At 36.6% G+C, this 144,179-nt stretch overlaps 1 protein-coding gene across 1 annotated transcript; it reads left to right on the forward strand.

Annotated features, from left to right (window-relative positions):
• Window positions 1–4,590: 4,590 nt before the first annotated feature.
• LOC149773300 (roundabout homolog 2-like) lies at window positions 4,591–108,048 on the forward strand. Its single transcript, XM_089946513.1, has 12 exons — window positions 4,591–4,933; window positions 29,548–29,826; window positions 54,669–54,947; window positions 57,933–58,208; window positions 59,409–59,708; window positions 84,945–85,235; window positions 87,103–87,243; window positions 88,637–88,667; window positions 90,459–90,574; window positions 92,291–92,327; window positions 95,653–95,748; window positions 104,562–108,048. Exons 1-11 carry the CDS (start codon window positions 4,633–4,635, stop codon window positions 95,744–95,746), a joined length of 2,145 nt encoding a protein of 714 aa, XP_089802639.1. The 5' UTR covers window positions 4,591–4,632; the 3' UTR covers window positions 95,747–95,748; window positions 104,562–108,048.
• The last annotated feature ends 36,131 nt before the right edge of the window (window positions 108,049–144,179 follow it).

A 144,179-nucleotide genomic window follows, 5' to 3' on the forward strand; every position in this document is an offset into this window, starting at 1 on the left:
AACACAGTTCCGTATGATATCACACAGATTGACTACATAGTTCGTTTAGAAAAACTACAATAATATAAATAGAAAATATAATCTGATATGTCTTTGTTTGTATTTTTACTATATTGTTAAGTTACACTCTCTGTCAAAAATGGGTCACTGGTTCTTTCCTGGGTATTCCCGGGTACTTCTTCAACCATTTATACTGGCCGCCATGTATAGCCTATCTTGTGCTAAAAAATGGCGTTAAACCTTATAATAACAACAACGACTGTCAAATAATATTATTGAACAGCATTTTGTATTTCTGCTGAGTAATAGTTTTAACTGAATAATTCTACTCAAATATAAAATCAACACAACATTAAGAACACAACATTAAGAATGAGTCTGATAAAGATGTTAAAGCAATAACGAGTAATTTCTAAAATAAACAATAATACGTTGATTATAAAACCCTCTACATGAACTAGGTCGCAATTACCATTTTCTGGAAATACTTTATTAGATAATGAAAATTTTCCATTCTAGAATATTCAGAAATGTTGACAAGATACAATCGGTTCATAACTGACAATTGCTGACATTTAGATACAAGCGAAATATATTTCATGGATTGCTGCACCTGCTGGTAAAGCGCGATCTTTATAAAATAGCATACAGTTATATTACACAAATATATAAAATTTATCTCAAAATATTTTAGTGGAAAATTACTTTCAACATAATTTAATTAAAAATAATTACTTTTATTACAATTTAAAGAAAATTTCAATGTTAATACTTTTGCTTAAACGTTCTGTCCTAATATATACATACTTCAAAATATTGCGATTCCGATATAAAAGTCACAGTTTTCTTCTCGATTGTGGAGTAATTTCTCTCGTACTTATTTAATTACTCAGGGACATACCACATTGGATGATCTACACCTTTTTTAGTCTTCTTGGACCAATATTGCTCCAACATCAATATCACTTGCATCTACAGACATTTTAAATGATCGACTGAAATTTGGAGCTGAAAGAACTGGTTCACATTTAAGTATGGTCTTCATCTTATTAAAAATCTTCTGGCATTTTTCAGACCAATCAAACTTTGTTTACTCTTGTGTTCAGCAATTATAGGAAATTTAGAACAAAATTTGCGATATTATCCAGCCATTCATACAACTTGTATCAGTTGCTTTTTACCGACACGCACAGGGAATTCAGAGATAGCCTTGACCTTAACTTCCGTTGCTTTAACTTGTCTTTGTCCAACAATATGTCCTAAAAATATATAACAAGCACGGCAAAACGTCATTTTAATTACATTAATTAGTTGCAGAATCATCTCTATATTTCCAGGTGTTGTTGTATATAATAACGTCGTCGATGTAAGCGTCACATTTCTCTATAGAAGATGTAGTTGATTAATTAAACGTTGAGAAATACAAGGCGAACCTTTCATCCCAAACGGCATCATTTTGTATTGATAAAGTCCATCTGGAGTTTAGAATGCCGGAATTGCATTTGCCCTTTCCTTCAATGTAATTTTTCAGTACCCTTTCAAAAGCTCAAAGTTGGTGACGTATTTGCATTTTCGATTTTATCAATGCAGTCATCGATTATTGACAGTGAACCGTAGTCTGTTTTGATCACACTGTTTACCTTCCTGTAGACTGTGTACATTCGGAAAGAATACATGGTAAACTACTGTCACTCTACTTGGATCTTTGAAATCATTTTCCAGCAAGTAATGAATTTCTTTTCTCAAATATTCCTGTTTAAGAGGGTTCATCCTGAACGGATGCTCTTTCACAGGTGTGGAATCTACGACTTTTTAACGTCACGGTAGATTGTATTTGTTCGTGTTGGAGCATCTGTAAATATGTGCTCATATTCAAATAATAGCTTTTTTCGTTCATTTCGTTTCTTGAGGCTGTACATGTGGATATTTATGGTCCAGATTATTCAAAATGTCTGAATTCCTAAGACAGGCAGTTACTACAGTCCGATTGTATTCCATAACTTAATTCCTCACATCGTACAACAGGTACAAGGGCTACATGACTAACCTGTCACTCTATTTCAACATAACCCTTTAATATATATATATATATATATATATATATATATATATATATATATATATATATATATATATGGCAGCATTGTTTCTGTTTTCGCTTTCCAGGGGTATTAATCACATAATTTAATTCTTTTACTTTCTTTTCATCTGTGTGAGGTCCATATTGCTTGACCTGAAGACGATTGTGTTCTAACGGCTAGAGAGCCAAAACTCTGACCAGGCTGAAACCTGTCTTCCTTTTTCACTTTTGTCATACCTTAATTTTGTTTTGACTGAGTCGAGTGCACATTAATTTTTGCAACCTAAAACGCCTTTGGCAAGTTATATTTGAAATTAGAAACAGAGTAATCGAGATACATTTCTGAATCTTCATTTGATGAAGATTTGTCTCTTAATAATTTCAAAGATCCACGGACAAGATGTCCAAAAAACTATTTCGAATGGGCTAAATCCTAAAGATTCTTTAATTGATTCCCTAACTGATTCCCTAACATTTAACAACAGTAATTGAACACCTTCGTCCGACGTTGTGTTTTTTTCCTTCAGTATCAAACAATATGAACTATTGTTTTCATAGCTTGATGAAATCTTTTCAAAGAACCCTGGCTTTCAGGATGATGAGATTGGACAGGTTTAGGAAGACCAAACTGTGTGGGTTCTTTTAAAAAGCCCAACTAATCAGAGCTTTGAATACAATATTAGTTTTAATATTTTCAATGGAATTACTTCTGTGAATCTTGTGGACGTACACGTTATGGTCCACAGGTATTGGTTGCCTGACTTGGTCTTCGATTAGGGACCGACACAGTCTACCATTATTCAGCCAAATGATTTGTCTAATGCAGGAATAGGTTGCAGATGAGCCTCTGGTATTTTATGACGACATCTACAGTATTTACAAGAATGAGTTTAAATTTTTGTCCAATAAAAATGATTGAAGATCCTGTAAGTCGTATTGAGGCAAATGTAACTAGCATATTCAGCTGCAATAACTAAGTAAAAGTTCAAAACAATGTAACACATATAGTTAGTTGTGTAGGTGACAGATCTTGAGGATAATAATGAATTCAACCGTTAGTGAAAAATATATTGCCAAGAGAATTAGATTAGTCTAACGTTTGAAACTGACATGTTGCTGAACTCTTGTCTTAGTATGTTTATCTGATTCGCAAATAATCTCCTTTGTTGAATATTGCTTAGTCGACACAGACCATATAATACAGAGTGTATAATACAGACTGTATGATACAGACCGTTTAATAAAGACTGTATAATACAGAATGTAATGCAGACCGTGTAATACAGACCGTGTGTGTGTGATGTGATGTGATTTTGATTTTTTAACGTAGCTTTAAAAAAAATTTCAGTCATATCGTTACGATGTCTGCAATGTGGCAGTTTATAGTGATGTCTAGCACTGGGGCATCATGCCGCAGACATGTAGCATGATGTCCCACCCAGCCACATTATCCTGACACCAGGCCAAGCAGTCCTAACACTAACATCTTAATGCTGAACGCCAAGCGAGGCAACTGTTAGTACCATTTTTGTAAGTCTTTGGTATGACTCGGCCGGGGATCGAACCCACGACCTCCCGCATCCGAGGCGGACGCTCTAACCACTAGGCCACCGGAGCGGTACAGACCGTGTAATACAGATTCTGTTTTAAACAAATTGACGTCATATATGCCATTCAGCGATTGTAACATTCCGTAACCAAGCTGTACCACACAATAAGTAAAGCGAATATATGAAAACATTTTAATTTTAAAAGTCAAAGGAATGTAACCGTTTTGTTTTCTTTTTTCAATTCACTAGATCGATTTTATTAATCACGAATTTGTTCATGTGTGCCTTCATTGGTTACATCGATTGTGTCCATCGGGACACATTGCGATTAATATCTTTTTGATCTGCTCACACGCGTAACTTTAAATAGTGTTGAGAAGGCACAATTAATTTAAAATAAATTATGCTAAGCTGCTTAATTTCTATGTCATTATTAATCGAAGTAAGTGCGTGTTCAATAGACAAAGGACATACACCTCCATTTATGCATTTAACAGTGTACATTAAAATGTATATACAGATGTTTAAACCTATTCTCTGAGAATGTTAAACGTGTTACTTTTATTTTGCTTATTATAAACATTTTATAGAGTGTGAACATTATGATATTCTACCTTATTGTACCTAACATTGACATTTATTTGGAAGGGTTTATCATTCTAGGATTTTTGTACAATTCTTCGGTGTCACGTCTGAGGAACCATATATATATATATATATATATAGATGACATACATACATACATACATACATACATACATACGTATATACATTCATACATACATACATTACATACGTACGTACATACATGCAGTTTAGTGATACCATACCTAACTTGACCTCTTGTTGTAACAATGTATTAAATTTTACATTGTAAGCATGTATTTGCTGTGCACTCAAGAAGACATGTAATATAAGCTTCTTTTGATTTTAGATGCTGCACCGCAGATAACACTTATTCCAGGTGATGTAATTTACTTTTCCAATGGCGGTGATTTAATTATGACCTGCACAGTCGACCAGGATGTGCGTTTAAATTCTGTTCTTTTTGAAAGAGACGGACTAACACAGATTGGATTCTTCAAGCCAGAATCTCTCGATTGTGGTCCACAAAAATTTCAAAACGACAGTTATAATTACACTACCGTGTGTTACCAGCAGAGGAATTTTACATTGATAAAACATGACGTGAATGCTGAAGATCACAACAAAAGCTGGAGTTGTTCCATGGTTTCAAATGAAGGTGGACCTTGTATAAGCAGCACTCCGTGCATCAGTAACAATACCATTGCCATTCTCCGAGGTAAGACGGTTTAGCAAAAGTTAATATTTCGTGCATTTAGATTTGAACAGAAAAATAATCACCAATCGAGAGTAGCCCCTCTATACTACCATCGAGGAAAGGTAGAGTGGATCGAAAGTATCCGAATATTCCTTCTTCCCGCATGAAAGGTGGTCTTATACAAAAGTGCTGGCCCTTTCTGTATTGTACAGTTTGTTATTGCTGTTGATTGTGTTGGGTTACATAAAACATGTTAAACATTATTTGGATGTGTCACAATATGGCATACCATTGCGGGCTGTTCATTCTACACTAAATTTTACTAAATTGTATATCACTTAGGAGTTATTTAGAATTTGTTCATATATCATAATGGATCAGAAATAATTGAGAAATAAATTGTGACAATATGAGCATTATTCTTATGTAAATGTTGTCATTTGTAAAGTATGTGTCTAAAAACTGACATAAATTTGTCCATGGTGTTTTCAAAAAAGACATCAAAACTGTAAACGAAGCAGATTCTTGCAGACTTTCAAAACGTATATAATTTCAAAATGTTTCACATGATTTCAGAAATAATATATTAATATATTTGTAATCCCAGAGTGGCAATGATACAAATATGTTCGGGGGTTGTGATGGGATAGTGATCAAAATCCGATCACACAATACACAGCTTTCCAATAATGATAAAACGACAGTGATACTCTATGTAATCCTTGTTTCTGGACAAAAATGTTATCCTTTCCAAGATTTTCAGGTAGTCTATGAAAAGACAAACTAAATTGAATGTCTGGCATCTTCAACCCGCTATCTTAATAGTTATTGAGTTGAATGTTCCTTTTAAGTCTGTCACCTTATCTACTACAACTAGCTGTACAAGAAAAATTTGCAAATAAAGTCTTCCTTTACGGAATTGCAAATCAAATCCAAAAACTTCATAGAATTACAGACACAAGTACAAATGATTAAATTTCTAAATAAACTTAATTCAAATCCAAACTAAATCAAGCGGTGAAAGTATTGATATGCCTGTGGTGGCCTGTGCTGTTGTGATGTACCAACAGTCTTTTTGGATCACAATAATACAATCCAAGAATAAACTCTTACTTTTGAAATTTCACTATAAATTCAAGTTAGTATTCCAAGAATATTACTGTCTGAGCACTTTGTATTGGCCGAGAATAATAACTTGAATTAAATAATTTAACTAAATAAATTCCAGCCCTGAGAAATGTATGGACACAAATAATAAAATTGATTCTGCTAAGATCTTAATGCAAGACTGACTAATTCCTAGAAAAACAAGGTTAGACAGTCATGTCACAACATTTTCTAAAAACAAGTAGTACCTCATGTAATATAAACTTCTTGAAGCTCTTTAATGGCTATATAAAATCTTAATTATAATTAGAATATAAAATGTGATAAACACAATGACCTTGACTCAGACAAAAATAATAATTCTAATAGTTAAGGCATACTCATTTGGAAACTATGTAGTTATGAACTAGTTTTTTTCTTCTTCAGATTAATTAAAAATAAATAAATGATTCGGCTGAAGTAGAAAAGATTTCTAATAAAGTCCAGCATACAATATTACATTATCAAAAACATATCATGCAAAATAAAACAATTTAAAGAAAACTAACAAACAATGCAAATGAAATATACATGACAAAGCACTTCAACGGAATACACATCTTAATTAACAGTATATTGTGCATTTTTTTGGATTGCTTGTTTGGCATTGTTTAGGATAATATCATAATTTTGTACAGAAACAATAGATAGGATTGGGTAAACAACAGTAGTTAAGTGGGGTACATTAGCGACAATGGGAATTAGCATTACAGAGACCCCTGGGTCAGATTAGCGACAAGGGAAATTTAACATGGTGAAAAATCGTGGGTCAGATTAGCGACAAGGGAAATTAACATGGAGAAAAATCGTGGGTCACTCTAGCGACAAAGGGAATTTAACATGGAACTATAGTGTGGGTCTGTCTAGCGACAAGGGGAAATTAACATGGGGAATAGAGTTTGGGCTTTTGGGATTTTTTTAAAATTTTTTTAAATTTAAATTTAAATTTAAATTTAAATTTTAAAAAAGGGTAGGCAATGGAAAGGCTATCTCTTTTCGAGAAATATGGCTGGCCCTGAAAAGGGCCTTTGGGTTTTCTTCTTATTCTGCTTCTAATTTCTTCTTTTTCTCCACCAAGTTCTTATTTTATCTCCAACACTCTTTCTCTTCTTCTCTTTCTTTTTCTCCTGCTCTTCTTTCTTCTTCTTCTCTTCCTCCTCTTCTTTCTTCCTCTTCTCATTTTCTTCTTCTTTTTCAATCTTTTCGTTCCATTTGCTTATTCTTATTCTTTCCTCTTCATCCTCCTTCTCCTCCTTTATCTCTTTCATGACACCACTAATCTTGTCCTTTACCTTTTTTAAGTTATTAATTTCCATCTTTACACGATGGGGACTATAGGAATAATGGTCTTCAACCAGTCTTATTAACATCTGCTCCATCATTCCTAAGTTGTCTAAAACGTCTTGTAATGTTTGTATTTTGTCCATTTGGTTAGAAGCCATCTTCTTTTTTTATTCTTTGCAGAATGGTTTGAACGACGAATACTGTGGGTTCTTATACTTAAAGCGCGTACGTGAAGGAAAACATCCCCCTAAAACGTAAAATTGATCTTACCTAGATCATGACCAAACAACGCGCGAACGTGAAGGAAAACATCCCCCTACTTTTTCATTTCATATAATAAAACCCAAACTATACTTTCTCATTTCATATAATAAAAACCCAAACTATACTCTCCACATACGCTAAGAAACAATAAACAAAATCCATAATCTACTATCCACACAATCGTACGTGAGCGCTTACAAAACCCAAACTATACTCTTCACATACGCTAAGAACAATAAACAAATCCATAATCTACTATTCACACAATCGTACGTGAGCGGGTACAAACACAAACACACAAACACAAACACACAAACACAAACACACAAACACATACGCTAAGAAACAATAACCAAATCCATAATCTACTATCCACACAATCGTACGTGAGCGGGTACAAACACACAAACACAAACACATACGCTAAGAAACAATAAACAAATCCATAATCTACTATTCACACAATCGTACGTGAGCGGGTACAAACACAAACACACAAACACAAACACACAAACACAAACACACACGCTAAGAAACAATAAACAAATCCATAATCTACTATCCACACAATCGTACGTGAGCGGGTACAAACACAAACACACAAACACAACCACACAAACACATACCCTCACACTATCTTAAAAAAGAGTTAGTGTTTATATTCACACTACTCTACCTACACATTGGCAAATTGATGGTTATTTCTTTTCTAGAGTATTGGGTAGCCCTGAAAAGGGCTGTTTTCTTGGAACTTCATGGACACCTGGTTAATGGTGGCACCTTCCAGGCCTGGCGCCACATACACATCTTATCCCCCAGTTACTTTTTACTTTTTTGGGGGAGAGAGCAGAGGCAGGATATGTCGCTTCAGAATCCCAATTTTCGCTCTCTGGGATTCTGAAATTTATTCTTCTTCTCTTCTTTTCCTTCTCCTCCTCCTCTTCTTTGTTTCTTCTCTCATCCTCTTTGTATCTTCTTTCCTCTTCTTCTTTATATCTTCTCTCCTCCTCTTCTTTTTTTCTTCTTTCCTCCTCCTCTCTTATCCTTCCCTCCTCCACAATGGCTTCCGCGGCCAGTTCATTCAACAGGCGGCTGGCATATTCCAGATGCACATGAAGTTCCAACAGTTTAGACAGTCTCGTGTTCATTTTTGGTGTTGATCAATCAACAAGGGTGGCTAGACTGCCCAGCGAGTTTCAATTTATAGTGAAAGCGCGGACGTGAAGGAAACATCCCCCTAAAAAAACATAAAATTGATGTTACCTACATCATGACCAAAAACAACAACGCGCGGACCTAAAAGAAACACTCACTCACTTTTTTATGCTACCCATCACTATTTTAAATTTTTTTATAAATCACTTCATTAGACTATCCACATACGCAAAGCAATCCAATCTAACTCCAAATATACACCTCAAACACCAAAAAAACATGATTTTAATCTACTATTCATACCAACTTACTTAAGCACTTACTAACACACAAACACATACCCTCACATTTTTTAAAAAAGAGTTAGTGTTTATTTTCACACTACTCTACCTACACACATTGGCAAATCGATCGTTATTTCTTTTCTAGAGTATTGGGGTAGCCCTGAAAAGGGCTGTTTTTTTGTTTGCTATGGCATTCTTTTTTTAGTTTCTAAGAATGCGATGTCCTCTGAGGATAGACTTTCTGGCGATAGGTCTGCTTCTTCGGAAAGAAAAGAAGAACTCTTTGGTGTCGATACGGCAATCGACAAAGCCTCTGTCAGGTTCAGGTTGCTGCTGCTGCTGCTCTTGTTGTTGTTGTTGCTGCTGTCTCTGAAGTCTGTACTTCTCTGTCCATTCTTCTTTTTCCCTGTTCATTTCTTCTCTGAAGAGCTCTTCTATCAGGTCTTCAGTGATTTTTAACATTCTCACATTCTCTATTTCTTCTGGCTTCGGTATCAGACTGTGTCTGACCCTATGCAAATTCACGTAGGCTTCGTTGAGTTTAGCTAGTTTGGAGCACATCTTCTTAGGAGGATGAGTCGACAATGGATGGTTAGACTGGAAACAACCCGGTTCTTAAAGTTAAAGCGCGGACGTGAAGGAAAACATCCCCCACACGGTTTTTGAGTCGCAACGTTTAGTGAGTGTCATGAGAGGGATAGTAAGAAATGAAAGAGCATCAATCCAACATTCTTATAGCTAAACAAAAGACAAAGGCATTTTTTTCAAAACACAACATTTTTTATTCAAAAATCACTTAACACTAAACAACAACTCTAACATTTTTAACAATAATCCAACAATATAACATCAAACAATTTTTTTCAAAACACAACATTTTTTAATTCAAAAATCACTTAACACTAAACAACAAGAACTCTAACATTTTTTTAACAATAATCCAACACTAAAAGTTTCTCCACTAGGTAAAGAGGGATAACAGTCTTCCATGGTTTCTAGTAATCTAGGATGACTTCTCTCAAACTGTTGATTTCTATGGTATTATCGAATTCTGCATACAGGATGACGTTCACCGTTTCATCATGGTCTCGGTCTTTAAACTGAATTTCCACACGAATCTGGCCGGATTTTATAGGGTGGAAATGTCCCTCGTCGCTGCCTTGGTCTGGAGTGAAATCGAAAGCCCACAAAGCGTAGCCTCCTGCATAATCCTCGTACGTAATACCGTGACTGGTATTGGTTCCTAACTGTCTGGTGGCTTCGTACAGGGACAAGTACGATCTCAAGTAATTCTTCTTGGTAAAGTCCGGTTCGAAAGGTCGGGTACACAAGGTCTTGCCATCGCGACTGACTTCGATTTTGGACACGCCAAAGTGTTGAAAGTAGAAAGGATTTTTTTCGGCAGCTCCGTTGAAGGCTGTATTCTCGACGATACCAACGATAAAACGTTTGGGTAACTGTCCTTGGAACAGATGATCTTCGATCATGGATCGCTGTCCCTTGGGAATGGTGAAGGTTTTCACTTCCACGCGTCGTATGGGATACTTGGCGTTCGTTCTACTCAACGTCTGACTGATGTCGTTTCCCACTTTAGGTAACACTTCCACACGGCGTACGTAGAGTCTGGCTTCTAGGATTTTGGTTTTGTAACCGTCACTATCAGCCATCAAATGGAAAGCGGCACTGCTACGATTCAGTCTCAGGCGGACATCCACCCCGTTCAGCAAATACTTTTCTTGCAACCACATGTCCAAATGCAAACGATCCATCAGTTCTAAACTTGTGTCGGCTCCCGTGATTCTCTTTCTTCGTTCTACAAATCCATCATTGTTGTCTTTCTTTTCATCAGTTTCCAATATTTCAAACTTGGTAGGTTCGTCAGCTTCCCATACCACACAGGCATTGAGATGAGTGTTCTTGGCATCTATTCCGTACGTCAAGAGATTTTCCAGGTAGGCACGATAAGGGTAAGTATCCATGCTGCTACTGACCAGTTTGTTATTCAAGTACAAGTCCACTCCACTGAACAAGGAATGCATGAAATTGTTGACGGGAGCTACTGCTTCATCGTCTATAGGACCTCCAGTCTTATCTAGAATTTTGACTTTCAGGTACAAGTAACTGCTATTCAGATCGATGTAATCTTCGGGCTGTCCTTTGATTTCAAACTCGATGGGAGCGGAATCGGTCAGTGAGGAGACGGGGTGAAATTCCACCCACTGGGATTCTTGCATGGTCATCATGGTAGGGGGCATGGCAAACAGATCCAGTTCCGTCTTGGAACAAGCGCAAGATTCTCGGTGCATCATTTTTTTTTTGGTCTCTTTTCTCAATAATCGAAAACGTCTAAGTCTCGAACGGTTCTTCTTTTCTTGGCCTTTCTCGCTTGAAGTCTGGTGAAAGGGTATTTTCTTCGTCGTCTCTTTCTGCCTTGTCCTTGCTGAATGCCTGACTCGTTAGCGTGCAGGGCATTTATAGGTGTTTCTCGTTGGCCTAAAATGTCTTTGCCCGTTTGCAGCAAGACATTTTTGCCTGCCCTCATGAAGGCTTCTTTAGGGTTTTGTTTGTCGATGATGACATTTTGGAGAAATTCTTTGCCTTGCGTCAGTGCCGCATCTTTCAAGGCGTGCAATCCGCGTGTCACCATCGGTTTCAACACCGGGGCCACCGAACGAAAGGCCGATTTTAACATGTCTCCTAAACCGTGTCCTCGCTGTCGAGCAACCTCTCGGTACACTGGATACATGACTTGCTTACGAGTCGTGAGAGAACCGTTTTCGAAAATGGAGTTTCACCGTGACTTTTCCTTTGGTGAATGGAATATTTTGTCCCAGATCTCCTTTTATAGCAATGTTGACCGTGTCCAAATACGACTTACTGACAGGCAAATAGTGAGGATGGACAAATTCGCGGTGGACGTGGTAAGTGTTTCCACCTTCCTCGTCAGCGTTCGTGGCAGAATCCACTTTGAAAGGAATGACACGCAGTAACGGTACGGAGGTGTGTCCCACCACGTTGTACTCCACCACATCGGAATACACGAACATCAAATTCAGTCCTTGGTTCAGTTCTACCGGGGCACAAAATAACTTGCTAAAAGACTCGTTGTCGTAAACGATGGGTAATTCGTTTTTCTTGAGCATGGCCTTTCTCATGTCCATGTCTCCGCCCAACATGTCAAACAATTCAGGACAAAATAAAATGGACACGATTTTACTTCGTTCAAATTTCATCAAGAAGCGACGAGCTGCTTTGTGGTACTCCATGGTGACATTTTTGTTGACATGCTCCAAAGCTTTCAGAAACACGACATTAAACCTGGAGGTTATGGTGCTGACCAAATGTTGACCACTAAAATAATAGCCTGGGTGAATGAACAAGTGATAGGTGGTGTACTTTTGTGTACGGGTTTTCTTGTCATATTTGACATTGCTATCCATCCACTGTTGCATTTGCTCGTCATGAACTTCACATCAAAAAAATTTTGATTGGGAAGGACATTGAGGACTTGGGTCGGGTGAATCATTTCTACTAAAGCCACTTCCCAATGGGCTTCGTGATCTAACTGGATGGCCTGAGGTAATTTGGCCGTGTAACAGCACAACGTGTTCTTGGGAAACACCTCCATGGAACTGTCACTGGGTAAAGTTAAGTAAAATTGGTTTTGGTGACTCATAATTCCAGAGTTCTGTGGCTGTCCGAGGGGATATTACTGGACGTCAGAGGTGTGTCTCCGTCTAAAATGGGGTTCTGGTTGTGATTGAAGTGGTGACTGGCACTGGCACTGGACACAAGGTTCCCGGGGTTCCCGTTCGAGGTGAATTTCAGGGAGGGATTAGGAAGCAGGTAACCGATGCAACTGCTCAATAAAATGGTCCACAATTGTTTGTCTCCTTGTTGCAAACTCAAATTGGCGATGGCTGCCCCGATGACACAATACACCACGAAGATTTGGCAGAAAAAGACGATTTGCGTTTTAGGCACACGTTCTCCACACCACACCCACAAGGGTTGTTTTTGTAAATCTTGCACAGAAGAACTAGGTGAAGGAGGAGTGGTCGACGTAGCTGCGTCTGCTGTGTGAAAAGGCATGATGGTCACTTCTTTTTATAGTCGATGACTTGCGAAGCGTCGATCCAAGAATCGAAACTGGGTGGATATCCTTTCCAACGTACTTTGACTTCTTTGACACGTCGTTTGCCCACTTTACGGGTTCTGCGTTCGAGAATGCTTTCGATGTCGTACACGTCGTCTTCTTTTTTGGTGACACGTTGTAACTCGGGCAAATAAAACGTTCGTTTGAGCACTTCTCCGTTCATGTCTTCCAATTTATAGACGACAGGATGACGGCCATGCACTCGTCCAGTGACGCGAAACAATTCGGTCGTCCAGTTAGGTAAGTAACCTTTGTCGAAAGTGCGTTTGGTTTTGCCAATGCGCACCCAATCTCCTACGGCCAACTCTCCACTTTTCTTGGGGACAGCCCTCGTCGGGGACGTACCAAACAGGCGCTCAAACACCAACACTTCGTTCTCGGGAGTCACGTCTTGCGGGGCACGTCCGATGCTTCGATGGTAAGATTGGTTGTACGCTTGCACCAGGTGCGGTAAGATGTCGATGTACTTCAGAGTGTGGTGATGCGTAAAATATTTCCACATGCGTTCTTTCAAAGTGCGTTGAAAACGTTCCACGATGCTGGCTTTGGTTTCGGGATTCTCGGTGGTAAAAAAATGAATGTCACGTTTCTTTAATTCTTTTTGGAAAGCTTGGTTCAGAAATTCGGTACCTTTGTCCGTTTGCCATCGAAGAGGGTGACGACCGCTTTGTTTCAACACTCGTTGCAGGGCTCGCACTAACTCGCTGCTCGATTTGGAAGTCAAGGGCACGACCCAGGCAAATTTGGAAAAGACGTCGATGACACAAAACAAATATTTGTAGCCACGATTGTAGCTGGCCAAATGAGAGACATCGGCTAAATCGGCTTGCCATTGATGATCGATGCCTTCCACTCGGGTGCGACTTCTGGCAAACTTGCGTCGAATGGGTTTGTGTAAAGTGTAGGTAGCTTGTTCTTGTAACCATCGTTGCACTTGAGGTAAACGGAGACTTTTCAGTCGAGTTTTGGCAGCACGATACAATTTTTAACTCCTGCGTAACCTGCAGGATGCGAGGGATCGTAGTAAATGCTGGCTAAGACTTTCTCCATTTTTTTTTGTGTTGGTTGGTGTGTTAATAAGACACCCACTCTTGGAGGATGCTACTCTTTTTTTCTTGGGGTATTTTTTTGGATTGCAATGCTTTGCGTGTGCGGCCAGCAATAGGCGTCGAAGAGGAGAAGGATGTCTGAGCGGGGGATATCGGTTCTTGTTTCACTTCTGTCTTCACTTCTGTCTTCACTTTCCTTTTCTCTTGTGAGGAAGAAGGGGTGGCCATCATCTTTTTAATCCATCCAATTCTGGAGGTAGGTGGTGTTGTTAACTTGCGTACTTTTTCTGGTGGAGTTTGAAACCCTTCCTCTTCTTCTCCTTTTTCTGTCTTGGTCACGGGTACTGGTGGTACTGGTACTGGTACTGGTGATGGTGCTGGACTTTTCATCAAGGTCTTAAAATCTTTCAGAGTGGGTAGAGCTGTTTCGTCTAAAGCTTTCTGGTGAAAGAGTTGCAGTCGTTGCAAGAGTTGACCGTACTTTTGCGATTTTTCTGTTTCGGACAAATCTTGGCGATCCATCAAGGACTGCAATTCGTGTTGTAACTGGGACATCTCGCTCAAATTGGGATTGGGAGGTAAATGCGGGGTGCGTTGTTCTTGCCACCGATGGTATTCCATCCATCGTTTGTAAGGCACTAAAGCTAGTTTTCGTCCTTCCATGGGGTTGTCAGGGGTCGATTCTGAGATCTTGGGACTTCCGAAGGCCTTTTTATCTTGCTCCCACCAGTCCTCCCAACATGGTTCCCAAGACTCCTTTCAGTATGGGGCCTAACAAGAGAGGTAAAATACCTCCACGTTGCACTAACATCTTTTTTTGACGAATGGGAATTTTCTTTCGAACCATTTGGCGAAGAACGTGACGATGTTTGCTTAAGCATTGTTTCTGGTGTTTGGACAAAGGGATCGTGCCTTTCAAAACGTTCAAACAACATTCGCACACGGTATCGATGACCTCTTTGGAGGCCGTTTGAATGAGTTTTTTTCGTAGGGGTGGAGAAGCTTTGGACAGGACAGATAACATGTCCCCATGTTTGGCTAAACGTGGTGGCAGTCCTTTCCTTTTCTTTCCTTGGGGTTTTCTGGAGGGTGACATCTTTGAGTCTTCAGGAGCACCGAAAAAACACTGATACCCGACTTGGTCACAGGCCTTTTTTATACTGGAACGCGTCGCCACTGATTGTCTTTACGTCGTATCAGTTTGAGGACAGGCATGACACGTCGTGCAGGGGTACGCAACGGACTAAATCGAGCCAGTTCTTGCTTGGACAAATCCAGTAAACTTTGTAACATGCCCGATCTTTCTTGAACTTTGATTTTGGGAGAAGGTACTTTGTGAGCAGCAGCCACTGCCACTAAATTGGAAGGTCCTGCCACTGGGGAAGTTCTTTTGGGGGTCATCAACGGAGAAGTTCTTGGTGTGATCAACGTCTCCAAGTACTCTTCAGTTCTGGGTGTCATTAACGGAGAAGTGGACAAACGTGAAGCTGCCGGAGACGCAGTCACCGCCGTGGCAGGTCGTGGTTTGCGAGTGTAAGGTTGCGTCCTGGCCGAAATGCCTCTCTTGCAACTAGTTTTCTGTGGACTTTTCTTTTTCTGGGGGCTTCTTTTCTTTTTCCGGGGTGGTGTCTGGTCAGAGGAGGGTCCTGCCACTGGAGAAGTTCTCCTTGGGGACCTGGTCTTTTTCTTCTTGGGGCTTCGTTGGACTTTTGTCTTGGGTATAACTTTGGGGGCATTAGGATCCCATCTTAAGAGTGAGCGAATGATGACCCCTCCTAGAGTACCGCTCCCTCCAGGTTTCAAAATGATTTGTTTTTTGGTTTGAGTGTCGATGCGGGGATCGGCCAGTTGGACCAAAGCGACTTTGTTTCGATCGAAAAAGCGTTTGGTTTGATGAGGAATCTGAATGATTCCTTGGAGTAATTGACGTGCCGTCACCGTGAACCATCGTAAGACTTCGTTGAGACTAGATTCTAAGACACGAGCTCGTGTTTGTGGATCTTTTTCTCGACTGATGCCATACAAGGCACGAATCAATTTGACGGGAAGATGCGACTGAAGGGACGTCATGTTCGCAGTGAGAGTGAGACAGACGAAAAAGGGTCTGAGGTTTTTATAGATTTTTTATGGGGAGTGAAATGAAGTCGAGGACGGAGACGTGTACAGGACAGGCCCTCCGTCTTGGCACCAGTGGTGAAACAAGTGGGTACGAAATCGCAAATCCTCGGGAGTCGTAGGTTTCAAATCGACGAGTAAATAGGCGTGTGGAGTTTGAGTGGCATCGTCGTACGCCTGAGTCAGCCAAGGCGTTCCTAACTGTTTGGCTAAGACTTGCACTTGCGATTTATCTCTAGGGCTTTTAAACAAGACCACGTAATGCGCATTGAGACTGATGGTGCGATGGGCTTTACTTTGTTGAAACAAATTTTGGGTGATGTAAACGACACTGGCATTACGGTGATGCCCTTTGCGCGTGAACCACAGTTTAATTTCTTCTTCGTCTTCTCCTAACATGTCGTCAAAAATGACCAAATGGGTTAGACGGGAGTCAGAGACGATGCCGTCGTCTTCTTTAGGAATGCCTTCCACAAACACGATGGAATCGCCTTGACTTTCTCGCAAGAGGCTGTACGCCGATTGCCACTCTTTGTAACACCACACGATTTGTTGAGGGGGTCGATCGATCAAATGATGTTTATGTTCGATCAAACGTTTGACGAATTCGGTTTTGCCCGAACCGCTAGGTCCAGCAATGAGCATGTTAAAGGGATGGCGAAGATACAAAGCCTCCCAACTGGCACGATCTAAGTGTTCGTCGATGACTTTGACAGTAGAGGAAGAGGGAGCAGAGACAGCAGAGGTAGCCATGGTGTGAGAAATGTCACTTGTGACACGAAAAACAAACAAGACAAGAGTTTATATACTTTTTCAGAACACGTTTATTGAATGTTTTCAAACATGAATACGAAAGACAAAAATACATAAAAGCCAAAGGCTTAAGTACAAGAATAAAAGGCACATGATAACCATGAACGTGGAATAAACACAAGTGTCTGTACAACATGTTTTGGGTAAAGTTCTAACCAGTTATATAGTAGGGGGTAAGGTCACACAAGTGTCCTCCCGAAAGGGTCTTTCAGGCCTGTCCACGACAGTCCTGTCCTGGGTGACGGGTTCTTCTGGCACCGTCACTAACACAGGTTGAAAAGTAACTTTTTTCCTTGAATAACTCTCGTGCATACTGGGCCACCTCTTGTGTCCAAGCCTCAAAACCCTGGTCTCGGTGATGTCCAACATTTGACTCCTAACCAGTCTGGTTTCTTCTTCGTCAACGACATGGTAAGTTACTTCAATGAACAATGAACTATCGATCTTGCCTAGGGTTCCTTTTCATATACAGACCAATACCGACGTGACCGTACGGTAAGGTGAAGTGATTGGGAAGTCGCACTCGCTTCTGCTATACAATTTGATAGACTTTTTCCAAGGGTCGACTGACGATGTGGTGAGTGGGTAAACGTACAATCTTGTTCGGTTGATAGGTGGTCACTTTAAAGTTTCCATCCTCTCCCGATTGCAAGGCTTCTTTCAATACCCCAAAGTTGACCACTCGACTGGTACGATGATTCAGAGTCAGTCCTTTCACTTTGCACGTCGTGTGCACTTCTCCTTGTTTGTCCCGGTATTCGTAGCCGTAATTTTTGGGACCACCACTGACGAAACTTAGAATCTTGTCGTCGGGATGCTCGTCTGTCCAGGCTCCTAAACGGTCTCCTTCGATGTCAGGGTGCTGTTGAATCGGGTGATGGATGTAAATGCAACTGTCCGTGTCAAAGTACAGGACGCGTTCTTCTAACAGTTCTAAAGCTTCGTACAATTTTAAGCAAGCATGAGCTGTCACGTAAGCCGCAATGATGACATTTCCAAAAGGGTCGTCTTGTACAAAGTCCAGATCTTCTTCGTAATTGACCAAGATCAAATCCTCTCGAACGACGTCCACGTGTTTCATGTATTTGGTTTTGTCGTGAATCATCTGGAAGTAGCGGGAAGGTTGTGTCAAATATTCCGTCTTGGGTAAACACGGTCGTTGTGCCATTCTACCCCACAAGCAATTTAACATCACTTTGGCAAACGATCGCCTGCCTTCGTTTTTTTCGATGTGGTCTAAAGAGATGCCTTCTTGTGCATAGTATTTCTCTTTGAATTGTATTTGGTCTTCGGGAGTGTGACACCAGGAAGGATATCCGCTGGCTTCTTGTTTCAGTTTCAAAAAGGCATCCACGTAGTCGGCGAAAATGCCTTTCTGAGTAGGGTCACCCTTGTGGTACTGTTGTGTCTTGGGAAAGTGGCAAATTTCGTACACTTCTAACAGTTGGTATCCCATGTCCAGAGCTTTGAACAATTCCACGCTGACCCAGGTTCCCGTCAAGGCACGTTCTTCCTGGCTGTGATGGCAAGGTTGGTCCTGGTTGCACGTTTCGGCACAAGTACGGCACAAGGGAAACATCAGTTTGCCTTGACAATGGTGAGGTAAGACGGGATGGTATAGGTTCGTGGGAGGCAAAACTTTACACTTGATCAAGCCTTCGTATTGTCGAATGTTTTTTCAGGTCGATGTGTTCCGTGAACAATTGCGGGTGCCCTACAGGAAAGCGACAATATTTGCACACGTAGGGATACAGCGAACACACGTCCAAGTATTTGATTTCTTCTCCTTTCTCTTCGTCGGCTTGGTACAGCAAACAGGTGGCATTGGTCCTTCCTCCGTACAAACTATCCCTCGGGTTCAGCGGGTCCATGAACTGGTAACTTTCCACGAGGCGTTTAAACTCGGGATCGGTTTTCAAACGGTGATCGTACTCGTGTTCCCACATTTCCACCACTTGGTATCCTTGCTGTTCTAACTTTAGGCGTCCCTGACAAGTGCCCTGGTACAAGTCTTCCATGGTTCGTTGCAAAAACTGATTTCTAGTGTCACGGTCAGGGTAGCAGACGGGACATCCGTGAAATAAGCAACCGTTAAACTCGTACACGATCTTGGGGTTTTCTAAGTCCCAGCCATCGACCGAATACGTTCCGATGGTCTTTTCGCCTCCTCCGTTGCGGGCATGCTGAATCCATTTGTCTTCCTTGTCGCACAAGTAATGTAACCAACGTAGGGCTTTGACCGAGTATTGACGCTTGACATAGTGGGTCGTTTGAGGACTGATGACAGCCACGGTGTTTTCAGGCATGAATCCTTGGCGGTACACTAAGGAACACGCTTTGGCAATGGTGCAAGATTCTTTCAAAGGATCGACCCCTCCGTGTTCCATGAACAGTTCTCGAAATTTTCCACAGCAACGCCGTAAAATGTCCACGTCGGAACGACAATACTTTAACATTTCTTCCTGAAAGTCGATGGGGTCAGAGGCATGAGCCTGGTACCAAGCGTAGAAAGCTTCTCGTTGTTCGGTACGCATGTTGTCGGGGTCGTAATAGTGAGCCTCAGGCAAATGGGGTAGAACGGCATGTTGATTGGCTTCCGTATTGAAAAAGTGTGGAAAGTACCCTTTAGCCATTTCTGTCATTCCAAACGTTTTAGTCATTCGACTCAAAGGCATGGCTAAGTAATTCATCGAATCTTTAAACTGTACTTGTCCCACTTGCATGAAAATGATTTTGGCTCCGTTCAAAATCACTTTAGGACGTTCGGTGCCTTGTTCCGTATAGTACCTCAAAAGAAACTGTCCATCGTATCCGGAGAAATTGTGAGCCATCACCGTGGCATGACGATGACAATCTCCGTAACGTTCGATGTCCTCTTGGCTCCACGTCTTGTCGATGGGGTTTAAGACCCATCGGGCAAAATCGGCTAACGTGTTTGGTCCTCGAAAGATTTTTTCACGTCCTCCAGGAATCTTGCTGCAGTGAGGGCAATGACTGAAGATAGGTTCTTGAATGCACTTCTCGCACGCTCGATGAGCCACGCAGAAATTAGGAATGTGAATGCCGGTCTCTTGCATGCATTCGAAATCGAAAAAGATGAAATTGCCTTTCTTCTTGTGACCGTCCTCTTCCTCTCGTGGGGGTTGGTATTTTTGCACGTAGCATTGGTGTTCCAAGTCGACGATGTGGTGACAAATGTGACATTTTTTCTTTCCTCGACATACGTGTGCCTTGGCATTATTGGTAAGTATGCCTTGTCCACAGGTAGGGCACAATCTCAGCAGTTGACAAGCACATTTCTTCTGTGAACCTTGTGTTTTCAAATGTTGTTGGTAACAGGTAGGACTGACAAACGTGCGCAAACAAGTCGAACAAGGCACTGGTCCTTCGCTCAGACAGGGTGGAGAGGCCAAACATCCTGGGCATTTCATTCCACAATGCTTGTGTTGCTCTCGATTGTTATAACCATAGTCACATTTCTCACAATAATAACTGTATCCCAGGAATCCAGTGATACTGGTAATGGTATCGAAATGGTCATCGTGATGATAGACATTAATGTATTTTCCGTCCTTAAAATCATGGCCTCGAAACAACAGAGTTCCACGCATTTCTTGAGGGTGCACTTTCAAGGTGTAGCGTGGAGCTAGGGCATCTTGCAATTTTTGCATCTCAGGAATGCCACAGGGTGTGTCTTTGGACAGTCCGGCTTGTTGCAACAGGAGTTCTGCTTCATTTCGTTGTTTGGCTCGATCGCATCGTTGAATAGTTTTCCAGGTTCTTTTCCATTCTACCGTGTCGTTCTTGTTGGCATAGGTTCGTCCCACCACGATGGCACGGGCTAAGCACATCTGGTCTTGAGGGTTGTTAATTCGGACGAGACTTGTTTTGGTGTTGCGAAGGTCGTCCACCGATAACATCTTTTTGCGTCCTGTCCCTTGAGGAAGAGAGACGTGAGCCATTTTCAGTGTGGCTTTACCATCGGTGATGTCAAACTGGTCATTAGATTGTTGTACGTGTTGAATCTTGTCCATGACTTTGGAAGGGGTTAGTTCTGCGGGTCTGCTAAACTCGATCCAAACAGGGGATTTCAAACCGTCGTGATCTATGGATAGTGTCAAGCGATCGTCTTCTTTGGGTTGACATTGTCGCTTGAGTGAGGTGAGCAAAGAATCCCACATCTCTGTGATAAACCCTTCTGCTTTCTCCAAGGGTACGTCGGCCTTGAAATCTTTAAACTTCACCGTGTAGGTGTAAGCCGTGGTTCTAAATTTTCTAGAGGAGCGCTTTTCCGTCTCTCGAATGGAATAGTACTTTTCAGGGTTGACTAAGGGTGGTAAACTTTGTTTAGAGGGTTCGGAATCTGGTTCACTCATGTCCTCTTCAAAATCACTGGCATGAATTTGTGCCAAGATTTCAGCCCTGGTACGAGGCGATAGATCACGTTTCTGCCTCTTACTTTCTTCTTCTTTCTTCTCGAATGAATGGGATCGTTTCATTTTGAGTGCAAAACGTCAAATGACTCAAGTTTAAACACCATAGACTAATTTATAGTCTTGGCAAACCAGCCTATATAAAAAGGGTGTGTGTCTTGTCCTTTCACTATTCATGTCACTCTCAAGCTGAGCACAACAATGGAAGAGACTACCCAGATGGAACGTTTCGTCAGAGCTTTGCGAGGGGTCATTAGAAAATTCTCTTCAGACCAGCCGACGGACTACTCTCCTTCCTTTCGAGATAAAAGTCAAGATACTTGCTGTATCTGTCAGAAGAAAGGGCATTGGTCTTCAGAGTGTCCAGACCGTCAAAAAAAGAAAAAAAACAGGGGCTAAAAAAGACAAAAGTCAAGATACCTGTTATTATTGTCAAGAAAAAGGAAATTGGTCTCCAGATTGCCCAAAAAAGAAACAAGACGAGTCAGAAGAAAAGAAGGATTCTTCAGACGAAGAGAGGGATTCTTCGGAAGAAGAGAGGGATTCTTCGAAAGAAGAGAGGGATTCTTCAGAGGAAGAAGAGGAAGAAAGAAGACAATTCTATTTACAAGAAGCAAAGAAACAGGAAAAGAAAAGAAGGGAAGAAAATGAGGAAAAAACGGTGAAGAAATTAAAAAAACAGAGAGACTAAACAAGGAGAAAGAAGAAGTCAATGAACTTTTAATTAAAGTGTTCTGTGGTGAATTGTGAATTGGATTGTAAAAAAAATGGATAAAAGAATACATGAATGATATAAGGTAAGTGTCTTTGAGTTCTGATTTTAAAATAAGAAGCTACACTCACGCACTCATACACAGACACGTACTATAAGGTAAAATGGGTGGGGTTTATTCTTGAGTTATTGGCAAATTGAAATTATATTTCTTTTCGAGAAATGTGGGTGGCCCTGAAAAGGGCCTTTTTATTTTGGTGTAGGGGTGAGTTTAACCAATCAACTTTAACTGCCTTAAGCCTTTGCCACGGCCAAGGCCTACTTCTGATGATTGGGTTGAAATCACTAAGGGTGGTACGACAGGCTTAGTCACAGGGGTGGCGTGTTTAGCTCGGGAAGGTCGTATTCTCTTCGGTCGTGATAAAGAAGTCTGATACATTTGTTTCAGACTTCTTAACTCCGCTAAAATGTCCAACAGTACCGTAGCCGTTTGATTTTCACCCTCTTGTTTCTTTGCTGCTACTTCTTCTTGCTGTTGTTGCTGTTGTTTTTTTCTTACCTCTTCTTGTTGCTGTTGCTGTTGCTGTAGGAGAAAAGCTTGTTCCGCTTCCTTTTGTCGTTGCATAAATTTCTCCAATTCTTCTTTCTGTCTCTGTCTAAAATTCTCCACTTGCGGTAATGAAGAAGGTAACGAAGGTTCCGGAACAAATTCTTGCGAGGTAAGAAAATCCACAAAATCCCAATGTACCTCTTCTGAAAGTAAGTCCGGGTTCCCTTGGGCAGTCTCCCCTGCTGGTGCACCCCAATGGATCGTTTTCTGAGTTTCCGTCATGTTGAATCACTGTCGCATAGATTGACTGCACACAAGCGCTAACGAATCTATATAGACCACGTGACGTCACAGACTGCTCTCTTCGGATTGGATGCGAGCTGACTGAATTTTGTAACGCGTGTTCGGATTGGTAAATGAATTCAATCCGTTTCAATCCTTCCTGTACCTATAAGTAAGCGCAGTTCACTGCATTGATTCACTTGTTCTCGTCGCTTCAAGATGTGGACCGATGTGCAATCTTCTACGCTTGTGTCTTCCATGATGTTCCGGACGGACATGCTCATGTATGTCCGAGCCAAGTGGACCGTTGTCCACAGGACAAACACCAGCCTGTGGATACGTAGGATCTACGTTGAAAGACAAGGATGCCTGAAAAGAGTGCTGATTTACGGACCAACAGTGAGACGTAGCCTAAGGACAAGAAGAAGACCAATGCGGTACCATTTATGTTAATGAATACATTAACATAAACCCAAAGGCCCTTTTCAGGGCCAGCCATATTTCTCGAAAAGAGATAGCCTTTCCATTGCCTACTCTTTTTTAAAATTTAAATTTAAATTTAAATTTAAAAAAATTTTTAAAAAATCCCAAAAGCCCAAACTCTATTCCCCATGTTAATTTCCCCTTGTCGCTAGACAGACCCACACTATAGTTCCATGTTAAATTCCCTTTGTCGCTAGAGTGACCCACGATTTTTCTCCATGTTAATTTCCCTTGTCGCTAATCTGACCCACGATTTTTCACCATGTTAAATTTCCCTTGTCGCTAATCTGACCCAGGGGTCTCTGTAATGCTAATTCCCATTGTCGCTAATGTACCCCACTTAACTACTAACAACAGTTCGACATTTATTTATACCTGGAAGCAATATTTTCTAGAGCTGCATCCAATCCAATCCATCCATCCATCCATAATACATACATACATGCATACCCACCCCACCCTCAATTACTCTTGTATTGAGGTAGCCGCTAGTATTATCAAAATTTTTATTCTGATTTTAGTGGTCTTTAAATTTAATGATATTGGTATTTCTGCTCTAAAGACATAACTCACGTGTAGTATGACGTAATTGTATAAGCTTGTGTCGTTCCATAATAAGCATTATTATTGATAAGTCTCATGTAAATAATAATAATAATAATAATAATAATAATAATAATAATAATAATAATAATAATAATAATAATAACAGTAGTAGTAGTAGTAGTAACTGCAATTGTTGTAATCACAAGCTTCATACTTCTTGGCCCCACAGCCCCAATCATAGATATGTGTGTGTGTGTGTGTGCGTGTGTGTGTAGAGATATTTATTTGGTAAGCAGGTTTTTAATGTTTTAAGATCAGTCTATGGAATCATTTACGGATGTGTTAAGATATAGTTTGGGAGGAATTAATTATTGTAATTATTCATTGGAATTACAAAATTCTCATCGATTTGTGCACGAAACCACCACCTTGGGATTATTGAGATTTCGTTTGAAGACATTAAGGATTGTATCATTGTGGTACATTAGGTGATTCAAGACTGTTGGAATTATGTTTGAGCAGTTATGATTTAATTCACAATGATGTAAGTGTTTCTTGAATTTTCACTCTGTAACTTGGAGAAATAAATTATTTCTCGACTTCGCTAAACTTGTTTGCGATTTGTTTTGTTACATTAATACAGAATGGTAACAAATATCATATATTGTTCCAAATATTAAGCTGGGGGTGCAAGGTGTAAACCATGGTCCTAGCCAGGGACTTCAAGGAGGGACAGCTGTAATAAAATCCATACCGTCAGGGTGGGGCGACATAATGGTCCTAGCCAGGGACTTGAAGGAGGGACAGCTGTAATAGTATCCATACCGTCAGGGTGGGGCAACATAATGGTCCTAGCCAGGGACTTGAATGAGGGACAGCTGTAATAAAATCCGTACCGTCAGGGTGGGGCGACATATTCTAAGCATGAGCTTAGGTGGTTTTGAAAATATATTTGTAACGTAGTCGAGCTGACCCTTTGAGACCGGGCAGGGTTTTAAAGAAACAAACACGTTCGTGGATGACAAATGACAATATATTAAACACTGGTACTAATGATATGAAAATAACACAAAAGCACATAAAATGAATATAAAACACATGAGATATACTTTGACTACTATGTCACATTCAAGTAGTCAAGAGTTCTAGAAACTTCATGTAAACTTCATGTACACATATCCCTATCAAACGTTCATATAGACAAGTGCTTGTTGCAAACCCATACAATCAGCTACTGGTTGCAAACATTTATGTAGTCAGACACTACTGTCATAATCCACATGTAGTCAAACCACTACTTGTTATTGCACTTGTAGTCAATACACTACTTGTTATTGCACTTGTTTGGAAAACACACGTTGACACGGCCTTCTCTCTGGCACGGTCACTTTCCCCTCCACGCTGGCACTGAATTGGTGGGTTACACTAGTAATGATACACCAGACGTCATGGTATTCACAAGCCCATCCGGCTGTTCATAACCGGCGAGCTGAATATGGAAAATAAACACACCTTTCCAATAGTCTAATTTAATTGAAATGGGTTTTGTTGCAACAACTAAGAATATACGATAGCTACGAAGTATGACATAGGAATGCTATGCAATAAAAACAAACATACGTAATGTTTTCGAAATAAGTCGTGATAGCGACTAGATGAAATTAACTCGTTACCACATTGCCTAGGTTATATCTTAATAAACTGAATTGCAAATACGATAAACGATGTGACCACAATACAAGAATGAACGTGCTTTTACGAAACTGAATAATTATTGTCAATAATAAAAAGAGTTGACTAAAATAACATTCGACTCACCCAACTGTTTGGCTTTAACGAAATTACAATGGCACATGCCCGACAGCTTAATATATGTTTAAGAGCTTCCCTCTATATTGGCTGTGCCCCTCAATATCTCTACCCGATATATATATAGTAGTAGTGCGCAATAATACATTATTTCGCACGTGCCGCGCGAGCAATAAAAGCGTCACGCGATACGACGAAAAATTACATTTACAGAAATATTACGGCGCGTGAAACAAGACAACCTGATTAAATGAAAAGTATGGAAGACTAAATGAGCCATATCGGGCATTTCGTAACAATATCCTAATATAAAACTAGAACCAAAACGTTTAATAAACAGGTTCTCCACATCAGTTTATGTACCTTATGGCCCCGTCCTATGGAATGAGGATTAAATAAAATAATTCAACAATACAATCCAAATAGCAATAATTATTTTACTACGATGCCCTAACCAAAGTAATAAGAAAAGGACAGGTTGCACTAAGTGGATTGTGCAATATTACTACATTCCAAATATGCACTCAAATATGAAAAATATCACGCAAATATGAATAGCGAAATAAACTTTAACCAAAGTATTTTAGCCTAAACTGTATCACTATTATAATTCCTAACCTCAGTGAGGATACCAGTAGATGCACCCTTTAGCAGGAAAGGTACCGAGAAACAACGAGTATGTGATGCGGTTAAATCTCAAATAATAAGTCTATTGTCACGAGCTTATTGGAATACAAATGCTTTAAAATTAAAAACCAAAAGCTTTAACCAATTTTGAATTAAATATAGTTCCTGGACATGCCCAGAGCAGACATCGCTTGACGGAGTGCTATCTAGATAAATGGACAAAAGTTTTGATGTATAACTTCCATACCAATATATTATGTGCATGTGTTTGATGTGTAACTTCCATACCAATATATTATGTGTATGTGTTTGATGTATAATTTCCATACCAATATATTATGTGTATGTGTTTGATGTGTAACTTCCATACCAATATATTATGTGTATGTGTTTGATGTATAACTTCCATACCAATAGATTAAGTGTGTGTGTGTTTGACGTGTAACTTCCATACCAATATATTATGTGTATGTGTGTTTGACGTGTAACTTCCATACCAATATATTATGCGTATGTGTTTGACGTGTAACTTCCATACCAATATATTATGTGTATGTGTTTGACGTGTAACTTCCATACCAATATATTATGTGTATGTGTTTGATGTGTAACTTCCATACCAATATATTATGTGTATGTGTTTGACGTGTAACTTCCATACCAATATATTATGTGTATGTGTTTGACGTGTAACTTCCATACCAATATATTATGTGCATGTGTTTGATGTATAACTTCCATACCAATATATTATGTGTATGTGTTTGATGTGTAACTTCCATACCAATATATTATGTGTATGTGTTTGATGTATAATTTCCATACCAATATATTATGTGTATGTGTTTGACGTGTAACTTCCATATCAATATAGTATGTGTATGTATGTTTGTTGTGCAACTCCCATACCAATATATTATGTGTATGTGTTTGATGTATAATTTCCATACCAATATATTATGTGCATGTGTTTGACGTGTAACTTCCATACCAATATATTATGTGCATGTGTTTGATGTATAACTTCCATACCAATATATTATGTGTATGTGTTTGATGTGTAACTTCCATACCAATATATTATGTGTATGTGTTTGATGTATAATTTCCATACCAATATATTATGTGTATGTGTTTGACGTGTAACTTCCATATCAATATATTATGTGTATGTATGTTTGTTGTGCAACTCCCATACCAATATATTATGTGTATGTGTGTTTGTTGTGCAACTCCCATACCAATATATTATGTGCATGTGTGTTTGTTGTGCAACTCCCATACCAATATATTATGCGTATATGTTTGATGTGTAACTCCCATGCCAATATGTCATGCGTATGTGTTTGATGTATAACTTCCATACCAATATATTATGCGTATGTGTTTGATGTATAACTTCCATACCAATATATTATGCGTATGTGTTTGATGTATAACTTTCATACCAATATATTATGTGTATGTGTTTGATGTGTAACTTCCATATCAATATATTATGTGTATGTATGTTTGTTGTGCAACTCCCATTCCAATATATTATGTGTATGTGTGTTTGTTGTGCAGCTCCCATACCAATATAGTATGTGTATGTATGTTTCTTGTGCAACTCCCATACCAATATATTATGTGTATGTGTGTTTGTTGTGCAACTCCCATACCAATATATTATGCGTATGTGTTTGATGTGTAACTCCCATGCCAATATGTTATGTGTATGTGTTTGATGTGTAACTCCCATGCCAATATATTATGCGTATGTGTTTGATGTGCAATTTCCATACCAATATATTATGTGCATGTGTTTGATGTGTAGCTTCCATATCAATATATTATGCGTATGTGTTTTGATGTGTAACTTCCATACCAATATATTATGCGCATGTGTTTGATGTGTAACTCCCATACCAATATATTATGTGTATGTGTTTGATGTGTAACTTCCAAATATATTATGCGTATGTGAGAAAGTGCGTTTGCCTAGTTGCATGTATCATGCATCACCATCGTTAATATCTTTGCATTTTCTGGCGCACGTTTCACAGAAAGCCCCGTGCATGTTTTACAGAAAGCCCCATGCATGCTTCACAGAAAGCCCCATGTTTTTCTTCAGAATAGGCAAACATGTCCATTTCATAGAATATTTCAAAGCTTAAATATCGACTAACTTTTATTGAATAAGTCATGGTATTAATAGTCTCTTTATTATTAAACAAAATCAAATAAATGAATCTGTCTCTCTCTCTCTCATACTAACAAGAACTACTAGGAATATATATCCATTTTCAATATTTTATAACCATATTTTATTTTTCTCTTTCATTTTAATGACAGAATGTTTCTATTGATGAGCTAGATATATAGTTTATAAAGAAAAGTTCTAGACATCGTTCCTAGACAAGACTAGACTGTACTGGTGTCAGTAATTATGGATATCGTGTGTCAGTATTATGATGTGTAGTAGTGTACGGTCGACGCTCCTGTCCCTGGTTTCATTTAGTTGTACCTTACAGTGATTAATCGAATACGGGCACGAGTTAGCCATAAAAAGAAGTGGTGAATACCGCTGAATATTGGCTGGTAACAACAACAATAAACTTACGTGACTATTTAAGCAGTATCTCTCTCTCTCTCTCTCTCTCTCTCTCTCTCTCTCTCTCTCTCTCTCTCTCTCTCTATATATATATATATATATATATATATATATATATATATATATTTTAAACCTGTATTTACATTATGAATGAAATCTATAAAGCTTGGCCTGATTTAGAGGATAATAGTGCATATGCCAGATAACATGTGGGAAATGTGTGTGCATGTGCATAAGAACATACCAGGGTACTGAGTATAGATTACAGCAACAATTTAAACAGAGCGTTGAATATGATGTCAATACGTATTCTTATTATTCTATACATTTTCAGATGCACCGATTGTAAAGCTACAGGCTGAAGTCAGAGACATTGACCCCTTCATACTGAAGGAAGGCCGCAAAAATGTGGTACTTACGTGTGAAACCGTAGTTGCGTATCCAGAATCCACCCTATTTATCTGGACACACAAGGGGAGTGAAGTACAAAATGGATCAAGCTCTAACTTGATCATCCCTGTGGCTACAAGACATACAGATGGAACATGGGGATGCAAAGGAGTCAATGACTATGGAACTCCTTTGGAGAGTCAGCTTCAGATTGACGTACAGTGTAAGGCCTAAAACGTTTCTTATAAGTTTATTTATCAGTTAGTCATCGTGTTGTGTATGATATTGTAATTGTGTGACCAGTGACAGCTTGCTGTAAAACATTTCCTAGTGAAAGATATAATTTTTTTTAGAAAACTGAACATTTTTCTTTAGTGTTTCCTGTTATTCGTATTCATAGTACAGCAAGCATCATATTACATACCTTGTCTTTAACATGACGAATATGCACATGAACTGTAAGTAGTATAAATCCAAGGGTAAGAAAACTATAGAGAGGAAGTGTAAATAGTTTTCAGATTTGCAAATACTTATGCCTGCTTTCTGGAAATATAATGGGCGTATTAGCTTCGTCTCTCTGTCAGTCCATACATACGTATATATGTCAGTCCATACATATATATATCGGTCAGTCCAAACATACGTATATCTCTCAGTTTATCACGTTTCTTATAGATCCCCAAATTACCATTACTGGTTAAACGTATTATTTGTCTTCTATCTGCGGGTAAATTTTCAAGAAGGTTTTAAACCCTTGATATTTTTTTGACAGGAGGCAAAACTGTGGCTGTCAAGTTAAGTCTTTATGATTGATAAATCGATTGTTTTTGAAAATGTGTATCATGGCCTAGATTTTAATGTTTTTAACGCTGCCTGAGTCATCAGAGTAGATGTAAAGAGTATATTATATAAACACTTTGTTACGGTCCAGGATCGAGTTTGAATACCTGTTTTGCCACTTGAGGTTCAAGATCGAGTTTGAATACCTGTTTTGCCACTTGAGGTTCAAGATCGAGTTTGAATACCTGTTTTGCCACTTGTATATGAGGTTCAAGATCGAGTTTGAATACCTGTTTTGCCACTTGTATATGAGGTCCAAGATCGAGTTTGAATACCTGTTTTGTATATGAGGTCCAAGATCGAGTTTGAATACCTGTTTTGTATATGAGGTCCAAGATCGAGTTTGAATACCTGTTTTGCCACTTGTATATGAGGTCCAAGATCGAGTTTGAATACCTGTTTTGTATATGAGGTTCAAGATCGAGTTTGAATATCTGTTTTGTATACGAGGTTCAAGATCGAGTTTGAATACCTGTTTTGTACATGAGGTTCAAGATCGAGTTTGAATACCTGTTTTGCCACTTGTATATGAGGTCCAAGATCGAGTTTGAATACCTGTTTTGCCACTTGAGGTTCAGACTTCCATTATTACCTCTTCGTCTGTGGGACACAAAGGGTCATAAAGTAGGAAATCACCAAATGAAAGTGTTATGAGAAGATTTTGTATGGACTCAACCTTTCACATGTATGTGATCCTGGATGTGTGACATACCTGCGTACAGTGTTGCATGTGACAAAGTAACATTCGTAGATAAATGTGTGATATACCTGCGTACAGTGTTGTATGTGACAAAGTAACATTCGTAGATAAATGTGTGACATACCTGCGTACATTGTTGTATGTGACAAAGTAACATTCGTAGATAAATGTGTGACATACTTGCGTACATTGTTGTATGTGACAAAGTAACATTCGTAGATAAATGTGTGACATACCTGCGTACATTGTTGTATGTGACAAAGTAACATTCGTAGATAAATGTGTGACATACCTGCGTACATTGTTGTATGTGACAAAGTAACATTCGTAGATAAATGTGTGACATACCTGCGTACATTGTTGTATGTGACAAAGTAACATTCGTAGATAAATGTGTGACATACCTGCGTACAGTGTTGTATGTGACAAAGTAACATTCGTAGATAAATGTGTGACATACCTGCGTACATTGTTGTATGTGACAAAGTAACATTCGTAGATAAATGTGTGACATACCTGCGTACAGTGTTGTATGTGACAAAGTAACATTCGTAGATAAATGTGTGACATACCTGCGTACATTGTTGTATGTGACAAAGTAACATTCGTAGATAAATGTGTGACATACCTGCGTACATTGTTGTATGTGACAAAGTAACATTCGTAGATAAATGTGTGACATACCTGCGTACAGTGTTGTATGTGACAAAGTAACATTCGTAGATAAATGTGTGACATACCTGCGTACATTGTTGTATGTGACAAAGTAACATTCGTAGATAAATGTGTGACATACCTGCGTACAGTGTTGTATGTGACAAAGTAACATTCGTAGATAAATGTGTGACATACCTGCGTACATTGTTGTATGTGACAAAGTAACATTCGTAGATAAATGTGTGACATACCTGCGTACATTGTTGTATGTGACAAAGTAACATTCGTAGATAAATGTGTGACATACCTGCGTACAGTGTTGTATGTGACAAAGTAACATTCGTAGATAAATAAGAACCATACACTCTATGCTGGTATATATTAACTAAATTGCCACAAAACAAACTGCAATGTCAAGATATTGATATGGGCATGTTAAAAGCCATTGCTCTGCTAAATCAGTTAAACGCATCTCACGTGAATACCGTTCATTTCTCAGGAAAGATCATTATATTTTAATATCAAAGTAATTATATAGAAAACAACAACAATTTAACATTGGCTGTAATTACTATTTAAATATCCCAAGATACGATCCCCCTCTTATTTTCTGTAATTACTATGAAAATTCACTGTATGTGTGACTACATTCAATGACTTACAATATAGGTGACTAGATTCAATGACTCACACTGTTAGTATAAAATCATGACGTGTGTGAAATGTTAGAGAAAGAATGTCGTTTACTAATTGCCTTTATGAAATTATCTCATATTATAATACAACGTGGACAATATTCAAAAGGCGGAAATACCTGAAATTACTTCTGAAATAAATGAAGATGATAAAAGTAAAAACAGTATGGTACTAATAAATGAACACAAAAAATGTGAAAATTCGTTACACAAGATATTATGATAGAGCAATGCTACATTGCAATCAAGTTAACAGTTTTAATAAAGTGAGAAAGATTTGTTGCGAGTTCAACATGAAACAATGATCTCCGTGTAAAAAGATAACATGAATATATTTCAAGTTTCTGATGATTGATAACATTACAAATGTCGAATTTCCTATCTCAGCAGACGTCGATAAATACAAAAACATTTTGAAAATTATAAATTCCTTTTAGAATAAGGTTGAACGTAAAGAAAACAAAAAACGATGACTAGAAAATTGATCGACATTTTACCCATGTAAAATAAAAGGCAGAAAATGGATTGACATTTCAGGAAGCTATCGCAGGATACCATATTGTTCATTACACACGAGAATATACGTGACTCCGGTTAACGCTGACGAGTAGTAAATGGTAAAAGTATGGACCAGTTTATTAGAATTTTTAAAGTGAAGAAACAGTTTGAATTTTGAGGTTACGATTCCAACTTCACCGAGGAGTGCCCTGAATAATTTAAAATTAGTCCCGTAATACATGGTGATTCGGGTTGTGTTATTATTATTGCTGTTGTGGTTTTAATGTCATTTGTAAGCGCACTATAGGCTATACATGGAAGTTAGTATAAACGGTGGAGGAAGAACCCTGAGGGAAAATAAAACGATAAGAACCATAGACCGACTGGAAAGTACAGGCAGCTTTATCACATACCTACATTAACCGAGCCCGAGACTCCTACGCACATGGACATAGGTCAGATGGCAGCGATTGGTAATGTGAGCGCTTTAGGCTACTCGGCCTCGCAGGGTCATATTCGTTTTTTTATTAATATAAATGTAAATCCTTAAAAGAGAGGATAAAGAGGATAATCTTTACCAGCAAGATTTATCTTTAGAAAATGAGTTAAATATTGTAATTCACGTGCATTTGCGTTGATCCACGACGAGAAGTGTAAAGAACCTACGTCAAGAATCCTTATTGGGAATATAAAAGTTGGTAGACATGAAAGGCTAAAATAACAGGCTACATTGTACGTATTGTCCATTTAAAGTAATAAATTAACATCACAGAAGAAATGCGGAGATCAGTGAAATATATTTTGTTGATTTAAGCTCAGATTTTACCAGATATTTGTCTCTTAAAGTATATTTGTCTCTATCAGAGTTAAATGTTAGTTTGATAATGCTATAGCATGTAACTTCCAACAAGATAATCCAACTAAGAAATAAATACTGATAAACCTTAACGAGTAATTAAAAGTTGTACCGGTTGCTTTATTGGTAATGCATGTGTACAACCCTCGTTAAAGTAAATACCATGAAAGGAATAGCTGTCAACTATTCATCTTTAATAGCTCATCTTTTCTTATTGATATTTTTACCTCTTCACTAGATGGTATTTTATCTTTCCACATCAAGCATTTATTCATTGAGACGTTTCTAGTATTCGTCCAGTGGAAAGATTGTATTTGCTGATCAGGGGCAGACAAATCGAACATGGTCAGTTTTAAAACGCTTAAGTCTTTATATTTCAACAACACAATGTAATGCAACGTGGATTTAAAAGACGCTTAAAACGTGATTGATAAATTAAAGTGGCTACTGGTCGCTTTGTCATTGACACATTTATACATTCAACAACACGAGCAAAAATAGTTACAATTTCAGCAGTAGCTGTTAACGATTCATTGACGGATAAAGAAAATGGATTAATTGATTATTGTTCAAAATCTTTATATTTATCAAAACGACTAACATTCGTGACTTAACCCATGGACTGACAATTAAAATACAGGTCGACACCACATACGCCGTCAGACTGTGTGAAATCTAACAATCCCTAACAATCTCTAATAGATGTCATTTCACTGCACAACTTGCATTTTTAAGGTCTTGTCAGACATTATTTCGTCACTTTTAACATTAATTATGTTGATTAGTCAGATGTTTCCGTCATTGTATATAAATGCCCATTATATTATTCTACATATTTGCATATATGTTTTCAAAATAATGCTTATTTTCTTCTCTCCTGTTGTTGACGTACACTTCGTTTTCATCTCTTCCGTTTTCAATGAACTCTTTGGTTTCCACTCACCAGTTTTTGATTGTACCCATCTCTCCGGATGTGCAATACTAACTGTTTTAACTCTCTAGTTTCAAAGCAATCATTGTTTCCATACCTTAATATTTCCGTCCTTTCATTTTTGTAAGCTTTATTTTCATCCCTTCATTTCACTCACTCTTCTTGCGATCTTTGTTCTTGACCATTGTACCCTCATTGTTCCCACTGTCATAACGAAGTCATACAGACAACGTTCTTTTACGTTCCAGGGTCCAGCTACATGGACACTGTGATCAAAGTGCTCTTAAAACTCACCTATTTCAACTAAAGGAACATACTTAAAAGACGTAATAAAGTTTAATTCCTTAATTATTGTCAGCAAGTTTTGTTTTGTAATTTCATTGTGTTTGTTTTTGTAATCTATGTTCTAATGTGTTATCTTATATTGTAAACGCATGTATTTTCTAACAAATACGTGTTATACTAAGTCCACGTTATTATTATTATTATTACTACAAGATTCCTTAATGTATGCTTTACGACAAAAATTAACCTTGGGGTTCTTTTGGCCCTCTTTTTCGGGTGTGTGTGTCTTCCTCCTTACCACACATGGGACATTAATTGAAAGCCATTCTTTTATTTGCAGTTCCATTTCAAATTGTTTTTAGTAGTCTAAGTACAATATAAATCATGCTGTAAATAACGTTTCTAACGACGGCAAATCTTCCAATTTGAATTGTAAAATAAATGGAAGGTGATCTAGATGAAATTGAAGATGAAACAGTGTCAAATGAAAACTCCGAACAGTGCCTGACAATGTTATTCTGCAAAGAACAAAAGATCCAACTATACTTGAACTTCATAGGCAACTTGGGAAAAGGCCATGGACCAAACCGTGAGTTTAAAGTACATGGACCAAACCGTGCCTTTAAAGTCCACGAAACAAACCCTGCGTTTAAATTCCATGGACCAAACCATGCGTTTAAAGTCAACGGACCAAATCGTGTGTTTCAAGTCAACGGACGAAACCGTGTATTTAATGTCAACGGACCAAACCGTGTGTTTAAAGTCATCAGACGAAACCGTGCGTTTGAAGTCAACGGAAGAAACCGTGTGTTTAAAGTCCACGGACCAAATCGTGCGTTTAAAGTCCATGGACTAAACCGTGTGTTTAAAGTCCACAGACCAAACCGTGCGTTTAAAGTCAACGGACCAAACTGTATGTTTAAAGTCAACGGACGAAACCGTGTGTTAATAGCCAACGGACCAAACCATGTGTTTTAAGTCCATGGACCAAACCGTGCGTTTAATGTCCATGGACCAAACCGTGCGTTTAACGCCCATGGACCAAATTGTATGTTTAAAGTCAACGGACCAAACCGTGTGTTTAAAGTCAACGGACGAAACCGTGTGTTTAAAGTCAACGACCCAAACCGTGTGCTTAAAGTCAACGGAAGAAACCGTGTGTTTAAAATCAACGGATCAAAGCGTGTGTTTAAAGTCAACGGACCAAACCGTGTGTTTAAAGTCAACGGACCAAATCGTGTGTTTAAAGTCAACGGACCAAACCGTGTGCTGTCCACGGACCAAACCGTGCGTTTAAAACTAAAACGAAAAGAGCTCAGACAACATAATCCTTAGGTAGCAAGAGAAATTGAGAAGTACATGATTTGGGATTTAGTTTATTTGTTCAGTAAGTAAAGGCTCTTCTCTGCACACAATGATAAAAATTGTAACAATAAGAACTATGTAACCATTATTTTGTACAACAAACCACCGTACGTGTACTAAGTATCTTCTCCAGCAGACTTGGCACCTGATAAATGAAAAGAAGTCAGCGACAGTTGAATTCGATATACCTGTCGAAGACAAGCATTAAATATACGATTATTCCGCTACCAATAATGGACACTGAAGGAATATAAATTCCATTTACACCCACTTAGTTCATAACTGACTCGGAGGCTGCACACTGACTTTCATCTGACACAGTGTTTAACAACATGCAGTCGAATTTGAAATGAAAATCTATTGCTAATATAGCATTAATTTTGCCGACATAAATTACAAAATATGTCTAGCGAAACAAAATATCGGAAAAACAATTCAATACTCTGTATTATTCTACCTCATTGTTGTCGTTCTAGGCAGGAATTGCTGTATTCGCAAAAAGAAGTCCACAATTCATCGTCTTAAATACACTACGTTTCAATTGCGAACACACATAGTTTGAACTGGTCCAAACTTCATTCATAATTAAACAAAGGTCAGTCCATTTTTTTTGCTTCTACCATCCTCCTCCTAGTAGGGAAAACAAACTAACCTCCTTTAGTATGGAAATTTGAGAGGCAGCAACCTGATTATTCTTGGAGATTTTAATTTTCACTTTGACAGTTGCTTAGCCAATCTGCTAATAACATAGGTCACATTTTAGATTGGATTTTTTATAGACCGGATGATAATATTCTAGTCTTTGTTGGTGTCCACCAAGCTTGCATCAGCTCACATCTACGTCATCTCTGTTCGCTACTAAAGGAAACCTCTGTATAATGAATAGCATCCGACCAATGCATGACATCCAAGCAATGCATGACATCCAAGCAAGCAAATATGCTTCTTCGTATCTTCAGTAACCTTCACGAGATACAGCATAACGACCACATGAATTGTTTAAAACAATTTGAATGAAAACTTCATTAGTAGAATAGCTTTGAAATCGAATGAAACTGCAACTTCACCTTTCGATAGATTGAACATAATTGATGGTTCCTAAGGAAAGTTATCACTAAAGGTTCGATAACTGATGACGATTTTATTTTCAGCATCCATGAGTGCAAATGAGTAAAACAAATTGTATAGAGACAAAGTAACTACACCAGGAAACAATAATAGAAGTTATTGTAAATAAACACTGCACTAGACAAATGGACTTTTCATATGAGAAGAGTTACAGTTGAATTGAGCCACTTGCTAAAATGAATTTTTTGTTACAAATCCAATAAATGACATAATACAAAAATTATATATTTTGTTGCGGAGAGTGAATTTTAATGTTTTTTATTACACAAGGCAAGCATGTGAATATTTTGAAGGATCAAATAAATGACACAGAAACGCTTTATTTAATGGCCGCTTTTCGAGCTTGCTCAAGTGTTTACCAGATAAAAATGGATTTTTCGGTGGCTTCGATTCGTACAATATTTACGGTAAGTTGAAAAAATGAAATTGGTGTAAAATTGATAGATAAAACATCAGTATTAGAAATGAAACTGGAAGAGTAATAGATTTAACACTATGCTTGCATACGTCTAACCTCCACTTAAATTAAATATGGTAGGTACAGAATGTTTGGAACCCTATCGTTTAGATATCCACGTGAAACCTGAGACAGTGATAACTAAACAGATGCAAAAGTTACAGCACTAGGTTGACTTACATCTCAGTACTAAGCGCATCGTGCTTTAACGTGACTCCATACAGCTGATAATAATGGATTTGTATCCGGAAAGTTTAATAAAACTGTTAAAGACATTTAGTGAGAAGAAAATAAATACACGAAGACCTGGAGAGAATAATTTGAAAAAAAACTTAAGGTCTTCTGACGTCAATGTATCCTGCACAATCATAGTGCTACAAAATCAGTTTCTATAAACAGAGAATATGTTTTAGAATATCGAGACTTCCTGGGCAGAGATTAAATATATTGTTCAGAGCGTTTCGTATTTTAAAATCAGTGAGGAAAGAGCAGATAATTTACCAAACGTAGAACATTCATTACAACTAAAAGATTTACACAACCGAATAGAGGAGCAGCATTGCAACAGATGCATTGGAGAGGAGTGCCGTTGAGAAAATAGATGCATAGGATGATGGGATGGAGAAAATAGATACATCAGGGAGAAACGGGATGGAGAAAATACATGCACTGGATAATATGATAGAGAAATAATATCGGTGGAGAGTGGGATGGAGAAAATAAATGCATTGTAGAGTGGGATGGAGAAAATTGATGCATCGGAGAGGAGTGGGATGGAGAAAATAGATGCATCGGAGAGGAGTGGGATGGAGAAAATAGATGCATCAGTGAGGAGTGAGATGGAGAAAATTGATGCATCAGAGCGGAGTGGGATGGAGAAAATAAATAGATGGAGAGGAATGGGATGGAGAAAATAGATGCATTGTAGAGTGGTATGGAGAAAATTGATGCATCAAAGAGGAGTGGGATGGTGAAAATAAATGCATTGAAGTGGAGCGGGATAGAGAAAATAGATGCATTGGACAGGAGTGGGATGGACAAAATCGATGCATCGCAGAGAAGTAGGACGGAGAAAATAGGTGCATCGGAGAGGCGTGGGATGGACAAAATAAATGCATTGCAGAAGAGTGGGACGGAGAAAATAGATGCATCGCAGAGGAGTGGGATGGAGAAAATAGATGCATCAGAGAGGAGTGGGATGGAGAAAATTGACGGATCGGATCGGAATGGGATGCAGAAAAAAGATGCATCGGAGAAGAGTGGGATGGAGAAAGTAGATGCATCGGAGATGAGTCGGATGGACAAAATGTATGCATCGGAGAGGAGTGGGACGGAGAAAATTGATGCATTGGAGAATGGGATGGAGAAACAAAATATCTTGGAAAGTGGGATGGAGAAAATAGATGCATCAGAGAGGAGTGGGATGAAGAAAATTGATGCATCAGAGAGGAGTTTGATGGAGAAAATAGATGCATCGGACCGGGTGGGATGGAGAAAATAAGTAGATTGGAGAGGAATGGGATGAAGAAAATAGATGCATTGGAGAGAGGTGGGATGGAGAAAATTTATGCATTGGAGAGGAGTGGGATGGAGAAAATTGATGTATCGGGGAGGAGTGGAATTGATAAAATAAATGCATTAAAGAGGAGTGGGATGGACAAAATAGATGCATTGGAGAATAGGATGGAGACAAAAATATCTTGGAAAGTGGGATGGAGAAAATACATGCATCGGAGAGGAATGGAATGGAGAAAATAGACGCATCAGAGAGGAGTGGGATGGAGAAAATAGATGCATCAGAGAGGAGTGGGATGGAGAAAAAAAGATGCAGCGGAGAGGAGTGGGATGGAGAAAGTAGATGCATCGGAGATGAGTCGGATGGACAAAATGTATGCATCGGAGAGGAGTGGGACGGAGAAAATTCATGCATTGGAGAATGGGATGGAGAAACAAAATATCTTGGAAAGTGGGATGGAGAAAATAGATGAATCGGAGAGGAGTGGGATGGAGAAAATAGATGCATCAGTGAGGAGTGGGATGGAGAAAACTGATGCATCGGAGCGGAGTGGGATGGAGAAAACAAATAGATTGGAGAGGAGTGGGATAGTGAAAATAAATGCATTGAAGTGGAGCGGGATAGAGAAAATAGATGCATTGGACAGGAGTGGGATGGACAAAATCGATGCATCGCAGAGGAGTGGGACGGAAAAAATGGATGCAATGGAGAATGGGATGTAGAAACAAAATATCTTGGAAAGGGGGATGGAGAAAATAGATGCTTCGTAGAGTAGTGGGATAGAGAAAATAGATGAATCAGAGAGGAGTGGGATGGAGAAAATAGATGCATCGAAGAGGAGAGGGATGGAGAAAATTGACGGATCGGATCGGAATGGGATGCAGAAAAAAGATGCATTGGAAAGGAGTGGGATGGAGAAAGTAGATGCATCGGAGATGAGTCGGATGGACAAAATTTATGCATCGGAGAGGAGTGGGATGGAGAAAATTGATGCATAGGAGAGGAGGGGGAATGAGAAAATAGATCCATCGGAGCGGAGTGGGATGGAGAAAATAAATAGATTGGAGAGGAATGGGATGGAGAAAATAGATGCATTGGAATGAGGTGGGATGGAGAAAATATATGTATTGGAGAGGAGTGGGACTGATAAAATAAATGCACTGGAGAGGTGTGGGATGGACAAAATAGATGCATTAGAGAATAGGTTGGATACAAAATATCTTGGAAAGTGGGATGGAGAAAATAGATGCATCAGAGAGGAGTGGGATGGAGAAAATTGATGCATCGGAGAGGAGTGGGGTGAAAAAATACATGCATTGAAGAGGAGTGAGATGGGGAAAATCGATGCATTGTAGAGTGGTATGGAGAAAATAGAAGCATCGGAGAGGAGTGGGATGGTCAAAATAGATGCTTTAGAAAATGGGATGGAAAAAAAATATCTTGGAAAGTGGGATGGGAAAATAGATGCATCAGAGAGGAGTGGGATGGAGAAAATTGATGTATCGGAGAGGAGTGGGGTGAAGAAAATAAATGCATTGAAGAGGAGTGGGATGGGGAAAATCGATGCATTGTAGAAGGGTATGGAGAAAATAGAAGCATCGGAGAGGGGTGGAATGGAGAAAATTGATGCATCGGGCAGGAATGGGATGGAGAAAATAGATGCATTGGAGATGAGTGGGATGGAGAAGATAATGAGCTTTGGAGAGGAGTGGGATTGAGAAAATAGATACATTGGAGAGTGGGATGGAGAAAATAGACGCATTACACACAAGTTTAAAAAAATTGCAGAGACGCCTGAATATAGAAATAAAACCTTACGATCACTACACCATAACGTTCATGAATGTTCTGAACAATGCAGTTACTGGTTTAATAACAAGCTCACAGCTGACACTAAGACGCTACCCGAGTTGGATAAAAAAAAGAATTTAAAAAAGAGATTATTAGATGACAAAATATAATGTGTATTGAATGCAACTATTGCAGATTAAGATGAAAGCTTTTCTAACCAATTAAAGATATTACGGTCACTGAGTTTTACAAAAATTTACAGGGATATAAAATGAGTTAGTCTTTAGAGTTTACAGTAAGAGATACATGCAACATTATTAAACAAATTGGTATTGTTAATTACACCTAGTGACTACTGCGGCAGTTATAGTTGAGGTAGCAATATGATAATTTAGTCATTGATTAAAGATTTAGGAACAACCTACAATTGAGAGTTACTACAGAAAAACGAAAGACGAGTGAAAACAGGGCCAAGACGCTAGGATAATTGAAATAAATGTTGAAAGAGCAAGGCTTGATCGCAAAGTAATTGAACAAACTGGACAGGTTTTCATTCTATACTCTTCAATGTTAAGTCAAAATTGAAAAAGAACTATAACATATCCAGTAGTATTAAACAACTTTCAAAGGAACAAGTAAGATATGAATACATGTTCAAACGCAATTATGACGCGTGTTACCATCTACACTGCATACTCGTTACTGTACGATTGTATGTATGTGTGGGTGTGAGTTGGATTTTTAACGTAGCTTTAACAATTTTCAAGTCATATCGCTACGATGTATGCAGTGTGACAGTTTATAGTGATATCTAGCGCTGGGGCATCATGCCGCAGACATGTAGCATGATGTCCCACCCAGTCACATTATCCTGACACCAGGCCGACCAGTCCTAACGCTAACCTCTTAGTGCTGAGCGCCAAGCGAGGCAGCTGTTAGTACTATTTTTGTAAGTCTTTGGTATGTTCGAGCGGAGATCGAACCCACGACCTCCGGCATCCGAGGCGGCCACTGAAGCGGTCGTACTATTTTGTAGCTCAAGGAACAGCAGGTATGTCTAGGTACTGTAAATACTGTAACTCATTCCTAAGAAGTGTCCTACACATTATTCTTTTAATTACACTATTGGCAGCATTAAGCTCAAACATCATTAAGTGTACCTGGAAGTGTTTATTAGCGTTATTTGACACAGAGATGAAAGGGTGTGTACACACTGCAGGTGTGATCATTTAAGATAGGACGCAACCATACTATACGGAAGCAATTATCTTTTCAAGCTAAAGACAGGAAAATTTTAACGACATAAACTGCTACCTGTTTCGGTTATAACAAATAGAACTGAGCTACGTATTATCAATAGGAAAAAAAAAATGAGGAAGTTACAATCAGTAGCCGGTAACTCTCAAAACATCGGTATCGAAAATGTACAACTTATACTATAAGGAAACACGTTTAGGATTTCACTCAACTTTCCTTTACTAACAGATCAGTATCCATTGTAAATATAGGCTCTTTCACAGAATTTCAGATCAAATATTACACAACTTAAATCAAATGAAGTGATATGATGCGTATTATCAAATTGTTCAGTTTTTTTGTTCCTCTGTATAAGTTTATATCAAAGTATTGTTATCATTCCACACAAATCTTTCATTATTGTGCCATTAAACTCATCTTTCAAGCGACGGGGTATATATTTATTTCTTTCTTGCGTATTACACGTATATGGTTTCGATAGTTACAAGTGTCGTAACGCTTGATGGCATCCTTCATGTCAGTGTATAAGGTATCTGGCTTGATGTCGTCCGTCATATAAGGTATCAGTTTTGATGCTCTCCTTCATGGCGGTGTATAAGGTATCCGGCTTCATATCGTCCGTCATATCTGTGTATAAGGTATCAGTTTTAATGCTGTCCTTCATGGCGGTGTATAAGGTATCCGGCTTGATATCGTCCGTCATATCTGTGTATAAGGTATCAGATTTGATGCTGTCCTTCATGGCGGTGTATAATGTATCTGACTTAATGTTGTCCTTCATGTGTGTGTATAAGGTATCTCTCTTGATATCGTCCTTCATGTCGCTGTATAAGGTATCCATTTTGAAGTCCTCGTTCGTGGCGGTGTGTAAGTTATCTTTCTTCATGTCGTCTTTCGTGGCGGTGTGTAAGTTATCTTTCTTCATGTCGTCTTTCGTGGTGGTGTGTAAGTTATCTTTATTGATGTCGCCTTTCGTGGTGGTGTGTAAGTTATCTTTATTGATGTCGTCTTTCGTGGCGGTGTATAAGTTATCTTTCTTGATGTCGTCTTTCGTGGCGGTGTATAAGTTATCTTTCTTGATGTCGTCTTTCGTGGCGGTTTATAAGTTATCTTTCTTGATGTCGTCTTTCGTGGCGGTGTGTAAGTTATCTTTCTTGATGTCCTCGTTCGTGGTGGTGTGTAAGTTATCTTTATTGATGTCGCCTTTCGTGGTGGTGTGTAAGTTATCTTTCTTGATGTCATCTTTCGTGGTGGCGTGTAAGTTATCTTTCTTGATGTCCTCGTTCGTGGCGGTGTGTAAGTTATCTTTATTGATGTCGTCTTTCGTGGCGGTGTATAAGTTATCTTTCTTGATGTCGTCTTTCGTGGCGGTATCCGTCTTAATTTCGTACTTCATGGTGGTGTAAAAGATATCAGTTTTAACTTCGTCCTTCATGTCGGTGTGTAAGGTATCTTTCTTGATGTCGTCTTTCGTGGCTGTGTGTAAGTTATCTTTCTTGATGTCGTCTTTCGTGGCGGTGTATAAGTTATCTTTCTTGATGTCGTCTTTCGTGGCGGTGTATAAGTTATCTTTCTTGATGTCGTCTTTCGTGGCGGTGTATAAGTTATCTTTCTTGATGTCGTCTTTCGTGGCGGTGTATAAGTTATCTTTCTTGATATTGTCTTTCATGGCCTGTGTAAGGTATCCGTCTTAATTTCGTACTTCATGGTGGTGTGTAAGGTATCCGTGTTGATGTCGTACTTCATGGTGGTGTGTAAGGTATCCGTCTTGATGTCGTACTTCATGGTGGTGTGTAAGGTATCCGTCTTGATGTCGTACTTCATGGTGGTGTGTAAGGTATCCGTCTTGATGTCGTACTTCATGGTGGTGTGTAAGGTATCCGTCTTGATGTCGTACTTCATGGTGGTGTATAAGGTATCCGTCTTGATGTCGTACTTCATGGTGGTGTGTAAGGTATCCGTCTTGATGTCGTACTTCATGGTGGTGTGTAAGGTATCCGTCTTGAGGTCGTACTTCATGGTGGCGTGTAAGGTATCCGTCTTGATGTCGTACTTCATGGTGGTGTATAAGGTATCCGTCTTGATGTCGTCTTTCGTGGCGGTGTATAAGTTATCTTTCTTGATGTCGTCTTTCGTGGCTGTGTGTAAGTTATCTTTCTTGATGTCGTCTTTCGTGGCGGTGTATAAGTTATCTTTCTTGATGTCGTCTTTCGTGGCGGTGTATAAGTTATCTTTCTTGATGTCGTCTTTCGTGGCGGTGTATAAGTTATCTTTCTTGATGTCGTCTTTCGTGGCGGTGTATAAGTTATCTTTCTTGATATTGTCTTTCATGGCCTGTGTAAGGTATCCGTCTTAATTTCGTACTTCATGGTGGTGTGTAAGGTATCCGTGTTGATGTCGTACTTCATGGTGGTGTGTAAGGTATCCGTCTTGATGTCGTACTTCATGGTGGTGTGTAAGGTATCCGTCTTGATGTCGTACTTCATGGTGGTGTGTAAGGTATCCGTCTTGATGTCGTACTTCATGGTGGTGTGTAAGGTATCCGTCTTGATGTCGTACTTCATGGTGGTGTATAAGGTATCCGTCTTGATGTCGTACTTCATGGTGGTGTGTAAGGTATCCGTCTTGATGTCGTACTTCATGGTGGTGTGTAAGGTATCCGTCTTGAGGTCGTACTTCATGGTGGCGTGTAAGGTATCCGTCTTGATGTCGTACTTCATGGTGGTGTATAAGGTATCCGTCTTGATGTCGTCTTTCATGGCGGTGTATAAGGTATCCGTCTTGATGTCGTACTTCATGGCGGTGTCTAAGGTATCCGTCTTAATGTCGTACTTCATGGTGGTGTGTAAGGTATCCGTCTTCATTTCGTACTTCATGGTGGTGTGTAAGGTATCCGTCTTGATGTCGTACTTCATGGCGGTGTATAAGGCATCCGTTTTGAAGTCCTCGTTCATGTCGGTGTATAAGTTATCTTTCTTGATGTGACATTTGCATTACATAATTAAATGTAGTCATACTCGCACAAAAAGAATAAAAAATATCAAGCGAAAAGAATAAATAATGATTTAAAGAATAAATAATAATTTAATTATTCGAAATAGAAGTAAGCAACGCTGTTTCTTCTCCATATCTTTTTCCGCATATAGAGGACGCCAACAGGAAATGACGTTGTCGAAAAATAAAACACTATAAACTATGGATAGGAAACATTTAGGTCAAACTATTGATAACTAATTTACTGTTCAGCCTTATATCAATGTGTGTGTATGACGCACAAGATTCTGTCGCTTTAAAAACGGTTCAATTGTTTCACTTTATTTTCAAAATTACCGATGACAAACTTCGGATACGCATACAAAGTCGATTGCCTGACCTAAACATCAGTACCAAATTTACGGTAAATTGTATGCAACGATAGTGTTACATCCTGAAGCCCAAAATTAAATATATTTGTTGTATGTCATGTACGGTATCGCTTCTCTTAGAAAAAATGTATACGTATTCTATAGAATATTGTCTGTTCAGTATTATTGTTTTATAAATCAATATTGATAATTATATCGGAAGACTTTAAGTGACAATGTCGTTGTGCAGATGCATATATTTCCTTAGCATAAATAATAAATATATTTGAATATTTTAATTAGAATGAACACGATATGTCCGTTTGTGTTTTCTCTCATATAAATGTACATTATGTAGTATGATTATTTTCTTTTAAAGAATATCAAGAGAGTTTATTTTGTTTAGATTTGTTCAATTTGATCCCAAAACCTCTTATATCGTACAACCTATAAAAATTGTCAAAAACATTTTGTCCTTCATAAATTATATATATATATATATATATATATATATATATATATATATATATATATATATATATATATATATATATACATTATCTACTTTTTTCCTGAAGAAAAAGAACGTGTTAAAAGAATTGTTAAGTTGGGACAAATTGTCTTTCGAGTTGGGCAGAATTATCATAATTTCGACCCAAGTTGGGCGTTGGGCCTAATTGTCTTGGGACGAATTGTCTATTGGCCAAATTGACTATAATCCGGCATAAATGGTACAATTTTGCCATCCCTCACCCTGTTCAATCCCACAGTTAGATCCACTTTTCTTTTCTTCTGGTTAATGGGGTCTTTCTGAAAAAGAAAGAACCCATTTGTCCCATCATTACTCTTTTGGTTACATCCATATGCAACACAGTGCACCAAATTTGCTGTACAAAAGCAGGATCGTAAGATTATCACGTAGACGTTTACGTGGGGAAATTAAGCACTTGAATGGCTAGGTTGAATAGGAGAGATAAATGTACGTGTATCTGTTTTTGGCACGCAGAAACTGCCGATTGTTTACGGAGGTTACCGAATAAATTTTTATTTAAAAAAGCGGAATTTTTAGTTTAATGGAACATTGTTATGGTGTGCATACATGACAAATGCGTTTTTATGACTATAATTATATCACACGTTTGTATATGTGGCCAGTGTCCTTGTATCAGTGGAAAACTGCAATTTAGGTATCGGACCACTCTTTATTTTATATCCAGAGAACCAGGCTACTGGTGGGAGAATAAAAAATAAAATAATAAAAATATTGAGATGCATCAATTGGCTAGCATTTGTTTCTCCATTCTCTGTTTAACTTTAGCTTACATGACTTTGGTTTTTGAATCAATTGTTACGCGTTTATGCTCGAATAAACAGTAACACCGAAAGAGTGAAAACAACAAGCTTTTTTAAAATTTAACAAATAATTTATTTCCATGGAAAAATTCTGTAAAACAAAAGGTAATATGAACTTACGGTTTTATAGAATCAAATCCAAACATGATCCAAGAATAATTCACGAATTAAATTGCAAAAGTCCTAGTAATAAATGTTCTAATAATTTCAAGTTCGAATCCTGATGGAAAATCCAAGATGGTTGACGATGACGTATGATGTATTCAGTACTCTACTTATCTATAGTTCCTTGTAGAAATACAAATAATGGCACTCCGGTGTTGGAAATCAAAATTAAATTTGTAAGCAATGTCTTTCCAAAATTTCTGTGTGAGCACTCCTCAAAATTTTTCCAGAGTAAAAAGAATTAATCCTTCTGAAATCCAACGGATCTGAAGAAAATTATAACTCAAAATCTGGCTACAACAAAATAACTTGACATCAGTGTAAAAAGCCCCAAAACTGAGAAATCTCTCTCTACGCATCTCTATTAAAACTAACAAATGTGCAGTAATGGAAAAATCGGAATTGCGAAATCGAAAGGGGTGGGGTTTATATGATGATGTTTATGTCATTTACACCCAAAAGATGACCCTGACCAAAATCAATCATTTAAAAATAATATATAACTTGTTTACGAAGGTTGCTACAAATTCTGAAGCAAGGTCGGGATTTCGATCAACACCTGGTGTTTACGAAAGAATGATTCAGGTCAACTGATTTTCTGGGGGAAAAAAATCATCTCCAGTGAATAAATTTACATTGTAATAGTATATAATAGAATAAAAAGATTTAAAACTGACAAACAATTAAATTAAAATAAATATGAATTGAATCAGATATATGTAACACAATACATGCAAGAAAAGAATAGACCTGAATGCTAGTGCTTTTTTAAAAGATTGAATAGTGACGAATTAATATTTACCTACTTTGTTCCTGGCATGTAGATCAACCTAAAAATTAATGTGAGTCAGCCGTAAGTACTTTCATTGCACCAAAACTATCTTTCCCATCATGACTGTACTTTCCTTCCAAAATATTGTATATGTCTTTTTGTGACATCTTTTAATGGTTTGTTTTCTCGCTTGTTACTCGCTTATTATAGTAAATGTTTCCTGGTTTGAAATGAAAATGTCTTTTAAAATAAATTATGGCTTTCGTCTTTACAGATGTCAGTTTTTATACCGCAATGTGACTGTAATTTATGATTTAGGTTTGACAGTGCGATTACATTATCTGTTTTACACTGTTTGAACAATAGTTTGCACTGTTTATATTATCTATTTCCATCAGGGGAATCAGCTGAAAGTCTGTCTACAATTAGTTATGTCCCTTGGTATCAGATGCTTACACTCTTAATGCGAAATGCGAAGCAAACTGAACCTCGTAGTCACAATATATAGTCTACTGGTGGGAGAATATCAAGTCTATTGCTAAATATTTTGAGAACCATCCGTTGGATAGTAAAAAGATTTATTTGTTTCCATTGTATACTTCAATCTCTGTACTATAGTTGGCAACAAAATGTTTAATTATATTTTGATATTCTGTATTTAATATGCTAATGGCAAAATATCATATCAACTCAAAGTGCGAGGCTGTTATTCGGTAGACAGAAGGGAGTCTTCAAGTTCAGGAGTACGAGTCATAATTCTACAAAACACGTGTACTTCAAATTTCAAAATGTTTTGTCTAACTCAAATGAATGGAAGCATGCGTGATTTATACGAAACCTAGGTGTCACTCCGTACAGTACGTTCTTATTACACGAGCATATAATGAACAAGTGCAAGGCTGCATATCTGGAGCTGAGACGCAACAGCTCCATTCGCAATTTTGTTCGGTTGATACCTCTAAATATTTCTATGTTCCTTAGTATTTTCAAAACTGGACTATTAGGATTCACTTTTATCTGGGTCATTTCATTATCTACTGCAAAAACTTAATAAAGTTCAAAACACGGCTACTCGGATCATACTTAGAGTACGAAGAAATGAACACACACCCCTTTCTCCGTAACCTTCAATGGCTAACCGTTCGATCCAAAATCAAACACAGATCTGTTCACTATGCTACATTTCGTTGACTGGCTCCAGTCCAGTATACCTATGTTTCCTCAGGTATGCGTATACCCCATCTAGAAACTTGCGCTCCTCTTCCAACACTCGCATTCTCGCTGTTCCCACCGGTAAAACTAAATCATACGGTAAACTTTCTTGTGCTTACCAAGGTTCAGCTGCGTGTAACAAATTGCCCATAGATCTTAGACACAAGGGCACTGTATCCTCATTCAAGAGTGCTCATAAAAGTCACATATTGCGACTACAAAACGAGACATTAAAGACTTAATAAAGTTAACTTTTACATTTGATCTGATATGAATAGATTTTAGTACTTTTGTCATTTCTACAAAACTTTGTGATCATGGACTTTATTTCTGTGCCAGTTCTTCATGAACTGCATAACCGCTCCGGTGGCCTAGTGGTTAGAGCGCCCGCCTCGGAAGCGGGAGGTCGTGGGTTCGAACCACGGCCGAGTCATACCAAAGACTTATAAAAATGGTACTAACAGTTGCCTCACTCGGCGCTCAGCATTAAAAGGTTAGTGTTAGAACTGGTCGGCCTGGTGTCAGGATAATGTGACTAGGTGGGACATTTTGTTACATGTCTGCGGCATGATGCCCCACTGCTATACGTCACTATAAACTGCCACACTGCAGACATCCTAGCGATACGAATGAAAACTTGTTTATGCTACGTTAAAAATCCAAATCACACACACACACACATGAAGTACATTGGATTCCAGCGGCGACGGAGGGGCCTGTTGACATCTACAAGTGTGTTTCTTTTCTGCCATTGAATGTTTGAAATCATAATGTGGAAAACATATGAAGTCATTTAATTTCAATTATCAAAAATACGCTATTAAATATAATGTTTATTTCATTTTGAGTGCAGTAAGGAGGATGTAATTGCACTTGGAATATAATCGAAATTACAGTACAATTTCGAAATGCGTAATAAAGCTCGATAACCCATGACATTGCTCATGTAATTCGGATTTGCAGAATAAGAAAGTACATTTTCAGACAGTTCAGGATGTAAAGCTGTAAGTATATATTTTTTTGCCATTCTTATTACCAGCAAAAGGAGACAGTTTATGCCTTGCAACTTGCATGTTATTTGTAGGTACCAAACAATTTTATGAAATCTGGCGTCCATCGCCAATTCCGAAACATTGTTTCAAAAAGGTTAACGCGGAATGTAGCAAAGCAGCTGGTATGTGTCAGTGTACGAAACGTCTGCTTTAGTTCATTCAGAAACAAATTTAATTAACCGAAACGTAAAGCGTCTGCTAGACAAGGGTACATGATTTGTTTACAAAGTAGTTCTTCATACACTATCGGACACACGTGTCCTGCACGTGAGTGCAATATGAAATTGTGCACTATCATAAAATGCTGAACGATTCCGAAAATGTAACGTTAACCGAGATAGAAATGAGCATATAATACATGTTTTTATGTATCTAATATTTTAAAGCGATTTGAGTTTCTAAAGATTAGGCCCTGTCCTAAGTCCACATTATTATTATTAAACTTTTGCCCTCCTTCTGAGAATTTACCTCTCTTTCCCTAACACTGGGATAATGTTAAACGTGAAGGATTTGTACGGTTTTTTCTTAAAATGTTGTTGTCAAGATGGCCTAAAAGTCTGTATAATCCTTTTCAGTGCTGTAGGTATAATCTCGTATCAGTGTAGTATGCTATAATATCGCATACATGTAGTACGGTATAACCTCGTACCAGTGTAGTATGTTACAATATCGTGAACATGTAGTACGGGATAATACCGTATCAGTGTAGTATGGTATAATATCGTATAAATGTAGTACGATATAATATCGTACCAGTGTAATATGATATAATATCGTATAAATATAGTATTGTATATTACCGTATCAGTGTATTATGTTATAATATCGTATAAATATAGTACGTATAATACCGTATTAGTGCAATAGGGTGTAATCTCGTATCAATGTAGCAGGGTATAATCTTGTATCAGTGTAGTACGGTATAATCCCGTAATATATGTATGCATGGTGTCGGTTAATCAGATCGTTAGCTGTAATTGTAAGGCAAATATTAACTACACCGTGTGTTTCTTAATGCCTTAAATTTGAAGTCCGGTACTTAATTGTGACAATATTTAAGATTTTTTAATGTAAGTATTTTATTTGCGTCACTATACTCGGTCCTATGAAGTGGTTAGGGTCTTTTATGTTATTCTTCCTATATTTAATATGTCTTTTACGGAGTGAGCAAATAGTTATTAATATTTTTATTATTATTATTATTATTAGTAGTAGTAGTAGTAGTAGCAGTAGTAGTATTGGTAGTAGTAATATATTATGGTGGGTTTGATTTCGTCGCTCATGTGTAACTATTATGGACATGTTACGTAATAATAATAATAATAATAATAATGTAAGTCATAAAAGTAATAGCATCAAAACAATAATAATATGCATCTCACTAGAATACTAACGTCCATCACTACTGTTACGAATCTAGGTCTTAAAGTATGCAACAGAAAGAAGGTGAAACTAACAATTTTTAAGTAAAATCAACAAGCAATGTATTTCTCTCCTAAATAAAGTGAACATTCCACAGACACATAGTTTTGTGAATTAAATTCCAAATGATCATAAATGTCGCAAATCGAAGAATGTAGAATGATCCGAATGAATTCCAATAGTCATGAATGTCTTTACATAAAACCATGAGTTCACAATGCTCCGGAGTATTACAAGCAATTTAGTAATTCCAGTGAATATTACATTTATTGTTCATCTCGAATTATATCTGAACACAAATGTAAGCTCTGATCACTACTGGATCACCAGTGTATTCCACAGACAGACCTAAGACATGAATTAATTGTGTTTATCCGATCCCTATTTACGTACATTTTCACTTGACCTAGATGTGAATCGCTCAAACATAAAATTAGTCTTATTTTAAACAAGACCGACCTTGAACTTAAATAATATTTAAAGTTCCATTTAAAACTTGCAAGCATGGACAAAAGTGAGCAATATAATCATTATGTTTACAACTGACAAATGGACAAAGCTTAAGCATTCAGTTAAATATACATAACACGACACTAATAACGTACATCATTACAGTAATAACGTACATCATTACAGTAATAACGTGCATCATTACAGTAATAACGTACATCATTACACTAATAACGTACATCATTACAGTAATAACGTACATCATTACACTAATAACGTACATCATTACAGTAATAACGTACATCATTACAGTAATAACGTAGATCATTACAGTAATAACATACATCATTACAGGAATAACGTATATCATTACAGTAATAACGTACATCATTACACTAATAACGTACATCATTACACTAATAACGTACATCATTACAGTAATAACGTACATCATTACAGTAATAACGTAGATCATTACAGTAATAACGTAGATCATTACAGGAATAACGTATATCATTACAGTAATAACGTACATCATTACAGTAATAACGTACATCATTACACTAATAACGTACATCATTACAGTAATAACGTACATCATTACAGTAATAACGTACATCATTACAGTAATAACGTACATCATTACAGCAATAACGTACATCATTACACTAATAACGTACATCATTACACTAATAACGTACATCATTACAGCAATAACGTACATCATTACACTAATAACGTACATCATTACACTAATAACGTACATCATTACACTAATAACGTACATCATTACAGGAATAACGTATATCATTACAGTAATAACGTACATAATTACAATACTATCGTGCACTACTTCAATGACAATATGCATCACAACACTAAAATTTGCATCGATACAATAATAATCTGAATCACTTCAATATTAATGTGTACCACCGCGTATCAGGGTGTATCACTACAATAATCATCTGAATCAATATTATAATAATTTACATCATTACGCTTATAAAGATGTGCATCATTACAATAATAATGTCATCATGTCACAATAACATATGCATCACTACAATAATAATGTCATCATGTCACAATAACATATGCAGCACTACAATAATAATGCCATCATGTCACAGTAACATATGCATCACTACAATAATAATGTCATCATGTCACAATAACATATGCATCACTACAATAATAACGCCATCATGTCACAATAACATGTGCATCACTACAATAATAATGTCATCATGTCACAATAACATATGCATCACTACAATAATAATGCCATCATGTCACAATAACATATGCATCACTACAATAATAATGTCATCATGTCACAATAACATGTGCATCACTACAATAATAATGTCATCATGTCACAATAACATGTGCATCACTACGAAAATTGCCAATATCGACCAAACCTTAAGACAAACAAATATTTTACGTAGCTATAATATCAGCTTTCAGCTACGTAAATAACTCGGTCTAAGGATGTGCCAAAAATATAAACCGAGCTTGAAACTCTGCTCCTGTATGTGTTATTCCAAAATTACCCAAAGCTGTTACTGTCGCCAGGTAAATGGGGTTGCTAGGGATGGAGGATGATATTAGCTTTTGTATCATATTGCTGGTATGTTAGCAATGACTAGGAGAAAACCTCGATATTGTACACGTATGTATGCCTGGAGTTTAACAGCCTTATAGCAGGATAGGTCTCTTCAAAAGGCACATACAACTAATACAAAGAAAAATAAGGGTAACATCTTTACAATGCAATGTTCATGCTTTTTTGGAAAATGTAATCAGAACTCTTTTAAAATGTCGAAGACCTTTCCATCTAGACAATCATCATTGTATACATCAGACAGCAGAGCGGCTGTCTCCATTATTTGCCCATTATGACACACAGCAGGATGCAATGAGTCTATTCCACGTTGAAAAGTCTGTAGGATTTCCTTGGTTTCAATTGTCATATTACCAATATATGCTTCACAAATGTTGAAAACAGATTGTGTTTTATAACTAGTGTATGCCAAGTCACAGGTCACAAAGTGTCAAAGGTCAAAGGCACATTAGCTGACTTTTTGTTGTTGTTGTTGTTGTAGGGTTTAACGCCATTTTTTTCAGCACACGATAGGCTATACATGGCGGCCAGTATTAATGGTGGAGGAAGAACCCGGGAAAACCCCGAAAAGAACCACCGACCCACGAGCTGACATTTTGTATCATAATGAATGTTGTTTAAAATGACTGCGTAAGGCTAGCAAAGACCTTAATAATGTTTAAATTAAATACATATTGTTTTTATTTCAGATGGACCAATCATACATCCTATTGGAAATAAGGAAACTATTGAGGGCAAATCGTTTTCAGTAACGTGTCAAGTTGATGCCAACCCACTTCCATTTTCTGTGTCATGGACAAAAGATAACAACGGAACTTTCCACTGCAACTCATCCGTGTTGACTATTGACCATGTCAGTAGATATGACAGTGGGACTTACAAGTGTACAGCTGCTAACATGATCCATCCCAGTGGGCAGTTAGAAGAATCTCTCAATGTTACTGAAGAGTTTTATCTCAATGTTCAATGTAAGTTGCAAGCTTTCAGTTTTTGTCTTTATTATTATAATTTATAAAAATTAACCTAAATATTTACATTCATAATGACATTCAAGTTAGTCGGGTTTCAGGCAGAACAACACCTGGTAGAAATAAAATTTGCCTATATTGAGAGAACGACTCTGTAAGACCCTTTTATAATGTTTTTCAGGAAATCCACGATGTTAAATCTTGGCGCATTTGGAGATGTTTGAGCAGAATTAGTTTTTTTATTTCCAAACCGATTTTAACGAATATCACAAGTGTGCTCATTGCATTACCTAACCATGCAATGTGTTGGTCTTACCACCGAACCCACATAAACTGCCCAGTAAAATTAATTTCATTGCTAGAAATCTTTTTTTTTTCTTGATGGATACGTATTCACAAGAATTAAAAAGTGATGTAGCGACTCTTACCTATACTAATTTAAAAGCATTTATTGGATTATACAAAATTATTTCGGGTAGACTACGTTTTAGGCCTTGCCTGGGTCGTCCTGAATTACAAATGGACAGTAAGAGTAGATGCCTGTTCAGCATGTAACACATTATACAGATCACTGAAATGTGGGCATAGTGATGTGAGTGCATGACAACGTATTTGGAAACACCTCACCTTACATTCGTCTTCCAGACGTTATACGTCGGCTGTTATATTATATTTTCTCTGTGACATTTTGTATAAATACTGTTCGTATATACATTTAATTTTGTCTTATGTACTAACTCCAGAAGCAAATTTACATAACGACTATATCCTAACAACAACGACTATATCCTTACAGCAACGACTGTATCCTTACAACAACGACTGTATCCTTACAACAACGACTATATCCTTACAACAACGACTATATCCTTACAACAACGACTGTATCCTTACAACAACGACTGTATCATTACAACAACGACTATATCCTTACAACAACGACTGTATCCTTACAACAACAACTATATCCTTACAACAACGACTATATCCTTACAACAACGACTATATCCTTACAACAACGACTGTATCCTTACAACAACGACTATATCCTTACAACAACGACTATATCCTTACAACAACGACTATATCCTTACAACAACGATTGTATCATTACAACAACGACTATATCCTTACAACAACGACTGTATCCTTACAACAACAACTATATCCTTACAACAACGACTATATCCTTACAACAACGACTGTATCCTTACAACAACAACTATATCCTTACAACAACGACTATATCCTTACAACAACGACTGTATCCTTACAACAACGACTATATCCTTACAACAACGACTATGTCCTTACAACAACGACTATATCCTTACAACAACGACTGTATCCTTACAACAACGACTATATCCTTACAACAACGACTGTATCCTTACAACAACAACTATATCCTTACAACAACGCTACCTTAAATGCTTAACATTGCTGGAGATTAATTTAAATTAGTATTTTTTATAAATCGGTGTATCCAATAGTAAAAAATTAGTTTTTGAATATAGATTGGTGTATCCTATTGTAGAAATTAGTATTGCTTACAGGTCGTCTATCCAATAGAATAAATTAGTATTTTATTACAAATTTGCGTATCGTATTGAATGACTTATTAGTACTTATATAATTATATATATAATTATATATATATATATATATATATATATATATATATATATATATATATATATATATATATATATATATATATATGAATGATACTCTAGGTTCCAGATCATTTTATAATTGTAGTACCAAAGAATGACAACTTGCTTTGTGATAGGAAACTTTTTCTAAATCGTTTAATGTTTTAACTTTAAGAGATCGCAAAGATGCATTCTTTATTGGATGTGGGAATGATTATTGTAATTACCTCCAAGTCAAATTAAATTAGTATTTGTTAATAAGACACGACAAATGCGTTAATGAGCTTTACATAGCACAGATAATTACTCCCTCTTTTTCACTACTGAAGTCTTGGGAACATGTAAGCTTATGATTTAACCTGCGTGCACCGTCTTGCATTTGTATAATCATATCGATTACGTTTGCTATTTTATAATTCGTTTCATAACCAACAACACAATTTGAATGAAACAGGAGTGTTACGCAGGATATGCTCCTACAAAGGAGGGTTGTTCTTTTCTAACGACAACTCTCCTATCAATTATGTGGTTTCCTTAATATCGATAGGAAAATGATGTTCCACACGCCATAATGGCGGTATTAATTTTGTATTAACTTATTATAAGTGTTTCTGAGATTGCAATTTATTATATTGATATGTGAAGAGACATTCTGGCAAAGGCGTACTTTCCATATGAGCCATTTGTTAAACATGTACCAAATTGTATTAAACTTTTTAGGCACGCGTCTAAGAGCATATTCTGCAAAATGTGATTTGGTTTAGGTTGCTGTTTTGCAGCACAGTAACCCGGTTAACTTATGTATTGTAGTGCAATGTGAAAGTACTCATCACGTTAACCAAGACACGCTGATCAAATGCCAAGGTTCAAATCCGCATCTTTCAATCTCAAGCTCAGCGCCATGCTAATCACTTTGTCATGCCTCCATTTCTCGCTTCTTTTGTTATATGATGCATGAAAATATTCAGCCTCCCTGAGACCCAACTGGTTGTGTCTTCTGTCACACCCTTAACAACGACGTGTTATATCTAGCAATTAGTTATTAAAAATATGTTTAACGCTTCCTAAGGCAATTTTAACTTCAGTTAGAAGTACGTTTCATGAGATATGCTCCACAAAAATTGTATTCAAAATCTCTACACTTTCAGTTATGAATTGTAACGTTCACTACATAAATATGGACTATTGACTTATTTAACATTCTAATAAGAAGTTGAGCAAAATCTGCATGACTTTAGCTTTAACGAGGGCATCCTTTATACTAATGATGTCTTTTATATACAGGGTGATCAACATGGCCAGATATTTTAATGTTCATATATACTTGCAGATGGTGCCGAGATAATTAACGTTTCAGTTGATTGGAATAGTACGCTGAATGAAAATAGCACCGCTACCCTAATATGCCAAATCGACAGTAATCCAGAATCCAACATCAGCTGGACCAAGCAAGGGATGGAGGTTACCTTGAAGGCAAATGTTTCTGTACTTCAGAGCCAGCTGATCCTTGAGAATGTCCAGTGTACAGATACAGGCAACTACACGTGTACAGCAAGCAATGGCATAAGTGACCCTGTCGAACAATCGATTCAAATATATGTTACTTGTAAGTCATGTTACTTGTTAAGTCGGGTTACTTGTAAGACATGTTACTTGTAAGTCATGTTACTTGTAAGTCAATATATTCAGACTAATTAAAACGTTTTAGACAAATTCTTGAAGGACTTTTTAAGCAAGCACAACAGTACCAACAAGAACAACTTCTGACAAATATCCCTGGCAATGACACCTTTTTCTGAAATGAGGTCAATAAAAATGTTTCTCAATTACATCTGAACTAATTCAAACAAGTCTGATTCTTAAATATTTTATTACCACGAGTTAGTTGATAGTCAGCTTATTTCAAATTGGCACCAGTTATTTTGTTTTTGATGCAAATATTGGGTAATAATAAGTAGAACATTTTTAGTTCAGAATGTGTAAATGGTATAAATAATTTATATAACATGACATCAATTAACAACCTGTAGTTGGCTCGTTTTGTTAATGTCAAATAAATGGGTCTCTTACTGAAACATTAGTAACATTAGGACCTCTTGCAAATATTAAAGGCCTATGACATTAAACTATTTAAATTAAATTTAGTTATGGAGAGACACGAGTAACTAGTTTATGACGCTGACAAAATTATTTAACACTCCAAGAACCTGCAACATTTCAAAACGTTATGATAACTAGTCTTGCTTCATTAGAGAGACTGATGGTTTTATCAAGATGCCTCTGGATATCATTTATTTGTGCACTCTTTAACATGAAATTAAATGCATTCCAATTAAACCTAAACTTAGTAACATTTACAAAAGAAGTAACGATCAATACAACACCGCTGAAGACAACCTGAGTCTGTTTGGGTTCATTCTGTGCCAAAAAAGCAAATAATAGGATGCCCTGATAAAGTTACAGTGATAATGCCATTAAGATAAAGTGTATTAGTGGAAAATTAAACCTACTAATGATTCCTCGTGAAACGGATTGATTGTCATCGAGAATTCCTTTTCGTTTTAGGTTACTGTCAACAAAATATCCTCCAAGTTTACGATACAATTCATCCTTTTTTCTTCTTAATCTCACGTTGATCACATCTGTTATTTTTTTTTTTCTTCCTCTCAGTTAGATCGCTAATTTACAAACGGTTCCAGCAAAGTCTTATTCATATGTTTTGTGCTGATTGGAGATGGTGGACAATCAACTAGTTTAATGTTTGAGAAGTCTAACTAATAAATTTAAATAAACATCAATGTTATAGGTCACCCTCGGACTGATTTTCGCTCACCTCCAGTGACCAAGGTAAACGGCAAGCCCAATGGAAATGCAGATTTGATTTACAGTGTTATTTCGTTCCCAAAACCAACATTTACCTGGTCTTTTATTGGTAATGGAAGTGAAAATATGGATGTGCCTGACTCTGCAAAACAACATGATACTGGATGGCAGTCTACACTCAAGCTTTTCAACCTGAATATGAATGACTTTGGATTTTATAAAGTCATGGCAAACAATTCATTTCCGCCATCAGCTTCAGAAGTATATGAGCTGATTCCAGTGGGTAAGCAAGTTATTATCTTCATCTAATTGTAGAAATTAGTAATAGTATTATGGAAGCAATAACTTCATCTAAAGGAGTTTCATTATACCATTATTATGTCTGGTTTAAATCAACAGCGTCATCTTTAGTATGTTTACAGCATGACATTTCTCGTTCACTGCACCATCGTAATATATATATATATATTGTTAATGAAGTGAGCTTTTTTATGCTTCTAGCAACAACCATATACGTACTTGTTATGCTTAACAGCAGCAGAGGGGGCGAATCCGACATTTTGTCCAATCGTTATTTTGCTTAATTATTACTTTCTGCACTCAGCGGATCCGGTGTAGTCAGCGCTGGTAAAAAAAAAACGACGACGTCGTTGGGGGATCGTCGCGTCGTCATTTGGTTTAATTAACACCTTCTGCGCGTCGATCCCCAGCGTCGTCAGCGTCCGGTAAGCACATCGACGACCGCGTCGATGTCATCGCCCCCTCTGCTGCTAAGTGGTTATTTACAATGAAAATTATTTACAACTAACCGAATATTTGGTCAAGTCCAATACGATATCGTGTCCGAGGATCATGTAAATTTATCGTTACAAATCCATGTGGGGTCGACTGAGCATGACTAAAAAAGTTTCGAAAACCATTAAAGTCCATGTCACCGCCGCACCATGTCTGCCAAATATTTCGTAGCGTGTGTGTATCAACGCCGTTGAATACAGCAAGAATATTACAGTTGTCTCTAATTACTTTTGGAATCTGAGTGTATCGTTGAGTGACATATATCACGTCAGTGTTTTTATGCCTGCCTCTGGAAAATATCCTAGCTGGGTTTTTTTGATTGTCTAACATAACATCATCGTACACGACTAGATTGTTAACGTCGCCATCAATATCATCAATACCCGGTGCATCATTGATATCTGTAATAAACTCGATGACATTTTTTTTAGCGATCGCTGATGCATTCTCGTTGAAATCTTTCAACACCTCGTAGCATCGTTGATCATCTACGCTAGGAGCAACCAAATACAACTTATCCCACTTCATCCATCTCATTATTAAATTGAGTAACAATTGCGTCTTGCCGGATCCAGATGGTCCGATGATAATCATCCGGATCGAGTTTGGTAACGCTGCAACATGCTTAACTGGTTCTCTTGTTTTAGTCGCCGAAAAATCAATTATATCCATATCTCTATACATAAATTATGGATCTATATTGTGTGAAGTGTAGAGTGCGTACTGGCACAAATGATATGACAACCGCTACAACAAGAAATAACAGATCGGCGCTTACTGGTAAGTGTGTACAATGCGGTACAAAGAAATTTAGATTTATTTCTATTAAACCCGGGGACGCTTTAAAAAAAAGCGAGGAGGTGATATTGCAGCCAAATTGGCAAAACTCCCCGGAACACCGTGGGCAAAGTATCCAGGAGAAAAACACCTCCCAGGATATAGCTACTGTGGCCCCGGAACACGATTAGATATCAGACTCGATGATCAAAATCAGCCCAAACCCGGTGAGTATCCAATAAACGCTATCGATAAGGCGTGTCATGTTCATGATGTTGCTTACAAAAGTAGCGATCTGCAACAGCGTCATATCGCGGATGTAAAATTAATTCACGCATTAAATGCTATTCCTGATAAATCCGTCAAAGAAAAATTGGCCTCATGGTTGGTAAAATCGGCTATGAAAGGTAAATTAATGATTGGAAGCGGAGCTTCTCGCGCTGGTAATTGAAAACGCTAGCGTTTATAATAACAACATGGAATCCATCTATTATTCTCCGAGAGGATACTGGAAGGGGAAGGCCGCAATTGATAAACTCGCAAGCGCTGCAAAGGTAACAAAGGCCACTGCGGCTAATTGGTTATCCAAACAGGCTATATGGCAAATTTATCTACCACCGCCTAAACAAATCAACTTTTCGCGCTTTGATGTCAGCGTACCTAATGAAGTTCATCAGGCTGATATACTATTTTTGCCGCATGACAACGGTTACAAATACGCGCTAACCGTAGTTGATGTTGCGAGTCGATACAAACAAGCGGAACCGTTAAAAACAAAGTCGGCAACTGAAGTAGCCGCTGCGTTTGAAAGAATTTATCGAAGAGGCCCTCTGCGCTGGCCAAATCTATTACAAGTTGATCCCGGTAGTGAATTTCGCGGTGCTGTTTTATCAACGCTGAAACATCATAGCGTCGCGATACGACGAGGTCATACTGCGCTACATCGTGATCAGGCAATTGTTGAACGATTCAATCGAACTCTCGCTGAACGGTTATTTGGATATCATTACGCGAAGGAATTCATCCAAGAAAAACGATCTCGTGAATGGGTTAAAAGGTTGCCAGGTGTAATTGCAGCGTTAAATAACGAGATTACCCGAGCAATCAACATGAAGCCCAGCGACGCGATTAAATACGAGTATATACCCGGAAAATCAAAAATAAATAGCGTTCCCAAGCCGATTCTTGGCGATGTCACTGTTAGATATCTATATGAACCAGGAGAGCTTGAAGGCGGTAAAAAAAGAGCTACTGATCCTATTTGGAGTGTTACCACACATAACATATCAACGATAACACGATCAACTGGTAGACCACCGATCTACAGACTGGATTCAACTGCTCCTCAGCGCGGATTTACACGCGAGCAACTACAAGTGATACCTGACGATACTCAATTACCCCCGCGTGGTCTTAACTAGCGCCGTTGCGTCTATTGCACTCAAGACATGTCAACCTCACATTGTTTTTGACATGACCGAGACTGTTATCGATCCTGTCCACGGTAAATTGGCGAGCGTCTTTATCCGAATAACGCCAGCGCATTACACAATTACAACTCGCGCAGTGATTATTCTGTTGTTGTCGTAACGCAATTATTAATTCGGCATCAATATCAAAACGCCGCTGTTTTTTTTTATCCTGTTGGCGGTAACCCGAGAGTTTTCTATCAATGACGCTTGCATCGATGACTCCGTCACTGGCTTCGTCACTGACTCCGTCAATAACAATTCTTCGAAGCTGATTTATCCTTCGTACTCGGGACACTGCAAGATAGACTAGATTCGACCATTCGATGCGATTATCAACCATCCAAACAATTGTGTCCGTGATGGTTAGTCCCTGCGAGGAATGTATTGTTGTTGCGTATCCTAGCGTCCACGGGGATTTATTAGCACGTAGCGCGTCCTCGACGACGCTGATATCAACGAGCACGATATCATTCAGCACGAGAATTTGTTTTTTTGTCCCTGACGCTGTCGGGCCCGGGATTTCAACTTCAATGTTCTGCTGCCGTGTGTCCGCGGGTCTATAACATAACGGCACTGGACACGTTGGAAACTTTTCCTTATGCAACGCAAACAACTTCCGCTGAAGTGTGTCTCTGACTATCTTTCTACTCGCTACAATCAAATCGTTTGGTCTCCATGTTTCCCAGAATTCATTCAACGGCGTTTCCGGAATCACCTCGCGGATTATTTCACATTGAATTTTATCCGGCTGTAATCTGATTAGTTTTTTAACCTCGCGCAGTTGTTCATCAAGTGCTCGATAATCAGTATCGGTTTCTTCATAATAGTCCACAAAACCCTTTAACCAATCATGTGGACCCTCGCCGACAAATGGTGGTGGTTGGCCATGGTCCCCACACATGATTACCGCTGTATTCGCGCGCAGCAACCACTCAAGAAACATTTGTAAAGTATCTAACGAAACAGTACATATCTCATCCCAGATGATAATGTCGGGAATAAATTTTTCACCCATTCGATCAGGAGTCCACTCACCGCCGCTGTATCGAAAAAAGCTGTGATAAGTAACGGCGTCAACATTTCGTTGTTTTATCTCTCGCGCTAGTCTATGAGTCGGTGTAAGCACGATTATACTTGCCCGCGTTCGAAATAATTCAATTGCCCGAGTCGTCTTTCCTGACCCGCCACAGCCGCTTAAATAAACTGTTTTGTGTCTACAAATTGGATCAGAACACGATGGTGCATTAGACCATTCTGACAATTTATCACCGCGTAAGTAGTTGTTCTCAACGGTGACATCTGCTGACGGGGAATAATCGCGTCGTATTTCATTTTTAATTCTCCATGTACCCCAACTCTCGTCCGGATTAGTAAACCCGGCTACGTTTTCCTTATACGCTACGTCAACATAAAACGAATCAACGGCTACTCTAACCGCGGTATCGGGGAATCTATTTATCATCGAGAATAAATTGATAGCGGCATAACCCAGCATAGACGCCCTCAAATGCGGATACGCGGGGCTGTCTCCATCGCCGTAGGTAACAACTGTACCCAACTTTGTTCCATTGGACAAGAAAGCTGTTTTGCAGTTCACGTATCTATTTTTTGCCACTGCGTCCTTGATTACGAAATCATATTCTGCGTCATCTATAATCAGCCGTGAGCAATATCGTTTGTAGTCGTGGTTTTTTCCACCTTGTGTGAACTTACCAATTATTCTTCTACCGAGATCTTTTGCCTCGCGGTTTCGTTGGTTAAATATCCTCCTGGACCATTCGATGATATATTCCTCGTCGGCATCAATGTTTTTTCTGGATTCGTCAATTATGCTATCTAGACGCTCCGGTTCTGGTAACCAGACTTCAGTCTGCGCCCGGTATGATATAATCGCGTCACTGACAATCAACGAAACTAGCATGCTACAATCAATCATATACCGTAGCAGCGCTATTGGCAACCACTTCTTTTCAGCTATGTGTCTACCGATCCAAATATAGCAACAGCGATGGAGTCCTGCCGCGAATTCAAATGATACTATGCGAGCGAATCCGGTTAAATCAAAATCAGGCAGTGGTCCATTAAGAGCAACACGAGTCATTTCATGTCTGGGGTGTCCAAATCGTTTGAAATATTCAGCGGCGGATCCATACCCGAGAAAACTCGCTGGATAACAGGCAACCATATCAACCGAGATCATAGCGTCGCGGTTGTATTCAGTGTTCCATAGTCCACCGTGATAGTACTCCAAACAACTGGATTGTACATCCGGTAGAAATTCCTTGCGCGTTGGTCTCCACGCATTTTTCCTTGCTGCAACATGAGCTACAACCGATGGAATCGTAAAACAATTTGTTAGCAGTTGTTCATCATGCTCTTCAAATTCTATGGCGGTTTTTTTCATCTTGTTGTGAAATGCTTCAGTGCGATATAATTCACCGTTTGGTCTTACAAACTGATCAAAGGTATCCGCATCGTTTTCAGCGCTGCGAAGTAACCACACTGATACAGGGTCGTTTTTACACAAGCAAGCAATAGCATCAAATAGTTTCCTCTCCGCGAGAAAACCGTCCTCTCCTAAAAATTCCCCCGGGATATACTTTACTGTTCTATCCCGTGGAAATATTGTGATCGCGGGCGTCCATGCGTGTTCGTTATGATCAATAATTTTGATTGGGGCCCCATTTGATTTGTACTTTGATTCGTATAATACTTCACCGGTTATCGTTGTAACGGTTATTGGAAATCTCAACGACGTTTCTAATCTCGCTATGTCGCTGATGGTTGCTCCACGCTCTTTTACGGTTAGTTCCCACTGGTTGATTTTGCTACGTCGTAAATCAGTCAATTTGTTTCCTCGACATGCATTTGTAAAATGCTCTATTATTCGTTCTGCTACACAATTTATCCCCGTTGACTGTTTCATCGGTTTCAGTTTTCCGATATCAGGTTTCTTATTTAACGGGTATATTCCATAAACAACTGCTGTTTCAGGATACGCTCGTTCATAGTATGGTCTGTCAATTCCGGTTAACAACCCCGGCTTGGAGTCGCGGCTGACAGTGACTGTTTTCTTGTCGCTGAGAACTGGTTCAAATTTATCACGTATGATCCAATCGCCTGATTTCACCCGGACAATGAATTTTACTCTGAAGAAATACCTTTTACCGTCAAGTTGTGATATTATCATTGCTGCGCGGTTGTCGTTCATGGTAGCATCAACAACGCCATCAATTCGAAATGTTGACCAACTATGAGATGCACCATCACGTTTGAATTCATCGATACAATCGCGTATTTTATTCAACAGGGTTCTATCGTTTATTAACGCTTTTGGTGTGTCCTTGAGGACTCTATCGAGATTGAACTTAATATTTTTCCGGGGCTTAATTACTGCTAATCTCTCGAACTCATCCATATAATTAAAACAAGTATTTAAATGAAAGAATATAGTATAATGAATAAATGCAAATGGTTGATGATTGGGTCGACAACCCCGTGCAATAAAGCATGTAGAGGTGAATTCTGCGGATATCATTTACAAAGCGTTCGTAATGGCTCTCTTGGCCCCCTACCGTGCTTGGTTTGCCACGTCGGTGTAAGAGGAAAATCGCAGTTGTGTATCAATTGTGGCGGAAAGCGATACAGGGAACTAAAACGCTATTATGACAAGCGAATTAAAAACGCCGTCATTGACCCCACCGCAGACTTCGTCATCAAAACTCCTCAGGACTACATTGCAAGGTTTATAATTAAACCAAATAATAAATTAGACAAGTAGTATTATTATACAAATGGACCAAGAGTTCAGACCTCACCCTGTGTTTGTTAATTACGAGGCATCTCGCGACGGTATTGTTAGAAACCGCAGACTGAAGAAGCCGGTTGGTACCGTAAATAATCACGGATACTTGCGATTTAATGCTGGGAAAAAAATCTGTCTTATTCACAGGATGGTGTATGAAGCGTTTAACGGACTGATCAACGACGGTCTCGTTATTGATCACATTGATGGATGTCCTCAAAATAACAGACTGTGTAATCTAAGAGCTGTTACACCGAGTCAAAATTCCAAATTTGGAAAAACAGGAGGGATGAGAAAGGCAAAACCCGTAAAGTCATTTGATACAATAACGCACGAGGAAAAAATATTTCGCTCAATGAATGCGGCTGGTAAATACTTCGATATTTGTAGTAAATCAGTTCTAGATGTTGCGGAGAATATAACTAAAACAGCGATCTCAAAAAAGACGGGTCACAGAATTCGATTTTCATATATAACATCAAAGGGAGATAACTCGTTTTGTGATAGCGTCTCATGACAAGAGTTATGTCCCTTGAAGTCCAATTAATGTTGCGATTAATTAATCATTTTACGATGAAAACTAATGAAATACACGCTATTATCTAACAGCTGTATTCTTTTTTTTAATGTTTTATTTGAGTATTTGGTTTCATTTAAATGCCGTGAAACACCATTAATAAGTATTTAAGGGTTTAACGATTCAAGGGAATTCAAATTAACACACACCTTGTGACTGACGCCGCTGTATTAGTCACTTTATATATAAGATGACTCGTTATAAGCCTGGGGCTTTCGAAAGCCAATTCAACTAATCAAAACTAACCCACGCTCTTAACCCGGGCGTGTGGTTGTCTTTTGTTTACAATCATGCAACCGGGTTAATTTAATTGGGTTGCTTTTGATTGGTTGAATTGGCCGTAGAGTTCCGCCCCGTCGTTTTATGTTTGTGCTGTCTTGTGCCGTCCCATCATCCATCAATCATTTCATTGTAAATATATTCATCCATGTAGTGATGTCCCTAAACATATCTTCTGGGAGGTCTACGATGACGTTTGTCACCCTAGGCCTCCCCCCCGGAGATGTATGTTTAGGGTTCCAAGATGTGAATGTCCTTAATTAAGTATATGTGTATGCCTGTAATCTGCCACAACACTCGAGTGGAGATTTACGGCATTGTACCGTCTATGTATGCCTGTAATCTGCCACAACACTCGAGTGGAGATTTACGGCGTTGTACCGTCTATGTATGCCTGTAATCTGCCACAACACTCGAGTGGAGATTTACGGCATTGTACTGTCCATACAAAAAACGGGGTCAAAAATGACCCCAATAATTTTATTAAATTTTAACTTAAATTTTATTAAAATTTTTGATATTAGAAATAAGATGTTTTATAAGAATAATGAATATCGAAGACATCAATAATATATTAACTGAGATTTCAAAATTAAAAAATCAAGGAATTGAATTATCTGATGGTCTCGACAGTGAAAAAATATTATCCGATTATGAGATTATTAACGAACAGTCGAAACGGGGGCGTTTTACCCTGGCCTGCGAGTATTTTTTTATAAAACGATTACAACATACGATTAATGAAAACTTGTACCACAATGACGCAAATGCATTCATTGGACTATTCACTGCCGTTGAAATAATACGAAAAAAACTCGGACGTGTTTATGAACGACGCCGGGAGATTTCTAGTAAGATCAAAAACATTAGAAGGATTATAGACGAAAACTCCGTGGAGCCCCCGATGGTACACTCGGCGGAAAATTAGAAAATTGCGGATCAATTTACAATAATGGTAGGTGAATCAGTTACTACTCGGCTAGCCAGAGAGCGGCTAGCAGCGCTTAAAAAGTTTATACCGTTACGAGACAGAGTGAGAGAGAAACTTCAAACGCGACAACAAATGCAAACCGATTTTACTGTTGGAAGCGAACAACTCTTTGCCCCGGTAACTAAAGCGACTAAGGATGCTACAGCGGTAACTGTACCCGTTCTTGGTGCGCTTGAAAAGATAGCGGCAGAGACAAAACAAACAAAAAGGTCCTTAGAAACACTCCCTGCAAAAATAGCGGCTGCTACAACACGGAGGCCACCACCACTCGCTATAACCGAACCACAAGAACCTTATGTTACAATGGCCGACGAGGAAGAATTAGGTGCTACTGCGAAAGAACCAGAAGAAGAAATACCCGAAGAAACACCCGAAGAAACATCGAAAGAAAAAAAGAAAGAGGGAAATATACCCCGTAATGTTCTTAAAAAGTCCGCAATAGATCAAATTAGAGACATCGACGACGATGAAGAATTAGTTAATTTTGTTGCTACAACATCAACTAAAAACATTCGAGATGAGTATATCAATGAAGGTTACAAGAAAAAAATAACCTCGACGGAGAACTGGGCAAGAATAGTGTATTTAGCGAGTAAACATAGAGAAGCATTACCACATCGTGGTGATCCCGATTACGATAAATTCCTCGAGAAAGTTAAGAGTAGAACACCAAAAAAAGGAAAAGGATACCCTGTTGGTAAAGAATCCTACGGCGTTACCTGCCCTAATAGTGTTCTCAGTGATATATCACGGCTGGAAGTACTAATTGGAGGAAAACGAGCCGGAAATAACTCTACGGAAATAATCAATGAGGCCGCTGATATTTGCAAGCGGTTATTTGCAGGCGGTATTATGGACATTAATGCATATCGAACGCTCATAGACGAACTCGTGGATGATTAATTGGAAAACTGGTGTTTTTAATAAGGATGATCATACACTACAACCATGATAAACCAGTACTCGTCTACGTGGTAAACTCGCGATTGCCTGTTTACCGCGCGTACTATGGAGATGGTCTCGGTAGCACCATTGCGGGGTTATTTACAAGAATGGCTCCAAAAGTAGCGCCGTTAGCCAAACAATTAGGAATGAAGGCTATTGATGTTATTCGTGATAAGGGTATTAGTGCCATTGGAGATGTTGCCGGAAGGGCGTTTTCAGCCGCGCGGGACAAACTAATGTCATTGGTGAAATTCAGGAGAAAAAAACAGAAACCACCGGTAATGCCATCAACGACAGTGATGCCTGCAAATGTCAGTAAAGTAATAAATAACGCCGTGGAAGAAAAATTAGAGTCGTTGGCGACGACTTCGCCATCCGCCGATGCGGCAACCAACGCACTCATGAACGCGATAGCGGGGAGTGGTTTAAATTCAAAGAATTTACGACGAAAAAATCGCAATTGAAAACATCAACATGATAAATAATAGAATGTTTGCGCGTACCGCTGATCCCGCGTTTGATATGGACGCCCCAGTACGCAGGGATGATTCTGTCCGTGATTATCAATATTATTCTTATTATGCAGCGCAACCTGACCTACGATCGCGAATTGAACTTCAAGTCCAAGATACCAGTAAATACTTTCTGCCGTGTGAAGCGTTTATCGAAATCGAGGGAGAACTCGTGACAAATGCCGCCGATAATGCACCATACGCAGATGACCATCATGTTCGAGTTGGCTTCGTCAACAACGGTATCATGGCGTTATTTGAGAGCGCCAGATATCTTATTGACGGGCGAGAAATTGAATCAATAGAACGCGAGGTTGATGTTGCAACGACGATAATTGGGTTGGCGAGATACTCGGATGATTATACAAGATCGGCGGGCCCATCTATAATGTTCGCAATGGACTCCACCGATAACGCTGATCATATTCAGTACATTAACGTGCTGGTGGAAAGAGATACTTCAGTTCCTAATCAAGCTGAAGCAGCCAACCCAGACCGCAGAACAAGACCGGGTGCTGAGTTCAATATCATAAAAAGTACTAACGATAATTTTAATCTAGGGTTTGCAACACGAATAGGAATGTTGCAAGGACCACGCCGAAAGTTTTCATGCGCGATTCCACTCCATCACATATTTGGATTCTGCAGAAATGTTAGAAAAGTTGTCTATGGGGCTAAGCATACAATCGCGCTGACGCGAAGGGGTGATGATAACAATGCAATATGGCATGCTGCTGGCGTCGCTGCCGGTAAAGTCATTTTAACTAAAATGGCATTGTGGATGCCGGTGTTGACTCCATCAGTTACCACGGAAGCACGATTGTTAGCATTTATGGAACAGGGAGGGAAATCGTTATTGAGTTGGCTAGCGGTAACAACTGATGCTAAAGAGGATAACGTCGCCGATACGTTTACATGGCACTTGGCGTCAAAACAGGGTGTTTCAGCCCCGCGTCATATATTCATAGCGCTACAGAATAGGGAACGATTGGGTAATCAAGAACGCAGCCATATGATATTTGATCGATTAGGAGTCATGGAGGTTTCGCTGAGAATAAACGGACAACAGGAACCATCCGAGGATATACAGCTTAATTACGGTGACAACCATGTCGCACGTGTGTATCATCGATTGCTGTCATATATGGGTCGTGATCAAAACGTCGACACTGGTTTGCAAATATCACAACTTGATTTTAAAAACCTGTATCCGATTTATTACTTTTCGTTGGAACATCTTGATTTAACGAGACAATCCGTCGTTGATATACACTTCCGAGCTCGTATAGCCCCAGCTGGTGTTAATTACAGAGCGGTCGCTGTCATTCTCAGCGATAAATCAATGCTGCTAGAAGGTGTTGGTGGACGAATGAGAATCGTTGATGCGCCAGTGGAAAACATGTAATTGAAAGCACAAAACGCGTTTACAATAAAATGTCGTATAGTGTCGTCAATGTAGAGTTGACTGATGGTCAAGTCAAGAAATTACGATCAAAGTCGGCTAAACAATGCGGGATCACAATAACGCTGAAGCCGTCACAGATGGCGGGTGGTAATCATAAGATATCGTTGACGGCGCGTCAAATAAAACATTTCAATGATGCGATGAAGAATAAAAAGGGTGTTCAAATAGATTTTTCCGCCGCAGCAATTAAAAACATGGAAAAGACCGGTGGGATATTTCCGCTGTTAGCTGCGATTCCAGCGTTGATTGCCGCGGCCGCACCAGCAGTGGCTAAGGCGGCGGCGTTAGGAGCCGTTGGTACCGCGGCGGGGATGGCATTGAAGAAGGCAACCGGGAAAGGCTACAAAAAAAAACGACCCGTGGCCGGAAAGGGTCTAAGACTACCGGGAACCCCGTATTCATGGTATTCGGGAAAGGGTCTAAGACTACCGGGAACCGTTTATTGACTCGGGAGTCTATGACTCCTATGTCTAATTTTGATTTAATAGACGCCGCAAACGCGCTAGCGATAAAAAACTTCAGAGGTGTTTTTATGAGAGATCAATTACCGGCGGCCCCAAGGAATATTGAAACCGGTATATATAACCTCGATGGGTCCTCCGGAGCGGGAACTCATTGGGTTGCATACGCGATTGATCCGCGTGCGATCGTCTATTTTGATTCATACGGGTTAGCCCCGCCGAAAGAGTTCATGCGGTATATCCGGGCGTGTTCAGCCCCGGCGTGTTCACCCCGGGTTTTTTATTCCACGCTGCCAACACAGCGATTAAGTGACCCACCGATATGTGGCCGTGAGGTATTGAACGTACTCGCGGCGATTTCATCATCGCGGAAACCACCTCATGTGGTTGTAAACGAATACACTAGTGGGGTCGTAGAAGCTCAACGGATTTTAGAGAATAACATTTACAATAATAATGATTGATATCTGGGGGCGACCGGTTTCGGCGCTGAAAGAATCCACGGAAACGACCGCCGCCGACATAAAAAAACTAATTGAGGATGAAATCGCTGATATGTTGAATCTAACAAGTGTTGACCCGGGCGAAATAGTTGTATTTCAAGACCGCCAGGGTAAATTGAAATCCGGTAATGTGTCACTGAATGATGTTTTAACACGACAGCGTGATGCCGCCGAGGGCACTATCGCGTTGTATACCGGCGACGGACGACTCAAACCGGGTGAATCCATCTTGACAATAAATGGAAAAATAAGTACACTTGGCGACAATTATATAACCATGTCAAATTCGTTAAAGGGTTTACGTGGTGAATTTAACTTTCATGGAGAACAGTTCAGGTCGATGATAACGCACGTCGGCGAAATGCGAGACATTGTCAATAGTTTTTTTCGGGGACCCCCGACGGCAGACGAACCAAATCTTGTAATAATAAAAAATGCTATTTCGGATCTTATGGAGATGTCGGCCAATTTACCCCCGTTGCGAAAAAATGTTAACAGGATCGATGACAACTTTGATAAATTCTTTGGTAAAAAAAATACCAAGCCGGATGAGATTACAATAACTATAAATGATATCACTGCGTATGGACAGGAAATAAAAACAATCAAAACTGATGTTGCAACAAACAAAAGGAGTGTAGACGCGCATGAACGGGAAATAGAAATAATCGGCGCTAATGTTGCAACGATCATAAATAATGTAGACTCGCATGGACGGAAAATAGAAACAATCAAAACTGATGTTGCAACGATCATAAATAATATAAACGCGCATACACAGGAAATAGGAATAATCAAAACTGATATTGAAGCGAACAAAAAGGGTGTGGACGCGCATACACAGGAAATAGGAACAATCAAAACTGATGTCGAAGCGAACAAAAAAAATGTAGACGCGTATTGGCGGGGAATAGGATTAATCAAAACTGATGTTGCAGCGAACAAAAAAGGTATAGACGTGCATACATATGAAATAGGAACAATCAAACTTGATGTTGCAGCAAACAAAAAAAGTATGACCGAGAATACACGGGAAATAGAAACAATCAAAACTAATGTTGCAGCGAACAAGAATAATATAGACGCGCATTGGCAGGAAGTAGGAATAATCAGAACTGATGTTGAAGCGATTAAAGACGGGCTACCGAGAGTAGCAGAGCAACTCGAAAAAATAAAAATCCCTCATGAGAACATCATCAACACAGTATACACAATTCGGCATGGATCATTCGATTGGACTCCTACACAGAATACAGTAAATATCACCGCAACTGTTAAGGGCATTTATCGATTGACACTGATTTCAATGATGCAGTTTAATATATTATCGTCGAGTTCATCCGGGTTTAACAATACAATATCAACAATTATAGACAAGAACGCAACTGAAAAGTTTACAATTTATGCCGTTGATAGAAATCTAGCCGGGGCGAACATTACATGGTATGTGGAATTTGTAGCGAATCTAAGTAATTAAAAACACTAGTTCTTTTAAAATAAAAATGACCACCAAGGAAATTGAATCAGAGGTATCACCGACGTCACATCAATATCGATTCGATACCGCAAAAGAATTATCCGCGAATTTGAAAACGCTTTCCGAACAATACCGTATAAAAATAAAAAAATACCGCAGAAAAATAACCGCCATCGACGCGGTCGTGTACTCGGTATCGGGTATAGTAGCTGGCGCCGGTGTTATTTTATCCACGATGACCACGATAACCCCGATCGCTGTTCCAATCGCTGTCTCCGCGATGACAACAGTTGCTGGAGTCGCCAACGCAATCACTAGGAAGATATCATCGTGTTTTCAAAAAAAACTCAACGAGTATACAGTAAAACATCAAATAGTATCCGACGCGTACTCAAAATTATCCGAGTTGATCTCGTTGTCAATTGATAATTTGTTCGTATCCGATGTTGAATTCTCCACAATGGTCCAGTTGTATAGCTCCGCGATGTCAAAAATCGAGGATTTTCAACTGGAAGCAGGAACCACCTGGTTGCTGAAATTAGACACTAAAGACAACGAATAATAATAATGTCGCTGAACCCCGAAGGGTTTCAATTACTTCAGCGGATCGCGGAGAACACCACTCCGGTACAAACAAATATGATATCAATAACGTCAACGAAACCCGAATTCAGTGTGAACTTCCCGTCGCCGGTTCCAGTGAAGGAAATAGCGCTGGCAAAATTGCGAGTATATCACAGTTGGCCTAATATTCGAGCGGACGCATTTAACGGACAACAACCTAATAACTCGCTGGTTTTTGCACGGAAAAATAAACCCGATGGGACCCCAGACTGGGAGGAGGTTACAATACCAACTGGGTCATACCAAATAGAGCAAATCAATAAAGAATTTCAACGCAGAATAAAATCGATCACAGGAAAGGAATCAAAAATCGCTATTACGGTTCATGAACCGACGTTATCATCGACGATTGAAATAAGCACACCGGGGTATATTGTTGATATTTATAACAGTTCAATAAGAACCATACTAGGATGGCCTAAGAATCCACCCGCGGATTTGCACACAAATGTGCAATCGTATCATGAGATTAATCCCAGTTATCTGAATGATTTGTCTATTATAAGAAACACGTTATTACCCAGCGAGTTTATATTTCAAGACAGGAATACCATGCAATGGTTTTTTCCGTATAAGAAAACTCCTGAATTGTCAGCCAAGGTCACAGTTCGTTTAGATGATATCACTGGTGCGTTTGCCGAGATTAATCATTATTACCAATTACAACTAGAACAACTACGAGAGACAAAAGCACAAAAACACGTTGAGGTGTTAAATCAACTTATATCAGACATGGAATATATCAATGAACGAATCGTTAAAGTAATATCCGATAGCAGCGATGATAATAAACAAAAATTCCTAACCGGGTATAATATCACAGAAGCCGATTTACCCGATTTCAAGTTTCCAGGATACAACGCGCCAGAACTAAGAAAGTCTCTTAATGATTTTCTCGATCCATCAACTTATATCCTCAGACACGATAACGGAGATGGTGGTAGGCATATTGCTCCATACAACGTAAATATCGCATCGGTGATAGCAATCAATCTAGTGTGTGATGTTATCGAAGGGAGTTACCAGGTAGATACCAATCAATCAAATCAAGCTCAACAGGGGTATATCCTTTATTCATTTTCACCAACAGCCCCTCCGGGATTTTTAATCGTTGAGAATCCGATTAATCCGGTCTATATGCGATGCCATGATCGGTTTTTAACGAGAATTAATTTTAAACTCACCGATCAGTCAAATAACCTAATTGATCTACAGGAGGAGGAGTTAGTGATCACTCTGTTTGTAAGATCATTGTAAATAACCACTTAGCAGCAGAGGGGGCGATGACATCGACGCGGTCGTCGATGTGCTTACCGGACGCTGACGACGCTGGGGATCGACGCGCAGAAGGTGTTAATTAAACCAAATGACGACGCGACGATCCCCCAACGACGTCGTCGTTTTTTTTTTACCAGCGCTGACTACACCGGATCCGCTGAGTGCAGAAAGTAATAATTAAGCAAAATAACGATTGGACAAAATGTCGGATTCGCCCCCTCTGCTGCTAATGCCCCAGTTTTAAGTCACAGATATGTAGATTTCGGCAGACGTGATTTGAACGTGTGTTATTACCGCTACAATGTGTTGTCGATGGATGTCGACGTATTTTGAAATGATTTGATATTTTCATCAGATGGCTTGTCTACTTAACATGTTAAATGTGTGATGCCTTGTGTAGTTGCATTTTATTTGTAATCATTTATGTGAAAATCTGTAGAATTAATTCTTTATTGTGTCTCGTGTTCTTGAGTCTTTATATTTATTCGATTACGTCACTTTCAGCATAGAATATTTGATGCTTGATTTTGATTGGTTATTACTTTTTCTTGCCCGATGATCGCAAGTGTTACATTCTGATTGATCAATAATAATAATATAAAAGGATGTCAGCGCTCTCGACATTGGTCACTTTCCAGTCTTTGTCGAAGGCGCTAAATACAAAATGTCTCAACCTTAAAATCAGATGTGGCTATGATTAAAAAGAATGTTAAAGTTGTCCAACTAATTCCATAGCATAAGATAACACTAGCAGAGTGTTATTTTGTGACGTAAGTAAAATTACTTGTTCTGAACTTATTTCTTTAGGAATTTAAGTAGAAGGTGAATAACCTACATTTGCATATAACAACTCTATATTCAGTTCGCATATAATTTATTCTAAATTCACAATCATTATATTGATACTTTATTCCTTTTATAGAATTTACACTTTTTGCGTGAAATTCATTTAACATAACTTTGTCTTCTGCTTGTGAGCAAACCATTGAACCAAGGTGGGTAATAAATCATAGAGGCAGTGAACCAGACATGTTTGGTGAACTCTTGCACCCAAATCTGAAACTGCACCAGAACCATAGGCTTCGGGTGCATCTGTACAAACCATAGGAACGCTGAGCACCAAACACCAACAATAGTAAACTTTCAACCCAGATTAGGTTCTTTTAGTTATGTTAACCCTCCCCTTTATGAATAAATAAAGAATAAATGAGTAAATATAGAACACCAATAGCTTGCATGACTCAGTACTAACCATATCAACTCTGCATATGAGAAATAACAAGATACACATGAGTATTTTAGTCTTTATTGCTAATTAGTTGCTTGACACACTGCATTCTCATGCGCATGCCTGCTTCAGCTCTGTACATCTGTATTTTAAAGTACTTTCAGTTAGAAAAACATATGTAATTACTTGCTGCTTCCTGTTAGTCATAACGTATGTTAACAAGCTTTATGAACAAATTTGTGTTCTACTAACAGATGCAGCTAACACTAACACTACTTTAGATCTTAATATATTGCATTTCAATGTTAGTCACGCTGTAATTTCACAAACATTTCCCTTAAGTCACTTGAGTATATTGGCTCATCTTTTCTGCCATTAAATAATTTTATATTCATTTGACGCCTCTGTTCATTAATTGCACCCTTAGAACAAGATCGTTCCCATAGAATACGATAGTATATCCTCAAGTGAGCCAAAAGCTGATGACAAGACGGACCCTTTCTCAATCCGTCGCCCGTCCATAAGGGGCGACGTGACGCCATCTAAAGGACTTTCAGTAAATCTAACTAAGGGACTTTCAATAAATCCAGCTAAAGAAATTTCAATAAATCCATCAAAAGGACTTTCAATAAACCCATCTAAAGGATTTTGAATAGATACATCTAAAGGACTTTTAATAAACAAATCTTAAGAACTTTTAATAAACCCATATAAAGGACTTTCAATAAACCCATATAAAGGTCTTTCTATAAACCATCTAAAATAGTTTGAACAAACCCATCTAATGGACTTTCAATAAACCCATCTTAAGGACTTTCAATAAACCCATATAAAGGACTTTCTATAAATCATCTAAAATAGTTTGAACAAACCCATCTAATGGACTTTCAATAAACCCATCTTAAGGACTTTCAATAACCCATCTAATGGACTTTCAATAAATTCATCTTAAAGACTATTTTAAAAATCTTAAGGACTTTCAATAAACCCAACTAATGGACCTTCAATAAATCCATTTATTGGTCTTTCAACTAATCCATCTAAAGGACTTTCAATAAATCCGTCTTAAGGACTCAATAAACCCATCTAAAGGACTTTCAATAAATCAATCTTAAGGACTTTCAACAAGTCCAGCAAAAGGACTTTCAATAAATTCGTCAAGAGAACTTTTCAATAAACTTTGAACAGTTTGCCTTGTTATAATTTCATTCCCAGTAAGAAAAAAAAGAATAAAAAAACGAGCACACAACGTTAGCCTATATCACAAAAAATGTAACATTTTCACACAAATAATCTAAGGAATGTTGTTTCCAGTTGTTTGTCTCATACAAGCTCATGTTTTGTCTCAGTACCTGCCTCGTACTAGTAAAACCTTTTGCCCTTCAGTTTCTGCAAATAAACAGTCTATGGAATGATGTTTCTAGTTTTGTGTATGTTACAAGCACATATGTTTATTCTCAGTACATGTCTCTTACGAGTAAAACCCTTCGCCTTTCAATTTCTGCAAATTCATGTTTCTGAACCTTTTCATATATAAAGTAATGATTTATACATTGAGCATACGTGTTCTTTTATCATTCATTCCAGTCTTCATTTAGCTTTTCCTCCTCACTGTCGTTTCCGCACAATAAGTCTCTTATTTATTATAGTTGTATTACAACCAAATATGAAACTGATCAAAGCCAACTTGAATTTGATTGTCAACATTTTAAATCATAGATTTATATCACTTATATCATTTAGATCGTTAGATCAGCCCTATTTAGTTTGCAGACATGATGTCCCTTAATTATTATCGGCCTTTATCCAAATGTGGTGTTCAAATTCATATTTGTTTAGAACGTGGACACGTTCATCTATATATAGGTTATGCCCATCTTTACAGCTCTTGATTGTCACATGACCTGTCAAGTCAAGTCAAGTCAATTGGATTATAGTGGTGTGCGTTCATATAGAACATGTACCACTGTTTAATGAACATAATGTGCTTATTAATTACTCCTGAGGGAGGGAATTGGAGCCACCTCCCCCAGGCATTTATTTACCCAAAGATGACTATTTAATTTAGCCGTTAGGTTTAGGACTATTTAGTCCCTAACAACCTAAGGTTGTAGGACTATTTAGTCCCTAACAACCTAAGTATAAAGCTCTTACATGAGTGGGAATTGAAACACGCACTCATGTTAGTCAAGTTGGATTGAATACTGTCGAAGAAGAAACTGAACTACATTTTTGACAGACAATTTTGACAACTTCAATGTCTAGGAAAGGTCCGTGTTATAAATGCACAACAACAACATTTACTGTGTAATGAAGATATTGCTAAAAAAATAGTTAAGCATACTTAAGCATTCGGTAACAAATACCTACTTTTGGTGACCCCGGCGTGCCGAATGGTCTAAAGCTTTCACCTTTACCGACCGCAGCCATCTTATCGTTGTCGGTGTGAATTCCTTTCTCAGGATCGGCTAATGTCGGTATGCCAGAAAGCTTGCCAGTAACCTCCCGTGGGTTGGTGGTTCTTACTGGGGTTTTCCCGGGTTCTTCCTCCACCAGTAATACTTGCCGCCATGTATAGTCAATCATATGCTGAAAATTGCGTTAAACCCAACACAACAGCATTATTTTGGTATAGCTGTGTTATGCTCCTTAAAATAATTCGCATTCCAAGCTTCATATTAAAGGCCCAGAATATCAACAGTGTAACAAATAGATAACTGAAAACAAACACTAGAACCACAATGACGTGTTTGATAGGATGCTTGTAGTCACCTGGATATACATGCACGTTGCAATTTTCGTGATTGTAGGGAATGACAAAGAAATAAATAGATAGCTACAAATAACAATCCATGCAACGTGGACAGAAAATCACACTGACAACAAAGACAGATGGTATAAATTCCTCTAATTATTGAACACGTAGCAAACGGGTACTGAGATTAAAATCTTACTGTCACACTGACCTAATTTTGGTATGGTTAGGTTACTTTCTAACAGGGGCATTCACATACCAGTTTTTATGAGCAGGTGAACACATTACTGGTGTAGTAAATTGATAGCAACACAATACTAAAGTGGCTACGGTATGAAGGCTGAGTCACATCGACCTATAAGCATTAGTGAAATTTGGTGCAGAATACTGAGGGGTACAACAAATGAACAGACGAAAATACAAAAGTTAGCAAGGGCATATCACAGTGATTTAGTTACCGTGTACAAAAGTTAGCAAGGGCATATCACAGTGATTTAGTTACAGTGTACAAAAGTTAGCAAGCACATATTACAGTGATTTAGTTACAGTGTACAAAATTTAGCATGGGCATATCACAGTGATTTAGTTACAGTGTACAAAAGTTAGCAAGGGCATATCACAGTGATTTAGTTACAGTGTAATTCTTCATTAGATGTAATTATATACGAAATATGCACATGTGTATATGAAATAAGGTTGACCATATTGCGGGTGCCACGAATAAATTTAAATCACAAATCAATGAACACACGAAAACACAAACGAATGCGCAAAACACCATGTCCCTTCTCAGCGTCACTGGCGAGTGTATTGTTAGAGAGTTCTTGTGAAGATAGCAAATTGTATGCGTGTCTGGCCCTTAAGGACTACAACTGTGATAGACAAAAACATACAGTGGTGACAGTCAGTCTCGTCCAATTTTTCATCTATATCAAACAGCAAATCACATTTTTACGATATACAATCATGAGTGTTGTTATTATGTGGAAATAAACACAGGTCATCGAACTTTATCAGGATTATTTTGGATTCACTTCATAATACTGTAAGTTCCTCTGACATTTTCATTTATATCATTGATAATTAAATTATTTGTTAAGTTTTACAAAACTGTTGGCTTTGCTTCTTTCTGTTACTTAGTTTGTTACCACAGAGTCGTAAAAACACTAAAGGAAACGCGTAAATGACCACAACGTACAGTTTACTGACTTAAAGAGTTACAAATTTTAAAGTGCAAATCGTGGGCAATTACACTCGTTTGCAGGAAATAAATATATGATAGTGTTGCAGAACAACTAGTCTTTTGAATCTCAGTATTTTAAATATAGCAATTAGTGATTTGACAGTTGTTTATTTCATTATCAAGGTCGGGGCTATAATAAGTGTGATGACGTTTTGGCTTGCATCCTTGGATCTAGTTTCAAGGGTGTTTTGGGGGTGCTAGCTCCGAATTGTACCCATTGTAATATCGTTTTTGCAACTTTATCTGTACATTTCTGGCATGGTTTATAATGCTGAAGGAATGAAAATTTAAACAACCGTTGGCATAATAATATTGTATTCAGTGCTTATAAGGGCTTTTAGGTATTACAGAAACATATAAAAATCCGTAGAAATAAAATGACTTTTTAATGAAAGGAGACTTCATTTAGTTTTTTCTTAAATCAAATTAAGCACCTTATGGCAAATCACGAGCAGTCTTAACTGATCACACATAAACTGGTCTCACATAAACTGATCTCAGATAAACTGATACACATAATCAATTGTACAGTGGACCTTGGTTGAAATGACTAATCACTTAAATTAGTAATGCATGAAAATGTAATGACGGTCACACTGAATGTCATTCCAAGATCACGCAGTTCTAATTTTGAAAAATCTAACCTCTAGTGGCAACAATTTTATCTGACTTTATTTTCTGCAGGAATATGAATGTCTATAATGGTTGCTAGATACCCTTTTAAAGCTTTGTAGATGTAAGTAAGGTAATCAAGGAATTTAGTCTGAGTTGGAAATTCACAGAACGTGTTAGAAATAGCATTTTCTGATATTAAAATTCCATTGCATTCTGATTTGTACTATTTAGCATTTAAGAACAGGTACGGAAAATCTGAGTGCATAAACGGATTACATTCCTTAATGATTGTGTTAAGCATTCGAACGTCTACAAGAGATACCTGCGTGCTTTTAACTAGCGCTCATTAAAGCCACCATCTTGGAAATAACATTATTTGTCCGTCTTTAAAGGAATAGTTCAATACATAGTCCTAAATATTTAAAGCAATTAATGTAATTAAAATAATTTCTATTAACTGATATAGTTTTCTGAATTGTACAACGTGTCTATAAACGATTATACATTTGATAGTTTACACACAACTGACCTCCACACTAGAACCAATAAACAAACCCCGAAGACCAGCGTACAGATCTGTCCAACTTTGTAAATAAATAAACAAGCACAGACGTATAGCATGCAAAGCTAGACAACCTAAATAATCATAAATTAAGACGGAACATCTTGACATGCATTAGACAAGCCAAGATAGATAAAATACAAAGTGGGCCAACCTTAAAAATCTGGAAATAAGCCCTGATGTCTGATATACAGAGGGAGTCAACCTCAAAAATCTGGAAATAAGCCCTGATGTCTGACATACAGCGGGAGTCAATCTTAAACATCTGGAAATAAGCCCTGATGTAAGACATACAGCGGGAGTCAACCTTAAACATCTGGAAATAAGCCCTGATGCCTGACATACAGAGGGGCCAACCTCGAAAACAAAAGCAGGCCTCTATGTCCAGCATACTGATCCAAATTTGATATCATCCACTAATGTCCACCATAGAGAGCCAGCCTGTGTTAAGACAAATACTGACGGCCACGATATAGATATTTTGAGATCCAAGAAACCGGCCCCGCCTTCCACCGTACAGACCAATAAAACCTAAAAACATAATGGTCATAATAGGTAAGGCTTTAGTGAATGCAAATTTCTTTCAAAATTAAGACATTTGTGCTTTCTTTTTTGTCATACATTTTCCATCAGCCCAACGCTTTAAAGTAAATCAAACCGCTTAGATGGCTTTATTTATGGAAAATATATAGGAATGGCTTGCTTGAAAAGCAAACAAATGACTATTAACAAAAGTATTTTGTATCCCTGCTTGCTAGTGCAATTGCGGTTAGAAATGTTTTAACTTTTATTGCTTCTTGTACTTTCAATGCTTAATAGTTACTTTGAGAAAACCTATTAATTTTCTTTTTGTCTCTACGTTAGGGATTTTTAATTGTCTTTGAGAAAAACGTTTTCTCTGAAAGTTAATGAGTGTTTTTGAAAGTAGTTGACTGAATACTAAAACTGTCTTATATTACAGTTATTGATTTCTTGCTTTCATTCTATTTCAGATTATGTCTTATAGATTGGAATTCTTTCCTTGCATCATTCTTAAAGTAAAAGGAAACATGGATTCTGGTTTTAAAAAATGCTATAAACAGTTAAAGTTTTATACCCTTCCGACTCGCTTTTATTGCTGGAGGGTCCAGATTTGCATCTTATATTTGGTGTGATGTAAGAACTTAAATTTGTACCAAGGTCATAAGTTCTTATTTATTGTAGCTTATTTTTAATAAAATGAATTCTTCAAAAATAACTGTTTTGACATATTTTACGTGCTTTAGAAATGTATTGTATTTTTAAAATATAAATTAACAATTGATTTTTAATGTATTATGTAACTTGAAGTTCATTGTACTTCGATTATTTAAAAGGCTTCGTGAGATCTCTTCATGCATAAGTGTAGACATTTGTTTCTAATTTGTTTGGTTAGGAATATATGGTTCCGGTTAATATTATGGGACCATATAGTCTCTAGTAACTCATCAGCTGTGCAACAGCCAATAAATGTAGATAGAACTTTATAACTATTTCAGTAAGAAAAATGTTCTACCATTTTAAAATAAATAAGCATACATATTCTTTTCAAGAAGAGCTTCTCTTTGACTTGTTGAAAGTATACAGTGTATTGTTTTTACAGTTGTTCTCTGTTGTCGTTTACGTGCACAAACTTTTGTTTCTAAATTATTTTATATAATGTTAAGCTTTGTAGGCTGCATCTTTTATGTTATCAACTTGTGTTCATTCATTTAATGATGTAATTTTCTTCTTAGCTTCTGGTAAATCCTTTCTCATTATCTATGACCCAAAGGGTATGGGGATAACTTAGTACCGAATGCTGATCCAATAGATAGCGTGATCTTTTCATGTTATTAAAGTGTTAATTATGCTATAGGATGTGATATCAATGGCATTAATGTTATAACAGAGTTGCCGGACAGGAGTGGACAGACCCTGCAACAAAATACTGACCGCATAAGCTAATTCTTCTGGTCATGTCTTTAAGTGCTTACATGCTTAGGTTAGGGATAACTTTAAAGTTCCACGGTGGATAGTTTGATACCAGTGGCCAAGACTCAGGAGCCATGAAATACGTGTTTTATACATACTTTTACCCTAAGGTCAATACGTGTTGCATACCTGACTTGACCAAGAATCCAGTAAGTGTTGCATACATAACGTGAAAAACACGAACTGCATGTCAAAAATACCAAACATTCAGTATAATAAATTTAATCGAATTCCGACAGGTATGTTTAGAGTCATGGGCAAGCATAACAGCTTTAACAATGTAGCTGATGGCAATGATATCATCATTATTGTATGCCCTATATTTGTCTCTGAAAAGGTTAGACAAAAGTTATGCCACGAAGGGTTTAGCCTTGAACCGACATAATATGCTTTATTTGTGTACAAGGTATATTTATAGATAAATTACAACCCTATGATTGGTCTTAGAATAGCAATCATGCTTATCAACGGGATCACACGTAACTTTCTGTCATATATTTAACATTCCCTGAATGATGTCATTATACATTACAGAATTTTTAATAATTAAATTCATTTAACATATGTGTATGTGTGTATTTGCACAATATTTGGAGGCAAACCTAAACCTTGCGGTATGTCTTCGAAATTATTCTCATTTGACTCTTTCACATTAGATCGCTATTTATCCTACTCTAACCATTAATCTGGATCTGTGAAGTTTCTAAATACATTAGGACTGGTATAAGAATTAGAACTTGCAATATATCGAGCTTGCTATACCTTGTTGTAATATTATTTAATACAAAATTATAGATGACTTGGCATATTAATACTTAGTTGTAGATTCTCTTTAAACATAGTTTGTTATAAATAGTGGTTTTATCATTTTCAGTTTGGACTCCATGCATTTTGTTGAATGATATTTCATAAATCCATCACACGGTAAACGGAAATATTCCATATAAATACTTCCGGTCTGCATGATTTAGAAGAACAACAAAAGATGGCATAACAGGGGACAAGAAATTCACATCGTGAGTTTGTTAACGCTGCAATTGATGTTGTTTCAATGAAAATTGTGAGACACAAAACGTTGATCAATTTTCATTTTTTAATCAAATGCTGTAGTCGAAGGATGTTCTTTGGATGACATGTTGAGCGTCTATACTCTTTCCTTCTAGATGTACCTGAGGTCCCATCTAATGTGACAGTTACAGATATAAAGCAAACAAGCCTGACAGTACAGTGGGTTGCAGGATATAATGGTGGACTACAACAGACATTCCATATTATAATCACAACCGGTGATGCCACAAGAAGTTTTCATGCACCTGATCCAGGAAATGGGAAAATTGGAACTTATATATTAGAAGACCTAATGCCCAACACAGTGTACAGTATATACATGTCGGCCAGCAACTCTTTAGGTCCAAGCAATATGACCAGAGTAATATTTCAAACTACCTTGAAAGGTATTCTGTTCTTTTTTCTGTCCTGATCATTTGTTTTCCATTTAATAATATCTATTCAACTAATCCTCAAAGTTACTGGTATGGCCCTATGGTCTAAAACATTTCAACAAAAAGAAATCTAAACCAAGTTTAGTCAAATTCAGCAAGCATTTTACTTCTAAAAAATACAAAGTGAAATTCGAAAGAGACTTTCATTATTGTGAATTAAATCTCAGATAATCCAAAATGTTATGTCACAAGCCCAAAGGTATAGAATATTTCAAATGAATTCAAATAATGTTGAATGTACAGATGCACCAGTAGTCTTGATGAATCACAAGGATATGATGCAGAGTGTCTATTAATGATTGACAATAATTTCAAAGTTGTTTTTAGTCCAAAAGTCAATGAGCACTTTGTAATTCCAATGAATCATACAAATAAATGATTCATCTTATATTGTATTTGACTACAACAGTAAATGATTCCACAGACTGAACATAAAACAGGTATTTGTTTACTTAATCTCTTTTATATAATGACCTGACCTATGATGCAATAATATTGTTTTAATGGAAACTTCAATCAAATTTTACACAAGTTTAGGCCCTCGACGTAAATTGTAATATATGTTAATACTTACCACTTATAAGTATCATACAAATCAGATATAAGAAAAACTAAAATCTATATCCACAATCACGGACAAATATCAAGCATACAATATAAATTAAATACAAAAACACCACTTCTTAATTGCTCTTATGGCGGCCATGTGTACCTAAACTACAGAGATGGCTCACCCAAGTGACAATCTGAGAGCAAATAAATGGACTTCCCCCAATATTTAATTGATGAATGTGTGTTTCAATATTTTGCATTATAAAAATTGTGATCTATATATTGGAATGTTTCTTGCGGAAATTAATGCAAATGAAATCTTCAGGAAACTATTAACCCATGCCAGAATAACATGAAAATGTAAATACGACTAATTGTAATGTGTGTTCCAATTAGAATTGAAGTTACATATCCAGAAATATATAAACCTAACTAATATTCTTTCATCAGCCCCTTTATACAGCATATGTGGACCTTCTATCACTTTTTTGTCGTGCTAGGTTATTGTTTTCTTTTCAACATTAGCTTTGCGTCCAGTACTGCTTGTGTTACCATTCTTGTTCATTTTGATCACTCGAAACAACACCTATGTGCATTTTTATGAGGTATCCTACTAACGCATCCTCTGGCCATCCATAATAGCTAGTGAAGAATTGTTGGAGCACAAATGTAGCACTTTCTGTGATTGTAGAATGACTTGAAAAACCTGCCATATGCTTTGTTTGACTGTTGAGGTGAATGTTGGATAACAGGATGGACTGGAGTTTTATGTGGGGCCACAAATTTTGATCTGTAGTCATGAAAGAAAGGAGCTTTTATCATTTATTTGTGTATTAAGGAGCTGACATATACAAAGCTTAACCTTAAGTGCAGTGGAAACTGAAAAGAGTCCCTGACATTAACCATGTGTAAATATCCAGAACAGTATCACTGCAGCCATGCCAGTCAATTTATAGCAATTGGAATTATTTGAGTTTATTGTCAAGCATATCCTTACTGGTTTGTGTATTCATTGCAAGTTATGCTCCAATGATTCATGCTCCGTTCTGCCTATGTCTGGGTAAAGCCAGTTTATTTTTCATTCTTCTTAGCTCCAGAATGTTACTAAAATTATCTTTGCAATTGTATAACTAGCACGTAGAGCCTAGCATGTAGAACATAATTTGTTATGATTTATCCAATTAAAGATAGACTTCTACCGATTTTACTGTCACAACATCGAAAGTACCTTTAAATGTAATTTTAGTTTTTGTTCTTATGTTTCTAGGACCAAGTGTGAATGACAGCATCGGAATACCATATGCTTGGATAGCTGGGACTGTGAGTGCTGGCTTATTTGGGATTCTAGTTGGAGTAACAGGAATTATACTATGGAGAAAATGTCATCATCCCAAGGAAAGCCAACATGGTAAGAATGATTGGCATCAAGGTGCTAGATATGTACAATGAAAATCATTTTAAATGCATGCTTAAAATAATACACAATAAACGTCATTTTAAATGCATGCTTAAAATTATACACAATAAATGTCATTTTAAATGCATGCTTAAAATTATACACAATAAACGTCATTTTAAATTCAAATTTAAACTAATGTGGTAAAGATGAAAGATGTTTGTTAATTCTTTTATCATCATCCATGTTAATATTTGAAATTATTTTCAATCATAAGAAGCCCATTCACATATTCAATACTCGCTCTTACTACTGTTTCAGATTGGCTGAATGTGAATGGAAAAAGTTAAATCCAATTTAAGTCCCTAGTTTATAAAGTTAAATCCCATTTAAGTCCCTAGTTTATAAAGTTAAATCCCATTTAAGTCCCTAGTTTATAAAGTTAAATCCCATTTAAGTCCCTAATTTATAAAATGAAATCCCATATAAGTCCCTAATTTATAAAGCTAAATCATATATAAGTCCCTAATTTATAAAGTTAAATTCCATTTAAGTCCCTAGTTTATAAAGTTAAATCCCATTTAAGTCCCTAATTTATAAAATGAAATCCCATATAAGTCCCTAATTTATAAAGTTAAATCACATATAAGACCCTAATTTATAAAGTTAAATCCCATATAAGTCCCTAATTTATAAAGTTAAATCCCATATAAGTCCCTAATTTATAAAGTTAAATCCCATATAAGTCCCTAATATATAAAATGAAATCCCATATAAGTCCCTGATTTATAAAGTTAAATCCCATATAAGTTCCTAATTTATAAAGTTAAATCCCATATAAGTCCCTAATTTATAAAGTTAAATCCCATATAAGTCCCTAATTTATAAAGTTAAATCCCATATAAGTTCCTAATTTATAAAGTTAGATCCCAGATAAGTCCCTAATTGATAAAGTTAAATCCCAGATAAGTCCCTAATTTATAGTGTTAAATACCTAATTTATATCCAATATGCTCATCTTATCCTTATTTATTTATCAATGCAATACTTGACTTGTTATGTCATGTTCATTAACATTATTATTTCTCACCTGTTTACAGCATTATACAAAATATGATTATTTAAATGAATAATTATTGTTAATTTAGCTTAATATTCGGTAGACCTCAACATACCTGCAACACACTAATATAGTTTGATGTTCACTTATGTGTAAATACCATACATAATGGGATACATTGCAATTTTAAGAGCTGGGTCTTTTTCATTGCCATTTCAAATCTAGTAATAGCAATTTATCTCATAATGTCCTTTCTCGATGTTTGAAAAGAAATATAATAACTAAAGCTTTTTTCAAATAAAAACTACTAAATTTACTTTAAGATATTATTTATTTCGTCTTCAGGAAGTGACAGTCACAGGGTGCGTGAAGTACGGTAAGGCTGGTGCTACTCTGACTTTATATATTTTATCGCACAATTTCTAACAAACTGTGAAAGATATCTAAAGGCTAGCAGTCTTCATTCTGATCTATCATGTAAACAAATTATATATTTATTCCTATAAACCTTTATTGTGTGTAAACAATTTGTAGGCTATGTTAGGTGCAATATAGGACAATATTATGAAAGAAATATGAAAAAGTTGATTCTGTTATGTTATAATTGTCCCAAATTAAACCGAAAAGCTTAAAATATGGTCATGAAATTGCCTAATTTAAGCCAGAATGCAAATTGATATAATTCGAGAAATATGATCTCAACCGTAAAATTATCATCAAAGAGAAACTTTGTTAACAGCATTTAAACAGCATGACACACAACAGTATCAACTTTTAATAGCATCACTCCAGGTGTTGTACGTTAGATCAATTATTGGATCTGCGTTAGAAATACAACCATGGCAGGAGAACCTTAATTTTACATGATGTACATGCATTGTGCAGCGTGTTAAAGATTTTATCAGATTGATCTCCATTACTTGTTATAATTGCAGAATGTTGACAGAGGCCAAATACAAATAAAAGTTAAAAATTTAAAAATAAATGTATCTTGACTTTGCTGCCGTCAAGATTCTGAAATAGGAAACACATTATTAACCTTGTACGAATAATCTCAACTTGACACTTTAATCACGTTACATGAATTTGAACCACAATTTATTATTAAAATGCTGTGAATCTCTTACCAGATGGAAGGAAATGGAACTAGATCTCATAATAGAAGCAACGATTGCACATCTATGTTACAAAATGATTTGCATAAAATATCCCGAATCTTAATCTATGAATGTTGGTTGAGTTTTTTCATGTACGCATATCCACAATTTTTTTATCAGCTCATGTAAATCCTGTTTTTGCATTTGTTCCACAGGTTAATCTACAAAATATTGTTAACTTATTTTACTGTTACAACAACTTTCATTGATATGTGTTAGTGTTCTACTTCAATATTTTGATGCAGATCAAGAAGAATTAAAAAAAAGTGATAGACTATAAATAGGGCAAGTGTTATGACTCTATGGTCTTAAAATATGTAAAGAAAAGAGGAAAAGATCAATTGTTTTAGAATTCAACAAATAATTTATTTCCCTGGAATGCAAAGTGAAAATTAAAAGTATATACACAGTATTGTTAACTAGATCCCAAATAGTCCTAAATGTTTAATAACAAGTCGAAATATATAAAGTTCCAATCTAATTCAATGTGTATTCCAAATAAATTCCAATGTATTGATATGCCTAAAGTCTCAAACACGGTAATGTGCCAATAGCCTGGATTGTGATAATGTGCCAATAGCCTGGACTGTGATAATGTGCCAATAGACTGGATTGTGGTAATGTGCCACTAGTCTTTTTTTGTATGACCATAATATAATCCAGAAATGTTCTTATCTGAATTTATTATAATTTCAAGTTAATGTTTCTCTCCAAAAATGATATTGATGAGCACATTGTATTTCCAGTCAGTCGTATGAAAAAATAATTTCACCTAAATCAAATACTGAACACAACAATAAGGCTGATTCTGCCTCAGATGTTGAATACAAGAATGAGTAATTTCTCAAGTAAACAACATTATATGCTAAGGCACAAAAATAGAACCATGATGGTCAAAAGTTCCTTTCTAGAAAATTCTAAGTTGTCAAATGTGAATTCCAATTTATTTCAGGGTCATATTGAGGGCAATACTAAATTGTGTTAAGGCAAATATTTCATTCTGTTTCAAGCATAGAAAGGAGGGATATGAAGACAGATGCAGTACCAAATGATGCTGTCAGAGAATCAGAGTACGAGGAACTGCATGTCATCAGAGCTGAAGCAAATGAGTACATACAATTAAATGGTAAAACTATTGTAGACATATGTTTCTATGGGAGTATATTTATTTCAAGAAAGCTCACACAGGGACAGGGCAACTCAAGCATAGAACGATAAAAATATTATAGCAATTTAGCAATACAAATATTAAAGCAATTTAGCAATACAATATTATAGCAATTTAGCAGTAAAAATATTATAGCAATTAGCAATAAAAATATTATAGCAATGAAGCAAACTACAATATTATCATCATGTGTGTGGATGAAATGTTTCTTTGGAATACCTTTCCATTGGAGGTGAAGTCATCGCAAAAATTAAATGGAAACTACCGTACTGGAGCTACACACACTTTATGATAAAAATTTGCTTTTTCATTTTTAAACATACCTGCACAATTATCTTGGTAGTGTCTCTAGTGCAAATCAGCTGTTTTCAGTGATTGCAAAACAGAAGCATAGCTTTATGTAAGTTTGTAATATTTTATGGCATGTGTTACTGATACTGAGGTGTAAAATGAATGGATATAGAACATTTTTCTTTTCCTTTTTTATCCATACTGCTAAAAATCTGTATGTGCAATCATTACATTCAATAGTTGTTTCTCCAATAGCAACAATATTTACTATTATTCCAGGGAGGACCCAATTATACAGTTAAATAATAGCTTTTCATTATTTATCTCTTTGCAAAAATTGTTATAGCCATTCTCCCAAATTGCTGGGAGGATTGCCATGAAACTTTACACATGCACTTTTCTGCATTTTGAATATAGTATCAGAACTACTTCTCCTAATCAGACAGTCAAATGGTCATGGAGTTTTCACTGAAAGACTTTTAAATGATATATTGATAATATTAAAAGAAAACTGGCAGCTCTCTTAAAAACGGGTTGTCACTACTTGTAATGAATGAGTGGCCATATCAGTATGAGATTTTGCTAACACTTTTTTGACTATATGCTATTGGTCCTACGTGATACTGAGACCAGTGTGACCTAAATAATTTGGAAAATCTCATGACAGTGTAAGAAGGTCTGTTGGAAAATTAAATTAATACTGAATTGCAAATTTAACTGGGTCTGTGGTATGCACTTCAAGAACTTGTTTAAACCAGCTGGAATGGACATACTATCATGTTCAGCGAAAACACCCAGTTGGAACAAAAAAATTGGTGTATCCTCTCAATTAATATCTGAGTACAATAAAAATACATCTGAAGACTTGATGTTACAACAAGAACACAAGAATTAAGAATAAGGAAACTGCCCAGCAAATTATATACAGCCAAAAAAAGCTTAAACACGCATATAATCATCACTAATGCTACGTGACAAATTGCACATTTCCAACATCGTATAAGAACTCACATGGCTTAACCCACCCAGTGGGAACCAACTTAATTCTTTTAACATACCACCTGACTATCCTGTCCAAAGGGGAAAATCCCGAAACTCGTAAACATATTTATTAATAATTGTATTTTTATTAAGTATCAATGCATACATAGTCATCTATTTATAGATCCTATGCAGATGTATGTTCTTTAACATCTTAAACCAATTCCAGCAATAAATGATCACTATAATTTACAGTCATAGATGAAATTATGCAAATGATATATATATATATATATCACTGGAATTAAGGTATGGACAGTACTGCCCTTAATGCCATATATTGCTTCAATTATTGAACACTATTAAAGCCAGCAACTTTCATACGTTCTTTTTTTATTTCAGGTAACACAACAGAAAACAACACAAACGCCAATAAGAGGTACAAATAACTGAAACAAAAAGTAGAATAAAAACCATTATTTATATTTACATACATAACATACTATCCTAAGATACAACTCCTCTATTGTTTCGACTCTTCCTAAACAATGTAACAGAAAGAAGCGAAACCAACAGGTTTAGTAAAACCAACAAATAATGTATTTTTCTATGTTACAAAGTGAAAATTTAAGGGACACCGATCCTTTGAATGGGTTATATGATTGCAAAACCTAAAGCGTTCACCATTACGGGTCACTGCCGACTCACCTCTGTCAGCATTGGTTCGAGTCTTGGGCTCGGCCAGTGTGGGTAAGGGAGAAAGTTTGCCAGTAGTTTCTAGTGGGTCAGTGGTACTTTGGGGGTTTTCCTGGGTTCTTCCTCCACCATTTATACTGGCTGCTTTGTATAGCCTATCTTGTGCTGAAAAATGGCATTAAACCCTGCAACAGCAACAACAACATCAACAATGAAGATGAGCCAGAATTTGATTTGGCATATATTTTACGGTTAAGATAGTTACTCAATGTAAGCACAGGAGTCTGATGTTTTATCAACAAAGTACAATGAAATCTCTGACAACATGCAATCACCTTATCGGTACTATAAATTAATTTAAATGCACTTTCATAATTTGATGCAGTTCTGACAATTCTGAAACTGCGAATCATTCATTTGATGGTATTTGCAGTGTTTGTGACCAGTTCAAGTTTTGTATGGAAAGATGAATATAATGACCAGTATTTGTCAAATTGTAATCATATAAAAGCTTGTGGTTAGCATGATATATTTAGTTAAATCCTTGGGATTATTTGTTCTTGCTTTAAATCTGAAGCAGAATCAGAGTCAGAATTATTATTCTGTTATGTTTGTAATTCAGGTTGAATTATTTATTCAAATTATTACTCACTAGGATTACAATGTCTTCAATAGTATTCTTGGACAAAACCTTAATTTTGAATTACAGTAAATTTATCAGACAAGGACCAATGGATTCTGTTATTGTGATACATCAAAAAACTTAACACATGATCACATTCCATGCCATTGGCACATTAGCAGGTAATTTCCATTCTGGGTTGGCACATTAGTAGGTAATTTCCATTCTGGGTTGGCACATTAGCAGGTAATTTCCATTCTGGGTTGGCACATTAGCAGGTAATTTCCATTCTGGGTTGGCACATTAGCAGGTAATTTCCATTCTGGGTTGGCACATTAGCAGGTAATTTCCATTCTGGAAGTTTATAACTTCAGAATCAAGAATGTATCTTTAATTCAAAACTCCTAATAAAGATCTGAATATTTAATCCACAATGATAGAGAAATATTAGCTATATATTGTTATTTACAAAATAAGTGTCACAGGTACAACATTAACTTGATTTCTGGAACAAGGTCAGGTATAAAATACAGAACATCTCATCATTGAAAGAAGCCAACAAACAATACAAATTAAATATACTTAACTAAATATATATATGTGTATATATATATATATATATATATATATATATATATATATATATATATATATATATATATAGTATGTACACTGTATCAAATATATACATTTTTCATTAAAAGAAAATGAGGCTTGCCAAGTTTCCTTTTAATGAACAATTTATAGAATGAGTGGTATATCGTTGATACAGCATACATACTGTACATATATTTTATTTATATCACATACAAATACACATATTTGCCCTTTGAACAGAGCTAAGATTTACCACTGGCAACTGTGTATTGACCAAGTGAATGAACTCCTCACATCCCTGAGCGTGTCTGCTACAAAATCAAAATGTAGTTCTATGGCTTTTTTGTCTATTCACAATCATCTTTCCATATTGATAAGTTCATCATTTTCTTTTTTATAGTTTCTGTTTTTGTTCACATTGATTAAATCAATATAATACAAATTTATGATTGAAACATGAAAGATGGTTTTAATGATAAAAGTAGAGCATTACAAACACTTGGTTAGTTATGCCATTCACAAGAATGCTTATCCATTCATGTACTAGCATATGGAAATTAATGTGGAATAGAAACTAAGCAAAATGACAAACCAGCAAGAGGTAATTAAAATCTTTTAATATATGTACAGTTGATCTAAGTCATTATTCTGCTTTAGTAACAGTGCACCTGCAATAACTCTTTCTCTCTCTCTGGTCTGTTTGACTAGAAAACTCTCTCCCCCCCATGCTTTGATCGGTTCGACTTACCTTATACCATCATTCATAAGTCCAGAGACATCGAGGGATGACACAAATGAAAATCCTCTATGCTTGTCATTTCACAGATTTTAGCCCGTATCTTGCTACGATGGTCCAGAGAGAGAGACAGAGAGACAGAGAGAGAGAGAGAGAGAGAACAGCCTATGGACATTTTCATATTTAATTTATAATAATTGATTTTTAAAACATTATAGTATGTTTAGGTAACAACAACAACAACAAAACATTAAATACATCACAGTATGTGTACCACATAACCAAGAAATTTACCATATAATGTCGATATGGTTTGCAACTTTGTATCATTGATAAACACTGTATATAAATCCCAAGGTAACAACACACATAATGTTATGACAAACCATATTTTTGTAGGTTACTTGGTGTAGTTTTTATATCAAGGTTTTAATCCAGCCCAGATTCTTTTTCTCACTCAGTCTACATTTCTGCATAATTTGCCTGTTATGCATGAGAGGGGAGGGGGAAAAAGAAAGCAGAAAAGATTGTGATGAAAATGTGTATTATTAATACTTTTTATCATTATTGTCATATGTCACAAATAATTAATGTGTGGAAATTGATCATTGATCTAGATTCAACTGCAAATGGACACGAGAATGTTTATATATGTGCATTATTGTGCCATGGATGGATCACAATTTGACATAGTAGTGGTATATCAAATTACTTTATATGAACACATTAAATGCCATGTTATTATATATATAGTGTGTGTGTGTGACTCTATGGTCTGAAACTAAGTAATAGAAAAGAGGTAAAAAACAACAAGTTTTGTAAAATTCAACAATAATTCATTTCCCTACATAACAAAGTGAAAATTGAGAAAGGAACTTGCTTTGTTGCAAATTAAATCCCAAATAGTCAAATAAGTTCTATCAGCATTTCATAATGAATAAAGTTAAAATTAAATTCCAGTGTTGAAGGTAATGATGTGCCTGTAGTCTTGAATGTACTTATTTGGCCTTAAGCTATATATATATATATATATATATATATATATATATATATATATATATATATATATATTCACACACATATACATATATGATATTTTAATTTTGATTTAAGGTCAACAGGCAATGAGTTATATGAAACACTGCACTTCGATTCAATCAGAGATATCCAGATGTATACTGTGCTCAAGATCAAAGAAAACATCTGAAGGTACTTCTATATAAAATTTGTTTAAATTGTCTTGAAGTAAAATGAACATGTCTTATTGTGTATTGTCCATGTCATGAACTATATTATCCATGTCTTGAAGTGTATTGTCCATGTCTTGAAGTGTATTGTCCATGTCTTCAAGTGTATTGTCCATGTCTTCAAGTGTATTGTCCATGTCTTCAAGTGTATTGTCCATGTCTTCAAGTGTATTGTCAATATAATGAAGTGGTTTGTCCATGTCTTGAAGTGGATTGTCTATGTCTTGAAGTGTATTGTCCATGTCTTGAAGTGTATTGTCCATGTCTTCAAGTGTATTGTCCATGTCTTCAAGTGTATTGTCAATATAATGAAGTGGTTTGTCCATGTCTTGAAGTGTTGTTCATGTAATGAAGTTTATTATCCATGTATGTATTGTCCATATCTTCAAGCATATTGTCCATGTCTTCAATTGTATTGTTCATATATTCAAGCATATTTTATATGTCTTCTAGTGTATCATCCAAGTCTTCAAACATATTGTCCAAGTCTTCAAGCATATTGTCCATGTCTTCATGCATATTGTCCATGTCTTCAAGTGTATCATCCAAGTCTTCAAGCATATTGTCCAAGTCTTCAAGCATATTGTCCATGTCTTCATGCATATTGTCCATGTCTTCATGCATATTGTCCACCATGTCTTCATGGATATTGTCCATGTCTTCAAGTGTATCATCCAAGTCTTCAAGCATATTGTCCATGTCTTCATGCATACTGTCCATGTCTGCATGCATATTGTCCATGTTTTCATGGATATTGTCCACCATGTCTTCATGCATATTGTCCATGTCTTCAAGTGTATCATCCAAGTCTTCAAGCATATTGTCCATGTCTTTATGCATACTGTCCATGTCTTCAAGCATATTGTCCATGTCTTCAAGCATATTGTCCATGTCTTCAAGTGTATCATCCAAGTCTTCAAGCATATTGTCCATGTCTTCATGCATACTGTCCATGTCTGCATGCATATTGTCCATGTCTTCATGGATATTGTCCACCATGTCTTCATGCATATTGTCCATGTCTTCATGCATATTGTCCATGTCTTCAAGTGTATCATCCAAGTCTTCAAGCATATTGTCCATGTCTTTATGCATATTGTCCATGTCTTCATGCATACTGTCCATGTCTGTATGCATATTGTCCATGTCTGCATGCATATTGTCCATGTCTTCAAGTGTATCATCCAAGTCTTCAAGCATATTGTCCATGTCTTTATGCATATTGTCCATGTCTTCATGCATCTTGTCCATGTCTTCATGCATATTGTCCATGTCTTCATGCATACTGTCCATGTCTGCATGCATATTGTCCATGTCTTCAAGCATATTGTCCATGTCTTTGTGCATATTGTCCATGTCTTCAAGTGTATCATCCAAGTCTTCAAGCATATTGTCCATGTCTTCAAGTGTATCATCCAAGTCTTCAAGCATATTGTCCATGTCTTCAAGTGTATCATCCAAGTCTTCAAGCATATTGTCCATGTCTTCAAGTGTATCATCCAAGTCTTCAAGCATATTGTCCATGTCTTTATGCATATTGTCCATGTCTTCATGCATACTGTCCATGTCTGCATGCATATTGTCCATGTCTTCAAGCATATTGTCCATGTCTTCAAGTGTATCATCCAAGTCTTCAAGCATATTGTCCATGTCTTCATGCATGCTGTCCATGTCTGCATGCATATTGTCCATGTCTTCATGGATATTGTCCACCATGTCTTCATGCATATTGTCCATGTCTTCATGCATATTGTCCATGTCTTCAAGTGTGTCATCCAAGCCTTCAAGTATATTGTCCATGTCTTCATGGATATTGTCCACCATGTCTTCATGCATATTGTCCATGTCTTCATGCATATTGTCCATGTCTTCATGCATATTGTCCATGTCTTTGTGCATATTGTCCATGTCTTCTAGTGTATTTTGTCCAAGTCTTCATGCATATTATCCAAGTCTTCAAGCATATTGTCCATGTCTTCATGCATATTTTCCATGTCTTTAAGTGTATCATCCAAGTCTTCAAGCATATTGTCCATGTCTTCTAGTGTATCATTCATGTTTTCTAGTGTATCATTCATGTTTTCTAGTGTATCATTCATGTCTTCATGCATATTGTGCCAGTCTTCAAGCATATTGTCCAAGTCTTCAAGCATATTGTCCATGTCTTCAAATGTACCATTCATGTCTTCAAGCATATTGTCCAAGTCTTCAAGCATATTGTCCAAGTCTTCATGCATATTTTCCATGTCTTCAAATGTACCATTCATGTCTTCAAGCATATTGTCCAAGTCTTCATGCATATTGTCCATGACTTCAAGTGTATCATCCAAGTTTTCAAGCATATTGTCCGTGTCTTCTAGTGATTCAGTCATGTTTTCTAGTGTATCATTCACGTCTTCCAGTGTATCATCCAAGTCTTCAAGTGTATTGTCCATGTGTTACAAGTCTATGCTCTTCAAAAAAGTAACACAATAGAGTGAAAAGCAACACGTTTTGTAAAATTCAACAAATAATTTATTTCCTTAGAATACAAAGTGAAAATGAAAAAGAACTTATTGTATTGCGAATTAAATCCCAAAATAAGCCTAGCACTACAGACATAAGTACTAGTAATTTAAAGTAATGAATAAATTCAGTAGAAGTCCAAATTAAATCCAAAACTGAAGGTCATGATGTGTCTGTGGTAGCTTGTAGAGTGTGGATGTTCCAACAGTCTTTTGTTGTAATATAATTCCAGGTTTAAATTCACTAAAAATTCTGGTGAATGTCTCTGTCCTAGAATTTTATCAGAGCACTAGTTGTTAGAGCATCTGCCTTGGATGCGGGAGGTCATGGGTTCGATCCCTGGCCAAGTCATACCAAAGACTTACAAAAATGGTACTAACAGCTGCCTCGCTTGGCATTCAGCATTACGAGGTTAGTGTTAGGACTGGTTGGCCCTGTGTCAGAATAATGTGACTGGGTGGGACATCATGCTACATGTCTGTGGCATGATGCCCCAGTGCTAGACATCACTATAAACTGCCACATTGCAGACATCAAAGCGATATGACTGAAAAATTGTTAAAACTATGTTAAAAATCCAAATCACATTGCGCACACACACATTTATATTTCCAGAAAAAATAATCTCTTGAATTAAAAAAAATTGAAAAACTAGATTCAAGTCTGAAATGAAATACTGGATATTACATATAATACAACTTGACTGTGCTAGAACTTAAAGCATGAATGGATTTTACCTTCATTGACAAGATTATATAGTCTTCTACTCGACCTCATGTCACAATTAGCATTTTGTAACAACAAAAAAATACTACCTATTGGAAAATAACATTCTAGAACGATACTGAGGTTTGCAAATTAAATATGTTAGTTGTTATTAGAAACATATTGCTAACATTAATATAGAACCTGGACTATGTCAAGTACACTAAGAAAATTCCAAAACCTAGACCATTACTCAAAAAACATATTTACTTCTTTATTAATAATGATACTGATATTAAGCACATACACATAGAGAATATTGTAGCTAGGTATGTATTAGTTGTTTACAGAATGAAATAAAAAAAAGTCAGTTCAGGTCAAGCAGAAAATGAATTCAGTTTTGGACAAGGTCAAGTCTAATACACAATGTTACATTACAATAGCATGTAATGAAATAAAAATGTACAAAACAAACTAACAAATAATGCAAATTAAATATATATAACACATCTTTAGGCATATTGTCCATATCTTCTAGTGTATTGTTCATGTCTTCAAGTGTATTATCCAAGTCTTCAAGCATACTGTCCATGTCTTTGAGTGTATTATCCATGTCTTTCATTGTATTATCCATGTCTTGTGGAAACTCCCTCTGCTACACAACCCCAAGTCGCGATATCTCTGGTTCTTTAGGATAGGTCTTTATACGACCAAATTTGCTTCTCTGGCGGGGTGGTTATACTGTTTTACTTGCAACAGGATGTCTTCACACAATACTGCTTCATAACACACCACCCATGCTGCCACAGTTGGCACATATATATACCCAGGTGGCATCATGTGACCCAAACTAAGACACTAGAGAGTGCTACAAAGCCTGCTAACATTTAAAATTAAACATAAAATTTAACGAAACAAAAAGTATCATATACGAAATTAAAATTACTGTCCATGGGTTTTCTCATTATATGTCTTTCACTCTATTATCCAAGTTTTTCAGTGCATTATCCATCACTTTCAGTGTATTATCCATGTCTTTCAGTGTGTTATCCATGTCTGTGTTATCCATGTCTCTCAGTGTATTATCCATGTCTCTCAGTGTTATGCATGTCTTTCAGTGCATTATCAATGCTTGAAGTATTGTATCTATGTCAAGTGTATTACCCATGCTTTTCAGTGTATTATCCTTGTCTCTCAGTGTATTATCCATGTCTCTCAGTGCATTATCTATGCTTAAAGAATTGTATCTATGTCAAGTGTACTACCATGTTTTTCAGTGTATTACCCATGTCTTTCAGTGTATTACCCATGTCTCTCAGTGTATTATCCATGTCTCTCAATACATTATCCATGTCTCTCAGTGTATTATCCATGTCTCTCAATACATTATCCATGTCTCTCAATAAATTATCCATTTCTTTCAGTGTATTATCCATGTCTCTCAGTGCATTATTCATGTCTTTCAGTGTATTATCCATGTCTCTCAGTGTTATCCATGTCTTTCCATGTATTATCCATGCTTCAAGTATTGTATCTATATCAAGTGTATTACCCATGCCTTTCAGTGTATTATCCATGTCTTTCAATGTATTATGCATGTCTCTAAGTATATTTTCCATGTCTTTCAGTGTATTATCCATGATTCAGTGTACTATCCAAGTTTTTCAGTGTATTATCCATGTTTTTCAGTGCTTTTCCCATGTTTTTCAGTGCATTACCCATGTCTTTCAGTGCATTATCCTTGTCTCTCTGTATTATCCATGTCTCTCAGTCCATTATCCATGTCTTTTAGTGTATTATCCATGTCTCTCAGTGTATTATCTATGTCTTTCCATGTATTATCCATGCTTCAAGTATTGTATCTATATCAAGTGCATTATCCATATCTTTCAGTGTATTATCTATGATTCAGTGTACCATCCAAGTTTTTCAGTGTATTACCCATGTTTTCAGTGCTTTACCCATGTTTTTCAGTGTATTACCCATTTTTTCAGTGCATTACCCTTGTCTTTCAGTGTATTATCCATGTCTCTCAGTGTATTATCCATGTCTCTTTGTTATCCATGTCTCTCAGTGTATTATCCATGTGTCTTTGTTATCCATGTCTTTCAGTGTATTATCCATACTTCAAGTATTGTATCTATATCACTTTACAACTGAATCCCATTTGAATAGATAGAGACACATTACATTTGTATCCAAGTGAAAACATAACATCGCCTTTCATATTAGTAATCTGTTGATTCTTTATTGAACATTATGAAGCTGTTGATGATGTTCGAGTCTAATTTGCAAGTCTGTAGAATGAATCATGCAGAGGCTCTAGAAATTAATATAAGCACAAAACACAAATGTTCTCATCAAGTTCACTGACTCCATTCATTACTGTTGATTTAATCTTATGATGTGCTTGTTACACATGGACAGATAACTCAGTGATATGATTGTTCCCATCCATCTCACTGGTGTCTATGATTGACATTTAATCTATCTTGTTATTAGCTTGTTACAGTTGATCAGACAATTAAGTGATGTGAATCTTCCCATTTAGCTCAATGGCCCCAATCGTTAATGTTTACTCAGTCATGTGATATGCTTGCTTTTCAAGGGCAGACAACTCATTGATATGAATGTTCTTGTTATGCTCAGTGGCACCTGACAATAACCTTTGCTCTGACTTATTATTAGCTTGTTACATGTGGACAGGTGACTCAGTGTTGTGGGTGGTCCCATCCAGTCCAACATTGGATGTCATAACTCAGTGTTATGGGTGGTCCCATCTAGTCCAACATTGCCTATCATATCTCGTTGTTATGGGTGGTCCCATCTAGTCCAACATTGCCTATCATATCTCGTTGTTATGGGTGGTCCCATCTAGTCCAACATTGCCTATCATATCTCGTTGTTAGAAGTGGTCCCATCCAGTCCAACATTGCCTATCATATCTCGTTGTTAGAAGTGGTCCCATCTAGTCCAACATTGCCTATCATATCTCGTTGTTAGAAGTGGTCCCATCTAGTTCAACATTGCATGTCATAACTCAGTGTTATGGGTGGTCCCATCCAGTCCAACATTGCCTATCATATCTCGTTGTTAGAAGTGGTCCCATCTAGTCCAACATTGCCTATCATATCTCGTTGTTAGAAGTGGTCCCATCTAGTCCAACATTGCATGCCATAACTCAGTGTTATGGGTGGTCCCATCTAGTCCAACATTGCCTATCATATCTCGTTGTTATGGGTGGTCCCATCTAGTCCAACATTGCCTATCATATCTCGTTGTTAGAAGTGGTCCCATCTAATTCAACATTGCATGTCATAACTCAGTGTTATGGGTGGTCCCATCTAGTCCAACATTGCCTATCATATCTCGTTGTTATGGGTGGTCCCATCTAGTCCAACATTGCCTATCATATCTCGTTGTTATGGGTGGTCCCATCTAGTCCAACATTGCCTATCATATCTCGTTGTTATGGGTGGTCCCATCTAGTCCAACATTTCCTATCATATCTCGTTGTTAGAAGTGGTCCCATCTAGTTCAACATTGCATGTCATAACTCAGTGTTATGGGTGGTCCCATCTAGTCCAACATTGCCTATCATATCTCGTTGTTATGGGTGGTCCCATCTAGTCCAACATTGCCTATCATATCTCATTGTTAGAAGTGGTCCCATCTAGTTCAATATTGCATGTCATAACTCATTGTTATGGGTGGTCCCATCTAGTCCAACATTGCCTATCATATCTCGTTGTTAGAAGTGGTCCCATCTAGTTCAACATTGCATGTCATAACTCAGTGTTATGGGTGGTCCCATCTAGTCCAACATTGCCTATCATATCTCGTTGTTATGGGTGGTCCCATCTAGTCCAACATTGCCTATCATATCTCGTTGTTATGGGTGGTCCCATCTAGTCCAACATTGCCTATCATATCTCGTTGTTAGAAGTGGTCCCATCTAGTTCAACATTGCATGTCATAACTCAGTGTTATGGGTGGTCCCATCTAGTCCAACATTGCCTATCATATCTCGTTGTTATGGGTGGTCCCATCTAGTCCAACATTGCCTATCATATCTCGTTGTTATGGGTGGTCCCATCTAGTCCAACATTGCCTATCATATCTCGTTGTTATGGGTGGTCCCATCTAGTCCAACATTTCCTATCATATCTCGTTGTTAGAAGTGGTCCCATCTAGTTCAACATTGCATGTCATAACTCAGTGTTATGGGTGGTCCCATCTAGTCCAACATTGCCTATCATATCTCGTTGTTAGAAGTGGTCCCATCTAGTTCAACATTGCATGTCATAACTCAGTGTTATGGGTGGTCCCATCTAGTCCAACATTGCCTATCATATCTCGTTGTTATGGGTGGTCCCATCTAGTCCAACATTGCCTATCATATCTCGTTGTTATGGGTGGTCCCATCTAGTCCAACATTGCCTATCATATCTCGTTGTTATGGGTGGTCCCATCTAGTCCAACATTTCCTATCATATCTCGTTGTTAGAAGTGGTCCCATCTAGTTCAACATTGCATGTCATAACTCAGTGTTATGGGTGGTCCCATCTAGTCCAACATTGCCTATCATATCTCGTTGTTATGGGTGGTCCCATCTAGTCCAACATTGCCTATCATATCTCATTGTTAGAAGTGGTCCCATCTAGTTCAATATTGCATGTCATAACTCATTGTTATGGGTGGTCCCATCTAGTCCAACATTGCCTATCATATCTCGTTGTTAGAAGTGGTCCCATCTAGTTCAACATTGCATGTCATAACTCAGTGTTATGAGTGGTTCCATCCAGTCCAACATTGCCTATCATAACTCAGTGTTATGAGTGGTCCCATCCAGTTCAAATGTATAATTATGTCTTTGATAAGCTTGTTATGTGTGGACAGACAACTTTGTGACATGAATTTTTCCATCTATCTCTGTGGCACCAGTCATTAGTGTTTACCCAGTCATGCGATATGCTTGGTACATATGAAAATACAACCCTGTGATACAAATTTATCTCTGTGGCACCAGTCATTATTTTTGCCCAGTCATGTGATGTGCTTGTTATACAAGGGCAGACAACTCAGTGATAAATGTGTTGAAGCTCTTTATCATAGTAGGTGTAAGAATTTTTCCAGTGCAAGCTGGACTCATTGAGAAACAGCTTAGTAGTTACTGCTGCATGCAATAATGTCAACTGTAAAATGTATATTAAGTTTGGTGTGTGTGTAGTGCAAGCTGGACTCATTAAAAAACTTGTTGATGAAATAGACAGTAGATTTGTGTGCAAAGTACATACAAATAATTACTGTAGTTTAAATCACGGCAGATATAATAAAACACTCATACTTCCTTCAGACTAAAATTATAATGTATCTCTAAATGATTTTTAATGTATTATTATCTAATGATGACTGTTATTAAAACAAATTTAATCTCTGACAAACATATTTTGAATTTCCATTAATATTATTGTTTATTCATTATTTGTTGAAATGTATACATTGACTTCAACAGTCATTTAGTAATATGTATTAAAGCTTATATATCATTTCTTTTATTTTCAGATTCCCCCAAAATGTTATGAAAATATATGGATAAACATTAAATATGAGCACAAATGACCCCAAATGACCAGTATAGTTCAGAAGAGGCCCATAGAAGACTCTCTTGCAAAAGTATAGTGGGTGTATATAAAAACAGAGGCCATGAAGAAAATGGTGAAAATAAAATGCAAAGGATATTTATAGAAAATGCCATGAAAATAGTTCAGGCATTAGTGGTACATTACTAAACCATTTCCTACAATAATGGAGGGCTGATATAATTAACTGCCTAACTGTTGTTTATCTTATAGTTAATAATTTTGAAATTGCGTATTTTATTATAATTGTCCATACACTCTGATCCATCAACATGTCACATGATAACTAGATCATTGGCAAAACATTCACTTTAAACAATATAGTTCTTTCCATTCATCTCCTTACACATTAAGTATAACTGTTTGTACACTATAACTGCATTAAGAAGTGTCCATACACATCAAGTATAACTGTTTGTACACTATAACTGCATTAAGAAGTGTCCATACACATCAAGTATAACTGTTTGTACACTATAACTGCATTAAGTCTCCATACACATCAAGTATAACTGTTTGTACACTATAACTGCAATAAGAAGTGTCCATACACATCAAGTATAACTGTTTGTACACTATAACTGCATTAAGTCTCCATACACATCAAGTATAACTGTTTGTACACTATAACTGCATTAAGTCTCCATACACATCAAGTATAACTGTTTGTACACTATAACTGCAATAAGAAGTGTCCATACACATCAAGTATAACTGTTTGTACACTATAACTGCATTAAGAAGTGTCCATACACATCAAGTATATACAATTTGTACACTATAACTGCATTCAGTCATCTTCCCACACACCAAGCATAAAAATAGTTTGTAATATAAATTTTCAGATATTAAGATGGATTCAAATGAAGACAGAAATAACTGTTGGCTTTTTAATGTAGAATAATTCAAACCTTGATGAAATTGTATATTATGCATAATCTTTGCTTGAATTGGCTTTTTCACTAGCCTAATTGTTGTCTTTCTTTTGTGCACTTACTATTTGTTATACTTTACATGCAGAGAGAGAGAGAGAGAGAGAGAGCAATCACAAGAATGACAAGATTACACCATAAACTACCTAGAAAAGACTGATGTTTTCTTTTAGAAGAAATATTTTTAAACTCCATTGGTAACATAAATGGCACAAAGCTTGTGAGATCTATCCAGGATTAAAAATGTTATATAGTAAATTAGACATTCCTATCCTGGCCATACTACACAGCAATATGTTATATAGTAAATTAGACATTCCTATCCTGACCATACTAAACAGCAATATGTTATATAGTAAATTAGACATTCCTATCCTGGCCATACTACACAGCAAAGTGTTATATAGTAAATTAGACATTCCTATCCTGGCCATACTACACAGCAATATGTTATATAGTAAATTAGACATTCTTATCCTGGCCATACTACACAGCAAAATGTTATATAGCAAATTAGACATTCCTATCCTGGCCATACTACACAGCAATATGTTATATAGTAAATTAGACATTCCTATCCTGGCCATACTACACAGCAATATGTTATATAGTAAATTAGACATTCCTATCCTGGCCATACTACACAGCAATATGTTATATAGTAAATTAGACATTCCTATCCTGGCCATACTAAACAGCAAAGTGTTATATGGTAAATTAGACATTCCTATCCTGGCCATACTACACAGCAAAATGTTACATAGTAAATTAGATATTCCTATCCAGGCCATACTACACAGCAAAATATTATATAGTAAATTAGACATTCCTATCCTGGCCATACTACACAGCAAAATGTCATATAGTAAATTAGACATTCATATCCATGGTACAACTAATTTAGTTATTTTTATCCATTTTGGGTACAGCTAATTTGGTTATTATCCTTTTTGGGTACAGCTAATTTAGTTATTTTTATCCATTTTGGGTACAGCTAATTTGGCTCTTTTCATCCATTTTGGGTAGAGCTAATTTTTTTATTGTTATCCCTTTTGGGTACAGCTAATTTGGTTATTGCTATCCCTTTTGGTACATTTCATTTGGTTATTGTTATCCATTTTGGGTACAGCTAATTTATTTATTGTTATCCCTTTTAGGTACAGCTAATTTTGTTATTGCTATCCCTTTTGGGTACAGCTAAGTTATTTATTGTTATCCTTTTGGTACAGCTAATTTGGTTATTGTTATCCCTTTTAATACAGCTAATTTAGTTATTATCCCTTTTGGTTACAGCTAATTTGGTTATTATCCCTTTTGATACAGCTAATTTGGTTATTGCATCCCTTTTGGGTACAGCTAATTTGGTTATTGTATCCCTTTTGGGTACAGCTAATTTATTTCTTGTTATCCTTTTGGTACAGCTAATTTGGTTATTGTTATCCCTTTTAATACAGCTAATTTAGTTATTATCCCTTTTGGGTACAGCTAATTTGGTTATTATCCCTTTTGATACAGCTAATTTGGTTATTGGCATCCCTTTTGGTACAGTTAATTTGGTTATTATCACTTTTGGGTACAGTTAATTTGGTTGCTGTTATCCTTTTGAGAATGGCTAATAACCTGTGGAGTATACATGTATATTTACAAGTCTTGATGACCAAGGTCCAATGTGCAAATATATAATGCAGTATTATGAGATATACAATGTTTGATTCTTTCATGCAAATCAAATTGTCACTACATAAACTTATAACCACCTCACTGTCACAAGAAGTCTGCCACATAAAATGGAGATGACGTGTAATCTGTGATCTAAACAAACACATCAAGTAGGAAATTATTTCAAAGAAGGCATGCAGAACAACTTCATTGTGCAAAGTTATAAATATTTAATTTGTTTTGTTTCTTAGGTTCTTTATTTCATTACATGTTGATGGTTATCTAAAATTGTATTTTATAGCTGACCTTGTCCAAAATCAAATTCATTTTCTACCTGACCAGAATCATTGATTATAGTTTTGTAAACAGCATGTTTATCTCAATCTGAGTCCAGAACATTGGAAATTCCTCATGAAATGCCATGTCTACCTATTGTTTCTTTCTTTATAAAATGCTAATCATGACCTGATGTCATGTAGAGGGCAGTTTAATTTTGTTTATCTAGAAATAGTTCATTTGTGCTAAGATCTGAGCAGAATCAGTTGTATTAATGATGTGTCCAGTATTTCATTTGGACCGAAATTTATTTAAGTTATTTATTCATTGGAAATACTGAGTGCTCAAAAAAATATTCTTGGACTGAGACATTCACTGGGAATTAATGAATTCAAAAACAATGACTTTTTGAATTGTTTAAAAGCCCATTGGCACATCATCACAACATAGGCCATCATAAGCACATCAACACTTCATCATTGGATTTTTGAAATACCACTAAAATGTATTCAAAACTTTATTTATTAGGACTTATGTTAGTAATTCAAAGATTATTTGGCATTTAGTTTGCAATAATGTAAGTTATTTTTACATTATTACTTTGTATTCTATGGAAATAAAAACAGTTGTTGAATTTTACAAAACTTGTTGATTTTCACTATTTCCTATTCTTTGTTCTAAGACCATAGAGCCATGATACTGCTTATATAGTAAATATGTGCACGCAGTAAGTATGCAAATAAATGATGTGTAAAAATAGAAAGAATGCAGACAATTTATCAGTGTCACATGACACAAACACAGTCATCAGCATGTTTGCATTGTCAAATATACAAGACTTCTGTACTACAGAATCTACATCATGACCATTGACCTTGAATACAAGCCAATATTGAATGGAATATCTGTCATACTGAAGCAATTTGCCTTATAGTTTGCAAAAGTTATAAAGTTCATCACATTTAGCCATGAATCCAAGACAAAGAAAGCTAATTATCAAATTCATCTGAGATAATGCCTAGACAAACCTGAATAGTCCTGTCAAAATATGTTTTGGCTTGAATTTTGAATTATTGTATACAAAAGCATGTGCTAATGGAAACAGGATACCATTCAATTATCACATAAATTCAACTGGCTTCAAGGTCAGTACAACTGAAAAAATTATCTAATCAAATCTGAGTTGATTAAAACAATGATCTAGCATATAGTATTGAAGAAGACAAACCTTATTTTTTTTTAAATTAAAAACTTTGGTTACACACAGAGATCTTGCAAGATAAAGAAATAATTTATAAGAGATGACAAATTGCATTTTTGAATATGCTTAATACGAATCATTTTTAGGATACAATTATATAACATGTACAATGTCGATAACAAATATATAACATGTATATGTCATATTGACAGCAATGTGGATACAAATATAATACATATACCATGTTGATAACAAATATAAAACATGCATATGCAGTATTGACAGCAATGTGGATACAAATATATAACATGTATATGCCATATTGACAGCAATGTGGATACAAATATATAACATGTACCATGTCAATAACAAATATAAAACATGCATATGCAGTATTGACAGCAATCTGGATATAAATATATAACATGTATATGCCATATTGACAGCAATGTGGATACAAATATAAACATGTACAATGTCGATAACAAATATAAAACATGCATATGCAGTACTGACAGCAATGTGGATACAAATATAAACATGTACAATGTTGATAAAAAATATAAAAAAAATATAAAACATGTATATGCCATACTGATAGCAATGTGGATACAAATATATAATGTATATGCCATACTGATAGCAATGTGGATACAAATATATAACATATATGCCTTACTGATAGCAATGTGGATACAAATATATAACGTATATGCTGTATTGACATTAATTAGCAGAGTGCATATTATAATGATAGGTATCAAATTTGTAAAAAGAAGAAGAAAATACTCTTTAATCATTATATAATCATTAACCTAATACAATGTTGTGTCTGTAATGAGGTAAATATAGGTAAATTTCAATTTACAGCAAGTTTTCTTTAGCATGAAACACCCATCACAATTCTAAACACAGCCCAACATTTTTGTTATTAATTACTTATCACAGAATGCATTATCTGACTAATAATAACATCAATTCTAATAAATGGAACATAATGAAAAATACAGTGTATCTAAATTTCTATGATGTTTCTAATGCCATTGTATCAGTTATACTGCGGTGTAAATGGAATAGACAATACACGTTAAGGTTGGAATGGTTCAGTATAATGTAATATCAGCAAGTGTTTTCATTTTCTTTTAATATTTAAAACAACACTACAACAGTAAATATTAAAACAATGAGATACTGAAAAAATATAAACTTTGAACTTATTACAGAATCTTACATTAAGAATGCAAGTTGAAACACTTTATAGGGGTGAACTGATCAAACAGATACATAATGCCACTGAATTAGTACCAAACATCCTTGCGTACCCACTTGTAAGTCCTTATTGAGGTAATGTAGGCCACTGGTTCAAATTACATCATTCATGTAACATTAACACAGAGCCTTGTGTACCCACTTGTAAGTCCTTACTGAGGTAATGTAGGCCACTGGTTAAAATTACATCATTCATGTAACACTAACAAAGAGCCTTGTGTACCCACTTGTAAGTCCTTATTGAGGTAATGTAGGCCACTGGTTCAAATTACATTATTCATGTAACACTAACAAAGAGCCTTGTGTACCCACTTGCAAGTCCTTACTGAGGTAATGTAGGTCACTGGTTCAAATTACATCATTCATGTAACACTAACAAAGATCCTTGTGTACCCATTGTAAGTCCTTATTGAGGAAATGTAGGACAATGGTTCAAATTACATCATTCATGTAACACTAACAAAGAGCTTTGTGTACCCACTTGTAAGTCCTGATTGAGGTAATGTAGGCCACTGGTTCAAATTACATCATACATGTAACACTAACAAAGTGCCTTGTGTATCCACTTGTAAGTCCTTATTGAGGTAATGTAGACCGCTCTTCTAATTACATCATTCGTGTAACACTAACAAAGAGCCTGATGTACCCATTGTAAGTCCTTATTGAGGTAATGTAGGCCACTGGTTCAAATTACATCATTCATGTAACACTAACAAAGTGCCTTGTGTATCCACTTGTAAGTCCTTATTGAGGTAATGTAGACTGCTCTTCAAATTATATCATTCATGTAACACTAACAAAGAGCCTTGTGTACCCAGTGTAAGTCCTTATTGAGGTAATGTAGGCCAATGGTTCAAATTACATCATTCATGTAACACTAACAAAGAGCCTTGTGTACCCACTTGTAAGTCCTTATTGAGGTAATGTAGACCACTGGTTCAAATTACATCATTCATGTAACACTAACAAGGAGCCTTGTGTACCCATTGTAAGTCCTTATTGAGGTAATGTAGACCACTGGTTCAAAATACATCATTCATGTAACATTAACACAGAGCCTTGTGTACTCATTGTAAGTCCTTATTGAGGTAATGTAGGCCACTGGTTCAAATTACAGCATTCATGTGACACTAACAAAGAGCTTTGTGTACCCACTTGTAAGTCCTTATTGAGGTAATGTAGGCCACTGGTTCAAATTAGATCATTCATGTAACACTAACAAAGAGCCTTGTGTACCCACTTGCAAGTCCTTACTGAGGTAATGTAGGCCACTGGTTCAAATTACATCATTCATGTAACACTAACAAAGATCCTTGTGTACCCATTGTAAGTCCTTATTGAGGAAATGTAGGACAATGGTTCAAATTACATCATTCATGTAACACTAACAAAGAGCTTTGTGTACCCACTTGTAAGTCCTTATTGAGGTAATGTAGGCCACTGGTTCAAATTACATCATACATGTAACACTAACAAAGTGCCTTGTGTATCCACTTGTAAGTCCTTATTGAGGTAATGTAGACCGCTCTTCTAATTACATCATTCGTGTAACACTAACAAAGAGCCTGATGTACCCATTGTAAGTCCTTATTGAGGTAATGTAGGCCACTGGTTCAAATTACATCATTCATGTAACACTAACAAAGTGCCTTGTGTATCCACTTGTAAGTCCTTATTGAGGTAATGTAGACTGCTCTTCAAATTATATCATTCATGTAACACTAACAAAGAGCCTTGTGTACCCAGTGTAAGTCCTTATTGAGGTAATGTAGGCCAATGGTTCAAATTACATCATTCATGTAACACTAACAAAGAGCCTTGTGTACCCACTTGTAAGTCCTTATTGAGGTAATGTAGACCACTGGTTCAAATTACATCATTCATGTAACACTAACAAGGAGACTTGTGTACCCATTGTAAGTCCTTATTGAGGTAATGTAGACCACTGGTTCAAATTACATCATTCATGTAACATTAACACAGAGCCTTGTGTACTCATTGTAAGTCCTTATTGAGGTAATGTAGGCCACTGGTTCAAATTACATCATTCATGTAACACTAACAAAGACCTTTGTGTACCCACTTGTAAGTCCTTATTGAGGTAATGTAGGCCAATGGTTCAAATTATATCATTCGTGTAACACTAACAAAGAGCCTTGTGTACCCAGTTGTAAGTCCTTATTGAGGTAATGTAGGCCACTGGTTCAAATTACATCATTCATGTAACATTACCAAACAGCCCTGTGTACCCACTGCAAGACCTTATTGATGTAATGTAGGCCAATGGTTCAAATTATACCATTCATGCAACACTAACAAAGAGCCTTGTGTACCCAGTTGTAAGTCCTTATTGAGGTAATGTAGGCCACTGGTTCAAATTATATCATTCATGTAACACTAACAAAGAGCCTTGTGTACCCACTGTAAGTCCTTATTGAGGTAATGTAGGCCACTGGTTCAAATTATATCATTCATGTAACACTAACAAAGAGCCTGGTGTACCCACTTGTAAGTCCTTATTGAGGTAATGTAGGCCACTGGTTCAAATTATATCATTCATGTAACACTAACAAGGAGCCTTGTGTACCCATTGTAAGTCCTTATTGAGGTAATGTAGGCCACTGGTTCAAATTATATCATTCATGTAACACTAACAAAGAGCCTTGTGTACCCACTTGTAAGTCATTATTGAGGTAATGTAGGCCACTGGTTCAAATTACATCATTCATGTCACAATAACAAAGAGCCTGGTGTACCCACTTGTAAGTCCTTATTGTGGTAATGTAGACCACTGGTTCAAATTACATTATTCATGTAACATTAACAAAGAGCCTTGTGTACCCACTTGTAAGTCCTTATTGAGGTAATGTAGGCCACTGGTTCAAATTACATCATTCATGTAACACTAACAAAGAGCCTGGTGTACCCACTTGTAAGTCCTTATTGAGGTAATGTAGGCCACTGGTTCAAACTACATCATTCATGTAACACTAACAAAGAGCCTTGTGTACCCATTGTAAGTCCTTATTGGGGTAATGTAGGCCAATGGTTCAAATTAAATCATTCATGTAACACTAACAAAGAGCCTTGTGTACCCATTGTAAATCCTTACTGAGGTAATGTAGGCCACTGGTTCAAACTACATCATTCATGTAACACTAACAAAGAGCCTTGTGTACCCACTTGTAAGTCATTATTGAGGTAATGTAGGCCACTGGTTCAAATTACATCATTCATGTAACATTACCAAACAGCCCTGTGTACCCACTGTAAGTCCTTATTGATGTAATGTAGGCCAATGGTTCAAATTATATCATTCGTGTAACACTAACAAAGAGCCTTGTGTACCCACTTGTAAGTCATTATTGAGGTAATGTAGGCCACTGGTTCAAATTACATCATTCATGTAACATTACCAAACAGCCCTGTGTACCCACTGCAAGTCCTTATTGATGTAATGTAGGCCAATGGTTCAAATTATATCATTCATGCAACACTAACAAAGAGCCTTGTGTACCCAGTTGTAAGTCCTTATTGAGGTAATGTAGGCCACTGGTTCAAATTACATCATTCATGTAACATTACCAAACAGCCCTGTGTACCCACTGTAAGTCCTTATTGATGTAATGTAGGCCAATGGTTCAAATTATATCATTCGTGTAACACTAACAAAGAGCCTTGTGTACCCAGTTGTAAGTACTTATTGAGGTAATGTAGGCCACTGGTTCAAATTATATCATTCATGTAACACTAACAAAGAGCCTTGTGTACCCACTGTAAGTCCTTATTGAGGTAATGTAGGCCACTGGTTCAAATTATATCATTCATGTAACACTAACAAAGAGCCTGGTGTACCCACTTGTAAGTCCTTATTGAGGTAATGTAGGCCACTGGTTCAAATTATATCATTCATGTAACACTAACAAAGAGCCTTGTGTACCCATTGTAAGTCCTTATTGAGGTAATGTAGGCCACTGGTTCAAATTATATCATTCATGTAACACTAACAAAGAGCCTTGTGTACCCATTGTAAGTCCTTATTGAGGTAATGTAAGCCACTGGTTCAAATTACATCATTCATGTAACACTAACAAAGAGCCTTGTGTACCCATTGTAAGTCCTTATTGAGGTAATGTAGGCCACTGGTTCAAATTACATCATTCATGTAACACTAACAAAGAGCCTGGTGTACCCACTTGTAAGTCCTTATTGACGTAATGTAGACCACTGGTTCAAATTACATTATTCATGTAACACTAACAAAGAGCCTTGTGTACCCACTTGTAAGTCATTATTGAGGTAATGTAGGCCACTTGTTCAAATTACATCATTCATGTAACAATAACAAAGAGCCTGGTGTACCCACTTGTAAGTCCTTATTGAGGTAATGTAGACCACTGGTTCAAATTACATTATTCATGTAACACTAACAAAGAGCCTTGTGTACCCACTTGTAAGTCCTTATTGAGGTAATGTAGGCCACTGGTTCAAATTACATCATTCATGTAACACTAACAAAGAGCCTGGTGTACCCACTTGTAAGTCCTTATTGTGGTAATGTAGACCACTGGTTCAAATTACATTATTCATGTAACATTAACAAAGAGCCTTGTGTACCCACTTGTAAGTCCTTATTGAGGTAATGTAGGCCACTGGTTCAAATTACATCATTCATGTAACACTAACAAAGAGCCTGATGTACCCACTTGTAAGTCCTTATTGATTTAATGTAGACCACTGGTTCAAATTACATCATTCATGTAACACTAACAAAGAGCCTTGTGTACCCACTTGTAAGTCCTTATTGAGGTAATGTAGACCACTGGTTCAAATTACATCATTCATGTAACACTAACAAAGAGCCTTGTGTACCCATTGTAAGTCCTTATTGAGGTAATGTACGCCACTGGTTCAAATTACATCATTCATGTAACACTAACAAAGAGCCTTGTGTACCCACTTGTAAGTCCTTATTGAGGTAATGTAGACCACTGGTTCAAATTACATTATTCATGTAACACTAACAAGGAGCCTTGTGTACCCATTGTGAATCCTTACTGAGGTAATGTAGGCCACTGGTTCAAATTACATCATTCATGTAACACTAACAAAGAGCCTTGTGTACCCACTTGTAAGTCCTTATTGAGGTAATGTAGTCCACTGGTTCAAATTATGTCATTCATGTAACACTAACAAAGAGCCTTGTGTATCCACTTGTAAGTCCTTATTGAGGTTATGTAGACCACTGGTTCAAATTACATTATTCATGTAACACTAAGAAAGAGCCTTGTGTACCCACTTGTAAGTCCTTATTGAGGTAATGTAGGCCAATGGTTCAAATTATATCATTCATGTAACACTAACAAAGAGCCTGGTGTACCCACTTGTAAGTCCTTATTGAGATAATGTAGACCACTGGTTCAAATTACATCATTCATGTAACACTAACAAAGAGCCTTGTGTACCCACTTGTAAGTCCTTATTGAGGTAATGTAGACCACTGGTTCAAATTACATCATTCATGTAACACTAACAAAGAGCCTTGTGTACCCACTGTAAGTCCTTATTGAGGTAATGTAGGCCACTGTTCAAATTACATCATTCATGTAACACTAACAAAGAGCCTGGTGTACCCACTTGTAAGTCCTTATTGAGGTAATGTAGACCACTGGTTCAAATTACATTATTCATGTAACACTAACAAAGAGCCTTGTGTACCCACTTGTAAGTCCTTATTGAGGTAATGTAGACCACTGGTTCAAATTACATCATTCATGTAACACTAACAAAGAGCCTTGTGTACCCACTTGTAAGTCCTTATTGAGGTAATGTAGACCACTGCTTCAAATTACATCATTCTTGTAACATTATCAAACAGCCCTGTGTACCCATTGTAAGTCCTTATTAAGGTAATGTAGGTCACTGGTTCAAATTACATCATTCATGTAACACTAACAAAGAGCTTTCTGTACCCAGTTGTAAGTCCTTATTGAGGTAATGTAGGCCACTGGTTTAAACTACATCATTCATGTAACACTAACAAAGAGCCTTGTGTACCCATTGTAAATCCTTACTGAGGTAATGTAGGCCACTGTTCAAATTACATCATTCATGTAACACTAACAAAGAGCCTGGTGTACCCACTTGTAAGTCCTTATTGATGTAATGTAGGCCAATGGTTCAAATTATATCATTCGTGTAACACTAACAAAGAGCCTTGTGTACCCATTGCAAGTCCTTATTGAGGTAATGTAGGCCACTGGTTCAAATTAGATCATTTGTGTAACACTAACAAAGAGCCTTGTGTACCCATTGTAAGTCCTTATTAAGGTAATGTAGGCCACTGGTTCAAATTATATCATTCATGTAACACTAACAAAGAGCCTTGTGTACCCATTGTAAGTCCTTATTGAGGTAATGTAGGCCACTGGTTCAAATTACATCATTCATGTAACACTAACAAAGAGCCTGGTGTACCCACTTGTAAGTCCTTATTGAGGTAATGTAGACCACTGGTTCAAATTACATTATTCATGTAACACTAACAAAGAGCCTTGTGTACCCACTTGTAAGTCCTTATTGAGGTAATGTAGGCCACTGGTTCAAATTACATCATTCATGTAACACTAACAAAGAGCCTGGTGTACCCACTTGTAAGTCCTTATTGTGGTAATGTAGACCACTGGTTCAAATTACATTATTCATGTAACATTAACAAAGAGCCTTGTGTACCCACTTGTAAGTCCTTATTGAGGTAATGTAGGCCACTGGTTCAAATTACATCATTCATGTAACACTAACAAAGAGCCTGGTGTACCCACTTGTAAGTCCTTATTGAGGTAATGTAGGCCACTGGTTCAAACTACATCATTCATGTAACACTAACAAAGAGCCTTGTGTACCCATTGTAAGTCCTTATTGGGGTAATGTAGGCCAATGGTTCAAATTACATCATTCATGTAACACTAACAAAGAGCCTTGTGTACCCATTGTAAATCCTTACTGAGGTAATGTAGGCCACTGGTTCAAATTACATCATTCATGTAACACTAACAAAGAGCCTTGTGTACCCACTTGTAAGTCATTATTGAGGTAATGTAGGCCACTGGTTCAAATTACATCATTCATGTAACATTACCAAACAGCACTGTGTACCCACTGTAAGTCCTTATTGATGTAATGTAGGCCAATGGTTCAAATTATATCATTCGTGTAACACTAACAAAGAGCCTTGTGTACCCACTTGTAAGTCCTTATTGAGGTAATGTAGGCCACTGGTTCAAATTACATCATTCATGTAACATTACCAAACAGCCCTGTGTACCCACTGCAAGTCCTTATTGATGTAATGTAGGCCAATGGTTCAAATTATATCATTCATGTAACACTAACAAAGAGCCTTGTGTACCCACTGTATGTCCTTATTGAGGTAATGTAGGCCACTGGTTCAAATTATATCATTCATGTAACACTAACAAAGAGCCTGGTGTACCCACTTGTAAGACCTTATTGAGGTAATGTAGGCCACTGGTTCAAATTATATCATTCATGTAACACTAACAAAGAGCCTTGTGTACCCATTGTAAGTCCTTATTGAGGTAATGTAGGCCACTGGTTCAAATTATATCATTCATGTAACACTAACAAAGAGCCTTGTGTACCCATTGTAAGTCCTTATTGAGGTAATGTAAGCCACTGGTTCAAATTACATCATTCATGTAACACTAACAAAGAGCCTTGTGTACCCATTGTAAGTCCTTATTGAGGTAATGTAGGCCACTGGTTCAAATTACATCATTCATGTAACACTAACAAAGAGCCTGGTGTACCCACTTGTAAGTCCTTATTGACGTAATGTAGACCACTGGTTCAAATTACATTATTCATGTAACACTAACAAAGAGCCTTGTGTACCCACTTGTAAGTCATTATTGAGGTAATGTAGGCCACTTGTTCAAATTACATCATTCATGTAACAATAACAAAGAGCCTGGTGTACCCACTTGTAAGTCCTTATTGAGGTAATGTAGACCACTGGTTCAAATTACATTATTCATGTAACACTAACAAAGAGCCTTGTGTACCCACTTGTAAGTCCTTATTGAGGTAATGTAGGCCACTGGTTCAAATTACATCATTCATGTAACACTAACAAAGAGCCTGGTGTACCCACTTGTAAGTCCTTATTGTGGTAATGTAGACCACTGTTTCAAATTACATTATTCATGTAACACTAACAAAGAGCCTGATGTACCCACTTGTAAGTCCTTATTGATTTAATGTAGACCACTGGTTCAAATTACATCATTCATGTAACACTAACAAAGAGTCTTGTGTACCCACTTGTAAGTCCTTATTGAGGTAATGTAGACCACTGGTTCAAATTACATCATTCATGTAACACTAACAAAGAGCCTTGTGTACCCATTGTAAGTCCTTATTGAGGTAATGTACGCCACTGGTTCAAATTACATCATTCATGCAACACTAACAAAGAGCCTTGTGTACCCACTTGTAAGTCCTTATTGAGGTAATGTAGACCACTGGTTCAAATTACATTATTCATGTAACACTAACAAAGAGCCTTGTGTACCCATTGTGAATCCTTACTGAGGTAATGTAGGCCACTGGTTCAAATTACATCATTCATGTAACACTAACAAAGGGCCTGGTGTACCCACTTGTAAGTCCTTATTGAGGTAATGTAGTCCACTGGTTCAAATTATGTCATTCATGTAACACTAACAAAGAGCCTTGTGTACCCACTTGTAAGTCATTATTGAGGTAATGTAGACCACTGGTTCAAATTACATCATTGATGTAACACTAACAAAGAGCCTTGTGTACCCACTTGTAAGTCCTTATTGAGGTAATGTAGGCCAATGGTTCAAATTTTATCATTCATGTAACACTAACAAAGAGCCTGGTGTACCCACTTGTAAGTCCTTATTGAGGTAATGTAGACCACTGGTTCAAATTACATCATTCATGTAACACTAACAAAGAGCCTTGTGTACCCATTGTAAGTCCTTATTGAGGTAATGTAGACCACTGGTTCAAATTACATCATTCATGTAACATTAACACAGAGCCTTGTGTACTCATTGTAAGTCCTTATTGAGGTAATGTAGGCCACTGGTTCAAATTACATCATTCATGTAACACTAACAAAGACCTTTGTGTACCCACTTGTAAGTCCTTATTGAGGTAATGTAGGCCAATGGTTCAAATTATATCATTCGTGTAACACTAACAAAGAGCCTTGTGTACCCAGTTGTAAGTCCTTATTGAGGTAATGTAGGCCACTGGTTCAAATTACATCATTCATGTAACATTACCAAACAGCCCTGTGTACCCACTGCAAGACCTTATTGATGTAATGTAGGCCAATGGTTCAAATTATACCATTCATGCAACACTAACAAAGAGCCTTGTGTACCCAGTTGTAAGTCCTTATTGAGGTAATGTAGGCCACTGGTTCAAATTATATCATTCATGTAACACTAACAAAGAGCCTTGTGTACCCACTGTAAGTCCTTATTGAGGTAATGTAGGCCACTGGTTCAAATTATATCATTCATGTAACACTAACAAAGAGCCTTGTGTACCCACTTGTAAGTCCTTATTGAGGTAATGTAGGCCACTGGTTCAAATTATATCATTCATGTAACACTAACAAGGAGCCTTGTGTACCCATTGTAAGTCCTTATTGAGGTAATGTAGGCCACTGGTTCAAATTATATCATTCATGTAACACTAACAAAGAGCCTTGTGTACCCACTTGTAAGTCATTATTGAGGTAATGTAGGCCACTGGTTCAAATTACATCATTCATGTCACAATAACAAAGAGCCTGGTGTACCCACTTGTAAGTCCTTATTGTGGTAATGTAGACCACTGGTTCAAATTACATTATTCATGTAACATTAACAAAGAGCCTTGTGTACCCACTTGTAAGTCCTTATTGAGGTAATGTAGGCCACTGGTTCAAATTACATCATTCATGTAACACTAACAAAGAGCCTGGTGTACCCACTTGTAAGTCCTTATTGAGGTAATGTAGGCCACTGGTTCAAACTACATCATTCATGTAACACTAACAAAGAGCCTTGTGTACCCATTGTAAGTCCTTATTGGGGTAATGTAGGCCAATGGTTCAAATTAAATCATTCATGTAACACTAACAAAGAGCCTTGTGTACCCATTGTAAATCCTTACTGAGGTAATGTAGGCCACTGGTTCAAACTACATCATTCATGTAACACTAACAAAGAGCCTTGTGTACCCACTTGTAAGTCATTATTGAGGTAATGTAGGCCACTGGTTCAAATTACATCATTCATGTAACATTACCAAACAGCCCTGTGTACCCACTGTAAGTCCTTATTGATGTAATGTAGGCCAATGGTTCAAATTATATCATTCGTGTAACACTAACAAAGAGCCTTGTGTACCCACTTGTAAGTCATTATTGAGGTAATGTAGGCCACTGGTTCAAATTACATCATTCATGTAACATTACCAAACAGCCCTGTGTACCCACTGCAAGTCCTTATTGATGTAATGTAGGCCAATGGTTCAAATTATATCATTCATGCAACACTAACAAAGAGTCTTGTGTACCCAGTTGTAAGTCCTTATTGAGGTAATGTAGGCCACTGGTTCAAATTACATCATTCATGTAACATTACCAAACAGCCCTGTGTACCCACTGTAAGTCCTTATTGATGTAATGTAGGCCAATGGTTCAAATTATATCATTCATGTAACACTAACAAAGAGCCTTGTGTGCCCAGTTGTAAGTACTTATTGAGGTAATGTAGGCCACTGGTTCAAATTATATCATTCATGTAACACTAACAAAGAGCCTTGTGTACCCACTGTAAGTCCTTATTGAGGTAATGTAGGCCACTGGTTCAAATTATATCATTCATGTAACACTAACAAAGAGCCTGGTGTACCCACTTGTAAGTCCTTATTGAGGTAATGTAGGCCACTGGTTCAAATTATATCATTCATGTAACACTAACAAAGAGCCTTGTGTACCCATTGTAAGTCCTTATTGAGGTAATGTAGGCCACTGGTTCAAATTATATCATTCATGTAACACTAACAAAGAGCCTTGTGTACCCATTGTAAGTCCTTATTGAGGTAATGTAAGCCACTGGTTCAAATTACATCATTCATGTAACACTAACAAAGAGCCTTGTGTACCCATTGTAAGTCCTTATTGAGGTAATGTAGGCCACTGGTTCAAATTACATCATTCATGTAACACTAACAAAGAGCCTGGTGTACCCACTTGTAAGTCCTTATTGACGTAATGTAGACCACTGGTTCAAATTACATTATTCATGTAACACTAACAAAGAGCCTTGTGTACCCACTTGTAAGTCATTATTGAGGTAATGTAGGCCACTTGTTCAAATTACATCATTCATGTAACAATAACAAAGAGCCTGGTGTACCCACTTGTAAGTCCTTATTGAGGTAATGTAGACCACTGGTTCAAATTACATTATTCATGTAACACTAACAAAGAGCCTTGTGTACCCACTTGTAAGTCCTTATTGAGGTAATGTAGGCCACTGGTTCAAATTACATCATTCATGTAACACTAACAAAGAGCCTGGTGTACCCACTTGTAAGTCCTTATTGTGGTAATGTAGACCACTGGTTCAAATTACATTATTCATGTAACATTAACAAAGAGCCTTGTGTACCCACTTGTAAGTCCTTATTGAGGTAATGTAGGCCACTGGTTCAAATTACATCATTCATGTAACACTAACAAAGAGCCTGATGTACCCACTTGTAAGTCCTTATTGATTTAATGTAGACCACTGGTTCAAATTACATCATTCATGTAACACTAACAAAGAGCCTTGTGTACCCACTTGTAAGTCCTTATTGAGGTAATGTAGACCACTGGTTCAAATTACATCATTCATGTAACACTAACAAAGAGCCTTGTGTACCCATTGTAAGTCCTTATTGAGGTAATGTACGCCACTGGTTCAAATTACATCATTCATGTAACACTAACAAAGAGCCTTGTGTACCCACTTGTAAGTCCTTATTGAGGTAATGTAGACCACTGGTTCAAATTACATTATTCATGTAACACTAACAAGGAGCCTTGTGTACCCATTGTGAATCCTTACTGAGGTAATGTAGGCCACTGGTTCAAATTACATCATTCATGTAACACTAACAAAGAGCCTTGTGTACCCACTTGTAAGTCCTTATTGAGGTAATGTAGTCCACTGGTTCAAATTATGTCATTCATGTAACACTAACAAAGAGCCTTGTATATCCACTTGTAAGTCCTTATTGAGGTTATGTAGACCACTGGTTCAAATTACATTATTCATGTAACACTAAGAAAGAGCCTTGTGTACCCACTTGTAAGTCCTTATTGAGGTAATGTAGGCCAATGGTTCAAATTATATCATTCATGTAACACTAACAAAGAGCCTGGTGTACCCACTTGTAAGTCCTTATTGAGATAATGTAGACCACTGGTTCAAATTACATCATTCATGTAACACTAACAAAGAGCCTTGTGTACCCACTTGTAAGTCCTTATTGAGGTAATGTAGACCACTGGTTCAAATTACATCATTCATGTAACACTAACAAAGAGCCTTGTTTACCCACTGTAAGTCCTTATTGAGGTAATGTAGGCCACTGTTCAAATTACATCATTCATGTAACACTAACAAAGAGCCTGGTGTACCCACTTGTAAGTCCTTATTGAGGTAATGTAGACCACTGGTTCAAATTACATTATTCATGTAACACTAACAAAGAGCCTTGTGTACCCACTTGTAAGTCCTTATTGAGGTAATGTAGACCACTGGTTCAAATTACATCATTCATGTAACACTAACAAAGAGCCTTGTGTACCCACTTGTAAGTCCTTATTGAGGTAATGTAGACCACTGCTTCAAATTACATCATTCTTGTAACATTATCAAACAGCCCTGTGTACCCATTGTAAGTCCTTATTAAGGTAATGTAGGTCACTGGTTCAAATTACATCATTCATGTAACACTAACAAAGAGCTTTCTGTACCCAGTTGTAAGTCCTTATTGAGGTAATGTAGGCCACTGGTTTAAACTACATCATTCATGTAACACTAACAAAGAGCCTTGTGTACCCATTGTAAATCCTTACTGAGGTAATGTAGGCCACTGTTCAAATTACATCATTCATGTAACACTAACAAAGAGCCTGGTGTACCCACTTGTAAGTCCTTATTGATGTAATGTAGGCCAATGGTTCAAATTATATCATTCGTGTAACACTAACAAAGAGCCTTGTGTACCCATTGCAAGTCCTTATTGAGGTAATGTAGGCCACTGGTTCAAATTAGATCATTTGTGTAACACTAACAAAGAGCCTTGTGTACCCATTGTAAGTCCTTATTAAGGTAATGTAGGCCACTGGTTCAAATTATATCATTCATGTAACACTAACAAAGAGCCTTGTGTACCCATTGTAAGTCCTTATTGAGGTAATGTAGGCCACTGGTTCAAATTACATCATTCATGTAACACTAACAAAGAGCCTGGTGTACCCACTTGTAAGTCCTTATTGAGGTAATGTAGACCACTGGTTGAAATTACATTATTCATGTAACACTAACAAAGAGCCTTGTGTACCCACTTGTAAGTCCTTATTGAGGTAATGTAGGCCACTGGTTCAAATTACATCATTCATGTAACACTAACAAAGAGCCTGGTGTACCCACTTGTAAGTCCTTATTGTGGTAATGTAGACCACTGGTTCAAATTACATTATTCATGTAACATTAACAAAGAGCCTTGTGTACCCACTTGTAAGTCCTTATTGAGGTAATGTAGGCCACTGGTTCAAATTACATCATTCATGTAACACTAACAAAGAGCCTGGTGTACCCACTTGTAAGTCCTTATTGAGGTAATGTAGGCCACTGGTTCAAACTACATCATTCATGTAACACTAACAAAGAGCCTTGTGTACCCATTGTAAGTCCTTATTGGGGTAATGTAGGCCAATGGTTCAAATTACATCATTCATGTAACACTAACAAAGAGCCTTGTGTACCCATTGTAAATCCTTACTGAGGTAATGTAGGCCACTGGTTCAAATTACATCATTCATGTAACACTAACAAAGAGCCTTGTGTACCCACTTGTAAGTCATTATTGAGGTAATGTAGGCCACTGGTTCAAATTACATCATTCATGTAACATTACCAAACAGCACTGTGTACCCACTGTAAGTCCTTATTGATGTAATGTAGGCCAATGGTTCAAATTATATCATTCGTGTAACACTAACAAAGAGCCTTGTGTACCCACTTGTAAGTCCTTATTGAGGTAATGTAGGCCACTGGTTCAAATTACATCATTCATGTAACATTACCAAACAGCCCTGTGTACCCACTGCAAGTCCTTATTGATGTAATGTAGGCCAATGGTTCAAATTATATCATTCATGTAACACTAACAAAGAGCCTTGTGTACCCACTGTATGTCCTTATTGAGGTAATGTAGGCCACTGGTTCAAATTATATCATTCATGTAACACTAACAAAGAGCCTGGTGTACCCACTTGTAAGACCTTATTGAGGTAATGTAGGCCACTGGTTCAAATTATATCATTCATGTAACACTAACAAAGAGCCTTGTGTACCCATTGTAAGTCCTTATTGAGGTAATGTAGGCCACTGGTTCAAATTATATCATTCATGTAACACTAACAAAGAGCCTTGTGTACCCATTGTAAGTCCTTATTGAGGTAATGTAAGCCACTGGTTCAAATTACATCATTCATGTAACACTAACAAAGAGCCTTGTGTACCCATTGTAAGTCCTTATTGAGGTAATGTAGGCCACTGGTTCAAATTACATCATTCATGTAACACTAACAAAGAGCCTGGTGTACCCACTTGTAAGTCCTTATTGACGTAATGTAGACCACTGGTTCAAATTACATTATTCATGTAACACTAACAAAGAGCCTTGTGTACCCACTTGTAAGTCATTATTGAGGTAATGTAGGCCACTTGTTCAAATTACATCATTCATGTAACAATAACAAAGAGCCTGGTGTACCCACTTGTAAGTCCTTATTGAGGTAATGTAGACCACTGGTTCAAATTACATTATTCATGTAACACTAACAAAGAGCCTTGTGTACCCACTTGTAAGTCCTTATTGAGGTAATGTAGGCCACTGGTTCAAATTACATCATTCATGTAACACTAACAAAGAGCCTGGTGTACCCACTTGTAAGTCCTTATTGTGGTAATGTAGACCACTGTTTCAAATTACATTATTCATGTAACACTAACAAAGAGCCTGATGTACCCACTTGTAAGTCCTTATTGATTTAATGTAGACCACTGGTTCAAATTACATCATTCATGTAACACTAACAAAGAGTCTTGTGTACCCACTTGTAAGTCCTTATTGAGGTAATGTAGACCACTGGTTCAAATTACATCATTCATGTAACACTAACAAAGAGCCTTGTGTACCCATTGTAAGTCCTTATTGAGGTAATGTACGCCACTGGTTCAAATTACATCATTCATGCAACACTAACAAAGAGCCTTGTGTACCCACTTGTAAGTCCTTATTGAGGTAATGTAGACCACTGGTTCAAATTGCATTATTCATGTAACACTAACAAAGAGCCTTGTGTACCCATTGTGAATCCTTACTGAGGTAATGTAGGCCACTGGTTCAAATTACATCATTCATGTAACACTAACAAAGGGCCTGGTGTACCCACTTGTAAGTCCTTATTGAGGTAATGTAGTCCACTGGTTCAAATTATGTCATTCATGTAACACTAACAAAGAGCCTTGTGTACCCACTTGTAAGTCATTATTGAGGTAATGTAGACCACTGGTTCAAATTACATCATTGATGTAACACTAACAAAGAGCCTTGTGTACCCACTTGTAAGTCCTTATTGAGGTAATGTAGGCCAATGGTTCAAATTATATCATTCATGTAACACTAACAAAGAGCCTGGTGTACCCACTTGTAAGTCCTTATTGAGGTAATGTAGACCACTGGTTCAAATTACATCATTCATGTAACACTAACAAAGAGCCTTGTGTACCCACTTGTAAGTCCTTATTGAGGTAATGTAGACCACTGGTTCAAATTACATCATTCATGTAACACTAACAAAGAGCCTTGTGTACCCACTGTAAGTCCTTATTGAGGTAATGTAGGCCACTGTTCAAATTACATCATTCATGTAACACTAACAAAGAGCCTGGTGTACCCACTTGTAAGTCCTTATTGAGGTAATGTAGACCACTGGTTCAAATTACATTATTCATGTAACACTAACAAAGAGCCTTGTGTACCCACTTGTAAGTCCTTATTGAGGTAATGTAGACCACTGGTTCAAATTACATTATTCATGTAACACTAACAAAGAGCCTTGTGTACCCACTTGTAAGTCCTTATTGAGGTAATGTAGACCACTGCTTCAAATTACATCATTCATGTAACATTATCAAACAGCCCTGTGTACCCATTGTAAGTCCTTATTAAGGTAATGTAGGTCACTGGTACAAATTACATCATTCATGTAACACTAACAAAGAGCTTTCTGTACCCAGTTGTAAGTCCTTATTGAGGTAATGTAGGCCACTGGTTCAAACTACATCATTCATGTAACACTAACAAAGAGCCTTGTGTACCCATTGTAAGTCCTTATTGAGGTAATGTAGGCCACTGGTTCAAATTACATCATTCATGTAACACTAACAAAGAGCCTGGTGTACCCACTTGTAAGTCCTTATTGAGGTAATGTAGACCACTGGTTCAAATTACATTATTCATGTAACACTAACAAAGAGCCTTGTGTACCCACTTGTAAGTCATTATTGAGGTAATGTAGGCCACTGGTTCAAATTACATCATTCATGTAACATTACCAAACAGCCCTGTGTACCCACTGTAAGTCCTTATTGATGTAATGTAGGCCAATGGTTCAAATTATATCATTCGTGTAACACTAACAAAGAGCCTTGTGTACCCACTTGTAAGTCCTTATTGAGGTAATGTAGGCCACTGGTTCAAATTACATCATTCATGTAACATTACCAAACAGCCCTGTGTACCCACTGCAAGTCCTTATTGATGTAATGTAGGCCAATGGTTCAAATTATATCATTCATGCAACACTAACAAAGAGCCTTGTGTACCCAGTTGTAAGTCCTTATTGAGGTAATATAGGCCACTGGTTCAAATTATATCATTCATGTAACACTAACAAAGAGCCTTGTGTACCCACTGTAAGTCCTTATTGAGGTAATGTAGGCCACTGGTTCAAATTATATCATTCATGTAACACTAACAAAGAGCCTGGTGTACCCACTTGTAAGTCCTTATTGAGGTAATGTAGGCCACTGGTTCAAATTATATCATTCATGTAACACTAACAAGGAGCCTTGTGTACCCATTGTAAGTCCTTATTGAGGTAATGTAGGCCACTGGTTCAAATTATATCATTCATGTAACACTAACAAAGAGCCTTGTGTACCCACTTGTAAGTCATTATTGAGGTAATGTAGGCCACTGGTTCAAATTACATCATTCATGTAACAATAACAAAGAGCCTGGTGTACCCACTTGTAAGTCCTTATTGAGGTAATGTAGACCACTGGTTCAAATTACATTATTCATGTAACACTAACAAAGAGCCTTGTGTACCCACTTGTAAGTCCTTATTGAGGTAATGTAGGCCACTGGTTCAAATTACATCATTCATGTAACACTAACAAAGAGCCTGGTGTACCCACTTGTAAGTCCTTATTGTGGTAATGTAGACCACTGGTTCAAATTACATCATTCATGTAACATTAACAAAGAGCCTTGTGTACCCACTTGTAAGTCCTTATTGAGGTAATGTAGGCCACTGGTTCAAATTACATCATTCATGTAACACTAACAAAGAGCCTGATGTACCCACTTGTAAGTCCTTATTGATTTAATGTAGACCACTGGTTCAAATTACATCATTCATGTAACACTAACAAAGAGCCTTGTGTACCCACTTGTAAGTCCTTATTGAGGTAATGTAGACCACTGGTTCAAATTACATCATACATGTAACACTAACAAAGAGCCTTATGTACCCATTGTAAATCCTTACTGAGGTAATGTAGGCCACTGGTTCAAATTACATCATTCATGTAACACTAACAAGGAGCCTTGTGTACCCATTGTAAGTCCTTATTGAGGTAATGTAGGCCACTGGTTCAAATTACATCATTCATGTAACACTAACAAAGAGCCTTGTGTACCCACTTGTAAGTCCTTATTGAGGTAATGTAGACCACTGGTTCAAATTACATTATTCATGTAACACTAACAAAGAGCCTTGTGTACCCATTGTGAATCCTTACTGAGGTAATGTAGGCCACTGGTTCAAATTACATCATTCATGTAACACTAACAAAGAACCTTGTGTACCCACTTGTAAGTCCTTATTGAGGTAATGTAGGCCAATGGTTCAAATTATATCATTCATGTAACACTAACAAAGAGCCTGGTGTACCCACTTGTAAGTCCTTATTGAGGTAATGTAGACCACTGGTTCAAATTACATCATTCATGTAACACTAACAAAGAGCCTTGTGTACCCACTTGTAAGTCCTTATTGAGGTAATGTAGACCACTGGTTCAAATTACATCATTCATGTAACACTAACAAAGAGCCTTGTGTACCCACTGTAAGTCCTTATTGAGGTAATGTAGGCCACTGTTCAAATTACATCATTCATGTAACACTAACAAAGAGCCTGGTGTACCCACTTGTAAGTCCTTATTGAGGTAATGTAGACCACTGGTTCAAATTACATTATTCATGTAACACTAACAAAGAGCCTTGTGTACCCACTTGTAAGTCCTTATTGAGGTAATGTAGACCACTGGTTCAAATTACATTATTCATGTAACACTAACAAAGAGCCTTGTGTACCCATTGTAAGTCCTTATTGAGGTAATGTAGGCCACTGGTTCAAATTACATCATTCATGTAACACTAACAAAGAGCCTGGTGTACCCACTTGTAAGTCCTTATTGAGGTAATGTAGACCACTGGTTCAAATTACATTATTCATGTAACACTAACAAAGAGCCTGGTGTACCCACTTGTAAGTCCTTATTGAGGTAATGTAGGCCACTGGTTCAAATTACATCATTCATGTAACACTAACAAAGAGTTTTGTGTACCCACTTGTAAGTCCTTATTGAGGTAATGTAGGCCACTGGTTCAAATTACATCATTCATGCAACACTAACAAAGAGCCTTGTGTACCCACTGTAAGTCCTTATTGAGGTAATGTAGGCCACTGGTTCAAATTACATCATTCATGTAACATTAATGAATAATAAGCTCAGTGTACTTTGCAAAATTCTTACAATTCTTTTCAAGTGTGTATGATAAAAAATTACATGTAAAATTTAATGTATATTTACCTGTACAATTACAAATTTATATATTAAATTCAATGTACATTTAATTGTACAGATAAAAGTTTGCATATTAGATTAAATGTACATTTACTGGTTCAGATACAAAATATCCTTTGAAGGTAGCATATAAAGACCACAGTGTGCCCTATGTTACATTTTCTGGACTTTCAAACTTACAACCCTTCCTAAATGTTGCCAAAATCAATGGTCTCTGGACTAATTTACCACCAAGAAATGGAAACAAAACAACACCACAGCTGGCTGGCAAACCTGAAAAAAGCAACTTTGTTTCATAATCAATGAATGTTAAGTGCAAAATTAGAGGAAGAAAAAATATAAAGATCAAAGTTTATTAGATTAAATTAAATGGACTACAATAGGAAGGGTAAATAATTCCAGACAAACAATACACTTTGACTTAACCAAATGTATGACAGCCCAGTGTGGTCCGTATATTCAGAAGGCTGTGAGGTGTTTGATTACTATCATGAAAAATCAATTTCTATGGAGAACCTACTGCTCTGTTCAATGTTAGGTACTAAAGATTAAAAATCTACTTGGCATAGTCAATCATGCATGATAATTCCAAAGGAAGTGACACCAGGAATTTAAAAGAATCACTGCAGCACATATGAATAACAAATACTCCCGTTCAATAATTCACTGAATGTACTTGAATTCAGAGAGAAATTAAATATCTAAGTTAACTGAAGCAACACACTGAATTAATATTTTATTGGATAGGAGTACACTATTTGAAGAGACAGACTAAAATAACATTTTAGGGGCCATGAGTACACTATTTGAAGGACAGATTAAAATTACATTTTAGGAGCCATGAGTACACTATTTGAAGGACAGATTAAAATTACATTTTAGGGGCCATGAGTACACCATTTGAAGGACAGATTAAAATTACATTTTAGGGGCCATGAGTACACTGTTTGAAGAGGCAGAATAAAATGACATTTTAGGGGCCATGAGTACACTGTTTGAAGAGAAAGACTAAAATTACAGTTTAGGGGCAATGAGTACACTGTTTGAAGAGAAAGACAAAAATGACATTTTAGGGGCCATGAGTACATTGTTTCAAGAGTCAGGCTGAAATAAAAATCTGGTATTATTTTCACTCTTTATCTTCAACATCAATATAATTAGGGTACTTCAGTGTTGGAAACAGACTGTTGATAAACAAGGTCAGGAACTTGATTAGGTGTTTAGTTTAAAGATATCAGGACACAGTAGTTTTGTTTGGACAGGTTTGCTGTGAAATGTCACCGCTATAGGACATATTTTAATCTATAGACAACCATAATGATGTATATTTCATAAATTTTGAATTTGGTTATATTAGAAGAATGTTGATTTACCCAGAATATCAATGGAGAAAACCCATGTATTCCCAGAATGTCCATGTAGAATACCCATGTATTCCAGAATATCCCTGTAGAATACCAATGTATTCCAGAATATCAATGTAGAATACCCATGTATTACCAGAATATCAATGTAGAATACCCACGTATTCCCAGAATATCAATGTAGAATACCCATGTATTCCAGAATATCAATGTAGAATACCCATGTATTCCCATAATATTATTAACACCATCATAGAATCTGGTCAAAGTGGCCTACTTAGTGATATTAAATCCAACTAAAAAAGTTTAGGATTTTTGATGCAGATGTGAACACTGATGTTGAAAACTGTCATCAATTGCCAGCATCAGGTCTGAATTATGTACAAGATTGTTTATCCCAGCATACTCTTTGAATTATTCATGGCAGCAACAAAACAACAAAATACAAAAATCAAGACTGTTAAGAATAATTGTTTTCCAAACCTAATTCTCAGTTACAATGCAGTCCAGTTTTGATAGACTGTTATCCCTGTGCTTGTGTTAGTAAAGTGTGAAACACTATATCTAAAAAAGATTACAAATAATAAATTAGTGGTCTCTGTGGAAACAAGAGACCAGGAAACAAACTTTGCACAATGGCACAGTTCAACTAAAAAGTTAAGATTAGAAGGGTGGAATCGGCATTACCCAAAATACATGGACATGATTTACATAATCATGGAATAAAAGTATGATATAATACAATAGACTGAGACTTCAAAGATTATCATGGATTTAATCGTGTTTAAAGAAATGATAGCATATTTGAAGGACATGTCTGCAAAAATATATTTCTTGTGAGCCTTCTGTTGTGGTAATTCTTCATTAGCCTCTAGTGCTTTGGTTGTTCAAGATCTAAAGGAAAATCATTGAGCCAGAGAGAAAGCCACAGGTCTGTCTATGGTTTTATATATATATATATATATATATATATATATATATATATATATATATATATATATATATATATATATATACATACATACATATATATATATATATATATATATATATATATATATATATATATATATATATATATATATTTCAGATAAGATTTTTTTAAAGTCAGCATGGTTTAAAACAATGCAACACATGCCCTAAAAGACTTTAAAGATATTAAATCAAACATAATTTTCAAAAAATACAAACACAACATACTACTTAGATACAATGGAACAAATCACATAGTGCCTAACTTGAAATATAAGCAAGCAAAGCATTTTAAAGGTAGTAATTGAAAGTGAATTTAGTATCTAGGTAACTAAAAATTATTACAGGTTAGGACGATCTGAAGGATGCAGAAAAAGGCTTGGTTACTTAAAATCAAAGTTTAAATCAAAAGGACCAAATCATGCCAAATGTGTTTGCCTGTGGATTGCTCATGGCAGCTTCTTGCAGAAATCATAGCACATGTGTATGGCTGGCTGGTGTAAAAATTCTACAGATGGATTATGGGAAAATCCTAGGAAAAGGGCTTGATTTCTTCCTGTTGTGAAGACCAGCAAATTCTGGAAACTAATTTCAGCTTTTCCATTGAAAATAGAGAAATAAATTGTTATGTCCAAGGAGGTCAAACTACCTAACAAGAATGAGCAAAATCAACAAGTTTTGTATAATTTTCAAATATAATTTATTTCCCTAAATTACTAAGGGAATGAATTAAAAATAACTTTTAGTATAGTGTGAATTCCTAACAATTCCTAAATGTTTGGCAATTCCAAGTCAATCAGGAAATGATACATAGGTATTCCAAATTAAAATTCTAATGTACTTATGCAATAATAATACAAAATAATCAGTGTTTTAATATCCAAAAATGTAATTCTATTCCAAAGAATGGTTATCAATTTCAATAAATAAATCAAGATTCCTAACATTCTGATCACAACACAAAGACTTTCTCATTCACATATTTTACCTCAAAAAATAAATATCAGCAACGCCAACATTAAATTCAGACAATCAGTACGAAACCTAGGTGTTACTCTGGACAGTACTCTCACATTGCACCAACATGTCATGAACATATGCAAGACTGCATATCCTGAGCTGAGACGTATCAGCTCAATTCGCAAATATCTTTCAGTTGATGCCACTAAAACACTTGTGTGTACATTAGTACCTTCTATACTGGACTATTGTAACTCAATTCTGTCTGGTTCATCTCAATATCTGCTCCAGAAACTTCAAAAAGTTCAAAACACAGCTGCTTGGATCGTACTAAGAGTACCTCAATCAGAGCACACCTCCCCACTGCTCTGTACCCTACATTGGCTATCCATTCAATCCAGAATCAAACACAAAATTTGTTCTCTGTGATACGTTTCACTGACAGACTCTAGTCCAACATGCCTATCATACTTCACCCACATGTACACACCAGCAAGATACTTATGCTCCTCTTCTGACAATCATATACTCATTATTCCCACTATGAAAACAAAGTCATATGGACAGCGTTCTTTAGCATACCAGGGCCCATCAACGTGGAATGAATAGCCCACTGAACTTAGAAACAAAGACACAGTGATCCCATTCAAGACTGCTCTAAAAACTCAAAGATCTATTAATGTTTCCTACCTTAAATATTCTCAGCATGTTTTTTTATGTTTTCTAATTTCATGGTGTTTGATTTTGTAATCATATCATTATATGTTTTTTATATTATATGTGTTGTCTAATGTTGTAAAGCGCTTAGAGCTTCTAAAGATTAGGCACTATACAAAGACTTCATTATTATTATTATTATTATTATTATTATTATATTTTATAAGGCTGAAATAACTCTCCAGAATTAGGAATGCAGCCTAAAAACCCCTTTATATAAGAAGATTATTTATTCTAACAAGTCAATAAGTAAATATGAAGTTACTAGAATATGATTCCAGGCTTTCAATAAATCATATAAAATGGTGAAATACATTTTCAGTCAACGAGTCAACAACTTTTTTTTTCTAGTTTCAACCAATCACAAACTAGGGCAGTTTGACCTCCATCTGCACCACTCAAGGCCAATTTAGACCAAGTAATGATGTTTACATGAACTTGGCACTTTGACCTTGATTTCGTGAATGAAAATAGTACTACATATTGCTCATGTACTCTTCTTAGAGTACACAGGCCATTCATAGAATCTTAGAATTAATAATGTCATTAACAAAAAACTATATTATAAAAATAATTCACACAATATAGATATACGCAACAAAATAAAATAATTAATAAGAGCTGTTCCATATAAGCAAACATGGAATCTAGGGAAGACACTTTTCAAAATATATGCCGATTACTCAAGGAGTCAAAGAGTTAAACATATGAAAATAACAAATTCTAAACTGCAATATATGGATGATTACTTCATATTAAAAATGCTTCCCAGGGTCCAAAGTTTTACAGGAACAACCCTAATATTCTGTACCTATGCTACTGGGGTTAGCACTGTGATAAAGTGTCAGAGGATAAAGGTTGAGTATTTACTATTATGAGAATGTGGGTTTTATGTATGGCGAGTGATGGGATGTGTTGTGATTTTGATTTTTAACATAGCTTTAACAATTTGTCAGTCATATCGCTACGATGTCTGCAATGTGGCAGTTTATAGTGATGTCTAGCACTGGGGCATCATGCCGCAGACATGTAGCATGATGTCCCACCCAGTCACGTTATCCTGACACTGGGCCGACCAGTCCTAACACTAACCTCTTAGTGCTGAACGCCAAGCAAGGCAGCTTTTAGTACCATTTTTTAAGTCTCTGGTATGACTTGGCCAGGGATCGAACCCACGACCTCCCGCATCTGAGGCGGACGCTCTAACCACTAGGCCATCGGAGCGGTATGTGTAGTGAGACTGTGGGCTTTACATGTGGTGAGAATGTGGACTTTAGATGTGGTGAGAATGTGGGATTGATATTTGGTGAGAACGTGGGTTTTACATTTGGTGAGAATGTGGGTTTTACATTGCTTGAGTACAGTACAGGTTATTTAGAACAGGCTATTTATAGTCAGTCTAATTTTACCACCATGAACTATAAAGAGTTGGCTATTTTGATTTTCAGCCCTGATAAGTGTATAAAGAACCAATAGCTAGAATTTATGAAATCTGAAAAATATGTATGCTGAAACTAATGATAAATGATGTTTACATCTTTATATATATGTACTAATGATGTTTACATATTTATTTATATGTACTAATGATGTTTACATATTTACATATATGTAGTAATGATGTTTACATATTTATATATACGTACTAATGATGTTTACATATTTATATATATATGTACTAATGATGTTTACATCTTTATATATATGTACTAATGATGTTTACATCTTTATTTATACGTACTAATGATGTTTACATCTTTATATATACGTGCTAATGATGTTTACATATTTATATATATGTAGTAATGATGTTTACATATTTATATATATGTAGTAATGATGTTTACATATTTATATATATGTAGTAATGATGTTTACATATTTATATATACGTACTAATGATGTTTACATATTTATATATATGTAGTAATGATGTTTACATATTTATTTATACGTGCTAATGATGTTTGCATATTTATATATAGGTACTAATGATGTTTACATATTTATATATAGGTACTAATGATGTTTGCATCTTTATATATACGTACTAATGATGTTTGCATCTTTATATATACGTAGTAATGATGTTTGCATCTTTATATATAGGTACTAATGATGTTTACATATTTATATATAGGTACTAATGATGTTTGCATATTTATATATACGTAGTAATGATGTTTACATATTTATTTATACGTGCTAATGATGTTTACATATTTATATATATGTAGTAATGATGTTTACATATTTATATATACATAGTAATGATATTTACATATTTATATATAGGTACTAATGATGTTTACATATTTATATATAGGTACTAATGATGTTTACATATTTATTTATACATGCTAATGATGTTTACATCTTTCTATATAAGTAGTAATGATGTTTACATATTTATATATAGGTACTAATGATGTTTACATATTTAAATATATGTAGTAATGAAGTTTACATATTTATATATACGTACTAATGATGTTTACATATTTATATATACGTAGTAATGATGTTTACATATTTATATATATGTAGTAATGATGTTTACATATTTATTTATATGTGCTAATGATGTTTACATCTTTATTTATACGTACTAATGATGTTTACATATTTATATATAGGTACTAATGATGTTTACATATTTATATATAGGTACTAATGATTTTTACATATTTATATATACGTAGTAATGATGTTTACATATTTATTTATACGTGCTAATGATGTTTACATATTTATATATATGTAGTAATGATGTTTACATATTTATATATACGTACTAATGATGTTTACATGTTTATTTATACGTGCTAATGATGTTTACATCTTTATATATATGTAGTAATGATGTTTACATATTTATATATAGGTACTAATGATGTTTACATATTTATATATAGGTACTAATGATTTTTACATATTTATTTATACGTGCTAATGATGTTTACATCTTTATATATACGTAGTAATGATGTTTACATATTTATATATAGGTACTAATGATGTTTACATATTTATATATACGTAGTAATGATGTTTACATATTTATATACATGTACTAATGATGTTTACATCTTTATATATATGTACTAATGATGTTTACATATTTATATACATGTACTAATGATGTTTACATATTTATATATATGTAGTAATGATGTTTACATATTTATTTATACGTGCTAATGATGTTTACATCTTTATATATACGTAGTAATGATGTTTACATATTTATATACATATACTAATGATGTTTACATATTTTTATATACGTGCTAATGATGTTTACATATTTATATATATGAAGTAATGATGTTTACATATTTATATATATGTAGTAATGATGTTTACATATTTATATATACGTAGTAATGATGTTTACATATTTATATACATGCACTAATGATGTTTACATATTTATATATAAGTAGTAATGATGTTTACATATTTATATACATGTACTAATGATGTTTACATATTTATATATAAGTAGTAATGATGTTTACATATTTATATACATGTACTAATGATGTTTACATATTTATATATATGTAGTAATGATGTTTACATATTTATTTATATGTGCTAATGATGTTTACATATTTATATATAAGTACTAATTATGTTATATATGTACTAATGATGTTTACATCTTTATATACATGTACTAATTATGTTTACATATTAATGTATACTTACTAATGATGTTTACATATTTATATATATGTACTAATGATGTTTACATATTTATATATATGTAGTAATGATGTTTACATATTAATGTATACTTACTAATGATGTTTACATATTTTTATACATGTACTAATGATGTTTACATATTTATATACATGTACTAATGATGTTTACATATTAATGTATACTTACTAATGATGTTTACATATGTATATACACGTAGTAATGATGTTTACATATTTATATATATGTAGTAATGATGTTTACATATTTATATATACGTACTAATGATGTTTACATATTTATATATATGTAGTAATGATGTTTACATATTTATATATACGTAGTAATGATGTTTACATATTTATATATACGTACTAATGATGTTTACATATTTATACATACGTACTAATGATGTTTACATATTTATATATACGTACTAATGATGTTTACATATTTATTTATACGTGCTAATGATGTTTACATATTTATATATGCATACAATTCTACTGGGGTTTTGCAAATTTAAGCTTTGTAAGTTTCTGCAGTACTCTTGAACACTACTGTTTTGAAATCCATAAAATCCTCTTGTTTTAAAGTTGGTAAACCAGGATCACAATACAAAGAAAAGTAGAGCAATTCTTCTCTATTTCTTAAGGCATGATGCTGAAACTATAGTTGAAATAGACCTGGCTCCATTTCAAAACCACAGAAAAGTAAATGCTATTCCCTGTTGTCTGAGATGCACACACGGTATATCTATTAGGCAGTAAACTGCAGACTTGCTTTTTTGAAAACAATAGATGTGTACTGTTTACTTTTTATCAGTAGTCATAATACATGGAAATATAAATGAAAGATGGCCTATATATATGTTAGTAGTCAAAATCCATGAAAATACAAAGAAAAAGATGGCCCATCATTTTGGATATTGCATGTGCTTAATCTCTGGAGTACATAACCTTACCTTGCATTGTTCAGAATTTACATTGGAACACAAGTCAAACTTGATTTGCACGATATACCCTCACACCAAAATGTGAAATCCAGTCTTTAGTATGCAGAGAATTAAATAAGGGATGAACAAAGCCATCTTCCCATCTTTGAGGTGGGACAACCAAACACACATGAAAATATGTACTTAATACTGCAATGCTGGAATACTTCTTAAATAACAATGAAGTAAGCCATGTTTCCCAGAAAACCCTATCTTTCCATCACACAGAACCTCAGCAATGATTGCACCTACTAACAAAAGATAGTGTAAAAAAATGGAATATATGACTATTTAGCAATACTATAATGCTACAAGAACTTCCCACTAAAAACAGAAATGACGGGAAATATACATGATCATTATGCTGACATTCTTATTTTCAATTTCAACATTAACAGTCATAAGGTTTAAGTTTGATTTGAATAAACAATACATTGATGTAAGAATCATCAGAACTTAAATTATGTCTGTCAACCAGCTGCCATTTTCATATCGAAACAGTCTTATGACATATGATTTTTTTCTTTATAGGACTGAAAGGCAAAATATTTCCTACGAAATTTTTATTTATGTTACATCATTTTGTGGAGAATATCCTTTACTATAAAGTCCCTAACATATTCAAATTTTGAAATATCCCATTCTCAGGAATCCCCTAAACAGACAGTATTCATTTATGAGAAATGAAATGGTTGTGATGCCTGTTTGTACATGTATCTAAGCATGGGTTCCAGTTACAGAAATGACCTTCAGCACTCTGACATCACAAACATCTTACTTGATCATTCCGTTGAACCGGCAACGCGATTTACCACAATCTACCATAATCCATCACAATTCACTACAGCCTACCACAGTCCACTACAATCTACCACAATAGATGCTTCCCGATATGGTCACTCACAGACGATATTCTGTTCAGTTTACCTGGACGATGGGCAACCTGTCGGTTTCTCCTATATGCGACCACCAACATTGCGGATGCCCTGCTGGAAAGTGACAATATTTGCACACGTAAGGATACAGCGAACACACGTCCAAGTATTTGATTTCTCCTCCTTTCTCCTCGTTGGCTTGGTACAGCAAACAGGTGGAATTTGTCCGTCCTCCATACAAACTGTTCCTCGGGTACAGGGGGCCACCCGCTTGTAACTTTCCACGATCGGTTTTCGAACGGTTCCACATTTCCAACACTTGGTGTCTTTGCTGTTCTAACTTCAAGCGCCGCTGAAAAGTGGCCTTGTACAAATCTTCCATGGTCTGTTGTAAAAAAATTATTGTTAGTGTCACGTTGAGGGTGGTGAAGGGGACAGCCGTGAAATAAGCAATCGTTAAACTCCTACACAATTTTGGGGTTTTCTAAGTCCCAACCATCCACCAAATACATTCCGATGGGCTTTTCGCCTCCTCCGTTGCGGGGGTGTTGAATCCATTTGTCTTCCTTGTAGCACAAGTAATGTAACCAGCGTAGGGCTTTAACCGAGTATTGACATTTTACAAAGTTCATCATTTTGAGGGCTAACGACACCCAGGATGTTTTCGGGCATGAATCGTTGACGGTATACTAAGGAACACCCTAAAAACTTCCAGAAAGATAAAAAAGAGACAAAAAGAAGTCGAGGAGAAAGTGAGGAAGAAGAGGATCAAAAACCTGTGAAAGTGAAGAAATTCAAAAAACAGAGAGAGTGAACAAAGACAGACGTAGTCTATGAACGTTTTAAAGTGTTGTGTTGTGTTGTAAATTGGATTATAAAATTTGTACCAGAATAGACCAGACAGAAAACGTGTCTCTTGGTTTTGATTTTTTATAATAAGGACCTACACTCACGCATTCACTCACACACACACACACTCACACATGTACATCATAGAAAAAAGGACTTTGAGTTTTAGCTGATTTTGGCAAAATGAATGCTATCTCTTTTCGAGAGAAGTGGGTGACCCGGAAAAGGACCGTTGAGTGTTTTTTTTTTTTTTTATTTTATTTTATGAAAAACAACAACTCAGGAACGGGACGTAATCAGTTTAAGTGCCTTAAGCCTTTACCACGGACAAGGCCTACTTCTGGACTTGCTCCTGTCGATGATTTAGTAGAAATCACATGGGGTGGTATCTCAGGCGTAGTAACAGTATTGGATCGTTTGGCTCGAGACGGTCTTTTTCTCTTGGGTCGTATTAAAGAAGTCTGATATATTTGTTTCAGACTCCTTAACTCTGCTAAAATATCTAAGAGTTTCGTCACTGTTTGACTTTTTCTTTACTGTTATCCTTCTCTCCTAAACCTTGTTTCTTCTCTGCTTCTTCTTCATTTTCCTGTCGTTTCCGTCATCTTGCCTCTTCTCGCTATTGCTGTTGAAAGAGAAAATATTGTTCTGCTTCTTTCTGTTGTTGTAAAAAATTAGTCCAATTCTTGTTTCTGTCTCTGTTTAAAATCCTCGACCTGTGGTAAAGAAGGAGATGGTGGCGAAGGTACTGGTACCGGAACAAATTTTTGCGAAGAAGAAAGAAAATCGACTAAATCCTAATTAAAATCGACCTCTTCTGAAGTAGAACTGTGTTGACTTTGGTAGCCGATGCCATACCATCGCTTCTCGTTTCCACGGCCGGTGCACCCCAATTTAGTGTCTTCTTAGTTTCCGTCATGTTTGAAAACTCTGTCGCATGGATTCACGGCGCACAAATGCTAGCGCACCTATATTGGGAATTTGACGTCACAGGCAGCTCTCTTCAGATTGGAAGACAGACTCAGCACTGTGACTGAATTTTGTAACACGTGTTAGGATTGTTAAAAAACTTTTCGATCCGCTCTTCCACTATAAATAACCGTAGTTCATTTCACTCCCGTCACATGTTCTCGTTCAAGATGTGGACAACCGTAGAATTATCTACCCTCGTATCGTCGATGCTGTTTCGCACGGACTTACGCATGTATGTGAAATCATCATAGACAATTATCCGGATCACTAATACGAGCGTTTGGAAAAGAAAAATTTATGTAGAGAGACAAGGCTGTTTGAAGAGAGTAGTAGTGAAAGGGGATACCCTAGCGACAATGGGAATTAGCATTACAGACCCCCCTGGGACAATCTGGCGACAATGGAAAATTAACATGGAGAAAAATCGTGGGACAATCTGGCGACAAGGGAAATTAACATGGAGAAAATTTGTGGGACTGTTGAGCGACAAGGGAAATTAACATGGAGAAAAATCGTGGGACTGTTTAGCGACAAGGGAAATTAACATGGGATTTTTTTTTTAAAAAAAATTTTCAAAAAAGGGGTAGGCAATTGAAAGGCTATCTCTTTTCGAGAAATATGGCTGGCCCTGAAAAGGACCTTTGGTTTTTCTTCTTCTGCTTCTAATTTCTTCTTTTTCTCCACCAAGTTCTTATTTTATCTCCTACACTCTTTCTCTTCTTTTCTTTCTTTTTTTTCTCCTGCTCTTCTTTCTTCTTCTCTTCCTCTTCTTCTTTCTTCCTCTTCTCATTTTCTTCTTCTTTTTCAATTTTTTCGTTCCATTTGCTTATTCTTATTCTTTCCTCTTCATCCTCCTTCTCCTCCTTTATCTCTTTCATGACACCACTTATCTTGTCCTTTACCTTTCTTAAGTTATTAATTTCCATCTTTACACGATGGGGACTATAGGAATAGTGGTCTTCAACGAGTCTTATTAACATCTGCTCCATCATTCCTAAGTTGTCTAAAACGTCTTGCAATGTTTGCATTTTGTCCATTTGGTTAGAAGCCATCTTCTTTGTAGAATGGTTTGAACGACGAATACTGTGGGTCCTTATAGTGAAAGCGCGTACGTGAAGGAAAACATCCCCCTAAAACATAAAATTGATCTTACCTAGATCATGACCAAACAACGCGCGGACGTGAAGGAAAACATCCCCTACTTTCTCATTTCATATAATAAAACCATAACTATACTCTCCACATACGCTAAGAATCAATAAAGAAACCCATAATCTACTATTCACACTAACATACCTGAGCTCTTACAATCACAAACACACAAACACATACCCTCACACAATTAAAAAAAGAGTTAGTGTTTATTTTGACACTACTCTACCTACACACATTGGCAAATGGATCGTTATTTCTTTTCTAGAGTATTGGGTAGCCCTGAAAAGGGCTGTTTTTTTGGAACTTCATGGACACCTGGTTAATGGTGGCACCTTCCAGGCCTGGCGCCACATACACATCTTATCCCCAAGATACTTTTTACCTTTTGGGGGGAGAGAGCAGAGGCAGGATATGTGGCTTCAGAATCCCAATTTTCGGTTTCTGGGATTCTGAAATTTCTTCTTCTCTCCTTTTCCTCCTCCTCCTCTTCTTTGTATCTTCTCTCCTCCTCTTTGTATCTTCTTTCCTCTTCTTCTTTATATCTTCTCTCCTCCTCTTCTTTGTCTCTTCTTTCCTCCTCCTCTCTTATCCTTCCCTCCTCCACAATGGCTTCCGCGGCCAGTTCATTTAATATGCGCCTGGCATATTCCAGATGCACATGAAGTTCCAACAGTTTCTCCAGTCTCGTGTTCATTTTTGGTGTTGATCAATCAACAAGGGTAGCTGGACTGCCGAACGAGTTTCAATTTATACTGAAAGCGCGGACGTGATGGAAAACATCCCCCTAAAAACATAAAATTTGATCTTACCTAGATCATGACCAAAAAACAACGCCCGAACCTAAAAGAAACACTCACTTTTTATGCTACCCATTCCTATTCTAAAAATTTTTTATAAATCACTTTAATAGACTATCCACATACGCAAATCAATCCAATCTAACCCCAAATTTACACCTCAAACGCCAAGAAAAGACATCATTTTAATCTACTATCCATACCAACTTACTTAACCACTTACAAACACAAACACACAAACACATACCCTCACATTTTTTAAGAAAGAGTTAGTGTTTATATTCACACTACTCTACCTATACACATTGGCAAATGGATCGTTATTTCTTTTCTAGAGTATTGGGGTAGCCCTGAAAAGGGCTGTTTTTTTGTTTGCTATGGCATTCTTTTTTAGTTTCTAAGAATGCGATGTCCTCTGAGGATTGACTTTCTGACGATAGGTCTGCTTCTTCGGAAAGAGAAGAAGAACTCCTTGGTGTCGATACGACAATCGACAAAGCCTCTGTCAGGTTCAGGTTGTTGCTGCTGTTGTTGTTGCTGCTGTTGCTGCTGTTGTTGCTGTCTCTGAAGTCTGTACTTCTCTGTCCATTCTTCATTTTCCCTGTTCATTTCTTCTCTGAAGAGTTCTTCTATCAGGTCTTCAGTGATTTTTAACATTCTCACATTCTCTATTTCTTCTGGCTTCGGTATCAGACTGTGTCTGACCCTATGCAAATTCACGTAGGCTTCGTTGAGTTTAGCTAGTTTGGAGCACATCTTCGTAGGAGGATGAGTCGACAATGGATGGTTAGACTGGAAACAACCCCCGGTTCTTAAAGTCAAAGCGCGGACGTGAAGGAAAACATCCCCACACGGATTTCGAGTTGCAACGTTCAGTGAGTGTCATGAGAGGGATAGTAAGAAATGAAAGAGCATGAATCCAACATTCTTATAGCTAAACAAACCACAAAGGCATTTTTTTCAAAACACAACATTTTTTATTCAAAAATCACTTAACACTAAACAACAACTCTAACATTTTTAACAATAATCCAACAATATAACATCAAACAATTTTTTCATATCACAAACAATTTTGTTCTCAATTGACATTCTGCTTTAAACAGGGCTGACAACGTTGTGAATGAAATTGTGATTTCCACTGTTGGAAATCATTAGGCCATTGATGGACACTACGTTTCCTAGCTTGAGACAAAAGATAAGCATAATGGTCACAGAACCATCGATCTACTTTCACATCGTTTCTAGCAGAAGAACGAGGATCAAAATGAGTCACTAAATGTTCTAAGGAATAGCCCAGGCTGCGATGATGCAGAAAATACACACAGTACTGTCCACACACCA

The sequence above is a fragment of the Sinohyriopsis cumingii genome, unplaced genomic scaffold (assembly GCF_028554795.1).
Source record: "Sinohyriopsis cumingii isolate HCF-2022 unplaced genomic scaffold, ASM2855479v2 utg000695l, whole genome shotgun sequence".
Lineage (NCBI taxonomy): Eukaryota > Metazoa > Mollusca > Bivalvia > Unionida > Unionidae > Sinohyriopsis > Sinohyriopsis cumingii.

Coding starts and splice junctions, on each gene's coding strand:
- LOC149773300 (XM_089946513.1), top strand. CDS start 4,633: ATGACCTGCACAGTCGACCAGGATGTGCGTTTAAATTCTGTTCTTTTT. Junction 29,827..54,668: donor GCTTCAGATTGACGTACAGT/GTAAGGCCTAAA, acceptor TTTTTATTTCAG/ATGGACCAATCATACATCCT. Junction 92,328..95,652: donor AACACAAACGCCAATAAGAG/GTACAAATAACT, acceptor TTTTGATTTAAG/GTCAACAGGCAATGAGTTAT.